Here is a 140,977-nt window from a genome sequence, read left to right as displayed (position 1 = left end):
AGAAAACCTGATGCTCGTTTCCTTCTAATCTCAGGGTTTCTCTCTCTCCTTCGGGGGGAAATTACATGTGCCGAATTGTGGTTTTCGTTCGTTCGGGAGTGATTTCTCTGGAGATGGTTCCGTCTATGATCCGGAAAGGTATATCTTCCAATTGATGCTTCTATGGTTCCTTTTTTTTTTTCACTTTTCCTTGTATTTGTGGTATTTTGGCACATGGAAAATTTGTAATCTTGTCAGTGTTTCTGTTCTTGGTTTTTGCTTATTGGAATTAGGGTTTGTTTTTGGTTCTTTTTGTTCTTGAACCATTTCGTATATGTTGTATATTGATGCAGTGCACATATTTTAGGGCACGAAAGCAACCATTACCTCGCATTCTTTTCTTTATCATGTTCTTGATGGTTGGTGTTAGGGCTTGTTTATGAGTATCTTGTATTACTTCGCGCTTCTATATAGACTTTCTTTATTTTTTTGGTCATTTGCTTTCCTACTTGCCTTGTGATGTTTTATCGGATGGGCTTATAGTTGTAGGTCAATGCTGTGTCTTTTTTCTTCCATGTTGTTTTGCGGTAGTGATGAAGGTGTTTGAGTCTGCAAAATATAATTTTTGCAAAATATAATTTTGTATGGTTTTTAATGCTGCAGCATGGGACATGCGATTTTGCCTGAGATGGTCTAAAGTCAATAATTTGTAGGTTATCAGGTGTCCCCCACTCACAAAACCCCCTCCCCAGAAAATTAAAGAGAGAGGAAAAGAAGCGTATATCTTTGCAGTTTTGTGGGACATTTGCAGTTAAATGTAAAGAGAAATGGCATAGATAAAAGGTGTTTTGAAGTAATTAATTGGATCAGATAATTGGATCAGAACTTTATTTTTTCCACGAATCAGTCATGTGATTTTATTGCCCCTAGAATTATGAGTTTGTAATTACTGTTCGATTGCTCCATTAATTTTTTAAGGGAATAAAATGTGCTTTTTTCTAATGTTGAGGATGCTAAGTGGTGTTTGACTAGTCTTACATGGAGCACTTCTGATCTAGTTCAGGATATATGGCAAGAAGGAGAATTTTGTTTATGGCACTGGCCATACAATTGCATGATTTTGTATTGTTCAGGTACTTCTTCAATTTGTAAACAATTGTATTTAGGGTGGAGCGAAGCTGTTTATAATGTTGGGGATATGGCGAATGTATTGTAAGTTGAAGCCATCGAAACCTTAGGCTTTTAAGATTCAAAATACAAATTACAACGCATTTCATGACCCTCTAATCTGATTATGGCAAAAGTTTGGGGCCATGTTCTTTTTTCATTTTAGATTTATAATGATTGGTTTACATGTTTGGCAAGAAGATGTTTTCATTAACAAATAGATAATCTTCAACCAAAATGAGCAAAGCGAACAGAAGTAGTTCTTTTAGTTGAGTTTCAAGTAATAATTTGCACATTTCCACATAAACATTGGATCATCCAATTAAGTACTACTCAAACCTTGCCTTCTTTCATTGTCTAAGCTCCCTCTCCCTTTTTTTTTTTTGGTTGGGAGGGTGGGGGGGTAGTCAAGGTAATATGAGTTTGACTAGCCATTCATTTATTGTTTGACTCTTGATGCCCAATCTTAGTCATTGCTGTCTTAACATTTGACTATCTATTTTTTGGCCCAATTGAGTCCACATTCAGAGTCAATTGTTTGACATTTGCATGGAGCCCCTCCACATGAATCAAATGTGGAAGTGGTGTCTTACAACATAGGTATGTGTTCTTCACATGAATTCTTTCAATCCTTCCTCACCACCTTCATCAAAGTAATCTTAGTCCTACCCCTCCTTTGCTTTTCAACCTGCATATGCATGCCCATTCTAGATCTATATGGGGAATGATCTAACTGATTTTTGTGTTTTTTCTTTCAACTTCCTGTATTCCATATCCACCAAACATCATTACTGCAAACACAAATTTTTTTATGCATGCTCTTCTCATTGCCAAGCATTTCAATCAATGGTTGCCATCCCGAACCACTTGGTTTGGGGTGTACTGACCCATACTGAGTCGGAATTGGGGCGAGACAAGGTTTCAGCTCGGTACAGGCCCTGAATCAACCGGAAGCGACCTGCACGGTCCAAACCAAGCAGTACTGCCTCATACCAAGGTGTCTACCATACTGTACGTACATGTATTGCCCAATTTCAAGTGGTACCATGATAAAAAGGGACCATGAGCTATCTCAATAAGGGGGTGGGTATCGTCTTGTACCAAACAGGTAATGTATTGGTATGGTACTTGAAACCGAGATTGTGGACCTAGATTTTAATCCTTGCGACATTGCTAGTGTAAGTACTTTTTAAATCTTTCTTTTTTCAAATTCTCTTGAAGACATAATTAGCATGTTATATTAGAGTCACATCTAATGCTGCTATTGATGCAACAAAATGAAGGGCTCTCACATTCGATCGGCTGAAAGCTATATGCATGATCATGTGCCAAGGAAGCTACGGGAAAAATGATAACAAAATCATATAAGTGTTTGGTCAAGTGGATGATGTTATTGTTCTTTTTTGGCTGAAGGATCATCCAATTGTGTTTTTTGTCATACTAAAAGTTTGGATAAAGGCTAGGATTAATGCGTTAATTTTATGGTCATGCCATTCACTATTTGCCAGTTGATTGTAAGCACTGACATAGGATGATGCACAATTTGTTAGAATATTGCAATTTGCATGTTAAGATATTTTGATCAATTTCGAATTTGTTCACTCCATTCAAGTACTTTATACTAGCTATACACTTGTTGGATAAACAAACTTAGTTGTGAAGAGATACCAAAATCTACCTTCACAGATATTCTGAAGTATCTGCGGTGATTGCTTTTTACCATGTGCCTTGCATAGTTTCAAGTAACTTATCATACAAACTAATGTTATTAAATTATGTTTGATAACATAAATAAGCTTAAACTTATGGTGTAAATACAAACAGACATATAACTGTCTTGTACATCAATGATCCAATTCCTTTTGGACCAGTAGCTTCTAAGTTTGCATTTAAGTGAGTTAAGTCAATGTTCTTTGTTTCTAGTGAGACTCTCTTCCTCTCTGCACTATATGCAATTTTGGCAACTTTGAAGGTGTCTTAAGGTGCTTCTATGTGTATTTATTAGAAAGTTTTCAAAGTGCTGTTCAAGTTGTGCAAATAAAGAAAGTCTTGTTGTCCTTGTGTAAGTACAAGGTCCGCCGAACCGAAATTCGTACCGGTTGGCAGACGGGTTGGTACGGTATCGGTTCGGTACGGTACCGATACATGATACGCTTGGGCATGCCGGTACATCCTTTTTTTTTTGGAGTTTTTCAAGTTAATTTAATTGGTAATCAATCTTTTTGAACTTTTTCAATGATTTTAACTCCAATTTGATATTTTTTGATGTTTCTATGATCCTGGTTTAACCTAAATGATGCATCTTATTGTTTTAAAATGATATAAAATATAAAATAATTAGTGAGATGCTGCATGCTACAAGAAGCAACATGAAATATTCTCAAATCAAGTAATGAGATAAAAAATATAAAATAATATAATCAATTATATATATTTAAAGTACAATATACATACCGATATCTAAAATATCGTCGAGTGGCGATGTGTCTGGTAGATATCCAGATCATTAGTATAGTCTGGAGACACATCAGCTCGCCTCTCTGACCAAGCGATGTTGTAGTCTTGTATATTTATCCCAAAAGAAACGCGCTCTCGGTTATAAGCACTCTCGGATCTCTCACTGAAGCTCTGGCTTTGAGAGGTGTCCTTTGACTGATAAACTGGCTTATAAAACGATTATGAAGGGGCCCATCCGAATAAGCTGATAGCAAAATTCGATCCGTAAGATGCTCTGGGCTGCGTAGGATAGTAGCTATCGGAAGATGTCTCAGACGTACCATATTCATATTCGTATCTGTATGGATCATAGGCTGCCTGTGGCCACGAATAATAGGATCTACTATACGACTCAAAATCTGATACATCTATAGATCTTACTCTACGCGCGAGATCATTTGCAGCTGCATCGTATTCTGAATGACCTCGAGAAGCCCGTCTCCTATATGCAATCGAATCTTTGCGGGCTCCACCAGATCGTGCACCGTGGCCCCTATTCTTTGTAGCATGTGTGAACTAGGACTCACCGGTGAATCAAAGACCATTCTGCGGCTGTCTCATAAACGGTGGTCTCATGTCCTTTCGAGTTAAGCTTGTATTGAGCCTAGATTGCTCGTGTTCATCTTGTTTACACTTCGAAACCACCATGGTTTTGACAATATAATGTATATAAGATGATACATTTGGAATGCCATTTGCCGTATAAGGCAGACTTTATTAGAGAGAAGGGTATCAAAAGCATAACTTGGAAGATATCATTTGCTTCTTCAAGGAGTAATGTTGTTTCATTAACATTATCCGCACCTATCTTTTTTCTAGTAGGCATGGTAAAAGGCTATTAGGTAATTATCTCTATCTCATATTGGAGACATAAATAATCTAGATTTTTTATTTATCTTGTAATTATTGCATATCATTTGGACATTATCTACGTTTCTACAAAATCTGCCCAAATTGCTCCTTTTAATTTGTCATTACATATATTGATGTATCCCATTCAAATGGAAATCTCTTCAAGTCAAATACACCTAGCGGTTGCGTGGTGGGTCAAACTAGGTGAATATGAAGTTTACTTATGATTAATTTGAGGGTGAGCGTTGGTGCAACAGTAAGGTTGCTCCATTTTGACTAGGAGGTCTCAAGTTCAAAACACGGAAACAGGCTCTCCGCACATGGCAGTAATGCTGCATGCCATGACCCCCCTTAGATCCAGCAATACTAGGAGCCTCATGCAATGGCTACTCTTTTACCTATGATTGACTCCATTCTATTTTGGAGTTACAATCATAAATATGCATAGGATAAATGTGATGTTTCCTCCTATAACGTCATGTTGCAACAGTTAAGTGGGATCATTGCCTTTATTTATATTTCATCATAGCTCATTGACTATTTCAATATCTCAAAAATTTAATTATCTTTATAGGATGACCATGTTATTGGCTTCTTTTGGTCATTGAACAAATATTCTTTTCACCTTGATAGGCCTTTTCAATGTCTTTTAGGCTTTCTTTGGAAACTTTCGATCTTTTTTCTTTATACAATGCCTTGTTGATGCCACTCGTTGTTTAAACTTCCCTCAAACTAATACAATCTACTTTGCCATTCGATATGTTACTTCATACTTTCTAATTGTTGTTTGACATTGACATGTTTATCTTTCTTTTTATTTTAGGCTCTTAAGGACCACCAGTTTGTGCCTCATTTGCTTCGGTTTGAAGCTAGTCAAGCAATGGCTCATTCAAAGGACCGAAGTAATGATGACATTCAATTTCATTGGGGTAAAAAAAGAGGAATTGGTGGTACAAAAAGGGATTGTCAATTCTATGAGTCATTCACATTTGATAATGTGAACTACTCGTTATATGATTGTGTTTACCTTTCTAAGCACGGTGAGCCCGAGCCGTATATCGGAAAGATATTGAAGATATGGGAACAATCGGGCCATAAGAGAGTTAAGATTTTATGGTTTTTTCGCCCAAATGAAATTCAAAATTATTTGGGAGATCACGCGCCATTGGAGAAGGAGATCTTTATGGCTTCTGGTGAAGGTGTTGGTCTTTCCAATGTCAACGAACTGGTAAATTTGATTCATGTCCCTTCACTTGATAATGTTGGAGTTTGTTACACTTCATAACCTTTTCATAATTGTTTTACTATCAATTCTATAAGATTAGAATTATAAATCTTGACGTTATAAACTACATTTTAAATGAGAAGTATTTGAGACAATGAGAGTACGAGCCTAAATAATTCATTTTTTATTGTAATATAGTTCTAGCATTCCTATTAGATGAAGGTGACATTCTTTTGGATAGTGATGAAATGCGAGCATGGTATAATTAACTATCAATTTTTGTTTTTAATGTATGATACTTTGTCTCCGTTTATATGTTGCGTGATATTTGTTTAGAAGCTAATTGCATGCCTATTTCCACATTCTTGATGCATTGTTTAAAAATGTATATTTGAGGTTGAGTTTGCCTCGTGTCTCAAGGTGAGGCTCTTCAAAAAAAAAGCCTTGAGGATAGTGGGTGTGTACTTATCATGTGAGTCACATCACATGAGGAGGCATGTGCGAGGTGCTCATATTTTGTCTTAGTTACACCTTAAATTGGGAGGCAAAGACATGTGGACTAATATTTCCACAACTAATGAAGAGAGGAAATAACTTTGTTTAATATATTTTGGGAGAAATTTTATGTACGCTTGAATTTCTATCCTAAGTATGGTGAGCTATTTTTATGCTAACCTTAAAGATTTGTGATGATTGCTCCATATTGTTTGATCCCTACAAATTTTTTGTAATCAAGTCCAAGCATGAAGCTAACATCCTTTATATTGCTCATAATCCAATCATACTTTTTTGTATTTTAAACTTTTAGGAAGTCCATGAGGCTTATGCTTGATGTCTTGAAACTTGTAGTTGGGCCTTGTTAAGGCCTAATCACCTCATCTTACTCTTGCGTCTTCTTCAAAACTTGAGTTGGCGAGTGGCATGGATTGCAATAAAATAAGGGCTTGTAAGGAATGGGTTGTGAGAAGAAATGATGATGCATGGTCATATAGAGAAAGAGGTTAGATGTGGACAAAGACCTAACAAAGGAGAGAGAGGTTACATGGAGGCCACTTGTGATGAAGTAAGATTCTTTGACTAGTTGTTTTTTTGTTTCATCAGATTAAGGTTGAAGCAAGGACCACTGTACCGCCCTAATTGTTCGGTTCAAGGTGTACTGGGCTGTATCGAGGGCGGACTGGGGCGGTTCCACCCTTCAATTGGAGGAATTGGCGAGGTAAGGGGAGAGGGAGAAGGAAAGAGAGGGAGAGAGAGGGGGCTCGGAAGCCCTCTCCTCCTCCTCTGCTCATCCTCAGGGGCCGCCTGGGCGGAGCCCCTATTTTAAATGAAATAGGGGCTCGTCCCTATATTTTAATTTTTTTTAATTTTAAGTGAAGTTCAAAATAGGGGCTTTACCTAGTGGCCCTTGCGGACGACTAGAGTAGGAGAGGAGGGCTTCCGAGACCCCTCTCTCCCTCTCTTGACATCTTTCTCTCCCCCTCCCTCCCTCCCTTCCTCCCTCTCTTTTGGCCGAGCCTCTGTTTTGTTCTAAACAAGGTTCCGCCCAGCAGCATTTGCAGATGACCGGAGGAAAGGAGGGCTTTCGAGCCCCCCTCTCTCCCTCTCCCATCATCTTTCTCTACCCCCTCCCTCTCCCTATCTCCCTCTCTCCTGCTCTCTCTCTCTTCCTCTCTCTCCTCCCCCTCCTCCCTCTTTGGTTTCCCTTTGTTGGTATGCGTCAGAACGGCATGGCACGGTATCGTCCCATACTGTATCGCCGACCTACCGGCATGGGTGTTGGTTCCGATACTACGGATCTTGGGTTGAAGATAACATACTACACTTATTGTCCCCTAGATATTTCAGCCATTATAAACTTCATAAAACATTGATGTGGCAATAACAACTTGCTAAAGTGACTAGGGGCTTGCCTTAGTTGTGACACTTTGCTTAGCAATCTGAGGTTCTGGGTTAGGGCTTAGGTGGTGCATCCCCAAGCATTTGTTCTTCGGGTAATTAGAGTTCCAGGTAGACCTCCCTCTCTCTCAAAATGACATGCTAAAAAGGACAAGTATAATACTTGACAGAAATACCCAACTTGAGATTTCTTTGGAGGATCTACTCACTTAGGGTACATAGTTTTTATGTTACAGTGGCTCAAGTTATCAACATTACGAATAATACTAGATAATTTCATAATCTTACCAATGAGAGGAATTTATCATGAACACTGGCTATTGGGTGAACAATAAATGTTACTAAAATTAAATCCTTACATATGTTTTATATTTTGCAATCTATAAGTGTTCTAATCTTTGCAATCCATAGAATTGCAAAAATACCTATTGGAAATACATCAACATTTTGAAAAGAAAAGACTAATAACAATCAAGATGATAAAATATCTAGAAAAAACATTAACTCCATTGAGTGATGGCCATGTTAACTCAAGGATTGGATTCTTTAAGGAGGATGATGTAAGTGCATGTGAAGGCCAATAAGCAACAAAGTCATGCATGCAAGCCAAACTTAGGTAGTCTAATAATAATGTTAACTTGGAAGCAATCTTAAAAGATAACTCGTGCCATGTATTTTGACTTCCCTACTATTTGGAAATCTTTTTTTCATTTTTTTTATGTACTCCTCCTTCATTTTACTTTGTTTTAAATAACTAAATTTTCATAATATGTGCTTAACTCTTATTGACATTAAATTTAAGAAACGTTTTCAATCTGCACCCAAGTTATTTGGATTAGACTTGGATTGTTAAATTTGACCTGTTACAAGTTTGGACTGGATCTAAATCACTAAGTTCCAATCGAAAAACAAACCAACCAGAATAGATCCAATTATATAATTTAAAACCCTCTGTAAGTATAATTTTTGTTCTTTCTATTGATAGAATTAACATAGAGTTATTAATTTGTGTTCATGATTGTCGTTTATATGTCATTATCAATCAAATCTTATGTAGAATATGTTTACGGTATCGTTAGGCAATCAATTTATACATCCTTATTGTGGTTTGTGCTTGGATTGTTTTTGACTCGATGTGACCCACAAAAATGTGATGGATTGATTTTTAAATATTAAACCTGAGCAATCTAACTTGGATGGATATGGAAGGCTTGGATAGATTTATTTGACCCAGTTCATATGTGATTTGCATTTAGGCGTGTTAGTCTCTGATCCAACCTGATCAGCTCGCAGCCCTACTTGTCGGTAGGCTAGGAGCAGGAATCCAGACCATGGTTTATAAGCATATGCCAATATTTGTCTATACCATCTGACATATACTATGCTCACCTTGTATCAATAATCCGACATTTGGTTGACATCGCATTTCTTAAGCTATTCTATTTAATTTTTTAGTTAGGAAGGGTTTTGATTTCTTATCACCTTTTCCTTATCATGGCACTGCACAACACAAAACATGTCATGTTAGTTGCTTTCTGGCTAGTGCCAACAACACTTGTATTCTTGAACCAAAATAATCCTTGAAAATTTTGTGCAAAAAATGTCATAATATGTTTCATTTCACAAATTCTTAGGTCATTGTTCCTTGTTTTTCTATTCTGAAAATAAAACATTTGAAGTGGCAATGCAACCAAATGGGCTCAAAATTGTTTCGGTGCCGTTGCCAGTTTGGGGAATAAACCACTTAGGGCCTGTTTGGATGCAAACGACTCCCATGGTATTTCATGGGAATTGAGATTTTCCATAGCAATTTTTAACCACAGAAATTTTAGCCCAAAGGTTGTTTGAAAAAGTTTTTAATGTTTCAAATTACTATAGAAAGTGAGAAATTCAAGGGAAAATAAAAATCTACTATTTTTTGTATATTGACCCGAATTGGATGGTTACTGATACAAAATGGCCCTTCGATTCGGTTTGAGATGGTTTATTTTTTTGGTCTGACTCATCTCCTTACCTGTTCAACTCCTCACTAGCTCACTCTATTTCTCGCCCTCTCTTGAAGCTTCTAGCTCGACTCCACACTCTTGAGCATTCGACTCATCTTCTCGCCATTCTCCTCTCTTGCCTTATCGTCCTCTTCTCCTCCAATGCTTTGATCGTCGCTGTTACCGCTACTCACTTCCACTACTACGGAACCCATGGCGCCTTTGGACCGGGCCTTGTCGATGGTGATATTCCGCCCTCCTAGTTTCTGCCCGTTCATCCCGTCCATGGTGTTGCTCACCGATTGCTCCTTCCTGAAGGTCACGGATCCAAAGCCTCTCGACCTCTCGATCTCCTTATTAATGATGATATGCAATAAAAAGCAACCAAGCCATCATATTTGAGATCAAGAAGCTTAGATTCGAGGACCTTTCTAGGTTGGATTAAGGGATCGAGACTTTGGATTCGAGGGAGGCGCTGTCCATGGCCCAAGTGAGCTGATTTCTCTCTCTCTTTCTCCACTCTTCATCCTTACCACCCCTCCCTCTCCCTCCCCTTGGTTCTGGTAAGCGTCTTTCGTCCACTGCTCGTTCCTGAAGGTTGTGAGTACAAAGCCCCATGACCTTCCTATCTCCCGATTGATGATGATCTGCAGCAAAGAGCAACCAAGCAATCAGATTTGAGATCAAGAAGCTTGGATTCGAGGCTTTCTGGGTTGGATCAAAGGATCGGGGTGTTGGATTCGAGGGAGGCATTATCCACAGCCCAGGTGAGCAGATCACTCTCCTCTCCCTTTTCTTCCTCTCCCCCTCTGTTCCAGTAAGCATTCCTCATCGACTGTACATTCTTGAAGGTCTCGGATTCGAAGCCCCTTGACCTCCCCATCTCTCGATCAATGATAATCAAGAAACCCAAAGTTTGGAATTTGTGGATCTTTGTGGGTTGGATTAAGAGGTCGGGACCTTGGATGAGGATCTTGCCACCCTCTTAAGGGAGGCATCATTCATGGCCCAGGCAACCTGATCTCTCTCTCCTTCTCTCCCCCCTCGCCCTCTCCTTCCCCTGGTTCCAGTATGCATTGGGTTGGTAAGTACGTACCTGTATGTTAATGAATTGCTCGCCAACCGATACGGTCCTAGTACCGGCATCCTCATGTTTCTTTTGCTTCAAAAAAGAATCTCTCTGGCTCCCTCCCCTATCTTTTGATCTTTCACCTTTGTTAGGTTGAAACTCGAGTGATTTGAGAGGAAAGCTGAAGAACCAAAGATTGGTAAAGAGAGAATGGAGATTCAATATATAATCTTTTCTATAAGTCAAGCTAGTTCCATCTATAATGAAATTTTCCTATATATATTTCTACGGTAACAGAAAAGCAATTATAGCCAAAGAGCCAAACAGAAACAGGATAGAAGACAACATCAAGGAACTTAACTGAGATAATTGTTTACCCATTTTCATTTTGTTTATGGAGGGCTTTGCTAGAGTAGTATTATCTTTGGCTGGAGATTTATTGATAGCTCTAGTATTTGTTGAGACATGGACTCATAACTCGTCTTTGTTTTGCCCATGACACTGTTAAGCACAGATTATATGGGATATTTCAGTGTTTTAGTCTTGATCCATTCATATATAAGCCACGTTCATCGATATATAGTTTACGATCTGTCAATCAACTGCTTAAACTCAGTCATGGATTGAAATATTTTCACCTTCATAATTTGTCATAAATTGTGCTCATGATACGTCGCAACTTGTATTATCCTTTTGTATTTCCTCTATTCCGTCTTGATGACAATGTGATTTTTCCGTGCATCTTCCACTCTCCTTATGTTCAGTATTTCATTAGATCGATTTGTTTAGCCTAAAATTTGCAGCTAGCTTTATATAAAACCTTTCGAAATCAATCTGTATCAGGTATTGTGATTACCCAATGTACTTGTGCACCCGTATTGGGTTGCTCTAGGATTGATTGCGACGTGTCCATGAGGAATATGAATGGTCACTATATGTGATTCAGCGAGATATATTCCCAAGTTCTCTGTTGTATGTTGTTTGTCTTATGCTGCCATATTTCAACGTTGGCCTGTCATTGTAACTGCCATCCCTCAATGACTGAAAGGTTCTTTTGTCCGATACCATTTTTTTTTATCTGATTGGTCGCTGCCAAGGTTCGCGGTACCGATCGTACCGACGTACCGGTCGGCTCCGGTATCGGTACGGTACCGTTGCCGAACCGAGCCGAACCGATACCGTACCGATAGGGTACATTTAGCGACCCATCGTCGTTTTTTTTTTTTTTGGAGTTTTTTGGATGTTTTTATGTTTAGGTTTAAGGTTAAAACTAGATGATGCAACTTATTACTTCCAAATGATTCAAATAATGAGATGAAGAACATAAAAAATTTTCAAATTAAGATACAATCAATTACATACGTTTAAATCACTCTCGAATATCTAAAATCGGGTCGAATGGCGATGCTTCTCGTCAATATCTGGATCATCAGCATAATATGAAGGCAGATCAACCCATCCCTCTAACCAAGCGGCATTGTAGTCTTGTATGCTCAATCCTCGAGGAATGCGCGTTGGATCATAAGAACTCTCGGATCTCTCGCTGAAGCTCTGGCTCTGAGAGTTGTCTTGATAGGGGGCCCATCCGAATATGCCGGCACTAAAATCCGATCCGTAAGATCCTCCGGGCTGCGCAGGATAGTAGCTACCGGAAGATGACTCTGATGCACCATATCCATAGGCTGGCTGAGGCCGCGGATAATAGGAAGACTCGGAACTTGATATATCAATGGATTCGACTCCATATGGAAGGTGCATCCTGGCCTCTTGAACGACCTCGAGGAGCTCTTCTTCGATATGCAATGGTATCTGACCGGCCTATATCAGACGGCCTACCGTGGTCCGTATCTTGTGTAGCATGTGTAAACTGAGACTCACCGGTGTATCGAAAACCTCCCTCCGGCTGTGTCTCATAACTAGTACCATACTGTCCTCCACTTCCTCCATGGCTAGTAGATCCATCACCACCAGAATCTTCATCGCTGCTGGTCCAAGTCTCCTCCTCGACACTCTCCATTGGGGCCCTTTCCTTTTCTTTTCTTGTTTGTTGGGATTGATGCCCTCCTGATCGAGTCGACTGGGTAGTAGAGCGTCCTCGTCCTCGTCCTCGTCCTCGTATGAGAGGATCATCTCTTTGAACGGGAGCATCGGACCAGTCATGCGGTGACTGGCTCCCCTCTAGCCACGTCATATCAGCTGTAGGAGTGCGTGGAATGTTGCGCTCAGCCCATTGCTGTGGATCGACCATAGCCTCGGTGGCTATGATACTGGCTGGTCGTCGAGGTGATCCCGGCTCATCAAGCTCGGGCTCCTGCTGCTGGGCCGCAAGCCAGTCGAGCATAGGATTATCATCATCATCTGTAAAAGTTCTATAGATGGGATCTGCATACTTGAGCTCCACTTCCTCTTGAATGCATTTTAGCCTCAACCGTAGATTGTAGTGCACATAAACTAAGTCGTTGAGGCGCTTTTGTGTCAAACGGTTCCTTTGTTTGCTGTGGATGAGGCCGAAGGTGGACCAGTTGCGCTCACAGCCAGTCGAGGAGACCGTTTGGGAGAGAATCCGGATAGCTATCTGCTTAAGATTTTTTGCGGATCCGCCAAAATGAATCCACCATTCAGCTGCAAAAATATTGAAGATAATTACATTTTATATATATGATGGCCTCATAGTTGAAGATAATTCAGATGCAAAAATGTCTTGCAGATTTGTATTGTACCTGGATTCATAGTTGTCTTGCTCACGACAGCTGGTCGCTGTCCAAAGCTGTGGCTACCTCTCTAAATAATTTGGTCTGTGGAAAGAAGCTTGTTGTAGTATGTCAATAATATAAGATCTGATATATTTACATATGTTACTAAATCATAGTTACCTCTTCTATACATAACGCGGCGACTTCTGGATCAGGCTCCATCTTATAAATAACATTACGCAGAGCATGAAGAAGTTCATCATCCATACCAATTCCACTCTCGTACTGAAACCGGGGATTCAGATAGTATGCTGCACATAGATGACACCATCTTAGTATAACTATACAAATATATCAATCAGTATAATTATCAATATTATCGCTTACCTGCTAGATGCAATTCCCTACCCATTTGGGCTCCCCACCGCCGCTCAATGATGTCGATGTACTCCTGGGCATGGGCTACATCTGCCTCCATGATCTGAGCCTTTGCCTTCTCCATCATGTGATACAAAAAGCCCATCTGGGGATATCTCTCGCTATCCACGGCCCGCAGCACTTCATATAATGGTTTGATAGCCTTGACTATCGCATTGGCCCGCTGCCAGAATGACTGCCTGCTTACCAAGTCTTCCATCCTGCTTCCTTCAGTGCCGGCCTGGGCATATCTACTTTCCTGCCACTCGGGACTAACAAACATCTGACGTAGGGCTCCTTTCTTCTCGATAAGGCTATCAAGTGCAATGTAATTCGTAGCAAACCGTTTGACTCCTGGTCTAAGAATTTCTCCCCCTGCATACCTTCTCATTAATGAAAGAACCCAAGTATGGCTATAAATATACCTGGTGATGCGTTGGGCTATCTCCACCGTATGTTGCACCCTACGGATCTTTCCAATATCCATCAGGATGAGGTCGATGCAATGTGCAGCACATGGGGTCCAGAAAATTTGTGGTCGCCGCTCCATCAAGACCTGCCCGGCCAATTTATATTGCGGTCCGTTATCAGTGACGACCTGCACGATATTCTCCTCTCCAATCTGATCAATCACCTCCTCCATAAGTCTGAGGATGTATGAGGCGTTGTGCACCTTATCCGAAGCATCAACTGACTTGTGGAAGAAGGTCTTCGTATCACAGTATGTCAGAAAGTTAATGATGGCCCGCTTTGTCGGACCGGTCCAACCATCACACATCAGAGTGAGCCCATATGTGGGCCACTTGCTTTTATATGAACCAATCCAATTCTCTAGCTCTTCCTTATTGTTGTCAAGAAGCTCACCGTAGATGTCCCTCGGACCTGGAGGATCAACACCGGGACCGGCAGTCTGTATGGCAGAAATGGCAGACTTGTAGTATGTATTGTCTGCAGCATTTGCTGGAATTTGGCTGAAGTGGAACCAGGATCCAATAGCTCGCCACATATCCTTCTTCTTCTCCTTCTTCCACATTGTGTCTACTCTTTGCTGCTTCGAATCTCTTCTGGGGAAGGCATGCGGATCTACATCATGGATTGACGCACCTGGAGGAATCCCTCCGGAAGACTTCTTTCGGCTACCAAAACCACCCAGGATAGATGCAATCCGGCTACGTCCTCTGCCCTCGCCCTCCCTGACTGATGTTGTCCTTTGAAACTCTGGATCTTGTCTGCTTCCACCAGAACCGGCGCCTGACTCAAAAAACGAGGGCCCAAATCGAGCCCGATGCCTCGCCACCTCCTCCTGCTGCCATCGATCATCCAGACTCGCCCGCATGGCAGCCTGGATCTGTGCCTCCTCCTCATCTGGACCCTCGGCCTCCTGTGACTCCATCAAGTGATAGGAAGGTGCTTCTGCAGCTTGGCGTTCCACCTCCGCTTTCTGCTTGGCAGCCCTCTCCTTGGCTGCTTTGATCTCAGCGAGGTTTTTCCTCATCAGCTGACGGATGGTCGGTGGGCACTCCGAGCATGCAGATATCTCACGAGAATTACCGGCTAAGTGCTGCTTTAATCTGGTTACTCCTCCTCCTTTGAAGCACTTGTGGCAATAATTGCACTGAAACTGGTGACGTTCACCGAGCATCTTCCCATGCTCCCAGCCAATATTACGCTCTTGGGGTTGCCCTCTCCTTGATGGCTCCATTCCTACGACCACATTAATTTTTTCCAATTTTTATTTTTTTGTAATTAAAAATTAATTTTTAAATTTATTAATTAAATTATAAATTATATAAATTCTGTAAAAAAAACAGTTAATGTCATTGAATCATTGAATCATTTTCTAATTTTTGGCAATTAAATTAAATTATATATCAACAACATATAAAAATTTCAAAACGAAATGGAATCATTGAATCATTTCCTAATTTTTGGCAATTTTTGACTTAATTTTTTTAAGCAATTTAAATGAAATATTAAAAAAACAATGTAGGGGAATTTTACCTTATTTTGTTTTTGCTGGATGATTTTTCTTCAAGAAAAACGACGCTCTCCGACCTTTCTAATTTTTTTTCATGCCTTTGTCTTTTCCTTTCTCTTCTTTTCCTCCTCCTTTCTCTTTGCCTTTCCTTCACTTAAGCTGATGCACTTGTGGCTTCAGCCTTCAGTATTCGGTTGGCTTTTATAGCCAACCGTTGGGTCACTGTGGCACTTTGAAAAGTGCCACTGTGAGCCACAGCGCGGCACTTTCGAAGTGCCGCGCGAAGTGCCGCACAAAGCGGCACTTTCGGTCGCATTGCCGCACAAAGCGGCAATTTAAACCTCCCGCTTTCAAAGTGCCGCATAAAACGGCACTTTGAAAGCTCAAAGTGCCGCACAAAACGGCACTTTGAAAGTGCCACTGTGGCACTTTCAAAGTGCCTCTGCCAGAGGCACTTTGAACCAGCGCTGTGGCACTATCATAGTGCCACAGCGCTGGCACCTCATTGCCAGCACCGAACCGGTGCGAACCGAGCGGTTCGCACCGGTTCGAGCATGTACCGGTGCGAACCGCCTCGGTTCGCACCGGTATGGTGCTCGAAACCATCGGTTCCGACCCATATTGGGTCGGAACCGATTTACACACTGGAACCGGACCGGTTCCAGTCGGTACCGGTCCGGTTCGGGCTGAACCGACCGGTACAGGTCGGTTCAGCAGACCCTGGTCGCTGCACTTTTTCTGTTTTCATTGGATGGAAGCATGTTATTTTACTTATTTTGCTTGGATCCATGGCCGCTTTATTTCTTTTAATGTCCTTGAGAAAATAATTATTTGGCAATATTACCTCAACATTTTGTTTTCAAAAAAATCAGGAAGCTATAGCTGGCAAATGTTGGGTAATCTGCACTTCAAAGGACGAGAAGAATCAACAACCTTCCAGCGAAGAATTGGCTATGGCTGACTACATCTTCTATCGCACATTTGATGTTGGAAGCTATGAAATATCCGAAAAGATAGCAGATAGAATAGCTGGTGTTGAAGGCAAGTACTTCACTGCCATTTGCCTGTTTGTGTTTGTAATATGAACTTGGAACAAGTTTTTCTGATCTGTCTGTTTGAATGTATTTCAGTTAAGTATCTCTTAAATTGGAAAGAGAATCAGAAGCCAAAATTTGAAGCAAATGGTAATGGAGATCACAAGCCAAAGATTGAAGCAACATTTGAAGCAATTGGTGGAGATCAGAATTCAGAAGATAAATTTTCAAGGAAAATGACATTGGCTGATGGCTCAGGAAAACCCTCGGATAGGGTGTCTTCTGAGATGGTGAGGCTTAGTGAGAAGAAAACCAATTCTTTGGATGAATCCTTGAAGAAGGCATTTCCTTCTGTTCCAGCGGACGAAGATAAGAAGGCTGACCCTCAAACATTGGGAGCAACCAGAAGACCAGATCAGAAGCCAAAGACTGAAGCAATATCCGAAGCAATTGGTGATGGAGATCAGAAGCCAGAGTTTGAAGCTATTGGTGATGGAGATCAAAGTTCAGAAGAAAAACCTTCAAAGAAAATGAGATTGACTGATGACCTAGCAAAAAACTTAGATAAGGCATCTTCTGAGAAGGCGAAGCTTAGTGAGAAGAACAGTGAAGCTTTAGATAATTCCTTGAAAAAGGCATCTCCTTCTGTTCCAGCAAACAAAGATAAAAGGGCTGACCCTCAAACATTGGAAGTAACTAGGAGACCAGATGCGGTAATATTTACTACATGCATTGATGCTACATTGTTGTAGGTTGTAATTGATGAGCATGGCTGCATGAGGGGAGCTATCTATACCCCATCATTTATATGTGCCTTTTCAGCTTACTCCTTACGTCCCTCCCACTTTATCATGCCTTCAGTTTGTATATTAGTGGATGGTTTTGGATTGTTATTGTACCTGTCAGGTGAAAATTGTCCTACTATTTTTTCTTGTATCATTCACTTGTGGACTCGATCAACATTGCCTGGTGATAGAACAGGGTACTCATAATATAAGACAAACAATAACATCAAAATTATTGTATGGATCAAACTGTTGGCAGTAACTTAAACACATGGTGAGCATTTAGAGATGAGATTGTTAAGGTGGACGTGCTGTAACCATGACAAGCCTCAGATGGAGAAAACTTACATAGTGCATCTTTTCAAAGATTGGCTGTTTTCAAAATGTAAGGTTTTTGGTATGTCTTGATAGCTTTGTTGGACCTAGGAAAATCTGAAAATTTGCAGGAAGAATTTGAAAAAGCTTGGATTTACCAAAAGGTAGACCTTTTCATCCATAAAGAATTGTAGTACAAAAGCAAGAAAGGCAAAAAATTGATCAAGCTAATTTAGAATAAGAGGCTACAGCTTGCTCGTTATGGTTTACTTACTGGATGGAAAACAACAAACAAGTTATTACCTGGTGAACCATGACAGGTGTATGCACTAAAAAATGAAGTTATCACGTGAAGATTGCAAGATGTGTAATGATGATAAAATGCAACCATTTAGCTTTTGTCTTATTAAACCCTCTCAAGGTGATGTATCATACCAATCATGCTGCATGGTTGTTTGGTATTTCTTCTTTTTCAATCTGCTTTTAAGTTACATCCATGTTGATCACATGTTGGCATGAAAGTGCACTGGTACACATCTGCAAACAGATCCCATGAGCATAGGTTTCTTATCTACTTGGCTGCTTGACAATATATTTTGCCTGGTATGAAATGGCGAATGGACTTGTGACAATGTTAATAATAGACTAATTCATACACAAAGATAAGGAGAATTTTTGTGGTAGGATCTGCAAATGGATATGGTATGGAATGAGTTTCAATTCTGATTATAAAAAATATTCTAATTTAGAGCTTATATCATGCAACTTGATTTTCACTCTATAGTTGAAGATACAAGACTAACAAACATGTAGAATATATTTTAGCTGAGTTAGTTGATATTAAACTGAAATAATGTCGACTTGTGTCCAGTATGGGAGCAGAATAGGTGCTTTCTGGATTTAGAAGTAAAATAAGAGCAAAAAAATACATTATTAAGCTTATCAGCCTATTTGTGTAGCTACAAGATATGATCAAAATTCTATGATGGCATGTAGGTGAATAGCATGGATTGGCTACTTTGAGACATATTCTCAATTATATACATGAGTGAATTCTGATTTCTTGTTCTATTCTTCTAGTGTTTGGGTTTTCTAATTACCTTGCTAACTCTAACTGGCAAAAGGACATCATAATCCTGAACTTATTTAAACCTTCTTACTGGCGATCCTTTGATAACATGATGTAACCTAGCAAACCTAGTATTCTGATATGTGATGAGTATATCATCGCGTATCATGTCTTTTTGGTTTTTTAATATCATGACGTATCATGTTTAGGTTTTCTAATTACCTTGCTGACTCTAACTGCAAAGGACATCATAATCCTGAACCTATTTAAACCTTCCTAGTGGTAACCGTTTGATTGGTTTGATAACTTGACAATAACCTGGCAAATATATTCTCATGATCTGTGATTGTTTCACAAGAATTGACTTAAGCACAAAAATGACCAGAAGTTTCCTATCCGGATCTCTCATCTTTTAAGAACTTTAATGTTTTTTTGGTTTTACTTCTAGTGCTGATCCATTCCATCCTTAGTGTTTCAGGTCATATAAAAAGTCAAAAGGACTTAAAACCGAAACCTTGATATGTGGTTGTGTTGCTACGTGCTTTCTTATAATGTTATCTTGGGCTTTTCAGGTGACTGGATTAGACAGACCTAGAAAAGTCTGGTTGTTTATGTATATTCACTTCTATGCAGCATTGAACTCTGGTTTACAACTTATCAATTGTAAATTTACCCGTTACCTATAAGTTTTTATTGATATCAAATAGCCCATCTGACCTGATAAAATAAATTTAAATTCTATTAGTTATCTGCTTTACTTGCTGGAACAAATTCAATTGACAATTGATGGTTTGTCATTTGATACTGTCGTACTGTATTGGTGTAACTGTTCGACCGAGTGTCTTGTGTCGAATACAGAACTGGTGAGATTGTTGTCCTTGGACTAGTGTTTTTTAAAAAAATCCTGTACCTAGGCAGAATTAAAAGTCTCAGCCTTTTGATGTACATTAAAATATGGCTATAGTGTCCAAATGACTGCATTGGCAAAAGGAAAATCAGGGAATGAATAAAATCAAAGTGTATAACTATGTTATCGAGCACAAGAATTGATCTTATTTAAGTTTCTTCAGCATGTCAGTTGAAGCCCTTTTTTTCCGTGCATCTGGAAATGGTTGTTTTTTTTGGACTTTTTATGTTGTGTTAAAAAGTTACTTTTCATGCAAAACCAAGAAAATTTCTACTCTGATCAAATTTTTGTTGTCATGTTAACAGGATAGAAGCAAGTGGTTCAAGGGACTTGTGAGTAGCCTTTGTTTTACTACCATGTTCTTTCTTTTCATTTTTTTCATATGATTTCTCCTTAATAAAGTAATCATAGTCATCTGTATTAGTTGTATGCATCTTTTGCTATTAGTTGATTTTCCTTAAAGTTAATCCAGTGCAATTGAGGTAGTCTAATTATCCTTTCCTTGTGCATTGCGACAAATATTTACTATATATGGCCTTTCTTTTGCCTATTCTGTTTTATCTTATTCTGCTTGCTGCAATTATAATTACCCACTTGTCAATAATTACTGTAGCACTGGCACAATTAATGGCACTATCCTTGTTTTAAAGGGCTCACATGAAATATGCAACACAGGACAGTGAGTGTTAGTGTCATGCCAAGTTCATAGTTCATACCAAGTTAAGGGGGCAACTTTTGGACTTTTTTCTTTTTTGAACACATGCTATCTTCATTGTCTATGTTTAATGGAAATAGTAATATCAAAAATCTCAAAAATCTCCTTGGACCTTGCTCTTGAAAGAAGCCTTGCCAGAAGTCTCAACTTATCAGGGCATTGCTAAAGTATAACATAGAAAGCCCAAAAATTGAGTAAATGGGTCTCCTTCCTCTATGAATTTGCATTACATGGGGAACATGTAGGACATGACCAGTACATCATTTATTGGAAATTACAATTGCAAACATTGTGCAGTAAGATCCTCATTTATAGTTTCTGCATCGAAAGTGAACTTAGGATTATCAAGTGTGTGTTCCATAACAACACGGATGTGTGACGTGTTTTTTTAAATATCACTTGGTGGCAGGAAGCTTCTGCTCAGGGTGGCGAACCTGCTTTGAATCTCTCTGGAAACTTATTTACACACCCGCTTGGCTGCTTCTTAAACATTTCATTATTCAAACTATTTTTAAGAGACCCACTTGCTTTTGGTAACTAAGATTTGTCCGGATATTTTTTTAATTATAAAAGAACAGTATGTACAGTCATCTAAGTCAAGAGTCCAACATCGTATCTAACAAAGAGTAAGTTCATTTTATGAGTAATTTTTGTGATTTCAGTTTATTACTGATGCTAGAGGAGTTCAACTTACTTTTTAGTTTGTTAGGGTCTTCAAACAGGCTGTAATATGTTTATTAGGTTAGTAATGCTGTTCACTGTTTTTTGTTTATATCTGCACTACAAATTTAGCTTATGAGGCTAGGTATATTCATGCTCTTGGTACTTTTGGATTCCGTCTAATCATCTGCTTTATTTGATGAGCTTTGAAGAAATAAAGCAAGAAATTCAGATCTTGTCTGTCAGTATTTAATGTATGCTAAAAGCATTTTTAATAGTACATAGTTGCTTGATTTATTGGTTTTTCTTATTCAATTATTCAGCCTTGGGAAGTGAGGATGCAGAATGCTGCTGAGCAAGGAACACTTGTGTTTATTGAGAATTTGGACCCGTCGTATACATCATCGGAAGTAGAAGTATGGTCCTTAATTTGGTTGATTTTTGCTTTTGTCAACTAGTTGGTGTCATTTTCCCTTTCTATTATTGCCATTGTTTTTTCTTGTCTTCCCTCCAAGCAAGCAAGATCTAAAATCTTTGTTTCAGATGGCTCCAATTGGTGTGATGGTGTCATTTATTAATTAAAATTAGGTTTTTTTGCATGTATACCCTCCTAAATATATGAAATTGTATGAATACCTCATAAAATTACTATTAGGTTTTTTTGTTCCGTATAGGACCGGTATACCGAGGTGTGTACCAACCCATACCGAGGTGTACGAACCTGTATACTGAGGTGTATAGGACCGTAATACCGAGGTGTACCAAGATAAAAAGGCGAAAAAATGGTTTGAGAACTATTTTGATATGGGATGTATTCCATATCGTACCGACCCGTGTTATATTGAACTAATAACAAACTAGTATAATACTCGGTACCGAGATTGCGGACTTTGGACAAACTAGATAATTTCTAGGAAGGAGTGGCGGTTTGCCCCTCTTTGAGCTCTTTTCCCATGTATAGGGTAATATGAAGGTTGGCCTTGATGTGGTGGTTTGTGCCCTCTAGGTTGATGAAATTTCACATCATGATGGTAGCTCACGGTGCACAAGTTATTGTAGTTCATTAGATAGATTCCCAATATCCTAGCATTTAGGAGGAAGTATGCTTATTTTGACGGTGCCTAGTTAGGGCATGTTTGCATATTCCTATAGGATTGGGCTGAAAATCATGTAGAATCCATGGATTGGGCCATCCATTTAAACACGGCCTGTCTCATCCAAATACCACCTAGCCCAAGTACTATGGAAAGAAAAAAAAACCTATGGAGGTCTTTTTTTTCTTCCTACAACTCAAGGGCTAGGATCTAGGCTGGGTTTGGATAGGCTCTTTGAAAATACAAGCTAGATTAGCCAACAGACCCGATTCCAATAGGATTTTTAACCCAATCTTATAGGAATATCCAAATAGGCCCCTAATGTCTCAAGCGTCCAATAATCATGGTACTTCCTCTCCCACCTTTGCAGGCAGCACTCGATGCTGCGAATTGTGAATGTGAGCTTTGCCTCTGCATCTTCCTTAAAATGATACTGTGAGTTCAAAAGATAATAGTTAACAAACTTAGTTGTCTAGGAATTGCAACAAACTCAAGTGCGCCAAGCCCCAAAGCTGGCCAAGCTACAAAAATTAAGTTTGAGTTGGACTAGTCTGACATGACAAAAGCAAGAACCTTTAATACGCTGTATGTAGATTGATGTTGTACTCTAGTGTTTATGCCTGGCATTTGATCTTTGGTCCATCTCTTTTCTTTTAATGTTTTGCTTTAAATGAATCAGAATTAGATGCTGTAACTTATAAGGTGCTTAATGGTCTGTTTCTGTGATCTGTCTTGTAATAGGATATCATCTATCTCGCTTTGAAACAAAGTTGCACTGCAAGGGTTATTCAACAGGCTACATTTCAAGATCCTAATTACGGTATGTCATCGCACAAAATCCATCTGATAGTTGTATTGTAGAAACTTTGAGAAGAAAATGAATAAAATGGGAACTGAGGGTGCGTCGGCATTTGGATTTTTTTTTTTTCCTGATTGCTTTGCTAAATGCACGACAAAGTAAACTGCTTTCCTCTTTCTCTGGTAGCGCAGTAGTGATGAATGTTCTTGTATCGTAGGTCAAGCATATGCGATTTTTAAAACAAAGGAGGCCGCAGATCTGGCTGTTTCAAAGATCAATATGGGATGCTTAATGCTGCCAAAAGGAAGGTATTGATTTTTTTATTGCAATATACATTTGCTAGTGACACAATGTTTGTTAAATATTTGATAGTGGAGATTTTTTATTTTCAGCTGTAGATGTGTGTGAAGCTTGGTGCCTACATTAGTTTAGACTTGTTTCAGCAATTTTACAGCCCCTTCCCATCCCTCTGTCAGGTTACCACCTAGTTCACGGTGGGCACATTCTGGATGCAATTATATGGATGAAAATTGTTTAATCCACTGTCAGAGATTCTACAAGTGTGCAGTTCAATTCTATATGTGGCAAAATATCTGGCAGCATCGATAAGATATAGGACATCATTCACTGTCATTGGTTAAAATCTCTAGCATCTTTGGTATACCTTAAAACATCTTTACGGCAAGTAACTTGAAACTGCAAAATTCAATTTATTGGAAGGCGATTATTCTATAAGCAACTACTTGCTGAATTACTTTCAGAAAGTACACATTGAGAGGCTATTTATCCACTAAAAAACAATACATAGGTTCTGTAGGAGTGCGTGTAATGGAAGATATTTCATATTGTAACTTAGTAGTTGTTATGCTGCTGCTTATGGAGATGCATAGATCCAGTTGGTTTATTAGTGATGCTTATTCCTTCTTGTGGTCTGGTGAACGGGGGCTTACCTCAGACAGCTTTATTAGGTTATGTGCCTGTAAATGTCAGAGTGGAGTGTATTGGTCGTGTTGAAGTTCTTTCGGGGGTCCCATGCAAAAAAATTCATTTTTTCAGCTTAACCACATGTTGATGCAACTGACTTAGGTAGCAGCAGCATGTGTATCTCAATTCAAGACTTCCTCCTCTGTATATGTGTTCTAGGTTCCTTTTTGTTCCTAATGCATTAGCTCCCTTCGTTTGAGAAAATTGTCAATGCCTTTTCATAATTTTTGATAATTGCAACTTAAAGTTGTTGATCAAATTTTGACTTTTTAATGGATATTAGAATTTTTTAGCTGATACTATTATATGTTCAAGATAACTGAAGTCAAGAAGTCCTTTTTTTTTGAATTGAGGTATATTATGTTCTAGATTGCTCAACTCAACCATTCTCTCTCTCTCTCTCACACACACACACACACATTTGAAGGTATTATAATGACTAGAATCGTTCCTCTTCCCCCTCTGATTTGGTGTATTGGTTTTTGCAGACCCCTTACTTGCAGCAAAGGCATGTTGAAGGTGCCACTGCCAAAATCATCTACATTTACTGGTCATTCGTCTGTCATGCTCAAGTCCCAATTGCAACGAGAGGATATGGTGATTATTGCTTCTTTTCCTGAATTAAACTAGATCAATTATCTCCTTGTATTGGTTTTTTGTTTTTTTCTTTTTCTATGCTTAAGCTGTTTCTGTTTTCAGAAAAAGGCTGTGTCGACGTCACACTGTTCCCAGCCTAATACAATTGAATATGAGATGGCCATGGATTGGATTCTTACACAAGAAAAATCTGTCAGATGGTTCCACCGGTTGTTTAAGGTCTTAACAGAATGATATGTTTATGTTTGATAAAATTTATACTATCATATATCAATTATGTGCTGCCTTCAGCCTCCTTGTATTTAAAGCGTCATTTTTTTCAGCGGCATGGTGATGAGCAGAAACTAGGCCAGAAGAACCTGAAGCACAAGTAAAGGAGTAATCACTGCATCCTTTGGTAGACTGTTCCAGGTCTGACAAATTTATCATTCATCCAGTTTACTTATTTTCAATTCTATAGTAAATTACTCTTCTAAAATTATCAAAAAACAACTTACAGGTGCTTATTTCTCAAGGGTCCGATGGAACATTCAACTTTTGTTCATGGCGAATGTATGTTCCAGGCTGTTTTCGATTCTGGATATGAGCCTGGAAGAGATTGTTGGGATCATCGAGTATAGTGGTAATGATTCTTCAGTTCTGGTCAAAGAATGACATGGCATAAGCAGCTGAAAATTTAATGAACTGAGTAGCCCGAGCCACCAACCTCCAAGACTTCCAAATATCGAGGTTAGCATCCACCATGTGTGGGTTGTAATGTAACATTTTGGTAGACCGGGTTACCCATGGTTGGCCACATCGGCTTTATTTAGATTGTATTATTTGTAATAGTTTGGCGTTCCCATGCCCACCCCAAATGTTATATGAGCAATGAGCTGTAAAATTTGTAGGTCATTAATTATGCTAAGATCGGCATGATGTGGATGATTTAAATTAAACAGAACATATGGTGAATGGCTGGCCAGTAATTATTTGATTAAACAATTTTATTTTACCTCTGAGGTACAACTTACTTAATTCCCCTAGCACACTTATTTTACCCTGGTGCTGTACGCGAATTCGTTGTCCCTAGCACGATCTTTGTCCATGAGCTCTTTGCTCCAGGACAGCAAAAGTTTTGTAAAACAAATATTTTACCACGGCGTATATTTCAAGGATCAACTCAATTCCTGCTTGCACAGGCTTTAGCAACGAACTCTTTTCTTGCTTTTTCATGAGCAATTTTTGCGAACTTTGTTGATGTCATGCGTGAACCATGCACATCAATGCGAACTTTGTATGTGAAAATTACTGCTTGGCAGCATGAGCTATGTGGGCACAGCCTATGCTGCTGCTAAACATGAGCTTTGCATGTGATACTGAAGGTGCCGTGCAATGACGTTGTCCACCAACTCCATTAACACGCAGCATAAACCTTGCGAATAAATTCGATCCCGATATTTACATGCATTTCTTGCACGAACTCTGTTGATGCTCTGCACGAATTCTGCGCAGGAACTCGAGTCCCGCCGATGATTTTTCACTAATTTCTATTCCCGGCCTTCGTGAGATTCGGGAACGAACTCTTAAATCTCCTGGAAATAGGGCTTATTTACTTCTATTTCTCTTGGAAATAGAATATCGAAATCGGAATTCCCTCCCTGGTTTCCGTAAGCCGTGCAGGACCCTCGCAAGTCTCAAACCTGCCATTCCTCTCCTCTGTAATCCACCGAGGTGGAGCCTCTCCTTTCGCCACTGCCGCCAAAGAACAACAATCATGGGGAAGAAATAGACTCGAGAGATTCTCTCAGCGGAACTTTCCAAACTAGTGAGCAGTATAGCAAGCAATTCAACCAGTAATACTATCCGTCTTTCGATAAATATGAATAAATATGAATGGTCCGGAAGCCTGCAAAAACTTCCACAAGCTCAGGTAGCTTTTGATTTGCGCTTCTCAGCAACACTCCCAGCAAGTAATGATGGCGATAACATGCTGCGCATCAAGCACAGACGACTCCATCTTTTACCATCTTTCAAGACTATAGCTCTGTTAGCGTTCCAATCATGCTAGCATTAGAAACAGTGGATCCCGCATTATAGTTATAGGTTAAAGTGTACGTGGGCTAGATTGAGTAGTAATTAGGACATGCAGCATCCCTCAAAGTCTGCGTCGCGCCTCTATTGTTTCGAAAAGCGGTGAGGCTTCCGACCATCTTCCTGGTGAGTTGTGTGTGGTAGTGGGTGGGTGAGGCGGTGGTGCAATTAAAAGGAAAGAAGAGATCATATACGGAGAGGAAATACCGTAAAGAGAAAAAGCACTCTCTCTGCAGCACGCAAACCACAAAACCCCATTTGAGGATCCCACAATTTAAATCCTCGTACACCAAAAATAATTACACAATTTCGCACCTACTCATCCACCTACTTCCAACACATTCATGGACACTAAGGGCAAGCGGCATGCCTTTATTTTAATGAGAGAAAGAACCCCAATGCGTTTAACCATCCACAAGCTCTAATAGCACCTTTATTTAACGAGGGAACATGAAGACCCAATCGACACCCCACACCTTGCACTTACGTGACAAAAGAAAGCCAGGGCGCGGGCCTCCATCACCTTGATTCGTGAGCTTCAGGCAAGCCTGCGCGAGGCGGACAGCCGTAGAGGAGAAGGTGTGGTGTTCGGAGCGGACGCGGTGGAGGCCGATGAAGAGAAGAACTGCATCTCCGAGGACTGATATCTACCAGAATCCCCAGGCAACCGCATGTAAGAAGCCGAAGGTGACTCGTCGAACCATGAAGTCCTTGGAGGAGTCTGCCCACCATTCCTGTATTGGACGATGGTCCTATACACAAATGGAATGAGACCTTCCATCCTTAGAGCAGAAGGCTGAGCTTCTTTAGAGAGATAAAAGAAACCTTTTGCCCCTCGTCCTTCTTTGAGAGGAAGGAGCGGTTAGCTGAGAAGTATTTGAGTATGAGAGAGGCTTGTGCTCGTTTGGAGAGGAAAAGGGAGAGATTTTGGTTTAAAAAGAGGAGACTTTGAGGTTGGATGACATGGAATTGTGGGGTGTAATCCAAAGCTAGGTAGCTGGTCAGGAATTGTGGGGGCGACGCCAAACTCACTCGGTCTATCCAATGTGCAGTAGCTTTCCGGCTATCAACATTCTCGCCAAATCCAATGATATCGTGTTCATTAGTTTGGTAAATTTTATATATTTAAAGTGGCATCGTTCGTTGGGTTCTCATCCTGCTTCGACTCACTCCCCCGTGACCGCTCAGGAACTCCCATTCTAATCCAATGTACTCCAATGGTTTGGTTTGGTGAAATGCGGCTTTCAGCAACAACGCAAAAGGGACGGAAGAATCTAATTGGGTCTATACCCTTCTGGACAAAACTGAGGAATTATAAAGCTGATAAATTGACGCTTACGGTTTAATTTTATTATGGAGTAAACTGCATCCCATATCTGGTGGCCGAAAAAGACATATATAAAATGACACTTTTCTTTTGATTTCCAGGATAATTTAAAAGACGGAATTTATAACCAGAATCCGAATTAAACAAATTTAAAAGTTCGATAACCTAATTGTACTAAATTAAAGCTCATGAGAAAATTGAAAATCTCCAAATGGTTCAGAATATTTTGCATTATTATTCCTAAAGATAATCACCTCCTAAAAGGGACAATTTAGCTTGGCGTAATTTAGGAATCCCATATCATATTTAGAAAAGAGTACATGTAAGCGCAAGGTTATCACAAAGTTAACAACTAGTTATTTGAGGCAGGAAATGATTAAAGTCACAATATGTACTGCCACAGATATAGATTTGAGTCTTGAAGGCTCTAATTTAGTTAGTTATTGTAATTCTATATGCTTCTCTCCCTTCTTCTTCTTCTTTTTTTTTTAATGAAGTTAGAATTCTATGTGCTAATTCTATTATCTAATTCTATGTGCTTCCTTTTCTGAAGGTAGCAATTCTCTGTGCTTCAGTGGTCAAAAGATATGGCTATAGCCTAAGCTACCCATCTTTATTAAACTCTTTCTATGAACAGCCGAATAACATCTTGCAATGAATGGATTGTTGATACAACGGATAACTAGCAGCCATTTTATACTGTCGCCGATGTGGTCATTATAACTAATCATACCTGCTGTAAGGTCTGGGAAGTACTTGTCATGCAAGCAACACAAAATTTTAGATCAACAAAAAATCTAACATTGGCTGGAAAAGATTGACTCCGAAGTCAGCTACTGTCCAGATAGTTCTACTGCACATTCTAAATTTCGTCTGTCTATTGTGATTTAACAGCGGATTCTGCAGTCTAAGGGGATCCCAAGTCGTATCCAGAGTTTATTGTTATTATTAATTTAATCATGTCATATCCAAAGGTTCCTTGTACATCTGAGCTCATATGCAAAGTCTCAACGATGACATGCCATTATTCTTGTAGATTAGATTTATGGGTATTTAAATATAACTATCACTCTACTAAAAAAATTGCATCCACACATATAGTTATCATAATTTTTGTTGTATGTAATGCAAACTGATTGATATAGTAGAATATTTTATCATTATAGAAATTAAAGAAAGGAGTTAATCCTGGCCGGCTCAAACTTAAAATTCAGGTTACAGAGGAAATGATCAGGTTATCCAAAATAATGTCTCACAATATCGGTCCCTGAAACCCTGATTAAGTTATAAAATTACGGCAAGAAAATGGAACTCAAAGCTGGTCGAAGGTCAAATGGGATGATGTTTGCATGTCAATTTGATGGTGCTGGCCCTGTATATATTATGGGAGGAAGAAAAACAAGTAATACCTGCAGAAACCACTAGCAAAAGCCGTTTGCTTTGATGGTTTCGTAGGCGTTTCCATAGTGAAGAAATCTGTTGTGAAGTGGTTTCTGGCTTTAATATCATGATGCCTTCTTAGCATCTCCATCTTGCACCTTTCCACTTCTTGTATTCAATGACCTGAGACAGCTCTATACTGGATGGGACCCATGTTAGATTTCACCAAATTAGAGTCTAAAATAAGCTATGCTTTTAATTTAAAACTACATGAGGAAGACAACTTGACAACCAACGATGGTCTCCCATGCATTAGTTTTCATGCTTGTAATATGGTGATATGAAGGATGTGCCATGTAGGTGGAAAAGGCCCATCAGGTGAGACCATTTGGATTGCGAACCTGGGAATGGGAGAAGAGAACGCGGGCAACGCCAATACCATGGGCTTAATACACCCCGTGTGAAGCTTGTTGTCTCCTGGTCATCGGAGTGCAGCTTTATCCCATACAATAAAGCCTAGTGCCATAAAGCTTTATCCTATGCGTTCTACTATTTATAGTTATAGCTTAGTGCTATATACTCTCTCTCTCTCTCTCTCTCTCTCACACACACACACACACACACAAAAAGCATAGTGCTGTATAGTTCTTGAACTCTTGCTACAGATCATATCTGGTCCTACTCAAATTTGCAAGAAAAGACAGAGATTGGCTCGGCTCGTCAACAAGAATAATCATTTAATGTATCTTTCTTGAGATATATGTTGGATATTGTATATCATCTGTATTCAGTGAGCAGCGTGCATCTCAATATCTAACATGCATCTTAAGATAGTCTCAATGGCATCTACAGCTAGCGGACAGACATGCTTCCCAGTTGAGAAGAAGAGCCTCTGGTTTCAGTAGTCGCAATATCTTCCAACGCGGTTACATACTGTTTAGGACAAAATTGTGTCCATTTTTTTGACTACTCAATTTTTAACTTGAAATTTTTGAACAAAATTATGGTAACTATGACAGATTAATAAAAACTATCATAGAAAATGATGGATAATGATGGTTAAACATGGAAATTTGAACTCTAAAAATATTTTTTTAATCAGTTGAGCCATCATACACAAGCTATTAGTATAATGCATACATGTATACAAGTGATGTATTATTTAAATGATTATTATTTATCTGTATAATATGACAAGAGCCCTTCACAGCAGTTATAATAGCTATTGCAATTCTACCCCAGCGATCTTTTTAAGCCATGGTCTAAAATGTACTTGCAACAAATTTGGTTCAGGATGGAAGGGTGAAATCTGAAGCATATGAGTACCCCATACTAACCTATATCTTGGCAGAATTTGACCGTCCACCAAAAATCTCAGAAGAACTGGGCTGGATCAAAAATGTAGTTGGACATAGGACTGATGAATACATTCTAAAGAAGCATGCACAATTGGGTATTGCTTCTAGTGAGGAAAGCTAGGATTTAGCAGTTCACTGAATCCAAAGCCACCGGTGGTTCTCATGATATTAGATGGGCAGAGTGGTTATCAACATGCTGTCATTATCATTACAGTGGTAGATTATGAATAAAGATTATGTAAGATGGACGCTGTGCAACCGGCCATTATTGATCCATGGTTATTTATCAACCTCAGCCTCCACAAGGATAAGACTCCTAAGTTGGATTAGCAACTTGGAGGCGGATAGCAGCCTCTTTTCTCAGATCTTTCTTGACTGGCACATGACATGCACAAAATACTAGTTAGGTTGGCATCTCGAGCTATGTCCGGTTTGCAAATAGCAAAACAAGGTTAACTGGAAGAACTTTAAAGCAAGAATTTGTTGTAAGAGAGAGCAAACCTCTCCCCTTCTGCCACCGATGAAATGGAAAGATTGACCGTTGACAACTTTCTTGTCAGCAAATGATCCTCGACCAGAATAACCAAGATTAAGGGACCCAAAATTTGCCATCTTGGAACTAAATCTCGTACCAGTACCATTTTGATTTTGTTATAGTGTCAGTACGCCCAATGCACCCCTTTGTTCCTTGATAACCTAGAATTGGCAACAGCAATTATAAGAGGAGTTCCTCAGCAGAAAAATACAGGAAGGGATTAGAAGCAGGAAACATGAGCACAACCCAACCTTCTTCCCCATATATGAGTCATCATTCTGAATGACTCGTGAACTTCGTGCGAATGCACTGTGATTCTAGACACTACAGATCAGTGACCAGAATAATCCAACTAACTCAACAAATTATGTTTAGCGAGTGAAGGTGCTCGGACATTCTCCGCTGCACTGGTAGGTACCAAATGACCAGATACAGACAGGTTGCTGCAAATACAGAAGTCCACCAGAAAAATGTAAGAACTTGGTTAGGGTCAGCTAGCTGTTTTTAAAAAACAATGCTCGACTACACTTTTTGGTCGCTTAAGGTGTAATCTTTTGATCTTGATTTCGGCATCCAAAGTTCGTTGTCCCTTAACAAATAACTGTGAGCCTTTGTTGAACAGCATAATATCAAGACCCATGTTTCATATCACATTCTAAAATGGCGGAACCAATGAAAGACCAGATTTCTGGAGCAATACGCAGACAGCAGGCTTTAACAGGTGCACCTGACACTAAAGTTCCACCAGGCAACAGATCACATAACGAGTATGGCTAAACCTTAAATCTGAAATAAGTGCCAGGACTTATCATTTGTTCACCTCCAATCTAGGAACAATGACAGTCCATTATGGGACTCTGCACCTTCTGTTGCTGGTAGTAGTAATCAAAAAAAGTCTTGGAATATTTATAAATTCAGCGGCCGTGGTAGCATAGCCTTGTAAAACGTCAAGCATGAAGAAACAAAACAGAAATAAGAGCACCAAAAACAGTTTTTTTTTTAACTTAAAACAAGACCAAGACATGACTGAGATGAGTCTTGCGACAACATCGTAGGAGATTCATACACTAATTACACTAGTACACCATGAAAACCAGAAAATCATAGATTTTCATTATAACTCTATCAATAAGTAGCTGAAATCTTACAAATAGAACATAAAATGAGAACAGGAAGCAGCCCCCTAGACTAAGTGAAAATACCTGACATGGTAGAGGTTTAAAGAGGCCTCATTGTGCTCTGATTTTTGTGAATTTGTCCCACGAGATATGCCAGGATGAACACTATGACTTGAGATGGAAAATTTGGCAGCCTGGTTTGTATGACCGCTTGGTTGCAGCCTGCTCAAACTTCTTCATGACAGATTCATTCTCTTCCACGCCAGTCTGAACAAAATACCGTATCCACCAGGATGAACTCCGTAATTTCGCCTACATGTAAACTCTCAGAATGTCATCCTCAACTGAATGCAAAGACACAAAAATGGACTTACTGACTCCTTTTGTTGTCAGGGTTTGCAACAGCTCAAAAAGCATGAATGGCATTCTTTGTGTGAAAATAATCAGTCACAGCAGAATGATATCAGCTCACCACTTTGACAACACTTTGGACTTATGCTCTGGCCCTTCTAGAAGATTTGGCGAGAGAGAGTGATAAAAAAACTATGGGGCTCACAACCCATGTGACGGAAGAAGAGGTTGGCAATATTGAATTTCAAGTTCCACAATGAAAGTAATTGTCAGAAGAAAGTGGGGAGTAGATTAACTAGGAAAGGAAGGTGCATTAGTAGAAGTTACAAGTCCTTCTCATCATTTGTAAGGGACTAGATGAGCTAAAGAAAGGAGCAGCGAGAGGCAGTCAGCATGGTGTCTCTTGAACATGCAAGTCTGGATCCCCTCTGCCGACCACCCTCCTCGCCACACAAAAAAAAAGGCCAAAGAGAAAAGAAGGCAAATAAAAACTATTTCATATATTAATCTACTTTAGTAACGAAATCTATTTAGTCCAAAAGGGAAAAATCAAGAGATCATTTAGTGCCATTAGCTTATACTTTTCTTACGATGATAAAATACCCTGCTAGTATGTGCCAATTTGCAATCACTGTTTCTGACAAGGTCATCAGTAAATACCAGTCATCTTGGAGGGTGACTGATACCAAGATCCTATTTTATCTCAGCCAAGATAGAAAGCCCAGAAAGTAGGAAAGAACTAAGTTTTCCAAGATCTCAGCCAAATTACAGGAAACAAGACATCCGAAATCTTGGTTAATATAGTAAACCTAGCTTAACTTCCATGTTAAGAGAGTGATTTGGATAATTAATTATTAGAAATCAATTTAAGATTCTAAAAAGGCAAACCAGGAAATCTTGATCTTATTTTGATATCATATTAGCCAACATATCAGGACATATCAGTTTATATCCTCTGTTATAATAAGGGCTGAGATGTGAGTTACATTGTATTAGTGACTACCCAATACTGATAGAAATCTATATCTCAGCAGAGATGTTGACCAAGGTGAAAATTTTGATTTCCGAATAGTTATCACCATCAATTCTATGATGAAATGAATTATGTTACAATATGATATAAGCATAGAGGTAATTATGAAAATAATGTAGCTGGAAGTGACACAGGACCTATAACAACAGAATACATAATGGCATTCTGAAATTCACTTTCAGCAGAGTAGCACATAAGCCCACTGACAAGGAAGTTAAAAAGTGATTAATATGAGACAGGAATTAAAGAAAAGGTTTTATTTAGAAAAATAAAAAGAGTTTTAACAGCACCATCACTATATCTATAGGTTCGAACACCTAACTATTATGTTAATCAAACAGCACCATCACTATATCTATAGGTTCGAACACCTAACTATTATGTTAATCATGCATATTAATAGCAAACAGATGGATTAATTAAAAATACATACCGGCCTCCCAAATTTTGACAGCTCAGAAACCTTAGCTCTCTGCTGACCTGGATAGCCTACAAATGGAATGAAAAGAAATCGGATAAAGGATGAATATCTAATCCTTTCTATTAAAGAAAACCAAAATGGAAACGAGAATGAAGTGAACTCAGAATACTCTGATCCACTGTCAATTTAATAAAAGTATGCTATGCCAACACTTCAAGATATTCATCAAGCTACAGCTCTTAATTATAAGTCACCATGACTCGATTGAAGCATTTATCTTTCCGTATCCTCTCAAAAGAATGTCAACCCAATTCTCTCAAATGTTCCCAAATATACAGAAAGTACACAATGATAGTTTTACACTAGTTTGCAAATAATGAACCTTGGTGATACGGCCGGACAGGGTTCGTGAACTTTTAGACAAAGAGTAGTTACTTTCGAAATGCTAGTGCCAAGTGAAAGGGCCAAATATTGGATATTTGCATAAAACCTCTCTGATCTTGAAAAAATAAGTACACTAATGGAGCTATAACTTAAAATGTTTTAATAAGCTTTTTCTTCTTGAAAAAGGTGATGACCACAAGCATTTGTTTTGATAAATAATATCAAAGTGACAAATCTAGATGGAGAATGATATAAACCTCTTTAAGAAACACAAATGGAAGGAAGGGGAAACATAGAAATCCCAAGCATGGTAACCAATCTCAATATGATAATGTGCAACTAAACAAACAATATGACCATAAACAGAAACCAATATCATGCACTTCAGGATATAAATAGAAAGCCCACAGCAGATCTCAAAGCTCATTTACTCTTTCTATCTAGCAAACTAGCAAATATGCTACTCTTGAGGGAGATGACAGATCCAAGATAACTGCTCACAACAAATACACCAACATAAAGCATGGCTCCACAAATCATGTCCACTTAATGCCACAGCAATATGCACCAAGCTGCTGCATAGGTTGGAAACTCTCAAAAACAATGATTCTTTAGTTTCTACATATTGTAAATATGGTGAATCACATTTTCATGATGTAGATTTTTAATTTAATTGGTGCATCTTATATCCGGACTGACGGTACACATATGTGATATGCACATGCATAAGCGCACCCCAGAAGCATTTAATGCATTTCAAAAATAATAAAAGTCAATCATCACTTTGTCAGTTAAATGACAAAACATGCAGGCACACCCACAAATATGTAGTTTTGAACTGTAGCATGAAAATTAAGGCATATATAAACCTGACAATCATAAAAAGAAACCACCTTTTAACAAAATCCATGCAAGCTAAAGAATCGTATGAACTGTTTGTGTGCATGGCTGGATTTTCAATCTTTGCATACACAAGCTCACATGCATACTCACATACACCTGTTTTCGAACTGTAGCGCAAACAACGAGGCATGAATAAGCATGCTATTTAACAAAAGCCACTTTTTAAAATTTCTTCATATGGATGGGTTTTCGATCTACTAACAAAATGTGCATGTGTTTGTGTGCGCATGTCCTTTGGGCCGTTGACCTAAGTATATTGATCATCTTCATCTTCCAAGTGCCAAGGCATTTAAAGAAGCCCTGGAGGTTCCAAAGAGCAAATCATCTAAAAGTGTATAATAGGTCAAAAATCACCCATTCCTTAAGTGTGGGAATTACCAGATGATAAACTGGGTACTTAAAACCAGAAACATAAAATAAAATCCTTCCATCAGGGATGTGATATTTCCTGTATATGGACCATAACCATAATCAATGGCCAACAAGTAGTAAGGACCATTTATATGGGATCAATTTAATGAATCTTCCTCTGCCCTCATTACTACAACAGGCAAGAAACCTTAGTCAAAGCAACCCTTTCCATGACCATGCATCCTCTACCATGTTAAACTGTGGTGTGAAGGACAACCTAGCAAAGGTTGGTGACCCTACATTGTAAATTTTAGACAGCGGTCCAAACATATTCTACCCCAGTTTAACAATTCAAAAACATGGCAATACAAAGCACCAAAGACAAGTCTATGCTGGTAATAAGAACACTAAATTAGAGTCATAGGAGTTAGATTTGATGCATGAAATATAAAAAGAAAGTTTTTTTTCAATCAATCTACTTCTGCTTGTTTAATTAATTCAGATTTGCCATCAATTCCCGTCCAAGCCAAATCCTCTAAAATGAACAGTTTTTAGATCTTATTTTAACTTGCTTATCTCAGTTTTATGCTAAAAGGATAATGTTTCATATGTGATTTGCTGTAAATTAACTTTGAAAAACTTGGAGAGATATGAACTGCTCTAATGAATAAAGATTTCAATGGATTGCATACATACCAGCAAATATAACAAGACCATCTGAGGATACCCTTACCAAATCTGGAAGGGTCTTGTTAAGATACCTTGGAGATAAGTAATCCAGTGCATCTGATACAATGACAAGGGAAAATGATTTTGGCCTGTATGGTAGAGGAAACTTGATATCAGCTAGACGGACAAAGCCTTTGTGCACAAGGGTCTTGCAGATACTATCAACATCCTCCAAGTCATAAGGTTCCACACCCCAGGCTTCAATGTCGTCATCTTTCAACAACTTAGCAACCACTTTACAGGTGTCAGGGCCTACATGCAAAACTTTACGCATGCTGTCTCCATATGCTTTCTTTAGAATGGGTATTCCTTGTAGAACGTCTGATGTACAGGAACCTCCTGAAGATAATAGAGAAATTGATTGAAAACTTGTAGGGAAAAGGGGCTAATCTATTTGAAAGGAACTGATGTAGCATAAGAAATAGCATCAAAACATTGTTCCCCTGAGTGCAGCCAGAATATAGAATATTCTGAAATATCCAGGAGCGTGCTCATTTACCAGAATTATCCTGATTGTTCACCAAGGAATCTTTAATGGATAATAGTGAATGTTGAAAACTTGGAACAACAGATTGAATCCATAATCCATAGTATCAGGCTTATGTAGCCAGCAGGTGTATGCAACCTTACCCCTGCATACAGAGAATTTTTTTCGTGTTTCGAACCCTGACACCCACGTTATGGAGCAATCTTACTACGGAATAACAGCATGACAGAATTTACACCAGAATATCTAAATATCAGAAAAAAGTTTGGACAATTTGTAGTAGTTCTGGTATGCTAATATAGACAATTAACTATCCACATGAGACATAAAAAGGGAGCAAGGAACTAGCTCCATCATTTTCTAAATGTTTTAACACCATGTAATAGAAAATTGGAAACAGATAATTATGAATGGCAATCTAGGACCCTGACCTTGTAACCAGGCCATAGGCAAAGACACCTGGAAAGAGTTGTGATGCCAGTTATCATGATACGCCTGACATGCCCTACTAGATAGCTAAACAATTTGCACTATATGTTGCACCTGCATCCATTGTATTATTGATTGCATATTAAACTTTATAAGACTGCATTCAAAAGATTCAACATGTGCACGTGCAGTGAACAAATGTTTATAACCCTCGCGTAAAAGGCCATCCTTGAAAATGACAATTGAATTCTTTATTGAATGATAAGATATAATCTGCACATACTGACTTCTCCAACAAATTGCTTCCAACCATCTGGTCACAACTTAAATCATCAACATGTTCCCATATCTGTCATCAGCTTGTACATATATACATCACTGTATTCGAGTCCTCAAATTTGGAGAATGTCAAATGGCAATTTTGGATATTATAATCGGCATTGCATACCAGAATGTCTACAGAATTATCAAAACTCAGTTATACTTCACAGTTTCTCACACCACAAAAATATATCCTGACTCTAAGTACAATGTGCTTGATATTTGTTTATTTCATATGAAAGACTGTTGTATGCAGAGAAGCACTTAAGGCATCAGATTTTTTTAAAAAAATTATTTGACTGAATAACTTGTATTGTTAACATAGTGGTTAGAGTCAAGTTAAAAAAGACATATTTGCTAAAATTGCAATATGCCTATGAGGCTAGATGATATCACAGAACATCCTAAAGTCATAGTACTATGTTCAAAAGTTTCAGCACTTCTTAAAACTTAAAAAATATGAGAAAACACTAAAGAAAACTGTCACACAGAATAAGCCAAAAAAGGATGCAAAGAGCAGGTTGGGTCTACAACACGGAAGGTTATTTGTTGAAACAATTTTTCACCAGGATAATATAATTTATAAACAAAATGGAAAGAATGTAGACTGTTTTAAATTGTCAAAATCTTTACAAGAAACAGAATAGGAAATTTTGTAGGCATTGAGGGATAAAAAAGACATCCTAGTATCCTACACAAATTTAGTTGCAGCATCAATGAAACCAAGTTCTGAAATCTTGTGGTACAGGGGCATGTTGGTCAAGTAGCAGTGAGGTAGGTAGAAATGGTATGCCCCTCATATCAATTCATGGTTCCCTGGCACAAATGATAGACTTGTGTTGATGCAGACCAATATGGATTGATACTGCATAGTACATGTGGTATGGGGCAGTATGTTCAGTGTTTCAAAACTTTGACGAAGCATATGCATATTTTCTAGCAAGCTAATATATCTACTTATGAAGGTCCTCTTGAGTCCATATGATAGTTGGCCTGTAATTTGATCCTTTTAAGTCTATAAATGTTGCTTATACCTTCTAAATGAGAAAAATCATAGATAGTCGGCAAGACAATATTTGGTGCATGCCATTGATTCATAATGCTGGTACTGGTGAGAGTCAAAAAAACAATAATGTGAAGTTATCTTAAGCAAGAAAGAGTTGTGCTTTTGCCAAACATGGCAAGTCTTTTACAAGGTGGAAGATGCTTTGAAAGATTTGTATGGTATACACAATTACGGTGCAATTGTATCCTTTTACTGCACATTAGTTTTGGTTGGGGAATCAGAGAGGTTGAATAAGAAGTGTTAAATATACTTGCCATAAGCGACAGCAAATGCAAAGAATATCTATTTACCCAACAAATAGTTTGCCTTTTAAAAGTAGATAATTGTGCATTTATTATTGCAAAGGAGGTTGATTTTCGTAAAATTTGACCCTTGTAAAATGACACTTGATAGAAAAAGAGGTAGAAGCTGCAGAAAGTGGGAGCTGGGCTGGCTTCAAATTTGGCAAATGCACACACACAAGATTGGATATTCCAGCCAACCTAAATAAGCAACACTAGATGTTGCTTATAATAGGAACATTTTGGCATTACTTTGGAGTATCCAAGGTAAACTTTATAACAGTTGACATCTCTGGCACAAAAGGAAAGTTAAAATTCGGTTTTACCTATAAGCATTATAATTAATGTTGTACGAATCAAAATGGAATGAACTCCAAGATAGCCGGATGAAACAAATTCCATATAACAAGCCAGTTATGTCCAACATAAAGAGATCCCATGAAATGAACAGCATAGAAAGGAGACATAGAATACTGTACTAGATAACAATGACACTCTTGAACGCCATTGAACTACCAAATCGTAACTCAATGGACAATAGCCAATGGTTATGAGAAAGGCAAAGACATCTACCTTCATCCCTGCTTATAGCTTCCCTGTCGCTGGCAAATCCACCTGGTCATTGCAAAATTACAACTTCAGCTCACATATAGCAGATTTGAGGCATGAATCTATGCAGAAAAAGCAATTAAATGAGGGAAAAAGCTTTAGCAATATTCTATCGTAAAATAAGTGGATTTCCTTTCTGATATCTATATTTGACAGGGAATCCGTACGGACCTGAGCCCCTATAGGAGTAACCAATGAGAAGAAAAGCACCCTGAAAGCACCAACACAAACAAGCTAATCAAGTTGCAAGCTTTTAATCCCTTCCCGTTGATGCATTGAGTCCATTCAAAAGCAAAACTTGGTTGTATATCAAAAATTAACATACCACAAGAACCAGCCCAATCGATAGTAAAGGAGACGTTCGTGATTTCTGATGCAGTGAGCTGGCGAGCGGAACGCTTCCACTGTCAGCCAAGCGTCGAGAGGGATTTACTGCTCTTCTTGCCGCCATGGCCTCCGGTCTATGAACCGGCAATATTACAAGCTCTTACGCTGATCGAAACAAAAGAAAACCGCAATAAGCTCATGAACTGCTCTCTGGTACAGATCAATGCCCATAATCGAGCCGAGGTAGCAGTAAAGAAGTAGTATCTAAGGGAAAAAAAGAGACAGTTATCGCGGACAATCTTTAAAAAGTACAAACCAAGACGATCGAAGAATCATACATCCATAAGAAACGTGTAAATGCTTGAAAACTCTAGCAGATACCAAAATAATACTTCCATTGAGTTCATCAGAAAGCCGTTCCAGGCTCAACAATTAGATCCATTGTAACATTAGACAATCGCGTGACATAAATCAAAGAAAAGGGTGAATTTGCTGTCAATCAAATTCACGGAGCAAGCAATCGGCGCGCACGACATGCCACATGCTCAAAAAGACAGGAAAAAAACAAAAAAAAAAAAATCGAAGCTTGTCGATTTTGCCGGCAAAAGAATCGAGATCGAGGGAGCAGAGTCGGAGGATCGGGCTGAAGAATACCTCCAATCGAGATCTGGGAGGTCTTGTTGCCAGATCTGAGAGAGGGTTTCCTTTCCTCACTCTCAGCTTCACGAGAGCAACCGAGAGGAAGAAGGGCCCGCTAAAAAACTCGAACGCCGTCTTGGCTCCCCAAAACCCAGAGACAGAGCCGTGGGGATGGCGACCCGATACAGAATCGGTGGCGTTCCTCATGGGTTGTTATGTCGGCAACCGTGTGATGTTGATTGAATGGACGTGATCTCCCACGCGGAGTCCATCACGGCTGAGTCCGGATCGAGGCGTGAACATGATCCGACCTGCCTGCTGTAGTTTTTTTATTTTATTTTTTATTTTATTTTATTTTTTTGCTCACGCTACTCCGACGTGTGCACAGCCAGTAGAATCGAGAGAGATAAAATAATATTGCATTGGAGGGGCAACCCCAGGTATGACCAGAATTCATCTTCTAGAGTACTGGGCAGCATATGTGGCGACCCAATCCGCGGCTCTATCCATTTTTTGGTATATATGCACGGCTCAAATGGTGCTACAGTTCTCTCTTAGCCTATACGTGGGCGCTACATTTTTTTTTGATGTTCAACACGTATGTGGTTCTAGGGAACTAACATGTACCATACCATATAGTTAACATGCGTGCCACCAATTCATCTAAAATTGGCGTTTCGAGGCATTTATGTGTGAATCTTGATGCTCATTTATGTGATCAAATAATCCTGATCTATACATGAAAATAGTGTTTTTGGACTTTAAAACAAGGATCTTCGTTGCCATGTGCATGCCACAATCTTGGCTGTATGTTAGTCTAACTGTTCAATGATAAAAAGATTTGCATATTTGTCATGCTGGAATCTGGATGGCTGGATGCCATACTTCATCCGCCATAATTCAAATTGACAAAAGCAAAATAGGTCCACGTTGGATTGGTTTTGCAATGAAAGAGGAGCTTTAAAGAGATCATGCAAGGAATTTCATGTGTGCGCAAAAAAATAATTCACAGCCAATAGTTTGTACCTTTTTTTTCGCAAAGTAGCTCAGAAAAAAGTTTGTCTCGCTCTAATTTCTTGCCCAAATGAAAAACATGGTATATACAGCTGATGTGATTAAAAAAAGATAGTAATTGAGCATATTTATATCCATGCTTAGCGTCGAAAGATGTTTGCTATGGAATTTGTTCCCTTGATTCTTGGAAACAACAAGCTTAGATTATTTTATTAACTAATTTTTATAGTGGAGTTGGATAACTAGGTCGTGGGGAAGGATAATTTAGCTTGTGTAATATAGGAATTATGGAATGAGGGAAACCTCCTTTTATCTGGGGGCAGTATCTTTATTCCAAGAAGATTTGTCAATTAGCTTCCACACTCATAGAAGAATTTTTATGGTTGCTATTAATAAGAAACATAATTAATAAATGGTTCACCATACCATGTAAGGTACCTTTTCCTTGTTTATGATCAATTGCAACTAGTTAATTGTGTATATCATAATCAGGTGATTGTAATTAAAATTTAATACAATAGATAAATTAAATTAGTACTACTTTTTTTTTTGTAATATCATGGACTATCTTGGCAAAATATGGCATTTCCACTTCTCTCCATTCTTTTTCTTGACTTAATTGCAGTTTGGATGGTTTTTGAGGTTGGTCAAAAATATTGAGTTAGACCGTGTTTGGATCAAAAGGAGATTTTGTTGTAATAATTTTCTATATCGAGGACTTAGAAACTCTAGCTCAACACTTATACTTCATATCACCAAACTTTTACTCGGATGAAGCTCTTTCTTGTTCTTTGAATGAGGTATTGGGATTCAATTTCAAGTGCCATCCATCCTCGCTTCGACTTCTGACTAACAAAAGCTTAAGTTTAGCAAGCTCGATTCAATTAGCCTGAAAACCTAAAGCTACTACCGGTGCCCATATATTTATTGGTGTTCCGATCATGCTTGGCTTTTCATATTAGCAACACTTTCATATATTTTAAAAGGAAAATCAAACCAGGGATCAGTGCAACCGGAATTGCTTGTGAACTTCTACGACAAAGGATCCATGGAGGCATAGGCGATCGCACGTGGATGTCATGCTTGTCTTTTCAAGAGCATGTGTGTAAGCAAGCGTGTGTGGTTTGAAGGGCGTTGGTGCACGGCCCTTTGGTTTCAAAATATATAGAACCGACAGGAAAGCGGTATCCCAACCAAACCGCGGCGAACAAGTAACTCAGAAACGCCCGACCGAGGTCGCAAACTCCCGAACGGCGTTCGCCTTTCTTTCTATTCCCTCGTACCCGAATTTTCCCCCAGTCTCTCCCTTCCTCTCTCGGCGATGCGCTCCGAGTTCTCCATTGATTGCACTCCGCCTTGACGACCAGTCCAATCCAAGAAAAAAAAACTCCGTGATGGCGGAGAACTCCACTTCCTCCTCCCCTCAGAAGCCCCTCGGCACCCATAGCGGCGGCGGTGGCGACCCCATCCCAACCCTCAACCCCCAAAACCCTAATCTCCCGTCCTCCCAGATCCCCCCATCCCCTTCCATCAGCGACCTCTCCCGGATCTCCTCCCCCCAAATCCCCCAAGCCCAGCCCCAAATCAACCCTGTCGCCCCCCTGGATTACGCTTCGAAGCAGCAACAGCATCCCCAATCCCAGCAACAGCATCAGCTCCAAGCCCAACAACAACAACAGCTACCAAACCGACAGCAGCAGCAGCAGCAGAGCCTGATGTCGCCTTCCACGAGCTTCCAGCTCCAGCAGGGCCTCCTGAGATCGGGTTCGATGCCGAGGATAAGCCAGATACAGCAGCAGTATGGTGCGGCGTTGGCGGCCAACGCGATGCGGCAGCAGCACGCAAGCGTGTACGGCGGGCAGATGAACTTTGGCGGCGCGCAGCAGCAGCAGCAGCTGGCTGCCGGCATGTCGAGGGCGGGGACAATGGGGCAGGCCGGGCAGCTGCCAATGCTGCCTGGGCAGACCGTGTCGCATCTCAATCTGCCGTCCCAGATGCTCGCGCAGGTGATCGGTTGCCCTTGCTCCACGTGCAATTCGCTCATTTGGATTTCTTGAACAACAATTGTTTTATTTTGAGAACTGTATTTGTGATGAATGAATACTTCTTTATGTTACTTATTTTTCTCTAATCATAGTAGATGGGAGATTGGATTTCTGATGCTTTTTTTTTTATAAATCCTGGTTCTTTTACATGCCAATTAACAGTAGTCTTTATTATAACTGATTTTGTCTTGGAAGGAAAAAGAAATAAGTTGATTGGAGAGCCCAGATTTGCAACTGGAATCTGAAAACTTCTGGTGCATAGCATTGGGACAAAATAAAACCGAATCTTGGGAGGCTTTTAAAATTGTGCATCATTTTCAAATGAACAAACTAAGGGTGAATTTTTTCAAGTTTTTGTCTGCTTGGGGATTTGTTTCGCTAATTGTAGTAGGTGTGGTATGAAGAGCTATTTAACTTCTTATCTACTTGCAGCCAAGGCAGAAGATGGGCTTGGCCCAAGGTACACAGTTGCATCCCGGTAATTCATCAGGGCAGGCATTGCAAGGGATGCAGACAGTGGGTGTGATGGGTTCGCTAGGTTTGAATCCACAGCTAAGAGCTAATGGACCTCCGTCATATGGTCAGCAACGTTTTGCCCAGGGGCAAATGAGGCAGAAGCAGCAGCTGTCGCAACAAATGGCTCTCGCATCTTCTCAGGCATGCCTCCAAGCTGACTGCTACTTTTTATGAATCTTTCTGTGTGGTGAAGAAATTATTCCATGTGACAGGAGTGATATATGCGATCTTTCTTTTATGACCCACCTACTTAGATTAAGGAGCAAGTGTAGCTACCTGTGACAGCTTTCAACTTATGCTTTGATTTATTTCCCTATTCAGATCATGCAAGAGTCGTGTATAACCCACCACCAAAAGAAAAGTAGCTGTACTGTAGTTTTTTTTTTTTAATAACGCTGGTGAAAACAAACTCTGATCCTCTAATACAGGGCTCGAGTGAAGTTCAAAACATTTAATCCATAAGTCTTAGTGTACATGGTATCCTATGAAGCACGGGCGCAGATAAGGATATGATATGATATGGATACGCCAATACGACAAATCTTGAAAGAAGTAGAATGCAACAAGTAGGATACGTCAAAGAATATATATATATGTATTTTACATCCATGTATGCATAAATATAGAAATATCTACGCGTATATGCATATACAAAGTATTCATAAAATATAGTAGGCTATCAAAATAACATAAGACATACTTGATATAGCATCAAATTTTGAAGCTTATAATTTAGTCATTGAAATCTATGGACACCAATCCATACTTCGTATTTCATATTAACATCATGGAATACAAAATTGATCGTTCATGATTTAATGGTCAGCGTTAAAAAGAAAGAAAGAAAATGCCCTTGCGCCTCTTCAGTGGATGCATCTAGGAGGTATCTTGAGTGTATTCATGAAGTATCGGGAGTACTTCTTTTAATTTTAAAAAAATAGATACTTGACATAGCTATCGGATATGTATCTAAGAGGTATCCTACAAGTATTGGTGTTTGATAGGTATCCAATATAAACATGGCATGTAATTTAAAATATTAGTGCTTCCTAGATGGTATCTTCTAATTGATTATGAACTACTCTAGTTGTCAATCTTAAAAGATAACTAAGTAAAAGGTATTGAATAAATGTTAGATGTTTAATGAAAGCTTTGCAAATGCCATGTCACCATTGCTTGATTTTTTTGGTGTTTGACTAACAAAAAAAATGCATGAAATCATTCATGAGTTGTTTCATTTGTCTATTTGTCTATATGTGTGAATTTAAAACATGATAAATAATTGTTGGAACTTTGCTATTTTGCCTTGTCTTCTGTTCTTAATCATTGCTCTCAGGGATAGCAATTTTGATCTAAACCTATTTAACTAGACCTATTGGGTCCATCATTCTTGCTTGGTTTTGGGGTGGATCAAACCAACCTTTTCCCTCACAATAAAAGACATTTAATACTAATATTATATTTATAGTGTATTATATATAAGACAAAATCCTAGTTCCGCTCTCTCTCACAATTTCCCAAATTACCTCTCCTCTCTAATCCCTTCTCTACTTTATCTTGCAATCTCCCTGATCTCTTTTTCTCTTCTCCCGTCTCTTGCTCTCCTTTCTAATCCCACCCTTTCCTCGCAATCACTGTCCTACCTCTCCTCCTTATCCCCCATTTCTTGCTCTCCTCTCCTCCTCCACATCTTGATCCTCCTCCTTTCCCCTTCTCCCTTTCTCTCCGTCATCATGGCCCATCAGCCTCGCCTTGTCGCAACCCATCAACCCCACCCCTGCAGCAGTTCATGATCTGCTGGCATCTCCTTGTGGTGGTCCATTGCTTGTTGCCTCACCAAAGGCCCCATTGCTGTGCCACCATCCCTCGTCCATCGTCCAAAACATGCTGCCATAGCTTGCTGCCCCACTTGAAACGGGTATCTTCTTTTTTATTCCTTGGTTATTCACACTGTTGCTAAGATCTTATGATTCATCATGAAGATCTTATGATCAAGATCAAAATGGCCCTAAATGATCTAGATCTCATCCTTGAATTGGGATTAGTTAGGATAATAAGATCTGGATCTATGAGGGCGTGCTTTGGTGCAATGATAAGTTTGCTCCATTATGATCTGGATGTCATAGGTTCATAACATAGAAATAGACTCTTTACATGCAGGGGTAAGGATACAACATCCGATCCTCCTCAGACCTTGCGGTGGTAGGAGCCTTGTGCACTAGGACACCCTTTTTGTAAGATCTAAATCTGTATTATGTATCACATAACCCTTTTTACTTTATTTCCTATAATTTATTGACCTTTTGACTTTTAGAATTACATATTTGTCACTAGCTAGCCTCGAGCATGTGAAATTGGAAAGCCCTTGAGGTTTTCAAACTTTCAAATGGTGAATAAAGAAATGCGGAGTTGATGGAGTTAAAGAAAAGAAGCAAATTTTCATATTTCTACAATTATTTGTTAACATACAATCCTTTTTCCCTAAAATATTTTACCTAAAATGGTAATTGCATTAATGGGTAGTATTTAGACATCTTGGATAACTAATACAAGATGGTCGATTCAATAGACTCCTATTTATGGGCTTATGATGGTGGAAACTAGTCTTTTTCTATATGTGGTTTTTTATTTTCATCCACTTTTGAGTTGACTCTTTTTTTAAGTCTCCATTTTTCTGCTGTATTTTAAAAAAATTTGAAAGAATCGGAATGGATTCTTATGATCCATGATCCAATCTGATCTAACCCCCTTTCTGATTGACAAATTGATCTTATCTTGTCAATGTTGGTTGTTCCTCAATTCCTCTCTTTACTCATCCTAACATTGTTGAGAGAGGAACTGTCACCTGCTGGCAGGTTGAGATAGATTAGGCCTCAGACCAATGGACCTTCGATAGTATAAATTAACCCCACTTGAATCCAAACGAATCTGACCTGCTGCCATCCTTAATCGCTCTTTCATTTGCTGTTGCTCTTGCTTCATATCATTCCATAACAGGCCAGCCCCTTTATCATCATCCTTAAAATATGGACCCCATATATAAGTATGGTGGTTGTGTTGCAACTTTTTCCACATCATCATCAAAATTCATGCTAGAAGCATGGTTTATATTTTAGGCCATCTAACATTTATAATGGAAATTGGAGGCATGAAATGAAGTCAGGGTGAGAGGGGTGGATGGAGTTGAGCATAATTGTAGTAGAGATTGAACAGGATGGTAGCCTTTATTGATGTTAGAAATGAGTGAGTTAATGGAATAGAATGTTCAAAACATAAGCAACTTCATTACCGAGATTTGCAAGGCTATGCAGCACTTTTGAATTCAGGATGACTTGCTTATACCTTTGTTCAGTTTACTTGCCTGGATTTGCAACTATTACGGTCTACTGTCTTGTATTTTTTTGAAATAAACAGTAATATTCATAACTGAATCCATCTAGCAGAAGCTACCTGGTCAAAGCTTACCAAGGGCACCATCGCTTGCAGCAATGAACCCCCAGTTACCTGGTTTAACTCAAAATGGGAAACCGGCACTGGTGCAGACAACTCTCTCTCAGCAGCAGCAGCAGTGGCTGAAGCAAATGCAGCCATCAATGGGTGCACCAGTTTCTCCTTCCTATCACCTTCAACAACAGCAGAGGCAGCAGCAAGCCTTCCTGCCACAACAACTGTCTTCATCTCAGCTGCATCAAAAATCCATGGGCCTGACCCAACAGCAAATCTCTCAACTGGTACAACAGCAGCCGCAGCTGGGTGCTCAGCAACAGCAGCAGCAGCTAGGTGCTCAGCAACAGCAGCAGCAGCTGGGTGCTCAGCAACAGCAACAGCAACAAAAATTGCTTCAGCAACAACAATTGCTTCAGCAACAGCAGCTGCAGCAGCAATCTCCAAGGATGCCAGGGCCTGCACCCCAAAAATCTGTAAGTTTGACTGGATCACAACCGGAAACACCTGCATCTATGACTGGTGGTAGTTCAAGTCAAGGAATGGAAGCAACGAATCAACTTCTTGGAAAGAGAAAGATCCAGGATTTGGTTTCACAGGTGCATCTTCTACTGAGCTTGGTGGTGGTTTAGCTATCTAAATCAGTTCAAGATTCTATTTCTATACTAATGACAGATCAAAGAGTTAAGCGCCTCTTGCACGTTACTTGCATACATGTTTCGTGTTGGGAAAAAGGTTGGGAAAAAGATAAGTCACTTTTTAGGTACAAGTTTTAAAATCACTTAATAGGTGTCCTGCCAACCCAGTGCTTACTGCTGGTGCTTCCTCGACATGGGCGAACAAAGGCTAAAACTTAAAACCATTCAGGAGATTAGTACTTCAGGATAATCATGGTGCAAACTTTTTTTTGACTCTTAATGATTAAGTCAATCAAATGTATCAGCAAATGCAGTTAAAACTACATTGTATTAGATGAACATGGTAAAATTGATGGATGGTGAACTCAGGAAGAACAGCCTTTATTACCAATATGTTAGATGGAATTAGTTTTATCGGTGACTAAATGTTTACGATCATGTGCAAAGATGGAAATAATGCATGTCCATGTGAAGGCATCTAGAGGCAATAACTCTCTTTCTTGTTTTCTATCAAAGCATCTTTCTTAAGTTATCACTTTAATTGCTTCAGGCTTTCATGCTATATATGTTAAATTTATTGTAATTATATAGTTTATTTGTTTTCATTTTTTGACGAGTGACTTAATAATTGTGTTGTATAATATATGGGGCAGTCTTTTTCTTGTTTTTCTTTTTTTTAAGTATGTATCTTAAAATGCTTTAGGCATTCATTTATTATATGTTGAATTTATTTAATTTGTAATGTTTATTTGATATTCTTTCAGGTGGATCCCCTATGTAAGCTGGATCCCGAAGTTGAAGACCTCCTTTTGGAGATGGCTGACAACTTCATTAATTCAGTAATGCACATTCCTTCCCCTAATACAGTATACAACCATGCTGTGGTCATCGGTAGTGATATTTAATCACTCCCGATCTTCTATTTTCTTTCCTGTTCTGAGTAATATGTGACCAATTGCATCAGGAGATCCTGTTTTGTTTTGACATATCCATCCAAACTATGCCATAGTTTATGGGGAGATTGGGCAATACCTAACAAGTTCGATAGCTAGAAAAAAAGGGTGGCCTAGTGCATGAGGCTCCTGCAATTATGGGGTTTGGGTAAGGTTAGATGTAACGCAGCCTTGCCTCCGTGCATGGAGAGGCTGTTTCCATGTTTCAAATCTGTTTCCTCCATGTCATAATGGAGTTAAATAAGTTTACGTTTGACAATTAAAAAAAACCAAAATTCAATTATAAGTTAGGACCAGTTTTCACTTAGTCTAAAGAATGCCATAGATGAACCTTATCTAGTCCATCCTCACCTTTCTTGCTGTCACTGCGCATTGACCTATATAGGTTGGGTTGTGTATGATCTTACTCTCAAGGGCACTGCTAGCTAAATGATTCCGAACTATGGGCCTTGATAGTTTATACAAGGATTTGTTTGACTTTGCAGTATTTTGGGAGCCATTGTCTTTGTATTTTGCTTGCATAGAAAATCCTAAATGTTTTACTTGGCTGTAGTTAAATTACATACAACAAATGACATCTATTATAGATTTGTGCTAATAACTGGAATACTTTATCCATTTTCATGTTATGAACTAACAATGCAATCTTTGAATTTGGCTTATCAATTTTTTTTCCTTTTCTCTTATTTCAACAATTAAATTTTGGTGATTCCTTCTCTTGAGCAATTTTAAGCTTCAACATTCAAAATGCATAGACACGATAACCAAAAAAGAATATGCGCAGGCATGTTGAATCCATAGAGACTCGGGTTAAAGGTGCGATTATTACTCAAAATTGAAGGACATAATCTTGTAAATATAAGTAGTGGAATCTGTAAAATGCTTGTTGAAATTGCTTTTGAATGGAAACTAAAATCAAGTTGTGTCATTGATTTTGTGTTTGCTCGGTGCGTCATGCTTGTGGTGGGTTTTCGGTGAGTGACACAGCATCCACATTTTTTTGGGGACTAGTGAAATTTTTTTGTCCTACAATTCATAAGCAATAATAAATTTAATTCATGTACATCTGATTTTTCTGTCAGCAGAAACTACTTATCCACAGGAAAGAGTTCCATTCATATTCAAAGGAAAATTTTATAATTTTTGTGAATGTCTGTTTTTTATGCTTTGAAAGTTTACCATTAATATTGAGTGGCAACAAATTGGGGGGCCTTAGTGATGATTCCTACATAACCTGAATGCTACAGTCTCTAATGCTTAAACTGAAGTAAGCTAAATATTATTTCTTATATTAACATAATGTTTTCAGAAACATGATCAAACAGGAATGGCACAAGGAAGAAAACTAGAGGATGTACAGGATACACCAGGTCTAGAAGAAAAATATTTTAGATCCTCCAGCCAGAATTTGGAACATAGATATGCAGATCTCATTAGACAGTTTCACTAAAATCACATACATTTTCACTATAATTAGATACAAGATTTTTTATAGCATTCAATTGCTTCATGTCCAAAGAAAAATCAGTTGCCTTCTAGATATATGTCTCTGGATGATACTTGCCAAGTCATTATATATGAGTACACTTTGTGCTGACAGGTATATGAATGTGTCTATTAGTTCTGCCAGAAAGCTGGTTTTGCTTGCTGAACATTGTTTTACTCATGTACTGAAGCTAATGTAAACTTTGCATGCTCTGACTTGGGCTAGTCTTGACCTAATCAATCTAGTTAGAGAGTAGCTATAAGTATTTGTGGACCAAACACTGTCCTTTGTAGATTGGCTAACTTTCAAAATTCATGTCACCTGTTTTAGTCTTTGTTTTTTAACACTTTGAAGAAGTTGTATCATCTTGCACATTCATCACATGTACTTCAGAATTTATGCTATCCTTTTTAGTAATCATTTGTCACTGTTTCATGCTGTGTTACCATGCAATTCAGCTGCACTTTGACCAGCTAATAATAGCTTGGGTTAATGTCCCTGTTATATGCCCCTTCATTCGTATTGCATCATATTATGCAGTATGTTTTCTTGCAGCTTGTGGCCTGTAAACTATTGTCTGGAAACAAGTCCCAGTCATATTGGCTGTTGTCAATTGTCTTATATTGTTTATACTTACTGATTTAATATCAGATGATTTGGCTACTTTCAGGTTACCACATTTGCATGTAGTCTTGCAAAGCATCGTAAATCTTCAATGTTAGAGGCCAAGGATGTATTGCTGCACCTAGGTTTGCAACTCATTCATTACCATTTCTGTCCATTTGGTTTACTTACATATAATAATTATTGAACTCAAATATTAACAGGTGATTTTTGCTTTTATTTTTATTCCTTAAAGCAAACCTTTTTGTACATTTAATCCTCATTTGTTCATATAAACTTCAAATGCTGGCGATAGCAAATTCTTTTTTTTTTCTTTTAATAGTTGGTTTTTTTAATTGAAAATTTGCTGTTTGATGTTGGGTATCAGCTCAGCAAACTCCAAATGTAAGAGGAAAAAACATTGCTTCCCCATTGTCTGTTCCTAATATGTGATTTTTAAATGAAAATTTTAAAACATGCATTTGCTATAAATTAGCTATTTTAATTTCCAGAATCTAATTGATGGAAGATCTTATGCAGAGAAAAACTGGAAGTTGACCGTTCCAGGTTATACAAAGGAGGAGCAAAATCACCAAGGAAAATCCGTAAGAAATGTTCTTTATTTTTTTTTCAATTGTTATTCTTTTTTTTCAAATATTTGCAGTACAAATATACCTACGCATTCTTAATCTGCTTCAAAATCCAAGCCTTTGTATCTAGAATATAAACAAAACCAAAATGTGTTGGGTCAAAGGGAGCTTGGTGGTGTAGAAGCATTATTAGTTCTATTTTTTGACTTGTGCAGGTAAATTAACTGGTAAAGCTACCCTTTTGTGGTTATTACAAAAATAAGGTTCTGGAAGAAATGCTCGATGATCAATGCTTGATGCTGTTTGGTTTGCTTATCTCGTCTGTTGTTTGGGTGCAATATGCTACTTATTTTTCATCCTATGATATTGTTCAAATGGCATTTTCAATTAAAAGAACAAACCATATGTCTTAAGTTAAAAAGAACAGAAATAAGGATGCTTCGCACATGCTGTATTATTATTTTCTTGATCTCAACATCCACCCCATCTTCTTTCTTAGTGCACAATAGGTCGAGTGCACTATATTTACAAACCTTAGAAAAGTTGTGTCAATACTCCTGATGTCTGCCTTGCAATGCAACTGCTTAACTGTGACATTATTTTAGTTAGACAGCTTCTCTAAACCATTCTCCTTTATGTAGGTAAGTCAAATAGAGATTTGAAGTTTTGAATAAGACTGAAACCCTCTCATTTTGTTCTAGGATATCAAGTTAGTATACATCTTTGTTCTATCCTTCTTGCATGTTTTCACATCCTTCCAAGGTTTTTAAAAGCTGAGATATCAGAAATCTCTATAGTTGACTGAGACTGAGATGGGCAGAGATCTCGGTTTATCTCAGCTTAGGTGGAAGTTGAGGAACTCTGGAAAATACTGAGAGTTTCCAAGATCTTGGCTGATATATTGGAACTGAGATATAGAAATCTAGGTTGGTATGGTACAATTGAGAATAACAGCCATTTTTAGGCATTAATAGTTAAAAAAGTCTATTTAAGTATAAAAATGACTGAAAAATATCAGTGCATATATTGATACCATATCAGCCAATATTTCTGAACATATCATTTTATTTGAGCCAAGATAATAATGACCAGAATTTTATATATATCATATCCATGAGTGCTCGGTACTGATACAAACTGAGATCGTGCACAACTTGAAAACCTTTCACCCTTCTTGTCAAAATTCAGCCTCCGCTACGAGCATCATGTGCTGCTTATGTTTGTTAATTAAAGGTACTCTGTGAACTTGTCCAAATAATAATATAATATGCTATATGTGCAGTACATTATATCATTCGAAGTAATGGCTTCAAGTTCTTTAAAATTTTGGAATAATTTTAAAAAATTATCGTAACACACTTGATTTTATGTCGGAATTAATGATTACTTAACAAAAAGGAGTTTCTGATATTCAACTTATAAATCATTTTGTAGATATTTGACATTTTATTCAGGTTTAACTAAGGATGAGTAGTAAGGGAGTTCTGAGTTGGTTTGATTCATAAATTGGTCAATTAAGTCGCTGCTAAGGAAATGCTGGATAGTTGATAGAGAAGCTTTGCACTATTAATTGCAAATAATAATTTGTTGTACAATGGAAGACCAACCTCTGTGGAAGAGAAGCAATTGGGCCATTTTTCTTTGATTGTGGAATGGATGTAGAATAAAGATCTGTACGAGTAACAAGGATCTTACAAAACTAATTTGATGTAGTTCAAGAAATTGAGCATGAGTGCTATGTACTTCACAGGTAAATTAATTAATTGACTAAGAAAGTAAATGCAGAACATGATGCAGGGTCCATTTTTAAGGCATAGATTATAAGCCAGAGAATCAAAAAGAAATGCAATCCCATCAAAAATTATCCAAAGAATCAGGGCCAAAGATTTCTTCAACTAATATGAAGAATGCAGGAAACTATTTTGGTGATATAATATGTTTGCACATGCACGCATTTGTTTGTGTATGTATGTGCACATGTGTTTTTGTTGCATTGAGTGGTATAATATGAGGAAGCAAACTTTGAATAGATGCATCAATGTGAGAGGATTAGAAGAGCCTCATCAACTTGAAAGATTGGACATGAAAATGCTGCTCTTGTTGACTGTGATACTTTTATGTTTCTATTGTTAACAATTGTTGCTTCAAATGGTATAACATGAAGAGGAAGCAACCTTGGATGATCTGCATCTTCATCCTGGTTGATTTTGACATGAGAGTGCAGCCATTTTTGACAACGATGCTTGTATGTCTTCCATTTTTAATGATTATTGCAAACAAATAATTCTTCAAGCAAGTACCCAACTAGAGAAACTTAGGAACGTGAGGAACAAAACCCTAGAGTTTGGTACTGGATTTCGAGCATGATTCATAAGTATGCTCTAAAAGTAAATGTCTATCTGTTGGTTGCATTGCTAGATCTCCTGCCACTTGCCTGAAAGCACCACGCAGACATACTGCCCATTTTTAACCTTTGTACCTTGAATCCTCCTCCTTTTTCCCCCTCTTCTTCAACTGCTGTTTTATTGTTTCTCTCATTTTGTTTTTTCCCTTCTAAATCATCAAATCCTTCAATTTTGATCTGATATTTGTAAATATATCTTAAAAGCAGTAGATTGTTTGTGGACATACTTTCTTTTCTTTGATGATTCCACGAATCCTGATGCATTTCTGTAACAATTGCAGTTACCTGTTGATGTCCACAAGAAACGTCTGGAAATGGTAGTTCTAGAACTTTTTGGTTGTCTCAACTTGATTATGATTTACTTCTATACGCACACATTACTGTTAACATGCACAAGGTAAAAGTAGTTAGTGATGATGATAGAAATTTACATCAGGTTCAATCATTGATGGAGTCCCAGCAATCAGACAGAGATACAAGTGTTGCCAAAGGAACGACTAAACAGGTTGCAAGTGATCCAGCTAGTGATCATCCAATAAAAGCTTCACCTAGTTCAGAGCAGTTATCCACTCCAGCAGTTGGCTCCCAAATGTTGCACAAAGTACACCGGTTTTAGCTGTTCTTTTGCACTTCATATGCTCTCTCCCGCCATTGCTTTTTGCTAGCGAGACCTGAAATGTGAGTATCTTCACTAGGTTGAGATCTGTCTCTTTAATGACTAATTTGTGTTGTGCCTGAGCTCTGGTGTCACCATTGTACTCAATCATGGGAGGCTCAGAAAAGAGTTGCTCAAGTAGGTACTGGACTAAGAGCTGCTTCATGTCTTCAGCTCATTTATTTTATCATGTTTATGTCGTATGTACTTCAAATAATCAAGATAGGAAAACTTTGTATAGCATTTTGTAAATAACCCATGTATAAAATCTTATAATTAGCAAAACAACAGGAGAATTTAGAAAAGGCCATTATGTTGAAAAGCTCTATCAGATTGAATTATATCCATTTTGAGATAAAAACTCGAGCACTGGAATCTGGATGACTACACGCTATACTAGTTTTTTGAAAACAGATAGTTGAGTGCCTGATTGTTTTCAGGTTTATTGGAATACGTTGTGATGATATTCCTACTGTATCGGTGACCCTACTGTATCGGTGATCCTACTTTATCGGTGACCAAAGGACATGACGACTCTGTGTGCAGTGTTGTAAGCGCATGCAGATATTGTAGGGCCTTTACTGTGCACAGATAAGTATATGGGAAGTTAGTGGGGGATGCAGAATTCTTTTAGAGTGGTCTGATGTTGTGGCACTGTATCCCTGTGGAGAATGAGAGGAGCATTTCACAAAATGAGAATGTTAATGTTCGCAGCACATGTTTTCATGTAAAGTACTTAGCATTTATATGTTTCTGGCAATCAATAATGGTTTCCCAACCGCAATTATCTGAGCCAGGAATTCATATGTCACGGAGGAGTTCAGTGGTCCACAATCTGTGAGCAATTGTACTTATGGGCACTATCCAAGTCCAATCTTTACATAATTGTACGTTTTGGATTTGTTTCTTTGTAGCTACTGGGAAAATATCTGGATATTTAAGGTAAGAACTGCAGCTGGGATGATTGGAACTCGGGCTATTTGTTTGCAATCAGTTTTCTCAGTTTATGCAAAACTTCCTACATGTTGTTGGGTATTGTATGGATCAGAGGAGGATGCTAAATTTTATATCATAATCTGATACTGAGATCAGGCTTGAATTGCACTTCCACCCCCCGCTATAGCCACTCGAAATGTGTTACCATTCATACAGTAATGAGCATTGCTTGATGGAGCATGAATATACTTTGCCTCGATTATAAGGATTTCAACAATGACTTGATTAAGAGTTAAAGAGTTAATGGAAATGTTGCTTAAAAGAAGTTGGATGGCAATGTCAGCCTCAGATTTGCAATCCTTTCCACATGCCAATTTTGCCAATTTTGATGCATGATTCACTATTGTGCAGTATTGCAGTGAATGCGGATTCAGCCAATCCCTGGGTCAGTAACTTTTCAGGTTACTGCCGCCTGTCAAATTCAAAATTCACTCCATCGCCTTGATGCAAATTCAACAGAAACCTACAGATATCAAATTTGCTGCACGTCCTCTAATTGAATGATCCTGGAAACAGGAATCTGAGTTAAATGCAACTCCTGCCATGCACAGATTGTCAAAAGGAGGGAGATGCGTTTGATGTCATCCAAGCTTCATCTACTCCCCAATATCATTAATCTTTTTATCATGGCAGGCATCTTATCGACTGCAATCCCCATAGTGAACTTCTTTTCTAGTGATATCTAAAGAGTGCCTTTCTCTTGTTTGTGGATGGTGGGAGCATGATCTCGTCCTCGTTTTGTTATCATAAACTGAGGAAGTGGACAAAGGTGAAAGAAACCTCCCAGATCGTTCCTATCTCACTGGCCTCAAACAAGAGCCCAGCACAGCAATATATAACCTGGTTCTTTAGAACTGACGCAGGTTAGTCGTTTTCTGTGGTGCAATTAAGGAAAATTCTCTCCGCACCACAAAAGAGGATCCAAGATGGAGAATTAGATATGCCATAATCCATCCTAGATTTTGTTAATCAATATTTGCTATGGTTTACAAATGATGCATTATTTATTAAATGGTCTTGTAACATATCACATGGTCTTCTACAACGCTTTGTCGATGAGCGGAATAGCAGTGATAGCCGTCAGCAAAATACATCCCTGTTATTGTTGATAAGCGATTATATCACTGCTGTCTACCATGTTTGGAACTTATTATGCTGTTGGATCTAATTAGACATAAAATATCTTTGTTTTGTGACCATCAATTGAGTTATCCATCTTTCTAATTGGTGGTTAATTATTTTGAGTTTTGCAAGGGGCAAATTAACTTCCGCACCATTCCTCAAACTTTGCTTTTTTTTTTTTTTCTATCATGAAATATGTCTCTTCATGTTTGTCAATTTTATGCTAGGGCCCCCAAAAGTTTCCAAGATCTAAGTTGCAATATATGATTTGAGCTTACATAACATAATGTTTCACTGAAGCCACTAGTAAGTTTCTTCAAATAAAAGATATTTAGATGTGGAATCCAATCCTCTTGCACCACTCCATAATCAATGTACGTATAAATAAAAATACAGCACAACATACTACAAAGAAGCTTGTTTTCAGACATTTTAGGAAAAGTATGGAACATTGACATGATTTCTTAACAATCAAATATTATAACTGAATATAGATAAATGGACATGATCGTTTTGATGGGCCATGCGTATTATGTCAACATAAATCCCCTCAATAATTGTGTTACTCTTAAATTACTTGTCATGTTGTCTTTTCGGAGTTACTATTTATTTCAACATAAATCCTTTCGATAATTTATATAGGTTTTTTTTTTGGATGGTATATGCGGTGATTGACAAAAAGCGATCGAAAAAATTAGTTGAAATTAAAAAATTATAAATTTGTTTTTTAAAAAAAAAGCTTTAAGGTGTTAGACCTGCTAATTAACATATAAAATGTCGAGAAATCATATATTAATTGAGTCTCTCTCCCAGTTTTTCCTCCGTGATAAATTACATAATACCATTTAAGATAAACTATTCAGCTACAACCAGCAGCAATTGCACTAATCATCTACAATCAACAACGGTATTTGAGCTCCAAAACTGCCTTATGCATACTATTTATTTTTTGGTACAACGGTCGTTAATGTGGCGTGAGTGCAACCGAGTCGAGAAACATAACCTGGCATAAAGGTGGGGTACAGTATCAACCCATGTCAATGAGACATATTTGAAAAGTTCGCTTTTCAATATATATGAGCAGTCTGAAGGGAGTTACAGTCTTTCGCCAACCACTGAATATCCCTAAGAAGAGGGTGGTCATCGCTCTGTCGCTCAGCATCCTGGATACAATTGATTACTATAATAGAATCGCCTTTCAAGATGATATCACTAGCCCCTAGAACACTTCTTGCATGGATGATGCCCTTCCATGCCGTCCGAAGTTTTTCTCCAATGACTGTCGTGTCACAAGTACGCCGACCACCTGCAACAATTAATCTGAAGTTGTCATCATGGATCACAAAGTCCATCCCTTCTCGGTCTTCTTTTGCTAGCACACTATTACCGAAGTTCATCTCGAGATGGTGAGGACTTCCGGGTGTCAAAGGTGGCTGTTTCACTTGGAGTCTTTTGAACCTACAAAATTTGTTTATACTAAACGAGCTGTTTAATATAAATGTTTTCCATGATTTGGTTAAATCAGGTCATGAACGAGACTGACCTTTTACGTGTAACGTAATAAGGCCCTGTTTGGGGGAGCTGTTGGCAGTAGAGCTGTTGGAAGTAGAGCTGTTGGAAGTAGAACTGTCTGAAGTAGAGCTGTTATAAAAAGCTGTTTGTTGTTTGGTAATCACATTCGTAAAGTGCTGTGGTACTTTGTTTTGTGTTTAGTAAACAAACTGAGAAAGTACTTTTATATGACAAAATTACCATAAAGGACATTGCATAGTATTATACAACACAACATAATAAAACATAACATAAATTAATACATAAATATACGATATAGTATAATATTATTGTAATACAAAATAATATTATGTTAATATAGCATAATAGTAATATAATTATTAGAGTAAATTAATATTTGGTAATATAACATAATATTAAATTATTTAACATAACATATTAATGTATTATGATATTATAGTATAATACAATAATAAAAGTATAAAATATTATAATTATTAGTATAAATTAATTTCTCATAATATAACATAATATTAAATTATTTAAAATAACATATTAATGTATTATAATGTAATGTAATATAATACAATATTTATAGTATAATACAATAAATACCTTTTCTTACGGAAGGGAGTCTGACGGCTTGGGTTCTTGGCTCCAGCAGATTTTTAGGTTCATACAGAGATAAACTATGTAATTATGTTATTTTAATATGAGCATTTTTGTCAAAAATACAGTTCTCCGAAAAAGCTGAAACAGCTTCCTCTCAAAAGCTCCAAATTGGAGCTTCCTCCCAAAAGCTGTTTTCAGCTTCCCGCAAAAGCTGAAACAGCTTTTTGAAAAATTTACCAAACATAGTTTTTCATCTAAAAGTACTTTTGGAGGGCCAGAAAGTGCTTTCTGGCCCTCCAAAAGCTTCCCCAAACAGGGCCTAAATATCTCATAATCTCTGACGTGGCATGAGAGCCCACCACAGCAGAGAGCCCCTTTAAAATACGAACAATTGTGTGGCCCATTTAATGTCCGCAAGGCAAGGGAAATAAAGAAAGCCTTTTTGTTCTCGTCCGAGGGGGAGAGAAACTAGTATTAGAGCCCAGTCATCGCCGTTCGCTGAAATTAGGGCGAAAACCAGGTCTCACTTCTTGCCTTTCTCTCGTCCAATTTCCTTTCTTTTACTCGACTCTGTTCCAGTGTTCGAATCACGGTGTTCTTCTGGATCTTTAATGCTATTTTCTTAATGAACAATTCGAGATACGGGTTGTAGTGAGGGTTTTTTTTCTTTCTTTTCTCTCCCCCTTTTCCCTTGGCGCAAAGATTTTTCTAAGCTCCAGAATGAGTCTTGAAAGGTAAAGAATGGCCATCACTGTGGTTATGCTACTTTCTTGTTTTCTGGATCTTTGATCGATGATAGCACCTGATCTCGGGGATATTCTATCTTTTACTGACGACAATAAATTGCGTAAACTGTAGGTCTCTATATTTCTTTGTCTGAACTAAAAAGATGTTGCTCGGATTGAAATAGCGAGAAAGACATCAAAAGGTCTCAGGGATATTTGATTGCAAACAAGGAAGCGTCAGGATCCCTGAAAAAAGTGCTTTGCGCCTGCTTCTTCATATTTCTTGAAAGTAATTGACTAATAGCTGAGCCGCAAGAATGCTGCGGCTTGAAAAGATAGTGGGGATTTGCTCTAGTTAAAGCTACTAATTTGAAAAGAAAAAAATGATAGAGGAGGATATAAATCAGTTTGACAAGATCCGAGAGGCTTATTTTTAAGTTTTAATTCTTAGTTCTGGTGGATTCTTAGTTTTTCTGTTGGAGAGAGAGTTAAGTTTCATGGACGTAGTATCTAACAGCACTATCTGCATTGATCGATTCTTTGTCTTCTCCTCTGTTCGATTGAGAATAGGTCTTTTGTTTTGTTTTGGATCTCAGGGTTCTTAAATGCAAAGAGGCAGCAAAAAGTGATGGATTGTCTGCTGCTTGGTTCAACGGGGCCACCCATCAAACAAGAAGCTCGTCTGCATTGGAAGCAAGCAGGGTAGGGCTCTTACTGGGGCTGTTAGATGCAGGATAGCAGTCTACTGGCTTGGAATCATAAATCTTGGAGCACTGTTTAGTTCTGGCTGTGAGAACTAATACTTAATTAGAACAGTTATTAAGGAATCTTTATGACAACATGCAGTGGAAATATGCAGTGCTCTGGAGGCTCAAGCCAAGAAAACATATGTAAGTTGCTCCATTCCATTCTCCGCTGGTGCAGAGCCCCTTTTATTTAATAGCGCAGCATTGTCTATTTACTGTGAGACTGCTGATTGCATGTGTATTAATGAATTAACCCCATTAGAAGACCACCAAGTTGTGATTCATAATTTGCTCCTAGTTTTTTTTTTAATGTTTATTTACAAGTACCTAGGTTTTTTTTCCTCCTGATGTTTGTTTACCATGTTCTCTTTCAAAAAAAAATGTTTGATTACCTAGGCTTATGCTATATTTACTCCATGATGATGGTACCACTAGCATTCAAATTTTACCATATCATCATAATATGTAGATATAGTTTTAGAATGCATTTCTCGTGTATTATCCACCATGAACATGTGTCACTCATAGATGATGCGGACTTTAAGAATGGTTGCCTACCTATAACTAAGGCAACCTCTATTTTCTTAGCGATCTTTCTGTTAAGGTACAAAACTTGGGTTTCTAGATAGAATTGAGGATAAACATTCACATCAAGCTTATGTCTTGTATTTTATATCTATTTTTGGACAAAATTAGGACAAGATTTAAACATTGTAACATATGCTCCTCCTAGAGTTACATAGGCTAGATACAAAGTGTTATTGTGGTTTTCCTGGTCTAGGAGTATCTTGATATATAGACCAACAAATAGTTCTATTCTTGGGAGCATAATTATGCCAACTTCTTTGTTTCGATTATGAAGTTATACGTCATTTATTTGACAGTTTAAAGTTATTTTAGGGTATGAATATAGTTTGGCTTCAAAATTTTCAATCTGATTTTGGTTATGGTTTTAGGATATTGACATGGGATGATGGCTACTTTCACAACACAGAAGCAGATGTTACTTTGGAATCTGCTCCATCTGAATGAATGCCTCTGTCTTAAACCTTGGACCATTTCTTTCACTTACAAGAATGCTCAAGGTGAAAATATTGCAAAGAATCCTGTTGATGTAGCAGCTGCAAACATGCCATTGTCATCGATATAGACTTGGAGAAGGGTATGTAATGATAAATCATCTGCTATGTCAAATTTATCTCCTTCTGTGCACGTTAATGAATACAAGATTATAAACTTCATTGATATGTAAAATTATTTTATGACCATTTTTCTTCAAGCATCTTGCTTTTCTGATGCGGAAATATAATGTCATCCCACTGCTATTCAATTCCTGTTTCATCATGTATCAATATTTTAGGAATATAAAAGAATTCATGAACTGGCAGTGCTGGTATTATAAGTGAAATGGTGTTGTTTTAAAACTGAAAGTTCAGAGAATTTGTGGCCTTTTTTCAGAACCTACAACGGATATGGGTCTTTCTAGATCATTAACAAGGTTTCTTCTGTACATACACCAAAATATAGAAATGATGCATTTGAGTTTATTAACAGGTTCATTGATTTTGAAATGTAATGATGGATATTTTTTTTAAGAAAAAAAACTGAAACTTACTTCGATGTGTATCCGCATCTGGTCTTCAACTCATGATTAGATGCATTCTCCAACTCATGATGCCACAGCTCCTTTCATCATTTTCATTTTTTGAATATTGAAAGTGATATCTGAAAACATATTCAAGCCTTCTGTCAGTTTTGGTGATGGGTTATGCCAATGAGAATCATTATACTCACCAGTGTATTTCTTCACAATACAAAAAATAAAGCACTGTGAAGACACTGTGAGTTGTACATGCATTTGTCAATTCATAATATCATCATCATTCATGAAAGAAGTTTAGGTCTTATAAAGTACTGTACCTAGCGGTAGGGAGCCAATACAGTACAGAGACTCGATATAGTATTGTACCAGTACACAGTCGGGGTGCTATTCTGACTTAACACCTTTATGATGTCTTGGTGCAGGGGCATATACCGTACCATGCTGTATCATATCATTGATGTATTAGCATGGGACCCGGTATCGAGACTGAAAACCTTGCTGTTAATAAGCTTTTAGCTCAATTTTTGTGGGGGTTACCTTGGCAATCAGTGCACTCGAGTTTCAAGGCCACTGATTAGGGATGCCAATGGGGCTATTTATTGGCCTTGTACATTGTTACCAATTGGAAAAAAAATATCAAGACTGAATACATTATGGAGGATATCAAATGAAGCTTGGGTTCACCCTTTAAGAAATGTTCCTGCTTTTGTGACATAAAATTATTGTGGAATGTGATTCCAACAGGTGTTAGTTGGGTGCTAGTGCTAGAATAAAAGATGTCACCTCTAGGTAGGTGGTGCCATGTCTAGTGCTAAAACAGTGGCAGATCAATTTGCCAAGTATGAAGTTGAAAGACATAGCTCTCTAAAATGCTATTACCTTTTGTAATGTAACTTTTGTTATTCACAACTCCTTTTTATAGTTGTAATTCTTCAATTTAATAAACTCAATGCATCTTAGCCATGAAAGAATATAATCATCATTGTTTTAGAGTGGATTCACATTAAAGTAACATATTGTCAGCAAGTTATGACAATGCAAAGAGTACGACATTAATATTTGTAATGTTCTTCTCTGAAAGGTGCAAACACATCCCTGTAACTTTGTTCTGCAAAACAACAGATCAAACAGTTGTGTTGTTTGGGCCAGTTGAGGTTGGACCAGCCATGTTGAGTTGCATGAGCCGGGAATGTTGAGTTGTTTGGGCTGGTCTTTGTGATTCCAAGTTTGGCCAGGTTTGTTTTGACCAGCAGTTGGTTCTTAAGAAGAAGAAGAAAGAAGCAAACTAGCTTCTTCTTCTGGGTGTCTAGTATGATATTTGGTGGCCTCCTTGAACACTATATAGTTTAGAACTTTGCTAACCTGAGATCTTGCTGTCTGGTATGATATCCATAGCCAAGTCAGTGGCCTCTTTGAATACTATATAGTTTAGAACTTTGCTAACCTGAATGTGGAACATGGTAGCACATCTAGTGCATTAATCATTGACACAATATATATATGTATAGTACTTTTTGTTTATAATTTGATTACCATATGTTAGTCAGAAAAATTTACAGTAAAAACCCATAAGGCATGTTGTTTATGATTCCATCTTTTCAATGAACGATCGAACCTTAGATTTAATTTCAACTCAATCTTTTTGTTCCCATTGGAATGCCTAATTAAAGATCTTAATCTAAAGTGTTCCTTTTAACTATGTTATCCAGTGGTACAACATTGAGTCCTACTGTCTTTGGTTCCTTATAATACATATTACTCAATCACTGTTTTTAATATATTCTTGTTATGTGTACTTGGCTGCATTTATGGGTTTAGGAGACCATTTATTCTATTACCAGAACAACCATTTATCGTAGAGTAGGGAAGTTTCAAATGCAGCTCCTAAAGTTGCTTAAAAGTTAAAACCCTCTTCTATCCCTGGTTCTTCTGGATTACATAATGACTTGTGTTACTTTATTTCTTGTTTTCAGAACTTAGTAATTTGCATGAATCTTTTCGATCTTGTTCTACAGTCATATTTTCCATGGTATTTGGTTTAAGACATCCTCTCTAAAAGGTATATTTTGCCTGTTATGCATCATGTCATGGAGGATTTAACGTTGGTGGTTCACATTATAGTTTTGTTTTGCACTCTTTATCATATCTCAAGAACTCACAATTCTCTAGCCCCACCCATTACTTGTTCAATTTCATGTCCATTAGCAACATCTATAATATGGAATCATTCAATTTCTTTTGCATTAAACACTGAGTTTCTTGGTCTGATCCAGTCACGGGAATTGCCTACTGTTAGGTCTCATACTCCAACATCGTTCATGGTTCAAGATGATGTCCAACCCTCACCAGATGTGATGGCCCAAGTATTTGATGCATATATATGACCACATGCAGATGAAAGTGTAGGGAAAGCGAGATATGATAATGTCGGGATAGATCCTACTGAAGAACCTAGTGTACTGAATTATTCCAACAAGATCCTGCATGTCATATGTCCAATTTCAGCTTCCTTGAGGGTGAAATAAATGTACTTTCACAACCGAATGCTATTGACCATATATTAATTTCTGCACAATCTATCATGCCAAACTCTTATTTGGAAGATTCAGAATAAGACGGTTCTTATGATCATTGTACTATCAAAGATATGACCCAGGGATTTGGAAAGGGGCTTGCTGGCAAGGCTGCTTATGTGATAGATGAGAGTTTGGAACTTGCCCATTGACTCCGAGCTTGCACAAAGCACATGGGATGGGCTGTATATTGAACACTAGTCTATCAAAAGCTGATGAATTTACCATGTTCGTGGAGGAAACTGATGCATGGTTCATGACAGAAAGTGGTGCAGAGCATCTGTTGGATGCAGCAGCCGGCAATTTTCATCGTGCTTCAAGTGTTGATGTATCTGAGGTATCCAAATATATAAGATCGTGTGGCAACCCTGCAAAAAAAACCTAAGGAGTCTTATCTAACATGGAGAAGAAGTGGTCTCTTAGGCGCAATAAGTTGTAAAAAGTCTGCATCTGTCTCCAAAAGTGAATGCTTCACAAGTCCTGCTTCTGTTTCTTCGTCCAAGAGCATTTGTAGGTCGATCAATGACAAAAGGTGCAGCACCATGTTTATGGACACTGCAGCCAACAGTCAACTCCGAATAAAAACATAAGGGATAAAAGTCACAAAACTCACAGACCAAGAACAAGGGACGGGGTTGATACAAGATCAGGTTAAGGAGCTGCGGGAGCTTATTCTGAGCAGACCAGAGGTCGGTCTTTTGATGCATTTATCACAGTTTTTCCACATTTCTGTGACCAAATTAATTGGATCTAGGCTTTGTTGTAACTGTTGTATTACAAATGGGATATTATGACAGAAGGCATTTGCACGTGTGCTTGTGAAATCTTCTTCTCTCGTGCAGTGCAGCGTTGATGCATTGTCGGATAGAGCTGTAAAGCACACGTTCCTTCTGTGAAGCATTACCAGTCAAGCTGAAAAATTGAGGCGATAGGCATATCCAAAGGTACATATATTTAAAGTTACATAAACCATTTTGGGCCTATCTTTACGGTTTTAAATCATTCTCAGTATTTAGTTGTAGTAGTTATGAGCAGTTGTTTTACTGATTTTGCCAAAATGGTCCTTGTATCAAATCAAAATTGCATGCAATTCTACGAGTTCATAATAGTAGCTATTTCCTGTATAGAGCCCCACGAATATAATAGCACTGTTTTTTGTAGACTGATAGGCTTTTGTCATTCTCATTTCTTCTTGAAAAGAGGCTATTTTCCATGCAAGGTAGCTTGGCTGAGGAAGATGACAAAGACTACGCTGCTTTGTTGTTTTAAGAACAACTTTTTATTAAAAATCATAAAATATTAAAAACCTTGTAATTTACATTATTATAACGAGGGGGAATTGCCCACGCTACTGCAGCTACCGTGTATGTTGTGTTGCTGGCAGAGAATTGCCCCTTCCATGATTCCTTAAGCTTGCAGCTGGAATTCCTTGTTTCTATTTCTTATTACTTTAGATCATGAGGAAGATGGACTCTTTCTAGCAATAACACATCTCATCAGGAGCATGGAGCTAAAAAATTTAAGGGGAGGTGTTGCAGAGAGCGTTTGGAGTCCATCCATACTCTAATATGAAACAGCAAACATGAGAAAGCCCTCCTGCTGGAGAGAATCCAGTGAAAAATTGTTCAATGCCTAAGAACATTCTAATACTGGGAGAACAAAGGATAGGAAGTTCAGACAATCTTTGGGCTCATTTACACTAATTCAACATTCTAAGTTGAGGCAAGAATTACATGATATTTGTTTTTCAGGCTTCCAGGAGCTTCCACCAAAAGCAGATTCTCTGCCCGTTAATGCAGCAGCTGCAGCAAAATTACACATACACCCCAGGCAAGTAATGATGATTTATCTGGTGTTGTTTGATTATCGGTTGATCTTTCGGAATTTATCTGTATTTACTTTGAACAGAGGATGCCAAGCTGTATAATTAGCTATTATACAGGAATGACTGCTTCATTGCATAAATGATCATAGATGGGCTGAGTACACACTGCAGCATGTCAAAGACATTAAAAAAAAAAGTAGATACATGCATGCCCATGTGTATGTATCGCTAGAATTTGTACATATAGACGTTGCATTCAGTGAAACCTACTCAACCTAACAAAATTGTGAAGCAGAACAATGTGCAGGAATTATACTCAAGTTGGCGATTCAGCAAGCATCAGTGTATGCCACCAACCACAAGATACATTTGTGGGGATGTAGGCTTCGATCGGAACCCGAGACGGTATGTTTCTGTCTATTGCATCCCCCAAGCCAAGCTGCACATACATGCACATACAAAACACTTGATTTTTATGCACTAGAAATGAGAAAGTAAAAACAGAGAAAATTTGAAGCGGTCATGATAACAAAAATAATACCTGACCATACTTGTTCCATCCCCAGCAAAAAACCTCTCCGTCTTCTACAGAGATCACAAATAACAATGACATGTCAATTCACATTTGAGAAATATTTGCAAGAAACGAAGTGTAAATTCACATCACTCCAATTTAAGTAACAGGAATAATAATAGCACTCAAACACTTGCCTACGCCTTGTTCACAAAAGACGGGTCATTAGTTTTCTCAAGTAATTCCAATTAAGAAATACTAAGTTATATCCACTTTAGTGCTACATCTATCAAAAAAGAGATGCACAAATTAAGGATACCTACTATCTCAGTTAATAAGTTATTACATGCTGGATACCAATATCTGGATCAAAATCCTGTCTCCAATTTTGGCCAGGTTCTCTTCCATCCTATGGTAAGTAAACTAGCTTGAGAGCTAAGAGAGCCTTAATACTAACATTGCTATTGCATTGCTTGCTAAATCCATCCTACTATTTTTTAAAAAAAAATTAAACTAACTTGAGAGATGATAGTCCTGAAGTGGCGACAACAGCAGCATCATATGGCAAGTTCTTGTCAGCCTTCAGTATTGCAATAATTGAAAAAAAATAAAATAGCAGTATGTGCCAAAAACGAAAACCCGGAGTATTTGCATAGCAGTTACGGCTAGTTCCCAAGGGCTTAGCAGTCAATTTATGCACGACCTGGAAGCAGTCTGCGTGCCAGATATCCTCATACCGACAAAAAGTCACTCCAGTACCAGCACGCATTTGCAACTTAGAATAAAACAGCAAATTATTTTCCGATAGGGAAGCATCAATATTTTACTAAATCTGCCGATGAATGATTAAGAAGATCATTTGGACTAATACCTGTAAGCATGGCGCTGTGACGTGCCCCACAAGAGACCGTTTTGGCATTCTTGTTTTCCAAACATGCAGCATCCAATAGCTTAGGAAGAGTCTGCAAACAGGAGCATTTTGGATACAGCTGCATTAGTATCTTCACTAGAAAGTCTTGCTTTAATATCCATGTTCTGGGACAAGAAAAGAAAGCAGCAATTTATTTTCTCCGTAATCTCATTTCTACGACACTGGAGATACAGGATGATTAGATACATCATCTGGTACTCATAAATTTCCAGATGAGGCCTGAAATTTTCCATGCGATATTCAATTCTCTTCTCGTATTCATTAGTGGCACCCAGGGACGAGTTGCACCCCACCATTGTGCAAGAGAAAATTAGTTAGCTTGGTTTGCAGATGAAGTTGTGACGAGGACCATACCTCAGCCTGATCAGAGCCAGTTCCCAGCTGCCCGAACTGATTCCCACCAAAAGAATACACACCACCATCAACTGATGTGCAGACAGTATGCCACAGACCGGCGGCAATACCTCGTATCTCGATGCCCAACAAAGATGACACACAAGTTGGACTCAGTTCATCATTTGTGCTTCCCTGCCCGCACTGGACCAAAATAACCAATAAGAGGGAAAAAGGGCAGAAAAGAAGATGGAAGCTTATTAGTCTTTTTCCTGAAACTTGCAATCAAAAATCCACAACAGAGAGCGAAATATAAAAAAAAGGCTGTTTCCATATTACAGTGGACCTCATCTTCAACATTATACTTTGCTTTTCTCCATCTTTTCTACAATGCCTACATGTTAATCCTGGAGAGCAGTTAGAGCATGTTGCTGGATATATATAATCGAACCATATGCCCACAAACCAGTAATTTCATTGATGTGCATCATACAGTAAATGACATCCACAAACATCTCATGGACTTATATAAAAAGATATAGAGCTACAGTATTCTTGGCTGAGCCCAACAAATAGCACAGACTACTTAAAAACAGCAAGAAATAATAATTAAAGATCAGAGGTCACCAATCATTTGCTCGATGCCTAGGTGCTTCTGCTATCTCTATTCATGCTCAGCAGACTATAATTCACCCCAGGATTTATATTGTTGGATATAGAACAGCATAGTTTAATAAATAAAAATTTAAGCCTTGAGGTACTGGCATGCCAATCATCTGTGTGTGTGAAGAATTTCACGGTATCATAGATTCCACAAGAACCTTATGCCAGAATCACGTCGATGAACTGAAACATTTTCTGCATGACGCCCTCAACTAGAGAGAGCCAAACAGTTATATCTAGAAGGCACTGATAGTTCATGCGTGGTTCCTTTTTTCTTAAGCAAGCATGTAACAGAACATTTATCAAGACACCAGCTTCTTACTCCACCTGTATGAAAATGGATAAGCGACTATCATGTTAAATATAGTTAATGTGGCACCAATACTTACATCACGACCAAACCTAAGTGAAGCCAATGTATAATCACAGCACAAATCACAAATAGGGTAAGACTGGCAGTACATGATGGTGGGAATTGGAATGTCAACTGCTCAGACTGAGCGTTGTAAAAGAACTACTTGACCGATAATTTGAGCATGCTGTAGCCCATTTACCATTCATGCCCCTTTTAAGATAAAATGGTGGCAGCTCACCATTTCTTTCTAATAATAGTATAATACATATTATGTTACAGAAGAACATGTACAGCCATGGAGAGTAGTGTTGATATTGTTAGTTAATAAATGCATATGCATGGATGCAGATGAAATATGATAGAAACTAACCTGCCCATAGAGTCCCCAACCAAAAGTTAGCAGTGCTCCAGTATCTGCAGAAGCACAAAAATAATTATTACAATTCATTAAGAATATATACATTACCTAAAATGTGAGGATGTCAATTAAGTATAGTGTTCACATGCATGATGGAGAGAGATGGGAGGAAGATCACAAAAACAAGGTATTTATCGCTTTCTTATGAGCTGCTAGATCGTAATTAGATTATACATTTTGTCAAATGTTTGTTCATGACCTTAAAAAAAAAAAGAGCAAGTCTGTCTAGTCGTGAAAGCAAATGGTAAGGCTTTTTTTTTCAAAGAAAAAAAAAATCAAACTACTAAATTTGATAACCAGAACTTCTGAAAAAAAGATTGTGTTACCTGGGTGAGAGATACGATGAATGAGGATGCAAGCCAGAAGAAATAGCAAAAATTGATGGACAAGAACATAAACTAACATTCAAAGGGACAGCAGTGTTTAAAAACAAGATACAGCAAAGTTTTTAAGGATAATAAATATTGTCATAACCTTCTAATGTTCTTGCCCCATCTTTTTGCTGAACTTTCAGATCCACTTACAGTGAGCTACTGAGCTCTGCTAATGTTTCATGTTATATTTCATAAATCACTTGTGTGCAGCTATTGCATAATACTTGAAAGACACACATCTCAACTTCATTAGCCCCCATTTGAATCTACTACAAATGGCTGATCCTTCCCAAGATGCTTCTGAATAAGTTTTCCAGGAAAACAAAGACAATAACTCTGTCAAACTTTATTGATTCTAATGTTGACCTTAACCTGACTCATCCAGAACCACCTTAAACATGCAACAAAGTTTATGATTAACAAACACAAATTCACATAATAAGCAAATTAGAATTACAAATATTAACATGTTCCTCAATTACCGTTACCATCATTTCTACTAAACAAAAAAAAACATGTTAATGGCATAAAGACAGTACAAGACGCCATGTCAATTCATTAAAAATAATATTATTTGGATTTACTATTCATGTATAAGAGTAACCTGCAAACAAACAAAATCCCATAGTAATGTATATTGTGCAAAAAGTTAACAGAAGCAAGGCCAGCGGTTGGTACCAGTGACAACAGCACTATGACGACCTCCACAAGCAATGGCCTTTACGCAGCTTCCTGTGACTTTATAAGTTTGCCCTTCTGAAATCTTATTCCCCATGGTAACTGCAGGTGGTCGGTCCTTGCCATAAGCAGCTGACTCAATGCAAGGTATAGGGTGAGGAGAAGACACAGAGCGGATACGAGAACCCAACCCAAGCTGACCTTCCCCTCCATATCCCCAACCCCACACCTGACCGACGTCTGAAACTTTTTAGAAAACAGAATGCATCAGCATTTCCTGGCTCCTTAATGGGGATACCTCCCTCAAACACAACAAACCACTAAAATATACAGCAGAAATCCACAGTGACATCTAATTCATCAAAGAAGGGGAATTACCTGACAGTGCCAGCGTATGACGTCCACCAGCAGCTACTGTAGCAATCCTTACTCCCGTGTTAAGTGTCACTAGACATGGGGGAGCTGAAAGATTTTCATCACCAGATGTTGAGCTTTCATGTCCTAGCTTAGCTGAAGATAACCTTCTACGCTTTGCGCTCTCCTCCCCACCTCTACTCTCAGAACCAGATACAGTTCCACTACTTGTTCTTGACATCTGTGACCTGGGGCTCACTGTAATCAATTTCCCATTCATTATATCTGTAAACAGTTGAGCTAAGGCAGCTTATGTTTTCATTTTAAAAAAAAGGTCACAGCCAAGTAAGAAACTAAAGTCACCTTGATTGTTCAATGATGCATTATGCCTTTCATCTTTTTCAGATGCCCCTCCTAAAGTCTGGTCTCCTACAAACCTCCCAGTTGGAACACATTCTTTCCAGCCCCATGTGTAGACATCTCCATCAGCTGGTTAAAAGAAACATTTTAAGCTACTAAAAACCATTCCTGGAAAGCTAATGCATTTACAAGACATTCTGCCATTTCTATCAAATGTAAAACACTTTTTTTTCAAGCAACATCAACATGCAGAAACACCTCATCTCTCATGTTACTTCAATCAAATCATGAAAAAGTACCAATGATCATTCATCAATAAAACTTATATAAATTGGCGTAGCACCTGTAACTGCAACACAGTGAGCCCACCCTGCTGCTGCATTGACAATGGCTGCCTCAGTTGGAACAGGAAATGGCTCAGGAGTCTCCTGAGTGGATTCAAAAAAAAAAAAAAACATTTATCTAAGAAAGTTCCGAAAAGAAAAAAACTGCTGGGCAAGATCATTGAGCACCAAAGAGTCAAGTACCTCATGCTTCCCAGAAGTCACATAGCTTTGACCCATATCATCTGTTGAACCCCATGTAAGCAGTTTGCCCGATACTGATACAACAAAGAAGGCAATGTGAACCCCCAATTACAGAATCAACATTCAATATTTAAGCAAGAAAGCTATAAACTAATGAAAAGTAGCTTTCCATACTACTAGTACTGGACAGGGACTAAAATTTGTGTAGCTGTGTTGTAAAGGCATCAAAGACTAACACATCACAATAACCAAAAAAACATATCAAAGGGCCTAAAAACCTTAGGTACAACAAACATGCTTATTCCACTAGATATGGTCGTTACTAGGAATTGTTCTCCAAAATTAATCCTATTGAAAGCTATTTCATCTTTCTCTGCACTCTTGTCCGTATTGTGCATCAATGGGGAAACTAAAATATTCAGAACGGCATTAGCTTTTGTTTATATCGTAAGGAATTCCGAAAGTATCTGTTCATGAAAAAACAAGACCATTTAATCAAGTTCATACTCATCTTAAACTAAATCTCGGTTGCATCAATCAAAAGCCACATTATTTTAATCAAAAACATTTTGTCTTCCGACTAACATGCATACAGAAAGCATAAAAACTACTTATCCATCCAAGTATGCCAGGAAATACCCAAGAAAAGGACCGCGGGGGGGGTGGAGGGGAGGGGGTGTGGGACGCAGTAATCGACATCAAAGACTAGGCACATCTCTGAAATCATCAGAATAAAAAAACCCTTTAAACTATCCTCAAGTGTCCAAAATTAAAAAGTTCCCCTCTGCTGTCCACAAATTCTCAAATTCCAAAAAAATGCAAACAAGAAAAAACCCATCGGTCCCGACAGTAAAGTGTCTACAGATCAAGAAACGGTCTCTTATCTTATATTTTCAAAAATCAAAATGGGAAAAAAAACAAATAAAGAAAAGAAGGCAAAAGGGAAACCAAGAAAGCAAAATAGAAGAAGAGAGATCCGAAAGGAATACCAGAGATGGACATGGCGAAGCCACATCCGCCTCCACAGACATCCATCCAGCCATCTCCGGCGGAGGATTCCGGCATCCGGACGGCCACCGGGTACAGCAGCGGCGATCTCTGAGGCGAGACCCCCGGCAGGTACCCCCACATCAGCACCGCCTTCTCCCTCTCCCTCCCCTTCCCCTTCTCCTCCTTCTCGTCCTCCTCCATCTCCTCTCCCCCCTCTCCTCCACCATTCATCTCCTCCCTATAACCCTTCTCCTCGCCCTCTTCTTTCTTTCCCGAAATCCAAAAAAAATCGCTTCGAATTTTTTGTCGACTCCGACTCTCTGCGTCCGTCTGCTCTGAGCTTTTGGTTAGAAGAGAAGAGAGAGAAAGAGAGGGGGATTGGACTTGGAAAACTAAAGGCGGAGCCCTAATTCGCCCCGTATCATTTCCTTGGGGACGGCGGACGCCACGTCGGATACCCACGTGGTAGTTTTCTACACGTGGCGTAACCAGGATCGCTGGATCCGCGCGGGCGTTCCTGGCCAGGAATTCGCCGGAAGCTTCTGGAAGGCTCCCAGGCCCACTAACCCAAGGCTGGCGTGTCGACCACTCATCACGCCACGTTCTTTAACCAGCTCCCGAGAGAGAGAGGGGGAGACCACGCTGCCGCGTGGCGGCACCGCAAGGCCGAGCGTTATTTATTAGCTTATCATTGTTTATTAATTTACGTATCTGACGTCCGCGGGAGGTTCCACTGGTGAGGTACCAAAGCTTCCAGAAAACGTTGGAATAATCCGACCACGCTCGAAGACTTGCAATGCCGCAGGAAACTCGCAGGGAAAGGTCTGCGTGGCACTGGGCAGCAATTCTAACCATAAGGTCCCAAGTTCGAATCGCTGCGGCGACGATTAAATTGTGGACCAAAGCTCATTACTTTGGCCACTGCTTGGACTTGTAGTGTAGGATCGCTCTTGAACCACTAGTAGCCGGGGTGGTGCCAGGTGTGACGTACTCATACGTGGGACTCGAGCCAGAGCTTAGAAGAGTAGCTGAGCCGGGCCTACGGGTGGGGAGGGTATGAGTAAAACCGGTCGGGGTGCCCAACACACGGCCATTTCTGCCCGCATCGAACATTCTCCTGGCGGGGCGGGGGCCCAGTGGGGGCTGCTACGCGGGGGTGGGCTTGTCCCTTCCTCCCCCCTACCCCTTTTCACTAGCAAAAAAAAAAAAAAAAAAAAAAAAAAAGGTCTGCGTGGCATCTTATTTGGTGTTCTTCACCGTAGCGTCCCACCTTTAAGCTTTCTCAAGATTAATTTTGATGGATCGGTACAGAATGGTAGATGTAGAGGGGGTGCTGGGTTTGTTATTAGGAACCCGTGCTCTCGTGTAGTAGCGGTCGGTGGCTGTCAGCTAGCAGAGACCTCGGTTCCCAGCGCCGAGCTGATGGCTGTATGGAAGGGCCTTCGATATGCACAGCGAGTATTGTAGGCCCGCTCTATTATTATGGAGGGCGACTTAGCCACTATTATAGGGTGGATCCAGGAGGGTCCGAAGGTGTCAGGGTGGGATCATCCCTACTCTGAGATATTTGGGCTATGGGTAGAGATGAGGACGCCTTCCTAACTAAACATGTTTCTAGAAAGGCTAATGGGGCCACTGATTGGATGGCCTTTTACATGGCGCGGCACTATGTGGATGCACGGGGAGAGTTGCCTATGGCTCTCCGTGATATATTGTTTTCTGATTTTATTGGTATCTCAGCGGCCTCTTATGTGGCGCGGCACTGTGTGGATGCATGGAAGAGAGTTGTATATGGCTCTCCGTGATAAAGTGTTATCTGATTTTATTGGACGTCTTCATACTCGCGTACTGTGAAATGCCCGTCTAAAAAAAAAAACAAAATGTGAAGAAAAATCTGTGGAAATTATTTTTTTTGTAAAATTTTAAGTTCTCGTTTGTTTGTTATATAAAAAGGAAAAAACACAGAGGGCGGGGCGTTTGCTCACTACCGTAGATGGAAGTGGAAGGCTTTGTCATTGTAGATTGTGAGTGATCGGGGAGGCGGTTTTGCGAAGGAAAAGATGGTGGGACAGCGATGGAGTTCGTTTCGTGGTTTTCCTGAAATTAATATCCCGGGAACAAATAATGGAAGGGCCACCAAGGTGGTAGCCTAGTGGTACTGGGCGGAAATTCTAACCTCATGGTTCCAAATTTAAGTCGCTGCGGCGATAATTAAAATGTGGCTTCGGCCACTGCTTGGACATGAAGTATAGGATCGCTCTTGGACCGCTAGTAGCCGGGGTGGTACCAGGTGTGACGTACTCACACTTGGGACTCGAGCCAGAGACCAGAGGGGTAGTTGAGCCGGGTCCATGGGTGGGGAAGGCATGAGTAAAACTGGTCGGGATGCCCAACACACGGCCATTTCTGCCCGCATCGAATATTCTTCTGGCAGGATGGAGGCCCAATAGAGGCTGCTATGCGGGGTGAGCTTGTCCCTTCCTCTCCTACCCCTTTTCATTAGAAAAAAAAAACAAATAATGGAAGGACGATGATGGTACGTATTATTTAGCGGGACACACGTGTAATCTGAATTGAGAAACGGCACCGTTTAGAGGAATTCAGAGACACGTTTCATTCCAAAGTTAGCTTTCAGCTCCTCTTTTTAACTAAAAATAAAAAATAAAATCAGAGACACGTTAAAGAATAAAGTTTTGGGATCGTTATGGCCGGAGGGACAAGGGCTGCCTGAGTTGGCATCCATTCTGAGGCCAATCTGGCAACATTGGCCGCTTATAATTTATAAAAGGCCTAGAAGGTTCGCGATATCAAATTTAACAATCGGCAAAGCGGCCCAGCGTTGACCAGATCGGGAAGCGTGTGAAGACGGCTCCAGAACTGACCTTTTTCTAACCCATTTTACCCATCGTTTTTCTGACACTGTTTTCGGTCACCCGTTTAGTCCTGGGCGATCCTAGGAACTGCAAATGGGTTAGGCCACCTAATTCATTTTTGATGATCCGTGAGCTGAATGGAGATAAAAATTGCAACCCGATTTTGAAATCGAGTTAGTTTTAGCTAGGTTTTATTGTTTCCAATGTGAACCCAAATTAGTCCGGGCTGAATGTCATTTGCATCTATTTTGGGTCAACAAAAAGCCGACCCAATTAATTCCAGACCACATTCGGCCGAGCTAAGAACTTGGACCATGTAATATTCTTTTCTTCTTCACCCTAAATATATTTTTCAATTTATTGAACGAACCATCATTTAGAATAGTAATCTACAGTCATCCCAACGCCCCATCTCCTCTCAGCACACTTTCGCTTAATTATATTTAACATTCGTTATTTATTTCAATAGATTCTTGTTTATAATATTTTGAATTCTATCAACATCTTGGATCAAATTTAAAAAATAAATAAAAATTTATGTTTAAGTTGGCTTTTTTAGTTTTTTATTATTCTTCTAATAATTTTATTTTTTCTTTCAACAAATAGCTAAATGCTCGTTGTGTGTTACAAACCGTATTTAAGACAGTCCCAACCCAAATCCCAATTTTTTGGCTTAGGTCCAATCATACTTGACCATGATCTATCTAATAACTTGCTGGATCTTAAAAAACCAAATCTTTTCCGTGGCTCAACTCAACTCAATCCAAGATCTAGTTCAGGTCCAAAATCAAGACCCGAGTATGAAATGATGATAGGTTATGGTCAAGCATGTTTTGATCCAATGAAACATGTTTCCAGCCCTAGTGATACGAGAAGGTTTTATATCTACTAGCTCGTTTTACATCATGCCAAAGATTGATCTACAGTGTTCCATATAACATCTAGCTTTTATTACCTATGGTTATTGAGGAGAGAACAAAATAGGTATCTTCTATCTCGCACATCTATAGTTCTTCTATTTCTCCCTACTTTTTACATTCTATATTTATCCTTCCAACTACAATATATTCTTTTGTTGAATTCTCCGTACGCCCAACCTAATTCTTTTCATTTCCTAATCAAAGCAGTCTTAGGTCTTTCCAATCATCATCAAAACCTCACCATCCTTTTGATCTTGAAAGAATCGTAACTGCTCTTATCTAGATTATTTATATTTTTTGTTTTTTTCTTCATATTTACTTCTATCATTTCATTCCACCAATTACTTTAACCATCCCTCACAGTGATTCCTTCCCTTCCTACCTTCCCTCTCATTTCCTAACCACCATTTTATCTCTCTTTTGTTTATGCTCTATCTCAACTATCAGTAAATCAAAATAGCATACCATCTTTTTAACTACAGAGTATCATCGACCTTTCTTTCATGTACATGATATACACCTTCACCCTTCGAAGAGGGAAAAGGGAAGGGGAAGTGAGGATTTCAGGATGGTCAGTTTCTGAATGGAATGGAGAATTTGATGATGTTCTTCATTGAACAAGAGGACGTGGTGTCCATATTGAAGGTTAAGAACGGGGCTTAGAATTGGTGGTGTGGAGGGTAGTAGAAAAGGACGACCACAGGTCCACAGGGAGGGAAAAGGGGAGAAATGTAGGTGAGTTCGAAGGATTTTCATTGCAAAAAGGGGGGAGAGTGGACGTGTGCGGACTATACATGGAAATATCAATGTATTTGTTATAATCATAGCTATTATCATGGCAAAGAGTTGCTATCTGACTTGAAAGGTTTTAATCATAGCTAAGTTTTTGGCAGAAATCTCAGTTGTTTGTATCAGGATGATGTATGTGACAATGTCAACCCTATTATCTTGGTCCATATAAGTCAATAATATTTTATATACTAGTCAATATAATATATTTATATAGACCGATACTTTTTTATTTATATATGATGTATGTGTATATATATATATGATAAAAAAATGAGAGTCATAGAAACATATTTTGCAGATATTTAAAAAAATCTATTTATATATAAATTAATTTTTTGTATAAAATTCTTCATTGAAAAAAATATACGTAGTTATCTTCCTACATATGGTTACTATTTTAACCCTCGGACATTCCAACTTAAAATCTTCATAAAACCTCATTCTTCAACTCTGTTTTTGCCCCCTTTAGGTTCTTTTACTATAAGTTTTTGAAGCCTCTATAGCTTCATAGTTTATATCCGACTTCAAATTCTTAAGCTTTCTGGTCTCTAAACCAAATATTTATTTTAAAAGTTCAATGGCCTTTATCGATATGAATATTATATGTATGGAAGATTTATCAATAAATAGAGTTTTTAGATTTTGAGATACCCAAAAAAAAAATTGATAAAAAAGAATTGAAACGATTTTAAAAATAATTTTTAGTTATTAGATCATTTATGGCGAATGATCATCCATGCGCGCGTGTGTATATGCATGCATGCATGTATGGATGGATATATATTAAATACGAAACCGAAAAGCAAGTAGCAATTTCAGGCTAATGCTACTTGACAGGAGAGCGGGTGAAAAACAAGGTCGAGCTTCACCGACATCTCGCTTCCCTTAACTAGCAAGCAAACAAAAAAGCCTCTCCTCTCGCGCCGGTGAAGTTCCCTGCCGGGAATAGCGCAAGAAAGAAGCATGAAAGCTCTCGGCTACGGCGATCTCCTCAAGAGCCCGCTCTTTTTTAGGATCTCCGTCATCGTCCTCGCCTGCGTCGCCTTCTTCTACCTCGGCAAGCACTGGTCCGACGGCTACCCCCAGCTCGTCTTCTACACCAACACGGATGGCAGCGCTCGCCGCCCTTTCGCCCCCTTCGTCGCCATCTCCCCCAACAGCAACCTCACCGTCGACCTCGCCGCTCTCATCTCCGCCGCCCAGACAGTCCCGCCTCATGCGACTCCGGCCCCTGCTCTCCACTCCCCTCCTCCCCCTCCTCCGCCACCGCCGCCGCCTCCGCCTCCGCCGCCGGAGAGGTTCGGGATCGTGGACAAGAACGGGGCTATGAGGGACGACTTCGAGGTCGGGGAGTTCGATCCGGATCTGGTGGAGAGCTGGGACGATGGGGCGGCGAGGAACGAGATGAGCGAGGGGAGTGGCGGGGCTAGGGTCGGGGTCAAGAAGTTTCGTCTATGTCCGGCTACTATGAGGGAGTACATTCCTTGCATGGATAACGAGGAGGCGATCAAGAAGCTGAAGTCGATCGAGAGGGGGGAGAAGTTTGAGCGGCATTGTCCTGAGGAGGGGAAGGGTTTGAATTGTTTGGTTCCGGCTCCCAGGAAATACAAGACTCCAATTCCGTGGCCAAGAAGCAGAGATGAGGTTTTCCTTTCTTGAATCACTATTTTATTTCTTAATTTTCAAACTGCTCGTTCTAAGTATTGCCCGTCTAGATTCCTTTTTTGCCTCTTCTTTCAAGAAAAAATCTCTTTTGGTCACTCATTGTGAATATCTACTGAAGTTGTTGTTTTTGAGTAACTTTACCGCATCTAGATAACACCAGTTACATGGCATGGCATCAAAGCGATGACGAGGTCTTGTTCAGAGAGAGGTTCTTATGTTGCTGGTGATATATTATTACAGGTATGGTATAGCAATGTACCACATACACGCTTGGTGGAAGATAAGGGAGGGCAAAATTGGATTACAAGGGTTAAAGATAAATTCAGATTTCCTGGCGGTGGAACCCAGTTTATACATGGAGCAAATCAATATTTGGATCAAATTTCTAAGGTTTCTTGATTTTCTTAGACATCAAATCTCGGACATGTGCATATCTCAGCTGTCCATCCAACTGTGGCGTCTTACTTCCTATTTGTGCAGATGATTCCAGATATTGCATTTGGTTACCATACAAGAGTTGCCCTCGATGTTGGATGTGGCGTGGCAAGTTTTGGTGCATTTCTGCTTTCACGAAACGTGATTACCTTGTCAGTAGCTCCAAAAGATGTTCATGAAAATCAGATACAATTTGCTCTTGAACGTGGTATACCTGCAATGATAGCTGCTTTTGCGACACATCGGCTGTTGTATCCAAGCCAGGCATTTGATCTAATACACTGTTCAAGATGTCGAATAAATTGGACCCGTGATGGTAAGTCATTCACTATTTTCCACTAAACTGACCTTCTGGTATTCTTGAATATATCATGAATGGATCATCAAACACAAGCAACAATGTAATTATTGTCCTTATTCTTCACATATTCACTGTGTTCTTTGAATTTGTTTATGCACTCTCCCAGACACTCCAGAATTGCTTCATTTTCTTTGCAAATTTTCAGGAAATATTCCATTACATTTCTCATCAAGTTCCATGATGTCCGCAATTCTTCTTGTGATGAGCGTACAACTTTCCTTTCCTGCTTAACCACATAATATTAAATAATGCATTAGGTCCTTAGATGTTTCTAAAATGATTGTTCAAGAATTGCATTGTGAGGATAATGCCGTATTTGGTTTAAACCCTGCACTTTTTAGTGGCATTTCTTTTGGATGAATAACTGAATATACTTATTTTTGCAAGTACATAACTTTCTTAAGCGACAGTGTTTAATATAATCTCTCTGTGTGTGAGAGAGAGATTATTGATCATGTAAGGACAAGCAAATGCTTCAAATTGCATATCTATATGACTGCTCATTTTCATGGATCCAGAGGTAAGAACATCTATTAAGAGTAACTCTTGATTTCTTTTTTCCCTCTTAAACAGGATTGAAGCCACTGGGAAACAATGCCCAAAACTTAGATCATCCTGAAACAACTATAAGGGAAGCAAGTGTGTAGAATATCAAGACCAATTCTAGGCTATACATGTAATAAGCCAAGTATATGATTAATAATCAGATCATATCAATTATGATCTATGAACATTTAGCATAAGTATTAATGAGGATAAGAGAAAGGCACAAAGATTTAAACTATTACAGGAAAAGTTGTTAACTGATTGATTAAAACAATAGATAAGATGGATAAAAAGGAATAATCATGAAGCTTTCCTGGTTGCACCTTGTATTTGAAAGTGGATCTGAGTAGATGGAAGAAGGCCATCAAAACCCCTATTATGAAGACGTGAGTTGATCAAGGTTGGTTTCTCTGATGTAGAAGAAACTTAAAAGAGAGGAAAAACTATAATCTGGGGGATGAGGGGATGATAGAAAGCACGAGACGAGATGTGTGAATAATACATAGCTTAGCATGGTCGTACAGCAGGGTTAAATTTTTATAGAAGCAGGAAGGAATTTAAATAAGCTCATAAAAGGAAAATGCATACTCAAATGGAGTATAGTTGAGTAAATTAAGAAATTTAATGTCAGAATATCATACTTTGTTATTAAAATATTAGTAAGACTGATTAAACTTGATAGGAGATTGCAGAATTTTTAATGGTTTTGATTAAAACTCAGCCAAAAATTTACAAGCCAATTTTGTAATTTGAAATAAGGTTGACTGGATCTTTTTAATTTAGAATAAGATTGATAAGGAAGTGGTTGAGGTAGATTTAAGGTTTCAGTCTTGACTAGAGGTTTTATAGAAAAAGAAAAAAATAAGAGTAAATTGTATAATGTGGAGTACTAATAATACTACTATTGGGACTGTTGGGCTTTCTGCAGGGACCTTAAATTATTATAGGACATCTAATAAAGTATAAAACCTGCTACCTGCCACCCTATTCTACCATATTAAATTTTACTAATCCTTTCTTTACCAGGAAAAAAAACTTTAGTATTTCTTCGAGATCGAAAAAGCTTTCTTGACCTATTAGAGTACTTAGCCCAGGAAATGCTCTTTGAGTTTCCTTTCATGATCCCTTCTTCTAATTTAGGTTCAGAGAATCAGAGCTTTTCATTATAAAATTTAGATTAGACTTGATAAGGCATCAATCATTTGTATCAATAATCCAGATTTTTTTTTTTGATGATCAAAGGTTATCTGAGTAAATTGGGTCCAATATGCTTTAGTCTCTGTAAGGTCCCTTGGAACTCAAGTTCAACAGGTCTGTGGTATCATAATTCACCATGTTCTTCTTGCTTATTTAGGATAGTCCATTTTCTGATAGATTGTGTGCTCCGAAACCATTCATAGTACATTTGAGATGAGTCATCTGAAAAGCTTGTGATTTATGGGATCAAAATGCATTTGTTCTTTTCGGTTGGTGTGCTTGAATGTTGTGAGATTTCTCCATTGATTAGGATTTATGGAACTTCTATAGTGAAGCATTTTTAGCATTTAAGAATCCTCATTGCTCCAGCAGAAGCCCATCTTATACACAAATGAATGTATGTGTGTATATTATATGTGTGTCTGTATATGTACACGCACAAACACTGCAATATATTGTATGTGATCACAATCTTATTGTCTGAATTGTCGATGTTCACTTTAGCTTCACCATACTGATCAGTTGCCCACTTGTGGTGAAGATGGAATCTTGCTTCTTGAGGTTAACAGGATGCTCAGAGCTGGAGGATATTTTGCCTGGGCAGCACAACCAGTTTATAAACATGAAGAGAGCCAACACGAGGCATGGAAAGGTATTCTTTTCCAGAATTGTTGACTAAGGGAAATCCATTTATGGGTTCTGGTACATCTTTAGTGTTCTATGTGGATTACAAGCTGATTTGGAAGTTTTTGCACTTATTACTTTGCTTATGCTTGCAAGCTCTTATATGTCATCTTTAATTATGAATTAGAGTTGATCTTCACCATATCTAGTTAAACTGACTTATTATCTCATTCTATTTGCATGCATAGCAGAAGCTAAACACTTCGAAGTTCGAACTGTTTTTATTCTCAATTTGATCAAAAGTATGAATCATTGCTATATAGCGTGAGAAATGATTTTTTTAAATTAAAATTTTTTCGTTTTTTTTTATTTTTTTCTTTCCAATGCACCTACTTTCTAAAAGGTTGTGTTTAACTGTGAAAGCATCATTGCATATCTTAAATCAGTCCGTTACTTTCCTATCATTCGTGATCCAGTGTGCCTTAGAACAGTTTGTGGTGCTTATACCATTTTCTTGCTCAAATTAATGTGGATATGTCTGAAAAAAGAAGAATTAAATGGAGATAATCTGAATATCATGAGTTCAGAAGAGTGGAGAATTAAATGGAGATCATCTGAATATCATGCTGTTGAACTCGTTATGACTCTCAGAAATTTCACTTTAAGTGTTTTTGAGTAATAACTTGACTTGAATTTGTAGTGTGCTAATTATTGTTTTTGATATACTTACAACTCTTCTATTTAGAGATGAAAATATTTTCCAGCGTGATTTGATTATTGCTCCAAATTTCATAGCAAACTAATGTATCCATCTTTTGGCTCCTTAAAAGTCTTATTTCTAGCTTTTCTTATGAACAACCGTAGAAAGTTACTCTCTCAGGGTTTTGAAAAGGATATGAATAAGATACTGCAATTTCAAAGTTAATTGTCATAACAATACAATTATGTTACTATATTTCCCATTTGTAAATTGTCATAACCAGCATTTTGCCATATATACCTTGAGAACCAGTAATTTCCATTTGCTCATTTATTTTTTTGTCCTGCATAAACCTTCCCCACCCCACCCTTTTTCCCCCTTTCCCTCTTGCCTGCAATGCTGACATTTGGATCCATATACAGAGATGGAGGATCTTACAGCTCGGATTTGTTGGGAGCTTGTGAAGAAGGAGGGATATATTGCTATATGGCGGAAGCCTTTAAATAACACATGCTATAACAAGCGAGATTCTAGAGTTCAACCTCCACTATGCAATGCAGAGGATGACCCAGATAATGTTTGGTATCTCCAATACTCTTCAGTTTATATTGTTGCTTAATGAGAGGTTCAAAAAGCAACATCGCTATGAATGCTTGGCTGCCACAAGCCAGCGCTCATTAAAAAAAAATGAAAAAGAAAAAGAGGAAAAAGTTCAAGAATAATCAACCATTCTGTTTATAGATCCTCTTTTTTGTTGAAAATTCCTAAAAGGGTATTATAAAAGCTTCTTGTGTGCATTCCTAGCTTCTATGGCATTTATGTGCAACGTGCCATGCGATATCCCTCTTGAGCATTCCTATAAAACTCAATTATTACCCTGTTCTTCTGTGGGCTATACATTTTATTTACCGTTAATAGATACCTGTCTTGTTAAAAGGCTGTTATTTCCTGTGGTTGATTAGGATTATGGCTGGTTTTCTTAACTATACTATGTTTAAATGATGTGCTGTGAGAATCTCCAAATAAAGATGTAAATGATGGTGGTTGTGTTTGGTGCATTTGCATGTGATAGAAGATCATCATTTTTTGTGATTTTTTATGTTTTTCTTCTATAATGAAACTTATAATTTTACAGAAAATAGTTTTGAGAACATTATGAAAATCGAAAAGGTACCTCAATCATAGAACCAAATTTTTTATTATAATTTCTCCAAGTCCACGAATCATTCTTTCCCTCTTTCTCATCTTATTTGTTACTTTTGAAGTTTTAACCTCTCGCTTTTTTTTTGGCTAACTAAATACCACTTGCTCCTAAAAGTTTCAATTTTGTTTATATTAAATTATATATGAAAGCAGGAAAAGATATACACAAATTAAATATTAGTGTAATTTAATGCATGCAAAAAACTTCGGAATGTAGCCATAGATCTTAGTGCAACATTCTATGCTTCCTGAGGTATTTGATAGTTGTAGTGATTCTTCAAAGCTCTTGGAGAAAAACATCTTGGCATTTATAGGACTGCTTGACAGCCCTTAATTTAACTAGAGACTTCAGTTTGTTCATTTTTGTTAAACTTGTCTTGTGCATATCCTTTTCAATGCATTTATTTATCTTCAAGTTAGTTTGCTTGGTCTGTAAGTGGTTCCATGCTCGCTGCAGGTATGTTAACTTAAAAACATGCATCAGCCGACTTCCTGAGAATGGCTATGGAGCGAATATTCCACCATGGCCTGCTCGCCTGCATGAGCCACCACAAAGGCTTCGAGCTGTTCAAATGGATGCTGATGAAGCAAAAAATGAACTCTTCATGGCAGAATCTAGGTTCTGGAATGACATCGTTGCAAGCTATGTCCGTGCTTTCCACTGGAAAAAATTAAAGTTCCGAAATGTGATGGACATGAGAGCTGGATTTGGAGGGTAAGTATTTTTACACCTTTCATCCTTCTTTCTAGAAGCATTATTTGGACTCCTTGTTTTAGGTATCTTCAGGCGTTGCTCAGCAACTTATATAAAAACTAATACAGGGACACATTCATATTCAAGATTATAACTGATAAAAAGGAAGTATTTATCCAGAAGGAATTATATATGTAATTTATTAAAATATCATGCCTATTATACATTCTTTTCTAAATACAGCTGAAGATACACATGAATTAACATTAAAACTGAGATGAAACATGTTTAAATATTTGATGACATATAGGCCAAGGTAAGATGTTTAAGGAGATCGTGTAGGCTACATCTTGGATAGGAATCAAATCCAAAATTTGATCCATCTAGCCAACTTCTAACTGATAGAATGAGGCTTACTGTCTATGCTATGTTTATGACGTTGGAAATATTCTAGATCATGGAATCTGGTTTCTGTTACTGTGCATGGTACAGTGTCTATAGAACAAATTAATTTTAATATTTTAAAACATGTAGGAGACAGTATCAATTGTAAGAACTACTTCTGACAAATCCGACTTGCAGCAAAGTTGCATTAGGGGTCAGTATTGAGTTTAGACTTTACAGGTCATGGATGCTGAGCTATTGTTTACCAAGTTGTGATCTCTTTCACTATGTTTTTGGCAAATCATTACCTGTTGTTTGATGGCACTAGACAAGGGTTGATATGGTTTGAAATTATGAAGTGATGTTCTCTGGGACAAAGGTCCAAAACTTAGTTGGGTCAACATAAGACACATCGATTGCTACTTTTGTGGAAATACATAAACTATGAAGGATGCCATCAGAGTTAAGCAATCGAAGATTCATAATTATATTTTTTTAATCTTGTTTCTATTATAAAAATGGAACTAGAAATAGATAAGGATATTTCTGCAAGGATTAAAGCAAGCTGCATTAAGCGCAGATGCTTCATCCAAGTGCTACATATAGTTGAATGCAATTGTTACTTAAGGAGAATCTAATCAAACCATTTCTAAAACTAACCATTTTCCATTGGCCATAATGCTGGATGGGAAGAAAAGTAGAAAATACAAGTATCAGCTTAACATAGTTGTGGTGCTCTGTTATATGGTTGGTAATGTTAGCAAGAGAGTTGCGGTGTTGGTCCAATTTTAGGTTTCTGCTTATTTTTCCTCTGTTCTTTACATTTGCCTATATTTGAAGGTTACAGTTTATGCTTGACATATAGTATATTTACTCATCCCAAAATTTCTACCTGTGCGCTTTCAGTTGTAATTACAAATAGAATACTTCTAACTAAAACTGACATGGTGCTTAGTTAAGCAACTCTGGTTTGTATTATTATATTAAGATCTTTCATTGTCTGGGAATGTGATCTTCTATATCAACTGATTTGAATTGATCTTGCATATAGAGAAGTTTATCTTTTGCAATGATCTATCTGATGGTTCATTTGGTACTTTTGTTATGAACCTGGATCATGTGGTAGGTCTGAAACCTCTTATTTGAGTAATATTGAAAAGATTCAATTAGATGGCAATATGGCATGTTTATTTGAAAAAAGGTTAATTATAATGGACTACTCATTTGAAATAAAAAATTAATTTATGAGCACTATGGCCACAAGTGAAATCATTTGTTGATATGTTGAGATGCATATTGTTAGCAGGGGGTGAACTTGGTTCATCATCTGTGGTTTTGTGAATATATTCTGATGAGGGCGGAGCTTTTCTTTGTTATATTATGACCTGAAGCAGACCTCTATATTTTTCTTTCTTCCGCTTTTCTTTGGTTTGTATGGTAGATTTCTTCCTTATAGTTGCTTCTCTATGTTCTTCTTTTGTCTTTTGTTCCACATCTTATCTTACTATTTGGAGAACTACATTACTTTTCGCTTTACCAATAAGAGAAAAATGGGAAACTATTTTTTCTTTTGCTTATGTATACCTCACAATTCTTTTCCAGTCATATGATGCTGCTAGTTTTGGCATTCCTTTGTTATGACCATCCATTATTTATATGGCAGGTTTGCATCTGCGCTAATTGATCAACAGATTGATAGTTGGGTGATGAATGTTGTCCCTATTAGCGAACCGAATACATTGCCTGTAATATACGATCGTGGACTTATAGGAGTGACCCATGACTGGTATGTTCTGTTAACCATTTTATCTATAATATTGAGAGTTAGTTGCTGAGGGATTTTAGTTTTGCATGTTAAATATTAGAAACTTCAAACTGTTGCTTTGTGTGGCTGTATTTGGAAGCATTTATTAGCTTGTAATTTAATGTATGATTTGTATTACTGCTCCATTTCCATTATTTAGCTGGGCATGCTAGCATTACTTTTACCTCAATGAAAAATCTCCACTTGCCCTGGATCTCAGCTATTATCAAATTATTTAATCGGTCTATACCTTGATTATGTGGTTACGAAAGTTAATCTAGTCATTTAGGCAACTAGCATAAATACCCACCACCCCTGATTCAGCATTTTCTTGTGTTAAAAAGAATATACTTACCTATGCAAGTGTTCTATCCAATATTGATTTGAACAGCTATAGGTGTTTTTGCAGTTCAAACAGCTCATAAGAAGAGCTGTTGCTTCTTCACTAATGATTTTAGCCATTTTTTTCTTTTGCTCTGCTGTAACACCTATCAATGCCAATCATTATTCAAGTAATTGCAAAATTATTATTGTAGTCTTCTTAACTCCACCCCGCGCGCTGCTTCCCCCAAAGTATACTAAGACTTTCTTCTACAGGTGTGAACCATTTGATACATATCCAAGAACTTATGATCTATTGCATGCATTTGGCCTGTTCTCAAAAGAGCAGAAAAGGTAATTTGTCCTTTCACAGCAAGAAAGTTTAATTTATATGATCATAGAGTGATTTTCATGTTACTTTCGGGTTGTGTTCCCTTGCACTATTTTGTTTACTTATTTTGTCTGCTTCTATCTGCATCAAAATCTTATTAGTTCAGAGCTAAAACTTTCCGAGCAATTAAAAAAAAAAAACAGTTCAGTGTATTCTAGCTGAAAATGCGGTGATCCATGGTTGGCAACTGTTGTCATAATAGGTATTCCATGGACCTCTAGATTTGGTCAAAATCATGTCGTTGCAAATTAGTTTGTCTGATCAGTGGTATGGAGCTGGTCCTGGTGAATATGGATTGCTCTAGAGACTTGAGAGCACAGAAGATAACCTTTTACCGTAGTAGAGGATTAGGTAACATGGCGGTCTTTTTCAGTTGAGAAATCCTGCTCATAATTGTACTAATCCCTCTTCTACTCGCAGGTGTAATATATCTGTCATCTTGCTGGAGATGGATCGCATACTGAGGCCTGGTGGGCATGCTTATATTCGAGATTCAAAATTCATCATTGTTGAGATTCAAGAAATCACAGAGGCCATGGGATGGAGAACTCGGCTGTGGGACACAGCTGAAGGCCCACATGCAAGTAGGAAAATACTGATATGCCAGAAAAGGTTGTTGCGATCTTAAATCTCACGCAGCTTGTACTGATCAGCTTTAGGCCCGGACTGGCGCCTCATTGAGGACATCCACTCGGTATGTGGGCTAACTGGATGTAGAGCATGCACTTTATTGGCCTGGAAGGGGTTGATGTTGTTGTATATAGCAATTATAAATTCATTACTGCTGGATTCCAAGTAGGATCATCACCAGATCTTTTTTGTTTGTTTCATCAAATTCACGGTCTCAATTGTAATAAATTGAGATGAGTCGGTTGCAAGGAATAATTTTGATGCAGATTTGTTTTCAGAGTGAATTCCCTACAGGTATTTTGGCTTTTCTCAAATTATATATTCAAGAGCCAAGTTAGTGTTTGTGAGCGTGATGCGGATAACATCAATAACTTGTGGGAATTAGTTGGCAGTGAGAACAAAAGGTACAGGTGATGAACTGGGTTTTGTGTTAGCTTCATCTGTTGTATTGGTCTAGGCTGTAACCTGCTTATTTGCATGATAGGTAGAGCTGTATTGTCTGCACAGCTCTGCCACTAGCATCATGCAGTCACAATATGTGATTTTAATATTCGAATTTAAATTTTGAAAAGTGATTTTTTTTGCATGAATACCCTCCTAAATATCGAATTTTGTATGAATATTCTTTCAAAATTGATATTTACATGTATACTTTCATAAAATACTTGTTTTTGCTATTCTATCTTTTTTTTATCTATGTTTTTGCATATGTACCTATGCTATCTAACACTATTAAAAATTATAGTTTCAAATTAAAATGACTAAAATATCTTTAATGGGTAAATGTGTAAAAAGAAATATTTATAAGGCGAGCACGATGGGAGATAAAAAAGTAATTTTAAAATTTTATTTTGTTTTTAATTAAAATAAATATGGTTTTTATTAACCGTGTTAAAAGAACTGTTATATTAGAGGCATTTATGTAAAAATAATATTTTATAAGGATAAAGAAATATTATAAATTTTAAGAGGAATTCACGTAAATAGCTTTTATTGGCGGTTCTCATGTAAGCAAGTTGTGGCCAATAAATAAACTAAAAAAAATTATTGATTAAATTATTTATTTAAAATATTATTAAAAATTTGACAATATTTTTAAGATTACTTCTAATTGAATATAACAATTTTTTTGCTATCGTTTTTCAAAATAATTTTTCCATCAATCAAACATGATAAAATTTATTTGCAATTATTTTTTTGGATATATGATTTACAGAAATCGTTAAGTTATCTCGTAATATAACATACACCAATCAAATAAACTTTTAGGTATTATCCACTGAGCTTTTGGTAGTAAAAATTATGTCATTCCATAGTTATAGAAAATTTTTGAATAGACAATAAATTCATTCATCTCCAAAATAGGTTTTTCTCCTTACTATGTCTATATGTACCTCATATTTACCAACTGTTTTCAAAGCTTTTTCTGTAGTATATTTGGCTTTTTCTTCCTTTTTCTTTCATCCCTTAGCAAGAAACTTGAAGATCAATCATAAGCTATGGTCAAAGACCTCAACTATCATTATTAATTATATCATTAGGACCGAAAAGGGTGAACTTACCATGCCACTGCTAGATAAATATTTTTGAAATGAGAGACTTAATCTGTGAAGAAAGACACATGGTGCATGTCTTTTAATGCAACCCCTCAATCTATAGCGGCTCCGGAAGCAAGAAAGACAACCACGCTGCTCTGAAGAAAGCCTTAAAGCATTTGATTCTTAGAATCCTAATTCGTCGTTGATCCGACGATTCATGAACACTAAATCAAGAAAATAAAGAAGCAAGTGAGAAAGATCAAAAATTTACATAAGCTGTCTTGAGATATGATGGGAAAATAGAGCCGATCGCTTCTCTCTCTCCCTCTCCCTCTCTCCCAACTCTCTCTAAATAGCAAATATGTAGTTCTAAGATTTTGGAGGAGGGTTCACCTTGAGAGTCGGAATGAAGTACGCCAAAGTCGCCGGACATTGAAGAGATGCATGATCTAGGGTTTTGCACAACCAAAGGGTGAGACTGATTGCGATTTGCAATGGCCAAGAAAAATTGGCAAATCTACTGCAACTAAGTCTGCTGTCTGGGAGAGAGAGTAATGGCCGACGGAAATTTGCCGATTTTGGATGGTCAGATGGGTTGGGACTCGAGATGGTTGGACAGAAAAGGGGAAGAGTCAAAGAGATGAAGCTTAGTAGAAAATAATCGAAATGGTGGAGATTAGAGAGTGGAGACCGAATACCTAAGAGTTAATACTCGACTCTTAACTCATAAGAGTCACATATGGGCCACGGCTTAAGGACCTAGCTGGCTTGTTAGGCTTGCACACCTGTGGCCCGCGAGTGCAAAGAGTTTAACAGGTTTGGATCAATCGGGTCTGGATGGGTCGTAGGGTTGGAAATCCAAAATTATTCAAATTTTAAATAGATCGAGTCGGCTTGGGTCCGCCAGAATTCAGAAAATTTAGACTCGGCCCAAAAATAGAATGGATCCAATTTTAAAACCCAACCTAATCCACGGGTCCTTTAAATCAGGTTGGAGCGAATTGAATCGGATTGGGTCACGGGCCAATCCAAGCTATTTGCGCGCTAGTTAGCGCCGGTAGAGTGGACTCGCTTTTCCGTGCCCCGCCCAAACCGAGTTATTAAATCTTTGACTAGTTTCAACGTGATTTTGTATATCGCCAAACCAACGGTCACGACACCGTTCATCGAGAATAATCTCGGAGTCGGTCCAGATGATATGTTCTTGAGAGCCTTAGGATGGCCGGTAATAAAACAAAGAGAGGACTGGCGAGTGGTGGAGGAATGCCATCAATCCAACTATCCAAGTCTCAAGGGTTCTCCTCTCTCTCTCTCTCTCTCTCTGGTCGTAAGGGTCGTCTCCGCTCTCCAAGTAAACTTCTTACTCCAAACGCCAGTAAGCTAGGGTTTCGAGATCCATAGATCTGGGCGCTTTTTGGGCTTTTACTTACTTTTTGTAATTTCTTTTCACATGGCTTATGAATTCTGTTATTTCCTTCCTCTTTGATGCCGTTGATACCTATGAATTTATTAAGGTCGGCGATCTGTCTCATGGCGAATGATTGATTTGTTTGGACTCCAAATTAGGGGTTGAGGACCAAGGAGAATACAAACAAACTTTAGGGTTCTATTTTGCTCTGTGATGTATTCCTGTGATATGATATGCGATATTGTATATCTCGCCTAAACTAGAAAGATGAAAGTTGGACAGATTCCAACCTTGCATGGCCTTAATCTGGAGGACTCTAGACTCTTATGGACGCTTCCTCCTTCCTTTGCTAATTACATGATTAAATAAATACCTCCTGGTGATCGAAGAAGTAGTTAAATAGGCATGCTATGCAAACTGTTGAGTCAGTCATGAATTTTCTTGGGTACGATCCAAACTTATACTTAGCTTTGACAAGCGCAGCTGTTTATGTTAACAATATCATCTGTACTGCTAGTAGTTTGACAGTATGGGATTACAATTGTTTTCTGCTGATAGACTGACATCCCTGCCCTTTTAATTTGTTCTCTAATTTAAAGGGAGTAACATCCCTTGTATGATAGAATGCATGCTAATTTGCAAAATTTTTTTTTGGTCACTGTGTTTGGTGAGTTTTGCTTGTTGAACTCATTTTCTTCTGTTTTCAGATAATCAGAATTCTGCACAAAGAAGGACTTATCTCTAGTGCTTCGTTGTCTCTAAAGTTTAAAGTGGCACTTCTTGTATTCCATGAACAGCAGAGAAAAAAACTAGTTTTCCCTATCGTGCATTTATTGCATGTATTGAGTTACCAGTTTGCACATTCCAAGATTATGTTGAAATAGCGGTCATCTTTGTGCTCTCAGTCAAGTTCATTTTTGACTTTATGATGCCATTAGTTGCCTTTCCATGGAACATATTCACGATCACATGTACAAGTGCATTACCTGATCTCTCCTTAACCTCTGCATCTTTTTTGAGGATTTTCACTTTTTTTTTTAAATTCCTCATCTTAGCTTCCTTAGAATTTCTATTCCCTGTTGATGCTAGCTGCCAGCCTTGTTTTGGAATGCATCTTGGTTGATACCTGTGACGGTTTGCTATATACCCGCCAAACTCGCCATTGGTTTCTTTTGAGCCTCCATCTTCCATGCATACTTCCTGATGCCAGCTGTCTACCTACATGCTCATCATTTTCTAAATAGAAAAGGAAAGGGCAATTAATGGAGTCTATGCTTTGTCATCATATAAATTTAGTTATTTGGACTTCTATTTTTAGGTTATTCAGGTACATGTTATAGTATAGTGTTAGTTGTATAGCCAAGGCAATCATCTCTTTACTGTTAAGAGACGTATTTCAGTAAAATGAGGATATGTTTAACTCCTAGACTAGAGGTGGCAATGCACCACACATACTAGCTAAAAGAGCTAGTTACTATTGGAGAGCTATTGGCTAGCTAGGACATCTTCTTGTAATAATTTTTCTTATAATTGACTGATAGGTTAGCAGATAATTCACCAGGAGTTGGGCAGGCAAGCAAGCTTTGCATATTGGTTCTAGTCATGTAGTTATTGTTTTTAGGCTTCGAATTTTAACAGTTAGGTATTAGCAATTTGAGAACACAAATCCTACTTAAGAGTCCAATGCTTTAAAAAATCAGACTGTTCATTGAACTGGAAAGATGATAGGGTCATGGGCCACTGGTTCGACCATTGGATCAACAGAATTAGATTGTGACGTCATCATCATATAATGAATTTATGAACTTTAATATAAAAATATTTTATAACTATACATATATAATGCTATATGATAAAATTATATGGTGCTGCAACAATGCATGTTGTGTTTATTATTCGAATACTCTTTCAAAATTTGAATTTTGCATGAATACTCTTTCAAAATTGATATTTGCATGTACACTCTCATAAAATACTTATTTTGCTATTCTATCCTTTTTTATTCTTATTTTTGCATATGTACTTACGCCACTAAATGTCGTTAAAAAATTAATGATTTCAAATTAAAATAACTAAAATACCCTTAATGAGTAGATGTGCAAAAAAATATTTATAAAGCGATTGCGATGGGGGGCAAAAAAATAATTTTAAAATTCCATCTGGTTTTTAATTAAAATAAATATGGTTTTTATTAATGGTATTAGAAAAACCATTATATTAGGGACATTTGTGTAAAAACAATATTTTATGAGGATAGAGAAATAAATATAAATTTTAAGAGGGTATTTACATAAATTTAAATTTTAGAAGGATATTTATGCAAAAAAAAATCCTATTCAAAATAGCTTATATTGGGGGTTCTCATGTAAGTAGGGCGTGGCCAATAAATAAACTAAAAAAATTCATTGATTAAATTATTTATTTAAAAATATTATTAAAAATTTGACATTTATTTAAAGATTACTTTCAGCTGAATATAACAATTTTCTTTTGGTATCATTTTTCAAAATAAGTTTTCCATCAATCAAACATGATAAAATTTATTTACAATTATTTTTTTGGATATATGATTTACAATAATCATTAGATTATCTCGTAATATGACGTACACCAATCAAATAAACTTTTAGGTATTATCCACTGAATTATATGGATATTATATGTTGAAATGTTGAACCTTATCTTGCTTTTAATCCCGCCCCCGCCCCCAACAAAAAAAAGAAAAGAAAAAACCCTATGGTGGCTAGACCATACTCTTTTAGCTCTACAAAGCCCATGGCGATCCAGTTCCTCCGTCCCTTCTCTATTCCACAGCCTGCCAAACGACACTTTCCTTTATCTTTTGAGAGTGAGAGAGAGAGAGAAACCATTTGCAGCAAATTTAGTCCCACACTTCATAGGCCAAAATCAGTCGGGAGTTAGAAGCCACATAAAATGGGTCCCCCGCGGGTACTGTTGAATCATGCTTACTTGGACGGGGTTGTTAGGTGAGCAGGTGGTTCGTGGCCCAGGTCTAGGCCTTTGTTAGCGCTAGGGGTGCAAATGAGTCGAATCAGACTGGATTATGAGTGATCCTGATCTAATCCTTTTTTTTTTGGGTTTTAATTTTAGACCTAGATCTAATCTAATAGAAGATTGGGTCGGTTCCACGGCCACAATTTTTGACCCAACGGGACATTTGGGTTGGATCGGATCTATGTATAACCTGAACCTAACCCAAAAATTTGGATCTTTGGGTCTGGATCTGTTTGTTCAACAACTACATCTTGAAAATTCTCAAAACATTTAAAAATAATTATTAAACAAAAATCTTATTTTATTGGAGCGAGAGGGAATACAAGAATCTTCTGTTTTCGGATAATCAGGATTCTGCACAAAGAAGGACTTATCTCTAGTGCTTCGTTGTCTCTAAAGTTTAAAGTGGCACTTCTTGTATTCCATGAACAGCAGAGAAAAAAACTATTTTTCCCTATCGTGCATTTATTGCATGTATTGAGTTACCAGTTTGCACATTCCAAGATTATGTTGAAATAGTGGTCATCTTTGTGCTCTCAGTCAAGTTCATTTTTGACTTTATGATGCCATTAGTTGTCTTTCCATGGAACATATTCACGATCACATGTACAGGTGCATTACCTGATCTCTCTTTAATTTCTGCATCTTTTTTGAGGATTTTCACATTTTTTTTTTTTAAATTCCTCATCTTAGCTTCCATAGTATTTCTATCCCATGTTGATGCCAGCTGCCAGCCTTGTTTTGGAATGCATCTTGGTTGATACCTGTGACTGTTTGCTATATACCCCCCAAACTCGCCATTGGTTTCTTTTGAGCCTCCCTCTTCCATGCATACTTCCTGATGCCAGCTGTCTACCTACATGCTTATCCTATTCTATTTTTTGAATAGGAAAGGAAAGGGCAATTAATGGAGTCTATGCTTCGTCATCATATAAATTTAGTTATTTGGACTTCTATTTTTAGGTTATTCGGGTACATGTTATACTATAGTGTTAGTTGTATAGCCAAGGAAATCATCTCTTTACTGTTAAGAGACCTATTTCAGTAAAATAAGGATATGTTTAACATGACTCCTAGACTAGAAGTGGCAATGCACCACAGAGACTAGCTAAAAGAGCTAGTTACTATTGGAGAGCTATTGGCTAGCTAGGACATCTTCTTGTAATAATTTTTCTTATAATTGATTGATAAGCTCGCGGATAATTCACCAGGAGTTGGGCAGGCAAGCAAGCTTTGCATATTGGCTCTAGTCATGTAGTTATTGTTTTTAGGCTTAGAATTTTAACAGTTAGGTATTAGCAATTTGAGAACACAAATCCTACTTAAGAGTCCAATGCTTTAAAAAATCAGACTGTTCATTGAACTGGAAAGATGATAGGGTCATGGGCCACTGGTTCGACCATTGGATCAACAGAATTAGATTGTGACGTCATCATCATATAATAAATTTATGAATTATAATATAAAAATATTTTATAACTATACATATATAATTCTATATTATAAAATATATGGTACTGCAACAATACATGTTGCGTCTATTATTCGAATATTCATCACTTAAAAATCTAAGAAAGAAATCAAAAGTTATAATTTTATGTATTTTACAAATAAGGGTATCATATTATCGATGAAGAAACCTATGCCCTAAATGCAAAACTCTTGAGGTTGGCAGGAGAAGAAAGGTTGGGTTGTTGCATAGCCAACAGACCACTGTCCTAGGCTCAAGGTTGAGGCTGTAAGGGTTGAGAGTAGATAGAGAGAGAAAGGGCTCCCAGAGGTCGCCTCCTCTCGCTAGAGTTATCGAGGAAGAAACCTATGCCCTAAACGCAAAACTCCTGATTTCATGAACCCATGTTAGTGTGAATTAAAAAACGCCTGGTTCATCTGAACCTGAAGTGATTTGAACAGATTGTTGGTTCAACCAGTGATGTGCACGGTTTTAACAAAATATTCCGGTTTTATAAATCAAACGGTTCAAATGCTCTATCTAGACCATAGGCGTGGTCAGTTGATGGTTCAACTGGTTCAATCGGCCGGTCCTGTTGGGTTTTTAAAACATGGGTTTTTAAAACTGCTGCATTTACAATTTCTGATCAGAGGCAACACATACTATGAAGTATGAACACATTCACTATACTTTGCTCCTGGAGTATGTGTCTATTTGTGCTTTTATCACGTTCCAGTTTTCAGTTTGCGTCATCAGATCTCAACATACAGTAGCATAAAATGGTCAAAAGTAAAGTTAAAACACATCCGCTAGAAGCATGCGGATGCACTTGCACGTACTCTTGTTCTCTCCCCGCAAGAATATGTAAGCTAGCCTTGTCTCGATTGCTTTGTGGGCGAGAACATCTACAAGAATTTCTGTGATTATGCTTCTGAGCCATCTCTATAACATGAAGTTACATAATTCAAATTCCAGTTTGCTTATACACACAACATGCATGCATATATGCATTCATACATATGTATGCATGTGCATCTAGGTGTGTGCATGTGTTTGTGTATGTGCAAGCATACACACAGCAGACTGTGCGGAGTATTTCCTTTTCCACATTGATAACCAACAAGCAACCTTTTTTTCTTATTGGACCTTGGTTGTTTGCATTTGAAGAGATGTTTTGTGCTTGCTGCGGCCTGTGGGTCTCTGACCATATTCTTTTATTAAATACGTTGATCGAGGTCTCAATAGTTTAGGGGCCATTTTTAGATTAAATACAGGCGGGACATATAAGTAAATACTTGTCTGTATTGCAATAATACTGCTCCCTTGTCGATCTGCTTTCTTTACAATCCTAAAACTAGTTTATTATCTCTCATACAGCCCCTTTGGTTAATTGATATATTTTCAACACTTTCACAGCCTTTCTTTTCATTCATATTACTAATGGCAGCTGATGTTAATCCTACATCGTCACATATTTATCCTGGCCACTTTTCCTCAATCAGATTATTCCAACATTTAGTTTATTATTGTGTAGATGCTGACTGGTTCAATGCTCTAGGTTTATGATGTAGCTCCATTTTTTTTTGTTCTTTAAGTACCTAAAATTTACTGCGAAGAGTGATGGTAACACATTTTCAAAATTCTGTTATGAAGCTGAATTTTGATTTATGTAGCTGCATGCTGAAAAATTATGAACAGCGTCATGGCCTTTTTCGGTGTTGGTACAAACTTAAAGTATGAGCAGTTTCATGGATTAATTGAGGTTCTGGAGTAATATTAAATGTGTGCTTCTTTTTTATCCAACGATTTTTTTTTTTCTTTCTTCTTTTTTTTTTTGGGGTGGGGGGTGCTTTTGGCAGTACACCTAGGTGCATAATTCCGAGATAAAGCTTTATTTATTATTTAGATTCATATCCCCCGAGGCCTATGAAATAAGAACTACATATGCAGAAGGATGGTATTTTGATTTAGGAAATATCTCATCTTTTTGTCCCTTGAGATGCAGGATGACAGAACCACCTTTTGTATCTAGGGAGAGGCTCAAGAAGCATCAGCAATACTTTCAGAACATTCACAAACATACTTACCTGAAAGGACGTTATGATAAAATTACCTCGGTTGCTATCCCCCTTACACTGGCGGCCTCTAGCATATTTCTCATTGTGAGTAAACGTCCGGGCATTGACCTTTTGTTTTATGGTCTCTCATTGTCCTCGTGACCTACTGTTATTTTTAATAAGCAGGGTCGTGGCGTCTACAACATGTCTCTGGGGATAGGGAAGAAAGAATGATCTCTTCTCCATCTTGTTGCGTGACATGGGATAAAGGTTGGGCTTTTAGTTTGTTTCTGGTAATGTTGTCGACAAAGTATAACTTGTTTGGACTTGTTTGCTTGTATTTTTTTTTCTCGAAACCAGCCACAGTTTGAATGAACGTTTCGAATAAGAGTGATGTTGGTGGGCTGTACTGCTACTTTACAAACTTATTTCTGTCAATAGTAGTGTTGTGAAACTTATGTTGGGCCTTTTGTATTATTGGTCAATTGTATTCAAATCTAGGTTTGCAAGTGATTGGCTGCGTTTTCACCAAGAAGATCATATATTCATTCATACACCGTTTTGCTCGAATGAACATATCTACCCGGATGACGAGGCTAGGAGGTGTCTTCACATGTTTCCTTATCCACCCAGGCTACAACGCTACTAACTACGATCAGGCTTTTTCTTTTCTTTTGTGTGTGTGTGTGTGTGTGTGTGTGTGTGTGTGTGTTTGGGGGGGGGGGGGGGGGGGGGGGGTTAACTTTCCAGCAATAATTAAGAAACCATGCGTACCACAAAAAAATAAGGTGCAATCCCTATAAGTGCATCCAGTACATAATCAAAGCTAATCGAAGCCAAAAAGAAAATGACAGCCAATCAGGGTGATCTTATGCCCGTACGATGCAGGGTGACAGCTTCCAGAACTTCAAACAAGTTCCAAAGTTGCCCCATTATCTGTTTGGATGCCGTCGCCTCCAATTCCGCTGGACTTGGACATTGAGAGCTCCTTGCCCTTGCAATGGAACAGTGGAAGATGATGGCGCGTATCTATCCAGTCTCAGAACATTCTGAAATTGATCATGGATTGGCTCACGTGTTGCATAGCCTGAGTATCCAATCCCAGGTTGGTGACTGCGAACGCCATTGGCTGTATGTTGAACATATGTTCTTACCCCTAGCTGTGAACTGATGTGAGGCCTTGTCAAACTAGCAATGAGAGAGTGCCGGTTCGAGATCGTTGGACCAGACGAAAGTTTATGATAAGCATCCATGAATGCATTTGATATTATTCTCAGCTTGTTCGAGCCAACAGCTCTAGCGGCATTATCTGGTTGCTCAAAAGGATCTTCTATCTGACAAAATGACATTTTCTAGTGTTAGTAACCACAAGTAACCGGCAAACCACAAAACACAGATCTTAAATGTTAATTGCCGGTAGGAGCAGATGAGGGAGTGGATTCAGGTGCAGGTATAAGGGAAAGGCGTGTGCACACAAGCATGCATGGCAGCATGTAGGGTGCAAGTTTCTGGCTACTACAGTGAAAATATTTTTGATGCCATGATATATCAGCAGCAACAACTGATACTGGTAGTGCGTGAACGTTTGTCCAAGGAGAGTGTCTTACAAAAATGCTATGGGATTTCCCCATCCATTTGGGATTGCTCCTGATTCTTTCCCATCGGCCTGTATACGCGCAGATGGCATACTCTGATGACAAAGTTTCAATTCTAGAGAACTGCATAAAGAATAACATTGTTAAATTGGTACCCTCATAAGCATGTTCATGGTAGAAAATACAATAATCATGACATAAACAGCACAATGCTACATTTTTTATGCTTCAAAGTACAACACCGCCAAAGGGCATGTAGCCACAGATCCAGCATACAAAGGCATGGAGTGAGCTTTTCTTTTTGTGTGTGTGTAAAATGTTTGATGCAACTCTTTTCATCTAGTTTGATGATCACTGGAAAGTAATCGCAACTTTGGTTGGAAATTATGATTCCTGACACGTAAACTTGGGCATGCATAAAAGTTTCACCCCGCATCTCCAAAGCATAATCTTTAGCTCATGGGGAAAGTGTCCTACTTCTCCCTTACCTCAAGAAAAAAAAAAGAAGAAGAAAAACCTTTGGATAAATCTAATTCAAACAAACATGCGTGGCGAAGAAGTTACAGAAATCCAACAGGCTAGCAGGCTACAGTAAATGTAGCTTATTTAGTTACACCAATCCGCGCCAAGATCATATTAAACTTATATTTGCATATAATATGATGAGGTTACCTTTTCAAAAAAAGAAACGAGGAGTTCAGAAAGTGAGCTTTGGTTTCTCTGTCTGAAACTTTGGGACCTAAACCTTGTTATGTTTGTAGCACACACATCTTCAATGCCTCTCTCGGTAAGGAACCTCATTCCTACATACAAATAGCCATAAACTAATCAACTACTACTTATATGACTTGAACAACCCAACATCAATATTCTGCCTCCCTAGTATTGATGGACATGCAGGACAGTTCCATTCCACAAGCTTAATTCAGACTAAGCTAGCAACCAAGCAACAACAATGTAGAACTTGAATAAGTATAATATGACATGGTGAAACATAATATAATGTGTACCTGAAATATCATCAACAATATTCCCTGCATATATCTCCTTGAGAGGTGGCAAAATTGCAGGCTCACATGTCTGGAAAAAAGAGGCAGCAACACATGTAAGAAATGAAATCTCTGAAATACCTGAAGTCAACAGCAAAACAATTGATGCGAAATTATAAGGCAAAAAAAAATAGAAGGTTCATGGCTGAACAAATGGAAACAAAACCTGAAAATGGAAGATAACCAGCAAACAGAGCGAGAATGAATTTAAAGTTCCTAACTTCGGGTCATTGATATTTTGTGCTTTGGCCCATTCCTTGGTCTGCATGGAATACAATAAAATATTAATTGGAAAGAACAAAGCCAAACAAATCAGAAAGTTGCCTGATGTATAACCAGTGCAGACCAATAAAACCATGTCACGGAAACGCTCATCCATATTGGCAATCCAGAGGAGAATTTTGGACTTGATTTGACCCATATGGTTATCAATGGAGACATCACAAGAAATGCCATGCTTCTTGCTTTCATATATAAGCAGAGGAACTCTAGCATTGGGTATGAACTGCAAATTATGAACAACACCTGTAACAAAGAATGGAAATGAGAAATAACCATCTTCTAGTGGCCGCTTTCTGATAACAAAAGGAGCCAAGTGCAGGATACATATTAGAGCAGCAAGAGGCATGAAAGAGCAAATTCCAAAACTTTAGATTGAAAACAAAATTGCTGCAACATTTTTTAACACTGTTAAAATTAAAAGCTCATAGTGCATAGCCTATACAAATCAACCAAATCTAAGAACTATGATTTAGACACAGGATTGTATTAAAAGAAGACATGAAATTCTCCTCTTCAGCAAGTAAACAACATAACCAAGGACAATATAGTAGCAGAACGTAGCAGCATAATCTTTAGGCCTCGCTACTTCCTTCATGCATGATAGCCTCATATCAGGTGTGACTCAAAAGATATTTGCCTGAATTTACATCTACTTTTTTCCCATTTTATCTTTCTGATATTGCATGAAGCTCATGGATGATGTGACTGAAGAAGTATGAGTGCAAAACAAATACCTTAAACCTTGAGTATGGAGGAGATTAAGTGGGAAGCATGAATCCAAGATCATTCAGAACTTTGGGTTGGATAACGGACCAAAACACTGGCAAAACAGGTTGAGATTGACCTTGCTGTAAACCATAGTTAACTAGGATGGGTTAAACGAGTGATGGCTTGAGAAAGGATCTTACTGGTGGTCAATTATTGATCTCAATTTTGCCTAAATCAGCCCATCAACAGCTCTTATATGGTGCTGATGAAACAGATATAACTCTAAGTCACATGGAACCCATGTGAGCAAATCGTACAAATACAAAATATATTTTTCCTTTTTGTTCTAAGGTACCTTTCTCATTTGCAAAATTAAAGTATTACTTACTGTTATCAACAAAACAAGATATTTTCCAGAACTTGACAAGAACAAGATGGGCAGAATTTAATGGAAAAAAATTAAAGCATCAGTGGAAAAACATAAACAGAAGCAAGAAGTACAAGAAAATACCATTCCTACGCAGAGCTCTCATTATGTCCCGTAGTATATCTTTTTTACGATTTTTACCAGTAGAAATACGGAAATTACTGGACAGTTGAACAGATAAATCCAGATCACCCCATTTTGAATAAAGGTTTGAAGTAAAAGATCCAAACGGCTTCACAACAGCACCTGCTTCAGTGATTAGAAGTTCTCATCAATATAAACCATAAAAATGTATAGCAATATCTCCATTCCTGTATAGCATTTCCAATGATGCAAAATCTAATTCATGATATTACAAAAACTTGAACTTGCAAAGTTCTTTTGAACCACAATATACTGTTGACATAATTAGATGGAAAATAAATTATTTAAACAAAACGGAAAACAAACCACCAACATCATTAGCACTGGGTTTTAATTCACTTTAAGGCCTGTTTGGATAATCTTGCTGGATTCTTAGGATTGGAAATAGGATTTCTAATATAGTTGAATATGAGGCTTGGTCCGGCTCATGTCTCCAGACCTCTCCCAGCCTATTCCCACGGGAGGAAAGAAAAAGACATGCCGAGGTCTTTTTTTCTTCCCTATGGGATTCCGGATAGCCCACTCTCAAGGCATTTCTGTGAATCCTATGAATATAGGCCTGGCATGGCCTATGACTACTTTTTTCCTCCTTGTGGTCCTGTGAATCCTGCTGGATTGCACACAATTATCCAAGCAGGGCCTTAGTGATGTGAAAACAAATGGAGTTAAGGCCAGTAGTAAGCATGAAATGCCTCCTGGTGGCAGAAGAAAATTATGAAAAAAGTATCACAAATTAAGATTCAGTTACCTTCCAAGCTTTCTAGGGATCCAACAAAGGTTGCAAGCTCACGAATGGTATTTAGCCGACTTATTCGATCAGTTTCTGAGGGTTTGATTAAAGAAAGGATGTCTATGAGACAACGCTCCAATACACCATTTTTATCACCATGGCTGAGGTAATAATAAGTCATGGCCGCCACAGCTTAGCTGCTCAAGATAGATAATCCAAACAGGTTAGTAATAAATGGAACCAAGCCTTGATGTGAAAGCCACTTCAATTTTCTAATACTATGCTAGACAAATCAAGATGCATGGCTTGGATGAAAATAATATTGCTAATATAGCCTGTTGCCACTTACATGCAGGAACTACCACATAAAGAAAGCCTGAGTCTAAAAACTTGTTTTAAGCACCAACATAGCCAATTTTTGAGTTGAGTTTAGCATGCAATACTTGGAGAGACATTTGTAAGCATTAATTATAGCCTCAGCTTCTAAGGGACTAAATGGGGTTAAAGGAGGTGATGAACAACATACATGCTCTTATCTCTAGAACAACTCGATGTGATCATAAATAATCTGAATAACATTAATAAATACGATACCAATTACAAGGAGAGATTGCTCTTTTTGCAAAGTTAGGTTTAATATCTACAAGACTTGATGGCTATTTCCTCTATGACCTTATTCACATGTATTGTGCTCGAACTCTACGCTTTTCATTTCAGAAAACAAGATGTTAGTAAAAGGAGGGGGGATTCCTGACAGATTACAGCCTACAAGTTTCAACAGATTATGGCTAATAAAATTCAATACAGAATAGACATTGCCTTATACCATTGCCTCGAATCACTCATTCATGTTACATGCATAAGCATCATGATGCAATCATCATAATCTTCACCAAAGGACGAAGGAAGAAGAGAAGTGATCCCATGTGAAGAGACTTGCTCCAACAGAGGTCAAGGAACACCCATCTATCACATTAGCTGCAAACAAATAGCTTAATGGGGTGCCATAAACCATTATTCCAGCCACCGACGAGAATTGGTGACGAAGAAGGAAGCATTGCAGAGGAACTTAAAAGAGATTTTGCATTGCCCCAGAGCAATCAATTGCAAATTACAAGTTAGAACAGATTACAAAGGCCCATCTCTCTGCATCCCAAAAAAGTTTAACACGAAGGCGTACACATGCAAACTACCGGTATATGAAGTCATGAGTCTTGGACAGGGCAAACTGGGAGGCACAAACATGGGGGTGGATAGGAAAAAATGTGGCTCTACGTGAGCAAATGCAGCAAGACAGATCGCCACGGTAACTTGATCAAACCACCGCCATCATCCTAATTTCTTCTCTTTCTCAATTGTCGGATTTCAAGAAGATCCCGAAGCAAAGAACAGCTTCGTATTTCTAAATGGGAAGGTGTAAGTAGCCACTGAGTGCTGGAACCAAGAAGCAATAAACCATCACGAGATCCTCTCAAGAATCCAAAAAGACCAACCTAATTACCAAGAATCCAACCCTTTTTACCTTTTTCTGATGAAAAATTAAGAATTCAACAGCTAAAGATAGGAAACCGGATAGAAGAAAGAAGAAGAAAACAGAAACATATAGCCAACAGAGGTTAATTACTTGTATTTAGATCTAATATCGCATAAACCCTAGCTTTTTCAGAGCGTCGCGGATCATCCACTCAAAGTAGTTAATCCAAATCCTCTGGCGAAGAAAGACATCAAGAAAGAGATTAGAATTTAGAAGAGGGGAAAGAAGAGGGAGATTACGATTTCGGGAGAGCTGGTCAGGATCGGTCATATAGTCTTCTCCGCTCCCCCGTCCCTTTCCATCTCTCTCCCTCTTTACCGTACTCTCTCCCTCTCCTTTTTACCCTTTTTTTTTTCTTTTTTTAATGAGTAGGAGCGTCGGGAATCACCGAGGATCAGCGAATGAGCGATGGTTGCTTAGTCGAGGAGACTTCCGCCTTTATATCCTTTCCGAGATGCGAGACGCGGGAAAGTAGCCGCCAGTACGAATTGCGCGTCGGGAAGGCAATAAACTGCTTACGTTGACGCCATTGTGGAGATTCTACTTTCTTGTGCTGTTGCTTGCCCGGCAGCCTTAGAGCGTGAAAAAAAAAAAAAAACCTATGCGGAGGCCCGTTTGGAAAATCTTTTGGAGCATCAAAAAATAAATTAAAAAATATTGTTATATAGAATAAAAATATTTGATAAGAATTTTTAAAAAATATTTTATTTTTTTTAAAAAAACTAAAAATAACATTTTGAGAGAAGTTTTATTTGGAATTTTGTAGAAAAATATTTTTAGACCTAGTCGAAAAGCTATTTTTTAATCAAAATATTTATAATAAAATATAACAATTACACAAAATATCCTTTTTAATAATTATTTAACCAATTTTATCGGTTATATTTTATTATTTTTATTATACTATAAATACAATATTATATTACATTATATCATAATATATTGATATATTATTTAAATAATTTAATATTATATTAAATTATTATGCTATAGTATATAATATTATATTAATATATTATAATAATATTATATTATATTATAGTAATATTATGCTATATCATATATTTATGTATTAATATATATTATATTTTATTGTGTTCTGTTGTATAATACTATGTAATGTTTTTTATGGTCATTTTGTCATGTCTAAAGTATTTTCTCAATTTGCTTATCAGATACATGTTAAAGGGATACGATATTCTAGAAATATAATTAATAAACAACAAACAGTTTTTTATAAAAGCTTTACTTTCAAAAGCTCTGCTGTCAATGGCTTTTCTAAATGGGGCCTAAATTTGCAAAAATCAATGGTAGTGATCAGCTGTATGCATGGTTTTGCAGTTCAGGGGTAGGCAATAATATCTAAGCAAACATTGTAACATAAGATGAATAAGATCGGCATGAGTCAAGAGGCAGTGCACCGAAAGGTATACTACTGGCATTTTTGAGGATCGGAGGATATCATCGAGGATGGTGGTTGATAGAGCTCTATTACAGTATGGGGAGGTTATTGCAGCCTCTATTCATTAGTGAGATGGCTAGGAACATCTGGGGCACTTTACCCGCTTTTACAGCGCCCAGGTTCGCCCTCGTCTCTTGGGTGCCCCCACCCCTTGGTCATCTCAAAGTGAATTTCGATGGGAGCATGTTGATGGATGGTGGATTTGGAGGGGTTGGATTTGTGATCAGGGATTCCTGGGGTAGGATGGTGGCAGCAGGGGGTCAGCGCACGACGGGTCTTTCAGTTGTTGGGGCTGAGCTTCGAGCTGCATGGGAGGGTTTGTCTTTTGCGAAGAGAGTCCTTGGTGCCGAGTGGGTGCTCCTGGAGGGGGATTCCTCTGTGGTGGTTGATTGGATCCGAGGTGTGGATAGATATGGAGATGGTCATCCCCTCATTAGAGAGATTCGGAGACTGGCTTAGGAGTTCGGTGGCTTCCAGTAGCCCACGTATATCGGGAGGCGAACAGGGCAGCAGACTGGGTCGCCTCCTTCGTCGCACGACACTCTGGGGAGTTCCTTTGGACATCTGTAGGAGATATTTCTTCAGATCTGTACTCTTTACTTTATCGTGATCTGGCAGGATGTACTCACTTTAGAGCTATATAATTTACCGTTTTGACCAAAAAAAAAAAAGATACTACTGTGGAGGACGCGGTCTGTCTGCTGTGCGTTTAAACCTGCGGTTTTTCTTTTTTTTTTTTTTTTATTAAAGCAAATGGATCATATTTGACAAATATGAATGTACTTAATAAAATTAAAAAATAAAATACTTCGGAATGCCATTTGGATCATACTTACGGTTTTCCTTTGGATGCAAGTGCAACAGGCAGCAGTGGCTTTTGGGCCTATTTCGATGCTGTAAGGGAAAGACGGGGATTTAACAATTATTTTCCTTTGCTGCAAGAAAAAAGATAAAGTTTTTTTATCTAATGATTGCAGGAACCGATTGAATGTAGACTAGAAATAATATAATATTATTTGGATATTGTTTAACAATAAAAGTGATTCTTGGAAGCAAGATAAGATTATCCTTCCAATCCCTACCATACTAGGTTCATTATACAAAGGAAAATGTTTAAATAATTTTGTAGGTGCGATGACCCACAAGCATGTTTTTAATCCTATACATGTTATTCATTGGATAGATTTTGAGTATTTATATAAAATTAAAAAAATTAATTAATATCTTTCGACTAGTATTTTTAGGTGAGATTCTGTATTGTGACAAATGAAATCAGAGTCGATCCAGCTCATGATCTATATAGACTTGATGTGGGGTCGGAACCCCGACACCAGCCCACACACCGGCCGAGCAGGGAAAGCATCTGCGTCCCTTCCGAGGTATTGTCCGCTCTGGGATTGCCGCTTCGGGTCTGCGGGAGGTCGCCCAGGGAGGTCGCCCAGGGCCGGAGCCCAATGACAGTCCCAATGACAGTCCCGAGCCCTGACGGCGCGGGGGTCCGCGGAGGTTGCCCCCTACCCTCACGGTTTTGTCCTATAAAAGGCGCCTCGTCTGAACGAGAGAGTGCTGGAGCAGCTCAGCTCGGTAGAGCAAGGTATTGTCCGCTTTGGGGATCGGGGTCGAGGTCGCCCAGGGCCGTAGCCCAATGACAGTCGCCCAGGGCCGTAGCCCGTTCCACCCCGCACGGTTTTGTCCCCCTTGGGGGAGCGCCTCGTGAGGAAAGGTTTTAGGCCTCCTCATTATAAGGCACAGACCTTTCCGCTGATTAGCCGATGTGGGACTAAACTGGGAACCCCATCCCACAACACAGCCCCCTCAGTGGGAAGGTCTGTGCGTGGCCGGGTCCCTTCCTCTAGCGCCATCTGATGTGGGGTCGGAACCCCGACACCAGCCCACACACCGGCCGAGCAGGGAAAGCATCTGCGTCCCTCCCGAGGTATTGTCCGCTCTGGGATTGCCGCTTCGGGTCTGCGGGAGGTCGCCCAGGGCCGGAGCCCAATGACAGTCCCAATGACAGTCCCGAGCCCTGACGGCGCAGGGGTCCGCGGAGGTTGCCCCCTACCCTCACGGTTTTGTCCTATAAAAGGCGCCTCGTCTGAACGAGAGAGTGCTGGAGCAGCTCAGCTCGGTAGAGCAAGGTATTGTCCGCTTTGGGGATCGGGGTCGAGGTCGCCCAGGGCCGTAGCCCAATGACAGTCGCCCAGGGCCGTAGCCCGTTCCACCCCGCACGGTTTTGTCCCCCTTGGGGGAGCGCCTCGTGAGGAAAGGTTTTAGGCCTCCTCATTATAAGGCACAGACCTTTCCGCTGATTAGCCGATGTGGGACTAAACTGGGAACCCCATCCCACAACAAGACTAAAGGAGTAGTACGTGTATATATAAGCGACCATGAGTTGATCGTAGTATTTATAATTAGATTTGAATGAATTTGGATCATTAGCCTGATGAAGACGCCAGGACTTAAAGAGGGAGTATGTGAGAACCATGCGAGCGTGCGTTTATTTTCACATCGGTTATTTGCTGGATCGATCTTAAGTATTTATACTAGATCAAAGAATCCAAATAATATTTTTTAGATATTTTTTTTTATAGTGAAAATTCTGAATCGTGACAGTAAAATGATGATTTTTTTTCATATTATTAATTATAACTAAATTATAGTAACACATTCTTAGGTCGCTATACTACAATGCTAAAAGTATGATAGGATGAGTCAACGATGGCATAAGAATTTTATAATTTATTATAATGGTGGATGAGTTATTTTCATATTATTAAAATATGTCACATTGTATTATTGATTACAAATATAATGTTTGTATAATACAATATAATATTAAAACATAAAATGCAATCTATTTGGCCACGTATGATATGATAATATTATATTTTTTTCAATCAGTATCCCTAATTAAAATATGATAATATATTATATTATAATATTAATATTAAAAAAAAATATTTAGGTAGTAAAAGGTGAGAAATGATATATGATAGTAAAGCCCATTTGTCTATTTAAATGCATGGATATAGAACTAGATTTATATTGTTTACACCTGGATTTAAACGGGATCTTAGATTTAGGTTGTATTTGTTGTCATCAAAACCTGCTCTAAATTGTAGAGGTCGGATGGAATTCGAGGTGAAACAGTGAGGTCGGTTTCGAGTTGAGGAGTTCGATTAAAAGAGCTCTTTCGGTATCCTAGTCCAACCTAAAATCAAAAAAAAAAAAATCCACTTGCCAGAGTTCGTCTAGTTGAAAATTGTCCGATACTTTGATCAACTGGATTTTGGCTTGACCAGAGGAGAGTCGAAAGAGTTGCATAATACGAGAAGATGTGAGAGCTTAAAAATGCATACTTGGAGATCCTTGTATCACTCATTATATAGAAAAAGAGCTGGCATCCGTTACCCAGTAAGGTAAAAGTGGGCCTAAGCTGCTCGGTAATGGTTCACATACTGCGCATGCGAAGAGTTTTTATCGCATCGATCATACAATATTAGCATATCTGCTTGGAATGAGCCGTAGGATTGTGATTGTGCCTTTAATAACAAATATTTATCTTAAATACGCTTGAATCTGAGACATGTATCTCATGGCCAGTTTTCTTTGGCTAGCTTATCCAAAAAAGGTCATCATCTTGGTTTATACCAAACTTAGCAGCTCGATAATCTTCGAGTATAATGGTTCGATCGACTCTTAAGACTAGCAGCTCGGTTGATGCCGAGATCAGTACTTTAATTAGTTGCCGAGATCAGATTGACGAATATGTACCACATCAGGATCCTTTGTGCTCAAATTCGTGTAGGTGGATGATTGATGACGTTCGAAATGCTTTGAGATCTGCAATGTGGGTGATACCAACGGTGGATGGGCAGCAATGAAGGATAGACTGCGATCCCTATTCCAAAGGGATCGAAGGTTAACTCCTCGACTTGAAGACCGCTTAATATGTTTCCAAATGGTGAAGTATGCTGAGAGTTTCTAAGTGGTTAATATCCTCCACATGGGTGTTATAGGAGCCGGAAGGGTCCCCAGTATGAAATTATGAAACCGGTCTGCTTAGAGCCAGCCACTGATGAAATTTCGAAGGGGCAATGGCATATCGGCATCATCTCACGCTCAACACCCAAACAATCCACCGTTCATTCATCAGCAGTGAACCCCACGTACGGTCGCAATCGTTCCAAACGAGTGCCGCTTGTAGCTCCACTTGCCTGTCCAGCGTCCGCAAGCTCACCGGAAAGAGCCGCCGCTACGCACCCACAAATCGTAGCATTGGGCCCCATTCTCCAGTCCACCCCCAGGCGAGCCCAATAGCCCAAGGGTAGCATCGGAAGAAGGCATAGAAAGAAACGGCTCTCGACGCCCACCGAGACCAGAACCGGCGAACCGCGAGGCCGTGCACCTCAAAAAGCCCACCCAATGAAGATTCCCTCACTATTTGTGATGCTACGGTTACCCGAAAACGTCCCCGACCGGTTCTCCGTTCGCTTCGTGGGGTGGTCGGGGCGCTGATTCACGGCCGAAAACAAGGTTTTAATTGTTGAAGGTTGGGCGATTCCCCTGTTGCAACGGATCCTTCGGTGAAACCTTTTAACTGCCGTTATATTTAGTATTAAAATAATAATTACTAATTTAGCTGCTACTACACCGTTGTTGTTCATATATTATTTAGTTTATTTCATTGAGCGCAGTATCCTTTAAAACTTGGCAATTTTTTTTCTCAAAAATCTACGGGGTTGGAACTATTTATCGTTAGAGTAAGATAATAGTTAAAATAATATTATTTAACTATTTATTATTAATATGCACTAGCAGTTTCAGAGAGAAAAAAAAAGAGACCTTCAATGTTACACCTGAAAATTGATGTAAATAAAAAAATGATGCTGTGTTTTTCAAAATAACATTCAAATTATAGAATTTGATTTGGAAGAAATGTTTTCATATCTTTATCATATTAGATTCTCAAAAATAGTCCAATTATTTATATATTTTTATCACATAATTTTTTCGAATCAATTCCAAATATTTTTTTTAAAAAAATTATAAATTTATTTTGAAAAAAACTTTCCATATTCATATCAAGTAGGATTATTGTCTAAATCAATCCAAAATCTTTCCTTTATATTAGCACGCATATATATATAACAGTTGGAAATAATAAGAGGATATAAGTTATGTATTATAGATGCAACTAAGAGAACTTTTTTGTATAAAAATAAAATCCAATAAAAATATTTTTGATTTGAAAATTATTATTTTTTAACACAATATAAATTGCGCTACAAACAAGCTCCTTCCAAAATTATTAATGATAAATTTAAATTATGAATAAAAAAACTAATTTTGCCTTAGAAAGCCATCATTCATAGTTTTTGAGAGCATGTTTGGTTGGAGGGAGCTGGACTCTCAAATAAAAATAGAAATAAATGACTTCATTCAGCTTATCTCTCTATTTCTAAAATCCAATTTCTACTATTTTTTATTTTTTTAAATTTTATCTTGATTCTAATTTTAGTCACGAATCAAATGAGGGGATGTAATTATTCTGATTTATATAACAATCTATTATGATCACCTTTCTGATATTTCGATATCACTGGTTCTAATTTCTATTGAAGAAGACAACACACCTTGGGTATATTTCGGGGACGCGTAGCCTAATCTTTTTCTTGGCTCCATGATATACCACCACGTGGATGATCTGTCCTCCCACGAGGCCTCGTCGTTTCCGACTCGGAAGCTTTCCCTTCTCCATCCAAGCTCTGTGTCCCATCCTTCTCCAGTCTTCCCTCTATCATCTCGCTATCGGGACATCAACAAGTGATCGAACCGGGTCCCGTCACCGCCCCCATTTCCATGGCGTCGTCTCTCCTCGAATCCGGATGGCTGGTACCAATCTCTACTCTCCTACATTCCTTGATTCCACTTCACAAACCGTGGGGCTTGATTTGATACTCCCCCTCCCATTTTTGCTCGAGTTTCTCCGTGTTTTCTTATGTGGCGGCTAACATTTTGATCTCGGACTCCTGGATTAGCCTTCAGGGTTATGCAATGCTCGTTAGGAATCCTCCGATTCCGGCCGGCGCTAGTAGTTTCGATCTTGTTCGGTACACTCCTGCGTTCGTCTTGATTGGCCATTAGGGTTATGGAATGCTTGTCAGGAATCTTTTGATTCCTGTCGGTGATGGTAGGTTGGATCTGGTTCAGTTAAAATTTTAGTTGATAATTTTGGGGGTTCTTCTTCTTGATTTGAAGGCTTGATAGGCGGATGGAGTGACTGATTCTTTGAGTACCGATACATTGAAACATTATATTATTAGTTATCCTCTCAAGCATCTCAGGAAATATGTCAGAATGTGTCTCTGATTCACACATGCCTAATGGTACCCGTGCGTTAAGTTTCGGTTTGCAATTGCATGCATCTTTCGTAATATTTGGAAAAGAGAGCAATAATATTAACATTAGTCTCAGTCGCAATTTTGATGATGCCTTTTAGACAAGCAATTACTTCTGGCATCTATCTCTGATATGTCTGTGTTATGTTTCAATCTTATAGTTATGCTTGTTACACTGTTATATAACTTATAAGTTAATGTACTGCGAGGCCCTTCTAGAAATGGAAACATGTCTCTGCAGATTGGTAACTCAGGATTTTAGATATTCATGTTATTTTGGTTCCCAGATTATTAGCGGTTTTTGCCAATCAGCACATAAATTTATAGGTTTTCCCACATAATAATGTTATGCAGGACTGATCCCCCGAATACATCTAAACATTAGGAATGGTTACCAAATCGAATTTTATTTGTAATCTTTTGATGATCCAGGTAAGTTTCATTAACCACTTACAAGGGTTCAGATGTGGCAGAAAGGTCTAGGAGCATGCCAGTCTTCTGGCAAATAGTAAGAAATTTTGTAGTGGCTGAAGGGACTTCATGACTAAGAGATACACCAGTCTGATAACCTAGTATCACCTACAGTATGTAGATGAACTTGTTTTCCTCAACCCAGTGCCCCCACGGGCCTCCCTACTGTGAGACATGACAATGCCGAGCTGATATATAGGTGCGCCAACAAGCAAACTGCATCACAATGCCCTATGAAGTAGTTGCCTTACTTGGATCAAGCTATATCATGTATAGTAGATTCACTTTTTTCAACAATTTCATCAAGTTTTTTGCAATCTGTTTGAGTTCCCATATTCTGTTCTTTTGATGGAATGCTACGTGCTATTCATTTGGGTAATTTGTTAATATTCCTTTCTTGATGGTGCAGTATCTAATCACCAATTTCAGTGAATTTCAATTGGCTACTCTATGCACTTTCTTAATTCATGAAAGTGTCTTTTTCTTGTCTGGAATTCCATCTATATATTTTGAGAGGTCAGGACTTTTCAGCAAATACAAGATTCAGGTTTGCTCAGCTGAATTACCCAATTTAAATGTGGATAGTTGTCTAAAATACATTCTGATTTGAGAATTAGATTTATTTTCTCTAAATTAACTCAGTTTTATCTGCATGGCTAGCTGCATGGTAACTTTTGATATGGAATTAATCTTTCCCTGTATTTGGTTCTCATTGGAACAATACTTCTAAGAAGTTCTTAGTTCTTCTTAGTCTTCTTTTTTCTCATTTTAGAATTATTAAGATGCCAATATATTCTTTCCTTTTCTGAAAATTGAAAATAAAGAGTAGATGGGACAGGGTCTGTTGTCATCAAGTTGTTGTCTTTTGCTTTGACTAGGACCTTTAGCACTTGTGACAATTCATGGATGAAATGTTGTTTTTTAGGTTATTGGATATCATCTTGTTGATATCCTGTTCTGCTACTAGAAAACTTCATTTTTTGGGAAAAGCATCTTATATTCCTCATTTGTAGAATAACCCCCATACTGGAGTTAACATGGATTTATTTCTGGTTTCATAATGAATTCTGCATAACGGATCTCTATTTGCACTGTAAGTGTGTTATAAACTTTCCATTCCTTTAATCAGCTGCAATAGTTTTGGCTTGGAGACCTGGTAATTGTTACAGTTAGTGATGCATAGATTTATGGAGGTCTCTGTTCCTGAATTTAGCTTCTTGAACTGCACTGTTCTTTTTCCCATTCATTTTTAGTTTTCTTGTTCTTCTTTTGGCTGATTATTTCAAATTTTCTTGGATACTATTCATTTGAAAGTCATGAGTGATGCTGCTGAGGTAGGAGGAGATCCAAAATATTCAGGCTTGGAAGAAAAAGAAAGGCTTAAGATTGAATGTTGACTGATGCTGAAAAGAAGAAACACAGTCTACTGGCATATTAAATAGTTTCAAGATATCACTTTAAAAGTCCTTAATCATTTAAACCAAGCAATAGGGGTGCACATGGGGTTGGGTTGGTTCGGTTTAGAGGTTAACCTAGAACTGACCCAATACTATTTGGTTCCCAAATTTTGGAACCAGAACAAAACCAATCGTTATCATAACCTATGCAACCTGACACAATCAAGATCGGGTTGGAATGGGTCAGTTCTAGGGTTGCCAAATTTTTTTAAAGAAATCAGTAGATAAATAATTAGTTTTATTCAAAAAATAAATCAATTATGGAAACTACATTGCAAAAAGCAATATATAATATATTCAAAGGCATCTAAAATAACAAAATCAAAAATATGTATAAATCTAGAATATAATATGTTACACATTGCCCTTGCAATAGGGTGAGCAATAGCTAACCAAAATCATGAGTGAGAAGTCTATAAAAATTATATATTGCTATATATTATATAATTAGTATCATATAGAGAGTGAGCATTGGCACAAGAGTAAGGTTGCTTCATTATGACCTGAAAGTTATATGTTCGAAACACGGAAATAACCTTTCCGCACGTGCGGATAAGGCTAAGTATATTTATCCCTCCCCAAACATCACAATAGCAGGAGCCTTATGCATTAGGGCATCCTTTTATATAATTAATATATTATAAATCAATTTTTGATATACATATATATGTATATATAGGGATCTAGTCATTTTGGGTCTGGGTTATCCACCCTCTAACCCAAATCCAAACATATTCAATCGGGTTTCCAAATATTGAAACCAGAACCAACCCGATATTATTTTGAACCTGAACCAAACCAATCCTACATGTCCAATTTGGTTTGATTTATGGGTTGATCCAAAACTGTATGCGCCCCTATGTAGTAGCAAATTACTATGGAAAACCTGATGAGAATTTTCAGTGTTCAGTTAAGGAAACTACTTATATGACATCTAATGGAATGCTTTGTTTTACTTTTAGTAGCACCCGGATCTTCATTTGAGTGGCTTATAACTTTTATTTATTAAAATTTTGATTATAGACGTATAAATTCGCTACTAGATGATGACATTTCTCCTTCTCTGATCATCCATATAGGTTATACTTCACCGTACCCCCAAATCAGAAAATGCTATCGACGAAACAAACCTGTCACAGTTACCAGCAGATTTGGTCGCACCAATCACCCCATATATAACTGGCATCTGGAAACTCAAGATTTATAGGCCTTGCAGAAACCTTGATATCCATTTAATAAACACACACTTCAAAGGCACATGTCCAGTTTGTTCACCTTGCATTTGTACTACTGCTGACATCCTCACTTCATCCTAAGGCTTCTTAAACTGTGGTGTCAAAAGCATTTTTAAAGTTCTTGTTCCTCTACATATGTGTTAACGTTAAACTTAAGCTTTTCTTCCATGGATGTATGTGCTTTGATGTTTTGGTTGTGAACAATTTGCATTTTCTTATTCAAAGGTATGCTTTCTTTAATCATAATCTAATTTAGATGGTTTATATATTGAATATGCTACTAAATCACTGACTACTGGTCAGTATTGTGATTGGAATGCTTTATACATATAGCAGTCTGCGGCCTAAAAAGCATGAATCTTAGCTTAGCTTTATCTTTTCTAACATGCTGACATACATCTGCTTATCGCAACTTGATCTGTATCAGACTGTATCTATACATTATTAGCACTACTGGGTATGACAGCTTTTTGAGGATTGAGCTTCTAATTTTCTATTTCTTCTTCTGCATCAGTTATTAGCTATAGATTAAAGGCAAGTTTCATTTCACTCAGCATCATGTTAACTTTTTTAATGATGAATTATTCTTTTGCTTGGGAGATATATCTCAAAGAATGATATAAAATGTTTCTTTTTGCAGAAGAAAAATAACACTCCGGTTGCGCAGGAGAAATGTATTTTGCGACTAATCTTGTACCATGTCTGTGTGAACTTACCAGTTATGATCGTTTCCTATCCCACTTTCAGATACATGGGCCTGAAAAGCAGTCTTCCATTGCCGCCCTGGTATTCACAGATTTCCCTAGACATCAAGCTTTGGGACTGAGTTGTTCCCTATTTTGCTTCATATGCTTTTTTGCAAATTCTCAAGCAATTTTTAATAAAATCAACCCGAAAGCATTTGAGGAATTCATGAAGTTCTGATTATATGCCTATATGTGTGAATGGATCTCGAAGTTATAAGATCGAAAGGCAGCAGATTAGATGGAACATGACTTGTCAATTATGATTATCATTTCGTGCTATCTATTTGAAGTAATTGTCAATAATCTTTTTTTTCTGTAGGAGTGTCGTCCTATCTCAGATACTCTTCTACTTCATCTTGGAGGATTTTGTGTTCTATTGGGGGCACAGGCTACTGCATACAAAATGGCTGTACAAGCATGTTCACAGTGTTCATCATGAGTAAGTATCATTCCTGCCATTTATTGATCTTTTGGTGCTTCTTTCCTTTATGGGATGAATTATGTGCAGATATGCAACACCATTTGGATTGACTTCTGAGTACGCCCATCCTGCTGAAATTTTGTTCCTTGGCTTTGCTACCATTATTGGTCCTGCTTTCACTGGTCCTCACCTATTTACCCTCTGGTTATGGATGGTATTGAGAGTCTTAGAGACAGTTGAAGCTCATAGTGGGTATCACTTCCCATGGAGCCCCTCGAATTTCTTACCATTGTATGGAGGGTGAGTAACAGACTTTCACTGATCGCTGTAGTCTCTAGGGTTGTATGGTGTTCATCACTTTGATACATGATGGTTTCTTTTTCAGTGCAGAATTTCATGACTACCACCATCGTGTGCTTTATACCAAGTCTGGGAATTACTCATCGACTTTCATCTACATGGACTGGTGAGTTTTTTTTGTTTTTTATTTTTTTTATAAATATAAATGCTAAATGATTATAAGAAACATTTTCAGTAGCCATTAGAGTTTTCACTGCAAATAACGCATGATAAGATTATGCAGCAAAGTACTTATTTGTTGGCTCTTGGCCCTGCCCAGTTGGGGGTTTGTCAATGAGGATGGGCTCCCCCATTGTGTAGCCGAGTTAAACCTACAGGCTGAACTATATAGAAAAAAGGGGTGGTGCGGGAGAAGGAGAAGAAGAAGAAGATCGTGATAGTGATACTAAATACTAAAAATATAACCTTTTTATCTGTTGACAAGTTTTGGCCCACTTATTTGCCATGTTGTGCTGACATGATTAATGTGATTTTTTTCAAATATCTTTTAGCCTCTATTTTCCAGATTTATTTAGTATAATTGATAAAAGTCTCTAATTCCTAAATAAGAATAGGGCCTGGTGTTGGAACTCGATCTGTTTCTTTGACAATTAAACCATACTAAAAAGATGAGTTACATAGGATCTGTTAAAAGAATTTGCAAGGTATGTATTAACCCTAGTGTTTCAGATCCTAAACCTGCTGTTACTGGCTAAAGAAGACCGTAGTAACATACATCAGTGAGAACTCCTTGGGTGTTGGTCATTCTGGGAAAAGAGAGTGCAAGGTATGTATAAACCTTAGTGTCTCAAATCCTAAATCTTCTGTTTTATTTTTTATTTTTTAAACCTTAGTAGTATACATCAGTGAGAACTCCTTGGAGTGTCGTCATTCAGGAAAAAGAGAGTGCAACCTATGTGTAAACCCTAGTTTTTCAAATACTATTCTTTTGTTTTTTCCTTTTCTTGAAGACCTTAGTAATATACATCAGCAAGAACTCTTCGGAGTGTTGGTCATGATCCACAGATAACAGAAATATCTGTCAGTTATCTTCGGAGTCTTATTGGTAAGTCCTTGCACTGGAGGCCTTTCTTTGAATAAAACAGGTTGTCATTTTTTAGGTTGGCCAATGATTATATTTCTTTAAATTAAGAGTCAATAAAATTTAGAAACATATGGACTGAACATGAGTCAAAATTAGATTTCTTTTAGGGTCCAGAAACCTGTATAGTGATTTTTGATAGTTTTTTTGGCAACACTATTGCATCGTGGTGTGATAACTAATTTTTGCAAATTTAGAATTACTTAACTATCTTGGACATGTATATTTCTCCTGAACTACATTATTGAGGCTACTCAAAAGAATAACTTAATAAACATGCTTTTGTAGCTCCTCTTGAATGTTTTTATTTTCTTATTGCCAGTCAGACATTTATTCTAGGTGGATGTCGGACTCTACTCATGCTGCTTAGGATTTATCATAGAACTTACAGATAAGATATTGCAAGGAGTAGTCTATTTCTTTATTATTATGATGTTAACAGGAGTACTGCATTTTTTGGTTTTTAAAAGATCATGTTGACTGTATTTTCTTTGCAAATTCCATCCATCAATTCTTCGCATCCTGTAGTCCAAGGGTAGCCAAGCACTGCCTTGTCCAGTTGTAAGACACCTCCACTCACAAGAAATGAATGGGTGAACCTCGTGGAGGAAGGGGGGGCAGAGTTTTGAATGGGTAGGGACAGGAACCTGCCCTGTAATGGGTGAAAAATTTAATAGGAGAAACTGTCAACCTTCATGCATACAGAGTTTTTGATGACCAAGTACTTGATGCACTGACTCAATAATGCTATTGGTTCTTTTGTATCATATTGCCTGTTGGTTCTTTTGTATCATGTTGCCTGTGCAAGTTTATGATGAATGTGTATATCACGAAACCTTTATCAGATGGCAGGGAACTGTGCTCATTTGAATTCTCAAAGTTTACCTGGGTAGACAGATCTATCCTACTAATGCCTATGCATTTCTAGTCTCTCCTGCATCTCACTCTGCAAGTTTTTTTCCATGGAAATCTTTTGGTGATTCTCACACAATAATTTTTGGGTTTCTGAAATATCCAGCTCATACCTGTCATCCTGCTGAACAAAAGTTTGTTTCTTCAAATTTCCGCTGATTTCAAGAAAGCAAACTAATTTGAACAAGAGTACTAGCAAGCTTTATTAACATGAATCATTTTCTTTATCCATTAGGAAGTATTCTTCCAAGTACAATGAAAGGAAACTGATGTTCCTGATCGTTGCATACACACTCTGCCGATGTCATATTACATGTGTAGGCCATTCCAAGTGCTGCCATATCTAATGAGACACTGGAAGTAATTCCTGGTCTTATGCTGGTCTTGTATTCAGAGAACATGGTTTACGTACACAGCATGTTTTATTAATTCCAACATCTTTTGAGTTATTCTGATTCTCATTTCTATATAAACCCGATCTATGACATGGCTGGAGAAGCTAGCATTTCGGATATGTTTTCTGGGAACCAGCACGCTCTATTTGCAGGATTCTGATTCTTATAATCACTCCTTATGACTAATACAACTTTTATTCATTTTCTATCAGGTTATTCGGTACAGATAAAGGTTATCGAGAGCTGAAGTCCCTTGAGGAGGAAGGCAAACAATTATAAGTTTCATGAGGTATGTTCTTCCTAGCCTCTGCACTAGTCCTGATAGCATCTGCAGATGCTCGTTATTGTGTCTTCTAGAACATCCGAATGGCACGAGGATGAGCACAAAATTGTAAGGTGGAAAGTGAAATGCTCTTGGAGACTATGCTGCAAGTGTTCATATGCTGTTACCACCTTAAGGAATGGAAGCTTCTGATGGAATTGATGAAGGAATGTAGCAACTCTTTTTTGTCGGTGATGTTATCTGAGGAGTTTCTTGGTTTGCTTAAGAACCTGAGCAAATATTGCTGTTCCTGAAGCAGCATTAGATAACTGACATTTCTAAAATCTTGCTTATGTTAAACTGCTTAGAAATAACTGTGAAAATGCTGGTCAACATTCATCTGTGGAGAACTGGCTATTTGGTGTTAACGGCCATCTGGTGAATGTGCCAAGGAGGCGTTATGGATGGCATGGGGATTTGCTAGAACTTTTTCAAATACTTCCTCTAGCATGTGGAGTCTTAGGCCCTGTTTGGAGGAGCTGTTGGCAGTAGAGCTGTCTGAAGTAGAGCTGTTATAAAAAGCTGTTTGCTGTTTGGTAACTATATTCGTAAAGTGCTGTGGTACTTTGTTTTGTGTTTGGTAAACAAACTGAGAAAGTACTTTTATATGACAAAATTACCATAAAGGACATTGCATAGTATTATACAACACAACATAATAAAACATAACATAAATTAATATATAAATATACGATATAGTATAATATTATGTTAATATAGCATAATAGTAATATAATTATTAGAGTAAATTAATATTTGGTAATATAACATAATATTAAATTATTTAACATAACATATTAATGTATTATGATATAATGTAATATATATTATATTTATAGTATAATACAATAATAAAAGTATAAAATATTATAATTATTAGTATAAATTAATTTCTCATAATATAACATAATATTAAATTATTTAAAATAACATATTAATGTATTATAATGTAATGTAATATAATACAATATTTATAGTATACTACAATAATAAAGGTATAAAATATTATAATTAATATTATAAATTAATTTTCCATAATATAACATAATATTAAATTATTTAAAATAACATATTAATGTATTATAATGTAATGTAATATAATACAATATTTATAGTATAATACAATAATAAAGGTATAAAATATTATAATTATTAGTATAAATTAATTTTTCATAATATAACATAATATTAAATTATTTAACATAACATATTAATGTATTATGATATAATATAATATGATATTATATTTATAGTATAATACAAAAATAAAGGTATAAAATATTATAATTATTAGTATAAATTAATTTTTCATAATATAACATAATATTAAATTATTTAACATAACATATTAATGTATTATGATAAAATATAATATGATATTATATTTATAGTATAATACAAAAATAAAGGTATAAAATATTATAATTATTAGTATAAAATAATTTTTCATAATAATTTTTCATAAAATAATTTTTCGCGGTCCAGGGGCTCTTCTTCGTGGTCCACGCTCGAGGAGGACCTCAGCGTTGGCCGCGAGGTTGATAATAATAAAAAAAACAATAGATTGATTTTGGAAGGTATGGAAAAAGGATTAAAATTTTTTTCTTCTAAAATGTGGTTCAAGAGATGCATACAAAAATTGAAAAGAAAAATACCTTTTTTTATGGAAGGGAGTCTGAAGGCTTGGGTTCTTGGCTCCAGCAGATTTTTCGGTTTATATAGGGATAAACTATGTAATTATGTTATTTTAATATGGGCATTTTTGTCAAAAATACAGCTTTCCGAAAAAGCTGAAACAGCTTCCTCCCAAAAGCTCCAAATTGGAGCTTCCTCCCAAAAGCTGTTTTTAGCTTTCCGCAAAAGCTGAAACAGCTTTTTGAAAAATTTACCAAACACAGTTTTTCAGCTAAAAGTACTTTTGGAGGGCCAGAAAGTGCTTTCTGGCCCTCCAAAAGCTCCCCCAAACAGGGCCTTATAAATCTGTTCTCATATGGTTCAAACATTTCCCTATGTTTCTTTGGTTACCAGCTTGAGACCTTTGCTCTTGTTGTGTTCCCATTAGCTCTTCCAGCTGACTTAGCTGCCTCTTACTTTATCTTGTTCAGTTAGATATCTAAATGGATGGTATTTTATGGACCTACAAGATAAGGCATCACATTTTTTTCAGGTTCATTAAAATGGATGTGTCCAAGGAGCCAACATTGATTGTGAGTTTCCACGTCACACGTGCGTTCTCAACCACATCTTATGCTTTAGTCTCGAATCGTATCAATTAGCATCCAGAAATTGAATTTGTCGCATAGCATCAAAATTATTCCATGTTAAGTGGCCGGAAAGATATTTGATAGTTTCATCTACACAGTAGCAAGATATGCTTTGAACTACCAAGAATTCTTCGGTCATCCTAACTTTTACTCAATTCTTCCCTATATTATCTTCAATAAACAAATTAATGCAACAAATGTTAATTATTCATATATGCTCATACATTGTCGTTTATTTAAAAAATATTGTTGACAACTAATTCAAGAAAAAGTTTGTGGAATACAAGTCAAAGCATAGATTTTTAACAGTTACCGCTCATTCTGCTTCGCACTTGAAATAATTGTTTTCAAATAAATGGTACGCACGCAAGGACTGTAATAATCTTAATTTTTTGTGATTTTAATAAAATCTATTTTGATACTGATTTTGCAATAGCATAACACTATTTCTAGTAGAAACATTTAGAAATGTCAGATAATTTTTTCCCAGGATCTGAGTAATGCCAGGATGATTGTCCCTGAAATTAAACAAGGCAGGTGATACGTTACTAAATGATCGATTCATATTTACCAAACACATTTAAAAAACACTTAACAAATTTACCAAACACCTGATACATATTTTTTTTAATGTCTATACATATTTGTTCATATGACCAACCCATCTCACACGTAGATCAAGTAGAGAAATTGTCCGGAAAGCCTTGGTGTTTGTTTTGCCAAAGAAAAAAAAATCAGCCATTTTTTACAAAATCGATGATGAAGTAATTTTTTTATACAAAACTCACTATATTTTAATGAATATTAGTTATTTCAATTTTGTCATTTTTCAAACAAATTTATAAACTTTACATCTAGACAAATTGCTCACTTGTTGAACCTGTGACCGGGTTCCTTTCTATGCCAAAATAATTTTTTTTTAAAAAAAAGCATTACTCGAAGAAATTGGATTTCACTTCATTATCCAACACTCCATAACACAGGGCGCTACCTATTCTTCTCCTCCACCTCCGAAATCTCTCTGCATTCATCATCTTTCTTTTCGTTTCGCTTTCCCTCTCCCCATCGATTCGTCAACTTTCAAACGAATCCAGTGGAGACAATATTAACATCTAAAACAGCTAAAAAAAAAAACGCAAAATCTAAAATATTCGTATTCTTCGCCCCCCAACCGAAGAATACCGTCTAGTACGAGCTCCTCCTGAGATCAATCACGACGACGCTGATATTATCCGCGCTCTGCCTCGCCAGCGCCAGCCTCGTCAGCAGCATCGCCGCGTCGGAGCACGCCTTATCCTTGAAACGTCTTCTCTCCTCCTCCTCCTCCTCCTCCTCCGCCGCCGCCGCCGGTGCGCCGCTCCGCAGGCACATCCGGGCGATGTCGCACGCTGTCTCGTTGGTGACCACGTCCCACAGCCCGTCGCTCGCCAGGATCAGGCACTCGTCCCCCTCCTCCCTCTCGGTCACGCTCACCTCCGGTTCCGATACCACGTACGGCTTCAGGTAGCTATCTCCTGTATACGGTATACCATGCACCAAAGGATATCAAATCAGCAAGCAAAGTGATGGAAAGTACATCGCGGAGGACTAGCTAGGGACTGACCGATGGCTCGGGACATGGCGAGCACCCCGAGAACCCTCGCCCCTTCCCAATAGATCACCCGCCCGCCCGCCGCCTGGATCCGCTCCAGCTCGTCCGGCCGATCCGGCTGCGGACAAAACCGTCAATCCACAGCACAACTCGATGCCAGATCCGGATCGTCAGATCCGTTCCGGATGGCTCAAAAGGTTCAGGAGAAACGAGATGCTGCTGCGATTACCTTGTGGTCGGAGGAGAGGGGGATGGGGACGCCGTTGCGGCAGAGGACGGCGCGTGAGTCGCCGCAGTTGGCGACGACGATGCGGGCGGGGCCCACGACGGCCACGACGGCGGTTGACCCCACGTGGTCGCACCTCGGGGTCTGCAGCTCGCACCGGCAGCTGGCCGGATCCCGCGGGCCGCTGCCGCACCACGCCACCGCCTCCGCGTCCATCCGCGCGAAGCTCCGCTCCATCACCTCCCTCCACTCCTCTGCCGGCGGAGGACCCGATCTCATGCTCCCTGCTTCCTCCGCTATTATCTCGTGCATCCGATCTTTGCACGACACCGCCACCTAGAAACGGCAAGAAACGGAAACGTCAGAGAGAGAGAGAGAGAGAGAGAGAGAGAGAGAGAGAGAGGGAGGGAGGGGGGGAGAGAGAGGTATCTTACGTGCGAGCATCCGTGGCCATCGTAGACACCGAAGAAATGGTGTCTACCGTAAGGCTCACGGCATCGCCGGAGGAAATCAGGGCGCATGGATGCGGCGTCCTCCATTTCTCTCCTCCGGCCGCGAACGGAGGTCATCCCATACCTCGGGCACAGATCGGATGGCCCCGTTCCGGCGGCAACGTACCTCAGGCCCAGATCGGACGGCCCCGATCCCACCGCTCTCGCCTGCGGAGCCTCCGGTCCAGAGCTCGCGTCCGCGTCCGAACTCAACGTGTTCTCGGTTCCGTGACGGCGGTCCACTGGCTCCTCCGCGGCGTCCTCGGCGGGATCCTTCCGCGAAGCCTTCGGCCAGGCGAAGCAGTGCAGCCTCCGCCTCTTGCGGCTCAGCTCCTCGTCCGCCGGCGCCACCTCCTCCGAGCTGGCGATGAACCTGAAACGCCGGATCTCCATCCTTCGCCGCCTCGCGGCGCGGGACCTCGGCTCGCAGGCGGCGTCGGCGGCTGCCATCGCCTCCGACTCACAGCAAATCTCCGCCATCACAGATCTCCGAGATCCTATAAACCCTAACAACAAACAAATTCAGATATTTTCCCTTCTCACGTCTTGGCCTTCTAATCTTCGTGAAAAGAGAGCTAAAAGGAGGGCGAGAGAGGCGCCTTCGCGGGCCGGCCCCCCCTTTTTCCAGTAACTAAAAGGGCACCCATCGGGCAGCTGCCCGTCACCGTCACGGGCAGAGCTCCAGAGGCACATTTGGTGTGCCGTCGTGCTCAGTCGCATCTCGGCCGTCCATCTAGCTGATTGGTCTCCTCTCTCTTCTCTGTTTCACAACGCGTGGACGGGCTAAAAGGACACGTGTACCTCAGTACTGTTTTTGCTGACACGTATGTGGTCCCGCTTAAATGGCAGGATTAAGTTAATCCATCATTCCATCCTGAACCTAATAGAGATTATTGGTTAATAATGGCTGTTAATTTGGACTGTGATAATCTCCCTGCTGGTACCGACACGTGGCGACCTCGTTGCCGCATGAGATTCTTTTCTGGTGCGGGGATTAGTTTAGTTGTTAGATATATATATATATACACACACACACCTGCCCTAAGGACGGAGATGTAGACACGTGTTAGGAGGTGGTCGACGTCGGCGATGCTTGCGGGATATAGGACAGGTAGGGCAGCGGCGTATGGCGACACGTGTTCGTTGCTGGCGTGTCCTCGAGTCGGATTATTCTGCCTGCCGAGGAGGACACGATTTCTGTTGCAAGCTCATTTCTATACTTTATTTTCGCAATCATTTATTTCCTCTGTCCTTATAATCTTCCCTTTTTAATGTTACCTGTCAAATATTTGTTATTTTGATAAAGGTAATTTATGCAATTTTTTTTTTTTTTCTTGTTAACGTAATTTAGTACCTTTAGCAAAAGATGAGCAGGCATCCCATCTTCACCGGGAATCTGATCAGCTCGCCAACCATATATATCATATGCTTAAAATGAATCGTGAAGCTGATCAGTGCAGCATCCACGTGTGGAAAGAACGCCAAGATTAAATCAGATGAAAAATGTATCTGCTGATTTTTGGATCATTAATGTGGGTTGCCTCCGTCAACCTGCAAAACATCAACGGATCAGAAAATTTGCCAGAGCTGGCTTCAGCCGAGCCCTCTGATGCTTAAGTTAAAGAAAGAGAGAGTTTAATAGTGTGGAAAAGAGAAAAAATCTGATACCATAATTGGAGAGGTGAGAGTTTTCTATCTTCCATGCGGATGTTCCAGACCTATTTATAGCCATAAAATTTGGAGTTCCCTAGGAGTCGCTCTCCAAACGCTTGAGGTTGTACTATAACTGATCGAGATTGTCAATAACTATCAAGGGATGTGCTATAATCATTCGAGATCGTACTATAACTACTCTGGGTCATTATTATAAGCTTTAACTCTTGGCGTACGTATGAAGCAGACAAGGCTACTGCCTCAGGGAAAAAGGATCGGGTCAGCTTGAGATGGTTGCCGAGTTGAATAGTTATCTGCCCATGCCGCAAGATTTCATTTGGCGATATGTGATCTTAAAGGTCGATTACTTTTGGTTCGCTCGGATGGTCTTTTAGATCGGTTGGAGTTGACTTGCTCTGATTATCAAGGAGTTGCAGAGTGCACCCTAGTTGCGATGTTAGCTGTGAACTTGAAGAATCCAATTATGCCATATCATCAAGCTTATTTTTTTCATAACATATCTAATTTGACTATTTATCGGGAGAATTATACTTATATTCACGACCTAGCAATATATTTACTAGGAGGAGGTGATGTTATCTTTCTTTTATCTATCAAAGCATACATGTGTTGCTTGGATTTGAGCACCATGACATGTAAGCTGCCTTTGTGGGCGAAAGAGGGAGAGAGCGAGAGAAGAGAGTAGGGGACCAGATGGAGAAATTATATCCTACACCGAATGTACCAGCTCATTGGTACATCCGGCCAATAATATGCTGCCACATGTACTATTTCGGCCTCATAGTGATAGGAATAAAGGACAATAGAGTGCCGCTCATCTCTACCCTCGGTCGCGGCTTCCACCTCTCGAGTGCCTCTCTGCTCTACGCCTGATCATGAGTGTTGCTCTGCCCACTCGACCCCTTCCGCTCTTCACTTGATGGCAGTCGTGGCCTTCAAGGCCCAGATCTCCGCCCCGCACACATTCTTCGCCCCAGCCCGTCCCCCCTCCCTCCTTCCCCCGCACCCTTACTGTTGGGGAAAAAACCCCAAGTCATACCGCCACGGAGGCGCTCGGCTAGAGAGCACCGACCGGAAAGGCGCTCGGCCAAAGAGCGCCGACCAGGAGGATGCTCGGCCAAAGAATGCCGACCAGGAAGACGCTCGACTAAAGGGCGCCGACCAGAGAGAGCGCCAAGAGGCGCCCAATCAAAATAACCAAGTAGAGATGCTCGGATAGGAAGAGCCGACCAGCGGACGCCGACCAGAGAAGCGCTCAACTAGAAAGCGCTGACTAGAGACAGCGCCAAATAGAGGCGCTCGGCTAGAAGGTGTTCGCCCAAAGGGCGCCGACCAGGAGTACTCGAAGCAACCCCGCCACAGGGCGCCCCTCTGGGCGACCAGCTCGGCTCGGCACCCTTGCCGAGCCGATGCCTTAACCAATACTCCTCCCCGCCAAGCTTTCTCAAAAGGTCCGGCGGCTATACACGCGACTCTACTATAGCCTGCCACTATCTCCAAGCCATCAAGGCATAAGATCTCTGCAGGTATTCGGCACGACCTGCCATTAATGCATGAGACTCCCTCAAGTCTCCGATGCACCCAGTCATTTAATGAGCACGGCCCAAGACGATCTCCGGATCACTGAACCATCAGAGCGTATGGCTCTCCCTGACCGCCGGTTCATTCGGTAATAAATGCACTTACCATCCACGGACCCCAGGCCCACCACAGCCGGCGGTTCAACCACTCCAACAGGTCCGATCGACCGTGACAACTCCCTGATTTCGGTCCGATTCGGTCCCGTTCTCCACTACGCCATTAATGGGCCAAATCGTGCCCAATTATTACAAAAGAGGACAAACCTCCTGTCACCTCCCAGGTAACAAAAATCCTTCTATAAAAGAAAACCTGGGGGGAAAAGGATAGGGCCCCCCCGGACAGAACCCTCCTGGATCGGGTGAAAAGAAGCAAACAGCACAGACACAATAGAGGATATCACCCTCTTCATCTTCTTCATCTTATCCAAATATTCCTGCTGTCTTCTCCATATACTCTCTTCCTTGCTCTCTACACATATCTGCCCCCCTCTGACTTAAGCATCGGAGGGCCGGCGCCGGGGAGCCCGGCCACCGGCTTTTTGCAGGACTTATACCCCTCCAGGAGGACGTCACCAGCCGGCGCGCCGCCGACCACCGTCCCTGCAGCGAAGCCCCTCCTTCACCGGCTTCGCGGTAGCCCCCGAGTCCAATTTCCAGCAACAGTTGGCGCTAGAGGAAGGGCACCGAGTTCGCTGCCATGAAGCTAAGAAGCAAAGGGGCTTCCAACGCCTCTCGACGTCCTCCACCCAGTCCTGAGCATTCCGTCCGGAACTCACCACCTCCGGCTGAGTCAGTTCATCAAGTTCGGCCGGAGCAATTCGATGCCCTGGTGCAACAGGTGCAGGCCTTGGCCACCGCTGTCCAAAGCCTGCAACCCATGGGCATCCCAACGGCACCGCCTCCTCCGGCTCCAGTCCAACCGGAGCCTCCTGCAAGCAGACTTCTCCTTCGAGGTCAGGACTCTCAAGTCCAGGCCTCCCTCTGGAGAGAGCACCCCGTCAGAGGCCATGGAGGCTGGCCACAACCTTCAGAAGCTGAGTCGGTTCCAGGGCAACCTGCACCCGAGCGAACCGCTGCAGCAATCCTCCAGAACGATGAACTCGACAGGAAGGTCGAGAAGCTGGAGCGCCAAATCCAGGCACTCCATGGCAGGAAATCGGGGCGCGATGGCGACTTTGAGTTTACTACGAAGTCGCCCTTCTCCCCGGAGATTGAAGATGAACCGGTTCCGCTACGGTTCAAGATGCCCCAGGTGGAGCCCTACAACGGCAAGACCGATCCCCTTGACCACCTGGAGAGTTACCGGGCCTTAATGGCCCTACAAGGAGCCTCGGAGGCCATGATGTGCAAAGCTTTCCCGGCGACACTCCGAGGACCAGCCCGGCTTTGGTTCACCGGGCTGAAGCCGAGTACTGTCTCTTCCTTTGAGCAGCTCGGCAGACAATTTGCTGGCAACTTTGCCGCCAGCCAGCCCCAGCGGCGGACATCCGACTCCCTCCTTGATATCAAACAAACGGAGGGAGAATCCTTCAAGGAGTACTTGGACCGGTTCACCGCCGCAACATGGGAGGTCCGGGAGCTTGACCAGTCAATCGCCATGTCGGCATTAAAGACTGGAGCCCGGTCCTACAGATTCCTCTTCTCGATTGAGAAGAATTTTCCCACGGACCTCACCGAAATGTTCGCTCGGGCGCGGAAGTATGCCAAGGCAGAAGAGGCCGTGGCAGCTAGGCGGGGTGGGACCGAGCAGAACCCTAAGAAAAGACGCCGCGAGGAGCGCGGCCGGCCCAGAAGCTCGTCTCCGCGACGAGCTAAGAATCCGCCCCGCCCGAAGAGTCCACCCCGGTTGAGAGGACCGCCGCAGCAGAGGTCACCACTCCGCCCGAGGTTCCCACTGCAGGCCCGTGCACCTGAAGGGAGGTATGAAAAGTATACTCCCCTCAATGCTCCTCGGGCTGAAATCCTCATGGAGATTGAGAGTCGGGATTGCATCCGGCTCCCACCTCCGAAGCCAGACACCAGAATCCGGCGTGATGTCCGGAAGTATTGCCGTTTCCACCGGGATCACGGCCATGATACCGAGGATTGTTATCAGCTCCGAAATGAGATCGAAGCACTCATTCGCCGAGGGGTGCTCGATCGGTTTGTGCAAGGTCGGCGTGAAGGGAAGAAGCCAGCCGAAGGAGCAGCACAGCCTGAAGGTTCAAATGCCAACAGGCCTATCGCCGGCGTCATCAACACTATCCGAGGCGGGACCTCGGCTGGGGAAGCCTCAGGGGAAGAAGCCTCCTCAAAGCGCCCGCGCACCTCTGAAGCCATCTCCTTCTCAGATGATGATCTAGAGGGAGTCGAAACTCCCCATGATGATGCCGTGGTCATCTCCATGATCATAAATAAATTTGATGTAAAACGCATCCTGGTTGATAATGAAAGCTCGGCAAATGTTTTGTATTTTGGTGCTTATTGTAAAATGGGGATGACAAAAGAACAGCTGCGGAGGATGAATGCTCCGTTAGTTGGATTTACTGGGGATTCAGTCCCAGTAGAGGGTGAGATCGACCTTCTGGTCACAGCCGGGCTCGCCCCACGTGAAGGTACCGTGGGTATGAGCTTCCTTGTAATACGCCTGCCCTCGGTTTACAATGCCATCCTCGGAAGACCAGGACTCAACGCCCTCCGAGCAGTGGTCTCAACTCACCACCTGCTGATGCGATTCCCTACCAGCCAGGGAGTCGGTGAAGTTCGAGGGGACCAAATGGTGGCAAGACGATGCTACCTAGCAACCCACGAAGCAAGACAACCAGCCGAGGTGCCTGCCCCAACGACTGACCAGCCCTCAACTGAAGTTATGGAGGCACGGGTCAACCCCCAGAAAGAGCGGGTAGAGCCTGGTGAGTTGTTAATTCAAGTTCCCTTACGAGAGAACTTTCCTGAGCTAACCGTGCAGGTCGGCTCTGGCCTTGGCGAACACGAGAGGAGTCGCCTCGTCAACTTCCTACGGGACAATATGGATGTCTTCGCATGGTCGCCTGCAGACATGCCGGGGATAGATTCGGAGGTCATGGTCCACCGGCTTCAGGTGAAGCCGACCTGCAAGCCCGTGCGACAAAAGAAGCGAGGCGCCGCCCCTGAACGACAACGAGCAGCAGCCGAGGAGGTCGGCAAGCTCCTTGAAGCCGGCTTCATCCGGGAGATATCCTACCCGGAATGGCTCGCCAATGTGGTCCTCGTCAAGAAAGCTAGCGGAAAGTGGCGTATGTGCGTGGACTACACCGACCTGAATAAAGCCTGCCCGAAGGACAGCTTTTCACTTTCCAGCATCGACCAGCTCGTGGACTCCACCTCGGGTCACGAGCTGCTGGCATTCATGGACGCCTTTTTCGGATACAACCAGATCCGCATGGCGCCAGAAGATGAGGAAAAGACAGCCTTCATCACTGACGGGGGAACCTACTGCGACAAAGTGATGCCGTTCGGTCTAAAAAATGCCGGGGCAACTTATCAAAGGCTGGTCAGCCGGATCTTCAAAGACCAAATAGGCCGAAACATGGAGGTCTACGTGGATGACATGCTGGTGAAAAGCAAGGCGGCGCAAGACCACATAGCCGACCTCAATGAAGCATTCTCCACACTCCGAAAGTACCAGATGAAGCTCAACCCAGCTAAATGTACATTCGGGGTCACCTCCGGCAAATTCTTCGGCTTCATCATTACACAACGAGGAATTGAGGCCAATCCAGAGAAGATCCGAGCCCTCCAAGGGATGACGCCTCCCAGGACGGTCAAGAAGGTACAGCGGCTCACGGGCCGAGTGGCAGCCCTCGGGAGATTTATCTCCCGCTCGGCCGAGCGCTGCCTTCCATTCTTTGCAGCCCTCAAGAAGCCGAAGAACTTTTTGTGGTCGGACGAGTGCCAGCAATCTTTTGAAGAGCTCAAGCACCTGCTGGCTTCCCCTCCCCTGCTCACGAAGCCTCAACAGGGTGAGCTCCTCTACTTGTATCTAGCTGTCTCCCCTGTAGCAGTAAGCTCGGTCCTGGTCCGAGAGGAGGGAAAACTTCAGAAACCAGTGTATTACACCAGCCGGGTCTTAAGGGATGCTGAGACCCGATACTCCAAGCTTGAGAAGACCGCCTATGCTTTGGTCATCTTGGCTCGGAGGCTCCGACCCTACTTCCAAGCTCATACAGTGGCTGTGCTGACTGACCAGCCGGTCAAGCAGATCCTGCAGAGATCAGATCGTGCGGGTCGGATCACTAAATGGGCCATTGAGCTCGGAAAATTCGACATCGAGTACCGGCCCAGACCGGCGGTCAAAGCACAAGCACTCGCAGACTTTATAGTCGAGTGCACCATACCGGATGAGGTCGAGCCTGAACCTGAGCCACCGCTGGAGCAGACCCCGAGTTTGACATGGACTCTACATGTCGATGGCTCTTCAAACTCGGGGGGTAGCGGAGCAGGATTTATTCTCACCAGCCCGGAGGGGGTGGTCGCCGAGCAGGCCCTGCGCCTCGAGTTTCCTGCTTCCAATAACATGGCGGAGTATGAAGCGCTCGTCGCCGGGCTTAAGCTAGCCAAAGAGCTAGGAGTGAAGGACTTGAAGGCCTTCAGTGATTCTCAGCTCGTCGTCAACCAAATTGTGGGCGACTTCGAAGCCAGAGACCCGACCATGCAGAAGTATCTCCAGAAGGTACGGGATCTCGCCTCGACCTTGGACTCTTTCCACATTCAACATATTGCCAGGTCGGAAAATCTCAGGGCCGACCAGCTATCAAAGCTGGCGTCCTCTCGCATGAGCGAGCTTCCCAAAGAGGCAGTACTGGAATATCTCCAAAAGCCCAGTACAGACGAGCCCGAGCAGACCCTCTGCACCGAGCCCGAGCCAAGCTGGATGGATGAACTCATCAGCTATCTGCAAGACGAAACCCTCCCCGCTGATGAACGAGAGGCTCGCCGAATCAAGCGCCTCGCCACCCGGTACATACTATACGAGGGAAAGCTCTATCGGAGATCCTTCACCTCTCCCCTCCTCAGATGCCTTCGCCCAACGGAAGCTAATTATGCCCTGCGCGAAGTCCACGAAGGGATTTGTGGACACAATCTGGGAGGGCGAGCATTGGCCCATAAAATTCTGCGCCAAGGATATTATTGGCCGACACTCCAGAAGGATGCTATGGATTTCGTCCAAAGATGTGACCGGTGCCAAAGGAACGCCAATGTTCAGCGTCGGCCCTCGGCTCCTTTGACTTCTATCAGCTCCCCTTGGCCTTTTGCCCAGTGGAAAATTGACATCCTCGGGCCATTTCCACTGGCCACCGGGCAAAGGAAGTTCCTGGTCGTCTCCATCGACTATTTCACAAAGTGGGTGGAAGCTGAGCCCCTCGCCCGGATCACCGAGCAGAAGATGCGGAATTTCGTCTGGAAGTCCATTATCTGCAGATTCGGGCTTCCCCGCATCCTTATCTCTGACAACGGTCGCTAGTTCGACAACATCCACTTTAGGGAGTTCTGCTCCGAGCTTGGCATTGACCATCGCTTCACCTCGGTCGCGCACCCTCAGACGAACGGAGAAACCGAGGTAACAAATCGTACTATCTTGCAGGGTCTCAAAGCCAGGCTCGACAAATCCAAAGGATAATGAGTCGAAGACCTATACAATGTCCTGTGGGCTTACCGGACTACGTTCCGCGTCCCCACCGGCGAGACTCCCTTCAACCTAACATATGGGATGGAGGCCGTCATTCCACTAGAGATTGGGCTCCCCTCTCCAAGAGTCGAGCACCACGATGCCAGCTCCAACTCTTCGCAGCTCAGAGGCAACCTCGACCTGATCGAGGAAACAAGGGAGGTCGCCCGAGTGCGTATGGCGAGGTACCAGCAAAAGACAGCTCAGTACTACAACACCAGGGTCAAAGTCAAATCTTTCAGACCAGGGGACCTTGTCTTCAGAAGAGCTGAAGCCTCCCGACCAACTGAGCAAGGGAAGCTGGCCCCAAATTGGGAAGGACCATACCGAGTCACGCGCATTCGCCGATCCGGAACTTATCAATTGGTGTCTCTAGATGGGACTCCCATTCCGCGGAGCTGGAGCTCTGAAAATCTCCGCGTGTACCACCAGTAGAACCCTAAGGGGTTCCCCATTATTCAACCATTGAATTTCATTTCACAATAAACTGATGGTTTGCGAACTTATTCCGAGCTCACCAATTTTCCTGATTATCTCATGGCATCAGGTTTATTCTTCTTTCCTGACCACGGTTGGGATGCCCCGATGCCTCGGGATGATGAAGTACCTGCGTGGACTCCTTGAAGATGTCCGTGAGTTCGTGGTGCGCTCTCCATCAACCAACGAGCTCGGCTCGTTCTCCTACCCTGGCCACGGTCAGGATGCCCCGAGACGTCGGGATGCCCCGGTTACCGGGAAGCTCGAGACGTCGAGATATGAGTAGCGGTCCTCTCTGACCGGACGAGCTCGGCTCGTGCTCCATCGACTATGAGTAGCGGTCCTCTCTGACCGGACGAGCTCGGCTCGTGCTCCATCGACTATTGAGTAGCGGTCCTCTCTGACCGGACGAGCTCGGCTCGTGCTCCATCGACTATGAGTAGCGGTCCTCTCTGACCGGACGAGCTCGGCTCGTGCTCCATCCACTATGAGTAGCGGTCCTCTCTGACTGGACGAGCTCGGCTCGTGCTCCATCGACTATTGAGTAGCGGTCCTCTCTGACCGGACGAGCTCGGCTCGTGCTCCATCGACTATGAGTAGCGGTCCTCTCTGACCGGACGAGCTCGGCTCGTGCTCCATCGACTATTGAGTAGCGGTCCTCTCTGACCGGACGAGCTCGGCTCGTGCTCCATCGACTATGAGTAGCGGTCCTCTCTGACCGGACGAGCTCGGCTCGTGCTCCATCGACTATTGAGTAGCGGTCCTCTCTGACCGGACGAGCTCGGCTCGTGCTCCATCGACTATGAGTAGCGGTCCTCTCTGACCGGACGAGCTCGCCTCGTGCTCCATCGACTATTGAGTAGCGGTCCTCTCTGACCGGACGAGCTCGACTCGTGCTCCATCGACTATGAGTAGCGGTCCTCTCTGACCGGACGAGCTCGGCTCGTGCTCCATCGACTATGAGTAGCGGTCCTCTCTGACCGGACGAGCTCGGCTCGTGCTCCATCGACTATTTGAGTAGCGGTCCTCTCTGACCGGACGAGCTCGGCTCGTGCTCCGTCGACTATTTGAGTAGCGGTCCTCTCTGACCGGACGAGCTTGGCTCGTGTTCCATCGACTATGAGTAGCGGTCCTCTCTGACCGGACGAGCTCGGCTCGTGCTCTATCGACTATTGAGTAGCGGTCCTCTCTGAAAGGACGAGCTCGGCTCGTGCTCCATCGACTATGAGTAGCGGTCCTCTCTGACCGGACGAGCTCGGCTCGTGCTCCATCGACTATTGAGTAGCGGTCCTCTCTGACCGGACGAGCTCGGCTCGTGCTCCATCGACTATTTGAGTAGCGGTCCTCTCTGACCGGACGAGTTCGGCTCGTGCTCCTACCCCGACCTCGGCCGGGATGCCTCGAGACGTCGAGATGCCCCGGTTTATCGGGATGCCCCGATGCGTTGGGATGCGGTCTTTATTGACCAAGACGAGCTCGGCTTGCTGTCCGCCGGCTTCAGCCGACGAGCTCGGATCGTTCTCCATCGCCGGATTTCTCTGCCGACATCCCCAAAGAACGGAGTCCGAGCAGAGAAGCGTCTTCAGTCGCCTCGGCGCAAGGACGCACACGGTACAAGGTACCCATTTATTTAATATTTTTACATTATCTATTCTGCTTTTGAATTTCTCTGCCGACGTCCCCAAAGAACGGAGTCCGAGCAGAGAAGCGTCTTCAGTCGCCTCGGCGCAAGGACGCACACGGTACAAGGTACCCATTTATTTAATGTTTTTACATTATCTATTCTGCTTTTGGATTTCTCTGCCGACGTCCCCAAAGAACGGAGTCCGAGCAGAGAAGCGTCTTTAGTCGCCTCGGCGCAAGGACGCACACGGTACAAGGTACCCATTTACTTAATGTTTCTATATTAATGTCTCTATTGTCTATTCTATTCTTGGACCTCTGCCGACGTCCCCAAAGAACGGAGTCCGAGCAGAGAAGCATTTTCAGTCGCCTCGGCGCAAGGACGCATATGGTACAAGGTACCCATTTATTTAATATTTTTACATTTATCTTATCCATTCTTGGATCTCTGCCGACGTCCCCAAAGAACGGAGTCCGAGCAGAGAAGCGTCTTCAGTCGCCTCGGCGCAAGGACGCACACGGTACAAGGTACCCATTCATTTAATGTTTCTACATTATGTTTTGGATTTCTCTGCCGACGTCCTCAAAGAGTGGACTCTGAGCAGAATGTTTTAGTCGCCTCGGCGTGAAAACACACGACACCAGCACAATTATACTAAGCCCGGTGAATCCCCGTCACGAGCTGACGAGTATTCAACCCGTTCATCGGAAAAGAATCCGACCCGCCCCGGCAATGTGGGGCTCGGACCCAAAGTTTAAGTCCCAGTGACCGCTTTAGAGCTTGGTCGAAATCTAGGCTAGGCTCGGAAGGACTCTCCGAGCCCAAATCCTTTGAGCACAAGCGTTGCTTTACCGCTGGTCGAAGGGCCGAGTAATGGAGCTCGGCAAGCCGAACCTAAACCCAAACCCTGTGGCGGGCGAAATTAGAGGCCATAGAGCCCATCTCCTTGGAGCCTAAAATGGATCCGAGCAGGAAAACTTAGGGACTATAACAGAATAGTTTCCAAAAATATGTATATTCATTTCAAAAAGGCCCGTAGGCTAAGTACAAAATTCGGGTTCGGCCCTTACAAGTACGGGAGGCCATCCCGACTTTACAAAACAAAACAAAATTACACTCTAAGGCCCGAGCCCGACCACTTCGGCTTCGGCAGTGTCGGAAGCGGCGGGCTCAGCAGTCGGGACCTCCTCGGCCTCGGCAGCGATGGGAGTAGCCTCGGGGGCGGCTTCGGTCGCCTCGGCCTCCAGAGCATCCGCCTCCGCATCCGGCCTTTCGACCCCTGCTCCCGGTTGGAGCAAGTTCACGTCAAAATCCGGGAGGAGCCGCCGCAATTGATTGCGGAAATCCCGGAAGCCCTGGATCAGCCCATTCACGCCCTCCTCTTCCAGAAGGTCGCGGAACTCCTCCGACTCGCAAAAGAGCGCCACCGCGCTCTGAGCTTGCTCCCGAGCCTCGAGCTCCCGAGCCTCGTGGTAGGTGGCCTTCTTCTCGAGGGTTTTTATTTCCCGCTCGAGCTCCAAATGTCGGAGGCGGGCATTCCCCACCTCCTGCTCGCGGGAGGCCAGCGCCTGCTCGACTTCGGCCAATCGAGCCTCAGCAGCGCGCAGCTCGGACCTCGCCAACGCATGCGCGCCCTTTTCCTCATCGAGCTCGGCGGTAAGGGCTCAAATTCTTCCCTCGGATGCTCCGACCTTTTCTTGGAGCGCCTGTCGTTCGGCCTCAGAGGCCTGGTACTTCGCTTCGGAGGCCTGGTACTTCACCTCGGCGGCCGTGTACCTCGTCTGGGCCTCGTCATACCCGCGCTGGCACCTCCGGGCCTTCTCCCGGTATTCTTGTACTAGGTGCATCAGCATCTCCGTCTCGTGCAAATGCTATAAAAGAGACGAAAAGAAAAACATAAGGCGTCACTAGTAGAAAATCTATACAGATTACACAGGTGGAGAATTTTACTTACCCGGACGGCGTTGCAGCGGGTAAAGTCCATGAAAGTATTATAGCTCATGGACTGCATCATGGCCCGGTCGGCTGGGAGCAGCGCGACCCGGAATATCTCAAGCGCTACTCGAGGGTTTTCGAGGGCTGAATCACCCTCGAACACCGACCAGGTGGGTGCAAGGGGCACCCGTTCTACCGAGCCCGATGGGCCCGGGAGGCTAGCATCGGCTGGCCTAGGCGGAGCCGACCCCGAGGCTCCCTGACTGCTCTCCGGCTCGGAGCTAGGGGGCTGGGGTCGCACAAGCGGCCGATCTGACCGCCGCACAACTATGGCGGGGCATGCAAGCACGGGACCCGCAGAACTCCTCCCCTGGTCGGCAACTGAAGCGTCCTGCCGACCAGGAATCTGCGTCAAGGGCGCCGGGCATGGGGGCGCCATCGAGGCTCCTCTGGAGCCCGAGCCCCCGGAATCCGCGCCCTCCCTCCGACCAGCTTCGGGGCGCGCGGGCTGAGAAGGACCCGCCTCGGAGTGAGCGGGGCGAGAAGGACCCGTCTCGGAGTGAGCGGGGCGAGAAGGACCCGCCTCGGCCACTGCTGCCGCCGGAGGCGCCGGGGTCGCCGAGACCTTCTGCTTCTTCCTCGGCTCGGTGGGCTCGCCCGAGAGCTCGGCTGCCCTCTTTTGGAAGCGGGCGTAGAGGATTTCGCTTTTTGTCACCATCTTTGCGATATCTGCAAAGGCAAAAAGGATTAGAACATTAGAACAGTAAGGAAATAAATACACCTTGAAATTACTCTTACCATGGGGACGCGCCGAGCTCAAGCCCACGTTTACCAAAGCGTCCTCACATATGAGGCCGTTCAGTAAGATGCCGTCCCCGAAGTTGCGGATGGCGTCGAGGATCCCCTGCTCACGTGGAGAAAGTCTGGGGGGTTTGTTGATGGACTTGAGCTGAGCCGGTCCCCACCGTGGGTCAAACCCCCAGGACTGTGCAGAACCAAGAAAGAAGAATTTCTCCTTCCAGCCATGAATAGACGAGGGGGCACCATGAAAGAGTGGCCAACCAGCCCGAAGGGCGATGTACAGCCACTCTCTGTCTCCCGGATTCGACTTAAAAATAAAAAGTCGCCGGAAGACGTTGACAGAAGTCGGAATCCCCTGCAGTAAACACAGGGATAGAAAACCGACCACCGTCCTCCAGGCGTTCGGAGTGAGTTGCGCCGGAACCAACTGGCACACCGTTAGCAACTCATTCACGAAGCCGTGAAGAGGAAATCGGAGGCCGGCCCAGAGCGATTCCAGATGCACTCCGATTCGGCCTACCGGAGGATCGGTTATCCGGTCCCTCCGCCTGGCGGGCTCCAAACGGAACCCGTGAAGAGGGAAGAACCACTCTTCGGTCATCTCGACCTCCAGGACGCTCATGGTGGACTCAACTTCGCTAGGGAGAGAACCCATTGCAAGCGAGAAAAAGAAATCAAAAAGAAGAGGGACCTGAGGGAAATGCCGGAGAGAAGGAACTTCGGTCTGAGGAAGACTGGAAGGAAAGCTGGAAGCAGAAGGCAATAGAAAGAGGACAAGGGGCCAGGGGAGAGTTTAAATAGACCTCCCCAACGGCCCAGATCAGCGAGAAAAACGCTGTATCTTGTTTAGATGGCGACGCGTGTCGGTCCAAAAGACAGAACGACGCATTTAATTAGGGCTAGCGCTTCGGACGCCGAAGCGCCCCATCGGATCGTGCGGCCCCATCATGAGCCCACGACGAGAGGACGCTTCGCAAAAAGTGTCCCAATAATGAGACTCTTCGGGAAAAGAGAGACGCCGCCTATTAAAGGCACCTCAAAGCGCTCGATAATTCAAAACGCGCAACAAATTAAAATTTTCGGAATCCGTAATGCCCCAACTAAAGCTACTTCCCACGCTCCAGCTGGTAGCCAATTGGAACTCGAAAGTCGGGGGGTAGTGTTGGGGGAAAAATCCCAAGTCATACCGCCACGGAGGCGCTCGGCTAGAGAGCGCCGACCAGGAGGATGCTCGGCCAAAGAATGCCGACCAGGAAGACGCTCGACTAAAGGGCGCCGACCAGAGAGAGCGCCAAGAGGCGCCCAATCAAAATAACCAAGTAGAGATGCTCGGATAGGAAGAGCCGACCAGCGGACGCCGACCAGAGAAGCGCTCAACTAGAAAGCGTTGACTAGAGACAGCGCCAAATAGAGGCGCTCGGCTAGAAGGTGTTCGCCCAAAGGGCGCCGACCAGGAGTACTCGAAGCAACCCCGCCACAGGGCGCCCCTCTGGGCGACCAGCTCGGCTCGGCACCCTTGCCGAGCCGATGCCTTAACCAATACTCCTCCCCGCCAAGCTTTCTCGAAAGGTCCGGCGGCTATACACGCGACTCTACTATAGCCTGCCACTATCTCCAAGCCATCAAGGCATAAGATCTCTGCAGGTATTCGGCACAACCTGCCATTAATGCATGAGACTCCCTCAAGTCTCCGATGCACCTAGTCATTTAATGAGCACGGCCCAAGACGATCTCCGGATCACTGAACCATCAGAGCGTATGGCTCTCCCTGACCGCCGGTTCATTCGGTAATAAATGCACTTACTATCCACGGACCCCAGGCCCACCACAGCCGGCGGTTCAACCACTCCAACAGGTCCGATCGACCGTGACAACTCCCTGATTCCGGTCCGATTCGGTCCCGTTCTTCACTACGCCATTAATGGGCCAAATCGTGCCCAATTATTACAAAAGAGGACAAACCTCCTGTCACCTCCCAGGTAACAAAAATTCTTCTATAAAAGGAAACCTGGGGGGAAAAGGATAGGGGCCCCCCTGGACAGAACCCTCCTGGACCGGGTGAAAAGAAGCAAACAGCACAGACACAATAGAGGATATCACCCTCTTCATCTTCTTCATCTTATCCAAATATTCCTGCTGTCTTCTCCATATACTCTCTTCCTTGCTCTCTACACATATCTGCCCCCCTCTGACTTAAGCATCGGAGGGCCGGCGCCGGGGAGCCCGGCCACCGGCTTTTTGCAGGACTTACACCCCTCCAGGAGGACGTCACCAGCCGGCGCGCCGCCGACCACCGTCCCTGCAGCGAAGCCCCTCCTTCCCCGGCTTCGCGGTAGCCCCCGGGTCCAATTTCCAGCAACACTTACGATCGCTTCCTCATCAAAGCCTTCCTCTCCTTCTCCTTTGATGACTTCGATGCCACCACACCACCCGCCTCAAGGTCGCCTATGTTGGCCCCTTCCTCCTCCACCGTGCCACCATCCTCGGCGAT

The 140,977-nt window shown here is 40.1% G+C and overlaps 10 protein-coding genes and 2 long non-coding RNA genes across 37 annotated transcripts in view; 6 read left to right on the top strand and 6 right to left on the bottom strand.

The window, feature by feature from the left end:
• Positions 1–25,700, top strand: part of LOC103697498 (protein ANTI-SILENCING 1-like) — a 25,989-nt gene extending 289 nt beyond the window's left edge. Inside the window, exons 2-13 of one of the 3 annotated variants that reach the window (XM_039132498.2) lie at positions 35–138; positions 5,318–5,722; positions 16,630–16,798; positions 16,888–17,504; positions 20,173–20,199; positions 21,566–21,658; positions 23,078–23,156; positions 23,353–23,443; positions 24,608–24,716; positions 24,819–24,935; positions 25,040–25,127; positions 25,216–25,700. In XM_039132498.2, coding sequence (XP_038988426.2) covers positions 5,375–5,722; positions 16,630–16,798; positions 16,888–17,504; positions 20,173–20,199; positions 21,566–21,658; positions 23,078–23,156; positions 23,353–23,443; positions 24,608–24,716; positions 24,819–24,935; positions 25,040–25,090 — 1,701 coding nt within the window. In that variant the 5' untranslated portion in view covers positions 35–138; positions 5,318–5,374 and the 3' untranslated portion in view covers positions 25,091–25,127; positions 25,216–25,700. The remainder of the gene's footprint in view (positions 1–34; positions 139–5,317; positions 5,723–16,629; positions 16,799–16,887; positions 17,505–20,172; positions 20,200–21,565; positions 21,659–23,077; positions 23,157–23,352; positions 23,444–24,607; positions 24,717–24,818; positions 24,936–25,039; positions 25,128–25,215) is intronic. The other 2 variants (XM_088710465.1, XM_088710466.1) reach the window with 2 other exon arrangements.
• On the bottom strand, positions 12,257–15,615 carry LOC120112736 (uncharacterized). Its single transcript, XM_088710934.2, has 2 exons — positions 13,745–15,615; positions 12,257–13,301 (listed from the first exon to the last, which is right to left on the bottom strand). The coding sequence occupies exons 1-2, from the start codon at positions 15,479–15,481 to the stop codon at positions 12,396–12,398; spliced, it is 2,643 nt and encodes an 880-aa protein (XP_088567060.1). The 5' UTR covers positions 15,482–15,615; the 3' UTR covers positions 12,257–12,395.
• Positions 25,701–30,990: 5,290 nt separating the features above from the next.
• Positions 30,991–40,995, bottom strand: LOC103697474 (putative pectin methylesterase CGR2). 6 transcript variants are annotated; one of them, XR_602580.4, is made up of 8 exons: positions 40,854–40,995; positions 40,198–40,364; positions 40,044–40,083; positions 39,837–39,878; positions 36,647–37,018; positions 34,325–34,380; positions 32,592–32,819; positions 30,991–31,550 (listed from the first exon to the last, which is right to left on the bottom strand). XR_602580.4 is itself a non-coding variant. In XM_088710471.1 (7 exons), exons 2-7 carry the CDS (start codon positions 40,321–40,323, stop codon positions 32,673–32,675), a joined length of 783 nt encoding a protein of 260 aa, XP_088566597.1. In that variant the 5' UTR covers positions 40,324–40,463; positions 40,854–40,995; the 3' UTR covers positions 32,477–32,672. The 6 variants fall into 6 exon arrangements, 2 of the variants coding, with proteins under 2 accessions (XP_088566597.1, XP_008777562.3); XR_015973014.1 differs by lacking the exon at positions 34,325–34,380 and adding an exon at positions 31,641–31,832; XR_015973013.1 differs by lacking the exon at positions 30,991–31,550 and adding an exon at positions 31,696–31,832.
• A 2,049-nt stretch (positions 40,996–43,044) lies between these two features.
• Positions 43,045–55,491, top strand: LOC103697462 (transcription initiation factor TFIID subunit 12b-like). 3 transcript variants are annotated; one of them, XR_015973012.1, is made up of 8 exons: positions 43,045–43,858; positions 44,330–44,554; positions 47,857–48,456; positions 49,260–49,334; positions 51,586–51,683; positions 52,078–52,142; positions 54,813–54,848; positions 54,968–55,491. XR_015973012.1 is itself a non-coding variant. In XM_008779323.5 (8 exons), the coding sequence occupies exons 1-8, from the start codon at positions 43,247–43,249 to the stop codon at positions 55,145–55,147; spliced, it is 1,872 nt and encodes a 623-aa protein (XP_008777545.3). In that variant the 5' UTR covers positions 43,045–43,246; the 3' UTR covers positions 55,148–55,491. The 3 variants fall into 3 exon arrangements, 2 of the variants coding, with proteins under 2 accessions (XP_008777545.3, XP_008777554.3); XM_008779323.5 differs by having other exon boundaries at positions 51,605–51,683; XM_008779332.4 differs by lacking the exon at positions 54,813–54,848 and having other exon boundaries at positions 51,605–51,683; positions 54,968–55,386.
• Positions 55,492–58,475: 2,984 nt separating this feature from the next.
• Positions 58,476–65,440, bottom strand: LOC148700144 (uncharacterized). 2 transcript variants are annotated; one of them, XR_015973019.1, is made up of 3 exons: positions 65,301–65,440; positions 62,515–62,624; positions 58,476–58,610 (listed from the first exon to the last, which is right to left on the bottom strand). It is a non-coding gene; the product is annotated as an uncharacterized LOC148700144 (long non-coding RNA). The 2 variants fall into 2 exon arrangements; XR_015973018.1 differs by lacking the exon at positions 58,476–58,610 and adding an exon at positions 62,052–62,232.
• LOC103697434 (uncharacterized) lies at positions 59,836–68,027 on the top strand. 3 transcript variants are annotated; one of them, XR_602569.6, is made up of 7 exons: positions 59,935–60,162; positions 60,287–60,442; positions 60,750–61,043; positions 61,856–62,061; positions 64,799–65,764; positions 65,873–66,019; positions 66,827–67,232. It is a non-coding gene; the product is annotated as an uncharacterized LOC103697434 (long non-coding RNA). The 3 variants fall into 3 exon arrangements; XR_015973016.1 differs by lacking the exon at positions 60,287–60,442 and having other exon boundaries at positions 59,836–59,948; positions 65,918–66,019; positions 66,827–68,027; XR_015973017.1 differs by lacking the exon at positions 60,287–60,442 and having other exon boundaries at positions 59,836–59,948; positions 64,776–65,764; positions 66,827–67,061.
• Positions 66,970–73,831, bottom strand: LOC103697450 (ultraviolet-B receptor UVR8). Of its 4 annotated transcripts, none has more exons than XM_008779305.5 (11): positions 73,397–73,831; positions 72,408–72,481; positions 72,224–72,308; positions 71,884–72,009; positions 71,545–71,778; positions 71,167–71,412; positions 70,067–70,110; positions 68,700–68,882; positions 68,286–68,376; positions 67,442–67,485; positions 66,970–67,339 (listed from the first exon to the last, which is right to left on the bottom strand). In XM_008779305.5, the coding sequence occupies exons 1-11, from the start codon at positions 73,626–73,628 to the stop codon at positions 67,217–67,219; spliced, it is 1,482 nt and encodes a 493-aa protein (XP_008777527.3). In that variant the 5' UTR covers positions 73,629–73,831; the 3' UTR covers positions 66,970–67,216. The 4 variants fall into 4 exon arrangements, with proteins under 4 accessions (XP_008777527.3, XP_008777533.3, XP_026657206.3 ...); XM_008779311.5 differs by having other exon boundaries at positions 71,167–71,406; positions 73,397–73,791; XM_026801405.4 differs by having other exon boundaries at positions 71,545–71,805; positions 73,397–73,777.
• Positions 73,832–78,790: 4,959 nt separating this feature from the next.
• LOC103697429 (S-adenosyl-L-methionine-dependent methyltransferases superfamily protein) lies at positions 78,791–89,214 on the top strand. The gene is made up of 9 exons (XM_008779279.5): positions 78,791–79,626; positions 79,888–80,037; positions 80,128–80,398; positions 82,728–82,838; positions 83,933–84,092; positions 85,171–85,428; positions 87,455–87,577; positions 88,193–88,270; positions 88,728–89,214. Exons 1-9 carry the CDS (start codon positions 78,946–78,948, stop codon positions 88,933–88,935), a joined length of 2,040 nt encoding a protein of 679 aa, XP_008777501.3. The 5' UTR covers positions 78,791–78,945; the 3' UTR covers positions 88,936–89,214.
• Positions 89,215–91,684: 2,470 nt separating this feature from the next.
• On the top strand, positions 91,685–98,863 carry LOC120112735 (cytochrome-c oxidase/ electron carrier). 2 transcript variants are annotated; one of them, XM_039132494.2, is made up of 3 exons: positions 91,685–91,826; positions 98,354–98,510; positions 98,592–98,863. In XM_039132494.2, exons 2-3 carry the CDS (start codon positions 98,355–98,357, stop codon positions 98,637–98,639), a joined length of 204 nt encoding a protein of 67 aa, XP_038988422.2. In that variant the 5' UTR covers positions 91,685–91,826; position 98,354; the 3' UTR covers positions 98,640–98,863. The 2 variants fall into 2 exon arrangements, with proteins under 2 accessions (XP_038988422.2, XP_038988423.2); XM_039132495.3 differs by having other exon boundaries at positions 91,715–91,850.
• A 313-nt stretch (positions 98,864–99,176) lies between these two features.
• HESO1 (Nucleotidyltransferase family protein) lies at positions 99,177–105,288 on the bottom strand. Of its 4 annotated transcripts, none has more exons than XM_039132493.2 (9): positions 105,114–105,288; positions 103,359–103,537; positions 102,551–102,712; positions 101,396–101,574; positions 101,216–101,311; positions 101,011–101,080; positions 100,673–100,803; positions 100,013–100,123; positions 99,177–99,739 (listed from the first exon to the last, which is right to left on the bottom strand). In XM_039132493.2, the coding sequence occupies exons 2-9, from the start codon at positions 103,519–103,521 to the stop codon at positions 99,338–99,340; spliced, it is 1,314 nt and encodes a 437-aa protein (XP_038988421.1). In that variant the 5' UTR covers positions 103,522–103,537; positions 105,114–105,288; the 3' UTR covers positions 99,177–99,337. The 4 variants fall into 4 exon arrangements, with proteins under 4 accessions (XP_038988421.1, XP_088566596.1, XP_038988420.1 ...); XM_088710470.1 differs by having other exon boundaries at positions 104,965–105,284; XM_039132492.2 differs by having other exon boundaries at positions 102,551–102,715; positions 105,114–105,254.
• A 6,725-nt stretch (positions 105,289–112,013) lies between these two features.
• On the top strand, positions 112,014–120,505 carry LOC103697377 (very-long-chain aldehyde decarbonylase GL1-11-like). Of its 7 annotated transcripts, none has more exons than XM_026801371.3 (8): positions 112,043–112,231; positions 113,618–113,755; positions 116,541–116,686; positions 116,966–117,085; positions 117,155–117,367; positions 117,453–117,533; positions 119,656–119,780; positions 120,028–120,168. In XM_026801371.3, exons 1-7 carry the CDS (start codon positions 112,199–112,201, stop codon positions 119,765–119,767), a joined length of 843 nt encoding a protein of 280 aa, XP_026657172.3. In that variant the 5' UTR covers positions 112,043–112,198; the 3' UTR covers positions 119,768–119,780; positions 120,028–120,168. The 7 variants fall into 7 exon arrangements, 5 of the variants coding, with proteins under 5 accessions (XP_008777442.3, XP_026657172.3, XP_026657184.3 ...); XM_088710396.1 differs by lacking the exon at positions 112,043–112,231 and adding an exon at positions 112,388–112,529; XM_008779220.5 differs by lacking the exon at positions 119,656–119,780 and having other exon boundaries at positions 112,014–112,231; positions 120,028–120,505.
• Positions 120,506–123,336: 2,831 nt separating this feature from the next.
• On the bottom strand, positions 123,337–125,323 carry LOC103697366 (putative protein phosphatase 2C 24). Its single transcript, XM_008779209.5, has 4 exons — positions 124,653–125,323; positions 124,222–124,554; positions 124,005–124,110; positions 123,337–123,915 (listed from the first exon to the last, which is right to left on the bottom strand). Exons 1-4 carry the CDS (start codon positions 125,187–125,189, stop codon positions 123,587–123,589), a joined length of 1,305 nt encoding a protein of 434 aa, XP_008777431.3. The 5' UTR covers positions 125,190–125,323; the 3' UTR covers positions 123,337–123,586.
• Between the last annotated feature and the right edge of the window lie 15,654 nt (positions 125,324–140,977).

The sequence above is a fragment of the Phoenix dactylifera genome, chromosome 14 (assembly GCF_051530095.1).
Source record: "Phoenix dactylifera cultivar Ajwa chromosome 14, Ajwa_hap1_PhDact_Kaust_v1.1, whole genome shotgun sequence".
NCBI classification, from domain to species: Eukaryota; Viridiplantae; Streptophyta; class Magnoliopsida; order Arecales; family Arecaceae; genus Phoenix; species Phoenix dactylifera.
The sequence above is the reverse complement of the archived record's forward strand: the minus strand, read 5'-3'. Positions and strand labels throughout refer to the sequence as shown.

Excerpts from the sequence above, each read along its gene's own strand:
- LOC103697474 (XM_088710471.1), bottom strand. The coding sequence starts at position 40,323 with ATGGCGGCAAGAAGAGCAGTAAATCCCTCTCGACGCTTGGCTGACAGT. Across the intron at positions 37,019-39,836 it reads AGCTATAAGCAGGGATGAAG|GAGGTTCCTGTACATCAGAC; the intron begins GTAGATGTCTTT and ends TATTATCTTCAG. Across the intron at positions 34,381-36,646 it reads TGGTCTTGTTATATTTGCTG|GCTATCCAGGTCAGCAGAGA; the intron begins GTATGTATGCAA and ends TTCCATTTGTAG.
- LOC120112735 (XM_039132494.2), top strand. The coding sequence starts at position 98,355 with ATGACAGAACCACCTTTTGTATCTAGGGAGAGGCTCAAGAAGCATCAG. Across the intron at positions 98,511-98,591 it reads CCTCTAGCATATTTCTCATT|GGTCGTGGCGTCTACAACAT; the intron begins GTGAGTAAACGT and ends TTTAATAAGCAG.
- LOC103697462 (XM_008779323.5), top strand. The coding sequence starts at position 43,247 with ATGGCGGAGAACTCCACTTCCTCCTCCCCTCAGAAGCCCCTCGGCACC. Across the intron at positions 43,859-44,329 it reads CGTCCCAGATGCTCGCGCAG|CCAAGGCAGAAGATGGGCTT; the intron begins GTGATCGGTTGC and ends ATCTACTTGCAG. Across the intron at positions 51,684-52,077 it reads GGATGTATTGCTGCACCTAG|AGAAAAACTGGAAGTTGACC; the intron begins GTTTGCAACTCA and ends GATCTTATGCAG.
- LOC120112736 (XM_088710934.2), bottom strand. The coding sequence starts at position 15,481 with ATGGAGCCATCAAGGAGAGGGCAACCCCAAGAGCGTAATATTGGCTGG. Across the intron at positions 13,302-13,744 it reads AATTGCATCTAGCAGGTAAG|ATTTTTGCAGCTGAATGGTG; the intron begins CGATAATATTGA and ends ATTATCTTCAAT.
- LOC103697429 (XM_008779279.5), top strand. The coding sequence starts at position 78,946 with ATGAAAGCTCTCGGCTACGGCGATCTCCTCAAGAGCCCGCTCTTTTTT. Across the intron at positions 80,038-80,127 it reads ATTTGGATCAAATTTCTAAG|ATGATTCCAGATATTGCATT; the intron begins GTTTCTTGATTT and ends CTATTTGTGCAG. Across the intron at positions 80,399-82,727 it reads AATAAATTGGACCCGTGATG|ATGGAATCTTGCTTCTTGAG; the intron begins GTAAGTCATTCA and ends CTTGTGGTGAAG.
- LOC103697377 (XM_026801371.3), top strand. The coding sequence starts at position 112,199 with ATGGCGTCGTCTCTCCTCGAATCCGGATGGCTG. Across the intron at positions 112,232-113,617 it reads TCCTCGAATCCGGATGGCTG|TATCTAATCACCAATTTCAG; the intron begins GTACCAATCTCT and ends TTGATGGTGCAG. Across the intron at positions 117,086-117,154 it reads GTTCACAGTGTTCATCATGA|ATATGCAACACCATTTGGAT; the intron begins GTAAGTATCATT and ends AATTATGTGCAG.
- LOC103697366 (XM_008779209.5), bottom strand. The coding sequence starts at position 125,189 with ATGGCGGAGATTTGCTGTGAGTCGGAGGCGATGGCAGCCGCCGACGCC. Across the intron at positions 124,555-124,652 it reads ATGGCCACGGATGCTCGCAC|GTGGCGGTGTCGTGCAAAGA; the intron begins GTAAGATACCTC and ends TGCCGTTTCTAG. Across the intron at positions 123,916-124,004 it reads CGCCATGTCCCGAGCCATCG|GAGATAGCTACCTGAAGCCG; the intron begins GTCAGTCCCTAG and ends TACCGTATACAG.
- HESO1 (XM_039132492.2), bottom strand. The coding sequence starts at position 103,521 with ATGACTTATTATTACCTCAGCCATGGTGATAAAAATGGTGTATTGGAG. Across the intron at positions 101,312-101,395 it reads TCCGTGACATGGTTTTATTG|ACCAAGGAATGGGCCAAAGC; the intron begins GTCTGCACTGGT and ends TATTCCATGCAG. Across the intron at positions 99,740-100,012 it reads GGAAATCCCATAGCATTTTT|ATAGAAGATCCTTTTGAGCA; the intron begins GTAAGACACTCT and ends TCATTTTGTCAG.
- LOC103697450 (XM_026801405.4), bottom strand. The coding sequence starts at position 73,628 with ATGAATGGTGGAGGAGAGGGGGGAGAGGAGATGGAGGAGGACGAGAAG. Across the intron at positions 72,010-72,223 it reads TCACTGTGTTGCAGTTACAG|CTGATGGAGATGTCTACACA; the intron begins GTGCTACGCCAA and ends TCTTTTAACCAG. Across the intron at positions 71,806-71,883 it reads TGCATCATTGAACAATCAAG|ATATAATGAATGGGAAATTG; the intron begins GTGACTTTAGTT and ends AACTGTTTACAG.